General features: G+C 45.9%; 3 protein-coding genes across 6 annotated transcripts; all 3 read left to right on the forward strand.

Annotated features, from left to right (window-relative positions):
- The first annotated feature begins 448 nt into the window (after positions 1-448).
- On the forward strand, positions 449-7957 carry CPLANE2 (ciliogenesis and planar polarity effector complex subunit 2). The gene is made up of 6 exons (XM_051988455.1): positions 449-627; positions 2054-2237; positions 3547-3699; positions 4240-4364; positions 4967-5103; positions 5700-7957. The coding sequence occupies exons 2-6, from the start codon at positions 2126-2128 to the stop codon at positions 5959-5961; spliced, it is 789 nt and encodes a 262-aa protein (XP_051844415.1). The 5' UTR covers positions 449-627; positions 2054-2125; the 3' UTR covers positions 5962-7957.
- Positions 7958-9879: 1922 nt separating this feature from the next.
- Positions 9880-31534, forward strand: LOC127555819 (anoctamin-7-like). Of its 4 annotated transcripts, none has more exons than XR_007952295.1 (23): positions 9881-10166; positions 12375-12480; positions 13022-13173; positions 13764-13871; positions 14011-14147; positions 15379-15436; positions 15534-15644; positions 15829-15994; positions 16077-16167; positions 16276-16372; positions 17436-17579; positions 23323-23460; positions 23664-23762; positions 24350-24452; positions 26745-26856; positions 27466-27520; positions 28104-28201; positions 28337-28473; positions 28766-28971; positions 29498-29643; positions 29739-29829; positions 30585-30661; positions 31040-31534. XR_007952295.1 is itself a non-coding variant. In XM_051988456.1 (23 exons), exons 1-23 carry the CDS (start codon positions 10050-10052, stop codon positions 31079-31081), a joined length of 2649 nt encoding a protein of 882 aa, XP_051844416.1. In that variant the 5' UTR covers positions 9884-10049; the 3' UTR covers positions 31082-31534. The 4 variants fall into 4 exon arrangements, 2 of the variants coding, with proteins under 2 accessions (XP_051844416.1, XP_051844417.1); XM_051988456.1 differs by having other exon boundaries at positions 9884-10166; positions 30527-30661; XR_007952296.1 differs by lacking the exon at positions 29739-29829 and having other exon boundaries at positions 9880-10166; positions 30527-30661.
- Positions 31535-33008: 1474 nt separating this feature from the next.
- Positions 33009-56629, forward strand: ARHGEF19 (Rho guanine nucleotide exchange factor 19). The gene is given in 17 exon segments (XM_051988458.1): positions 33009-33191; positions 41475-41908; positions 44889-45185; positions 45713-45821; positions 45913-45989; positions 46564-46826; positions 47106-47199; positions 47202-47265; positions 47768-47920; positions 50013-50142; positions 50551-50622; positions 51581-51670; positions 51998-52164; positions 52662-52820; positions 53206-53285; positions 55034-55138; positions 56098-56629. Coding segments are annotated over 16 exon segments (2439 nt in total). The 5' UTR covers positions 33009-33191; positions 41475-41502; the 3' UTR covers positions 56271-56629.
- Positions 56630-119515: the final 62886 nt, after the last annotated feature.

Raw genomic sequence — 119515 nt, forward strand, 5'->3', positions numbered from 1 at the left:
GAGGCGGTGGGGGGAAGGAGGAGAAAAGTTGGAACAGAAGGTTTTGCAAGGGTCAATGCTGAAAAATTATCCAAGCATATATTTTGTAAATAAAAAGCTATAATAAGAGTAATAATTGAAAGAAAAAAAAAAAGAATTTGTAGCCCAAGAGATTACCGGTGTGTATTGATTGGTTGGAATTGCGCAGTCGCAGTTGCTCAAGCGGAGGGTTCTCATTCACAATGATTTTGAGTCGGCTCTTGCCTCTTTAAGATCCGCAGCTACTCGAGGTTGGCCACTCAGACCACTTGGGGCTTCACTTCCGCCCGGTCTGCGTCTGACTTCAATACGCATCTTCAAGAGATCTAATCCCGTGGCCTGGGAAGACGAGCATTTATGCGCAAGCGCATCAGTGCACTTGTTGCCATGGAAAGAACGCCTTTAGCTCTGAGAAGTGGGAGGGGGTGAGGAAACCCTCCTCCCGGGTTTTTTGGGCTCCATGGCAACAGTAAAGCTTCGGGTAGCGCGAGCTCTCGAGTTGTTAGTCAGACTTCCTTCGGGAGGCGGGTCCTAGAACCGGGCTATGCGTGCGCAGTGAGGTCGTACTTATCCGCGTGGAAGCTGGGGTTGTCTAGCTGTTGGGAGGCGGTGAGCAGTTCTCCTGAGGGGGCCAGGGAAGAGAAAGTGGAAAAAAGGGCAAGGATGATTATTCTTTTTGGGCCCCAGAGAGAGAGAGGCGATAGTAAGAGGAGAAAGGGGTCTTGTTAATGTTCTCCTGGGGCAGGGGAGGAAGGGTGTCTGTCAACGTCTCCGGGGTAAGAAGAGAAGGAGTCTAGTCAATGTCCCCCTGGGGTAGGAAGGGAGGAAGTTGTGTCAATGTCCCCCAGGATAGGAAGGGAAAGGGTTTTGTCAATGTCCCTCTAGGATAGGATGGGAAGGGTCTTGTCAATGTTCCCCTGGGGTAGGAAGGGAGGAAGTCATTTCAATGTCCCCCTGGGGTAAGAAGAGAAGGAGTCTTGTCAATGTCCCCTTGGGGTAGGAAGGGAGGAAGTCTTGTCAGTGTCTCCCTGAGGAAGGAAGGAAGGGTGTCTTGTCAATGTCTCCCTGAGGTAGGAAAGAAGGGAGTCTTGTCAGTGTCTCTCTGGGGAAGGAAGGAAGGGTGTCTTGTCAATGTCTCCCTGAGGTAGGAAAGAAGGGAGTCTTGTCAATATCTCTCTAGGGTAGGAAGGGAGGAAGTCTTGTCAATGTCTCCCTGAGGAAGGAAGGAAGGGTGTCTTGTCAATGTCCCCCTGGGGTAAGAAGAGAAGGAGTCTTGTCAATATCTCTCTAGGGTAGGAAGGGAGGAAGTCTTGTCAATGTCTCCCTGAGGAAGGAAGGAAGGGTGTCTTGTCAATGTCTCCCTGAGGTAGGAAAGAAGGGAGTCTTGTCAATGTCTCTCTGGGGAAGGAAGGAAGGGTGTCTTGTCAATGTCTCCCTGAGGTAGGAAAGAAGGGAGTCTTGTCAATGTCTCTCTGGGGTAGGAAGGGAGGAAGTCTTGTCAATGTCTCCCTGAGGAAGGAAGGAAGGGTGTCTTGTCAATGTCTCCCTGGGGTAGGAAAGAAGGGAGTCTTGTCAATGTCCCCCTGGGATAGGAAGGGAGGGAGTCTTGTCAATGTCCCTCTGAGATAGGAAGGGAGGGATCTTATCAATGTCCCGCTGGGGCTGAGAAGGGGGGGTCCTATAGTTGTCCCTCTGGGACCAAGGAGGCAGGTTCTTCCTTCCAACCCCAGAGGTGAGGAAGGGGTTTTATAAATGTCCCCTTGGACAAGAAAGAGAAGGAGGGATGGTGGTGACATGGAGCTGCCCTTTTGGGGCATTGGATGAAGAGGGTGGACAATTAGACATCCTCAAAGGAGCAATAAAACATAAGGAAGCCATGAACCTCCCTCCCACCCCCACCCCAAGATTCCTTCCTGGGGCTATGAGAGAATGAGGGCTGTGTAATTGCCCCCTTTAGGGCAGTAAGAGAACCCAGACTGGTAGCTTTGTCCCTTGTGCAACAGGGAAGCATACTTAGAGAACTGTCTTTCCATAGATCTTCCCACCAATATTCCAGGTCCGTTACTTCAGCCTCCAACTCCTGGGAGTGTACTGTTTGGGGAGGGCCATGTCCCGGCTCCCAGCCCCAGGCTCTGTGATTGTCCCTGACTGGCACGAGAGCGCAGAGGGCAAAGAGTACTTGTCGTCCATCCTTCGGAAGAACCGGCGAAGGGTGTTTGGTGAGTAGTGACTCAGCCTCTGGTCTTCAGCCAGCCAAGGCCAGGGAGGCTCCCAGGAGCTTTCGTTGGGAGTCAAATCCCAGCCTTCTGCTAAGTGTGGAAACTTGGGCAAGAAAGCTAGTGGGCTTCAGGTCCTTCCTCAGAAAACTGATGTGGTTGAAGCTTAAAGGTCCATTATATCTCTGACTTTCAATGACCCCTCTCTGGGCTGTTGGCTCTCCGGAAGAAAGTGACCTGGTATTTTAGCTCGTGTTATCTTTCATCTTTTCCTCCCATTTATCATCCCTGCCAGTTATAAATAAAGCCTTAGGGGATGACCTGAGCAATAGGATACTCATTAGATATGAGAAATGAAAGATGCTTTAGGATTTTGTAGCCAGAAGGAACCTTGGAACACAACAATGTAACCCTAATTTTGAGCTGAGAGGATCATTAGTTTGCAGAATGTTTTAAGTTGTGAAGGATCTTGGAGTATAGAATGTCAGAGCTGGGACGGACCTTGGAGTATAGAATGTCAGAGCTGGAAGAACTCTTAGAATATAGAATGTCAGAGTTAGAAAGGAACCTAAGGTATAAAATGTCAGGGCGGGAGGGCCCTTAGAACAGGGAATGTTAGAGTTGGGAGGGCCCTTAGAACGCAGTGTTGGAACTGAGAGGCCAGTAGAGCACAGTGTGTCAGAGCTGGGAGAGTCCTTAGAACAGGAACATCAGGGCTGGGAAGGCCCTAAGAACAAGGAATGTTAGTGCTGGGAGGACCCACAGAACATAGAGTGTTGGAGTTGGAAGGGCCCTTAGAACAGGATGCAAGAGGGCCCTTAGGACAGAGGATGTCAGAGTTGGGAGGGTTCTTAGAACACATAATGCCAGAGCTCAGAGGGCCCTTAGAGATCATCTAGTTTAACCTTCATATTTTACAGATGAGAAAACTGAGTTTCAGAGAAGAAAAATGATCTGTCAAAGATGGTGTCTCCCCTGAGATTTTTCTTGAATCTTGGTTTTGAAAGAGGCTTCTGGTCCAAACATGCTCATGTTTGCAAGGATTATCTTTTACTCCTCTGGTACAAGACTCTTTGTCTAGTATAATTAAAATGTGTTGAATTCATTCATACATTTCAACACATGTAGTGGAGTGAGCCCTGAACTAGATGTTAGAGGCCCTAGGGCCTGTTTCCTGCAAAGTTGCCCTCTCTAAATTGCTTTCCCTCTCTGAGCCTGAAAAATGGAGAGGTCAGACTAGGTGGTCACTAACTGGGAAAAGGGTTTACTTTGGGGAATGAAGATCTGAAGCAAGGCTTCCTTATTACTCTAGGGCTGCTCGAGAGGCCAGTTCTACCTCCCCAGGTGGCTGCAGACACTGCAGGCTACAAGATCTTTGTTTCTGGGAAGAGTGGGGTCGGGAAGACGGCCCTTGTGGCCAAGTTGGCGGGCCTGGAGGTTCCTGTGATACACCATGAAACAGTGGGTAAGTGCTAGTGGGTGGGAAGCCTTGGGTCTAGAGTCAAGGAACTGGCTGCATCTGCTGTCTTTGAAAAACTCACCTCTTATCAAGAGGTAAATAAAAGAACTGTAGAATAGTCCTGAAGGCCTAACTGAATTCAATTTCGTGATATTATAGAGGGTCAGATAAAAATGACTAAGTAACAATTCACATTAATTATAATCATCATATTTACATTTATCTTGTAAAGGAAATTCATTCATTACAAATAAAGAACTGGACTGGTGAAAAAAAAACCTCACCTCTGCTAGAAAATTTCCTCTAATTACATTGGGGTCCCTTAGTCTAAATCCTTGGACTCTTATATATGGACTCCTCTCTTCCATGTTTCATTGATGTTTTGCTTGATAGCTGTTAGTCTGCTTTGTGCTTATTCCTCATGATTGATGTCCCTCCCTCTGAGACTCGGGGCTCCCTTGTCTCTTGTTCTGGAGCCTCCCCGGTCTCTCCCCAGCCTGTCTGGAGTCCAGAGGAATGGAGATGATGAGCATCCTCTTTCCCTAGGCATCCAGACAACAATAGTGTATTGGCCGGCCAAACTGCAGGCCAGCGACCGAGTGATCATTTTCCGCTTCGAGTTCTGGGACTGTGGAGAGGCAGCACTCAAGAAATTCGATCACATTCTGCCCGTGAGTGAAGGTGTAAGGGGGGACACAAGCGCTTGCGGTTTGTTTTCTGCTGCCCCCCAGTTACGCTCCCGAGGGCCAAGACTGCCGCTCTGTATCTGAACTTGCCGTCTCTCCCAGCACGTGGCTTTTTGGCCCCCTGTCCGTGCTAGAGAATGCGTGGACAGCATTCCCAGGGTGGGGCCAGGCCGGCCCCCAGAGAGATCCTGGCAGGGTGGGAGACGGAAATGCTTAGGGCTCACTGCTGACTCCAGGGCCATTGTCCTGCTTTGGGTGGAAAGGACAAAGGCCTGGGCAAGGCATCCTGACTGCTCCGTGAGCCGGAGAAGCCCTCGGCAGGACAGTGACTGATGGGGTGTATCCTGGGGCTCTCCTGGAGGGAGAGTCTGAAAGCTGCTTTTTGCGAGACTGCGTGGTCTCAGGGATAGCCTGCTGAACTTGGGGACCTGGTCACATCCCAGCTCTGCCACTTACTAGCCTTGTGACCTCAGGGCTGATCACTTACCCACTTTGATCCTCAGTTTTCTCATCTGTGAAATGGAAGGATTGTACTCAATAGCCTCTAAGGGCTTTCCCACTTCTAAACTTATGTTCCTCTGATTCAGGCCTGCAAGGAGAAGACAGATGCCTTCCTCTTCCTCTTCTCCTTCACTGACCGTTCCTCCTTTGAGGATCTCCCGGCTCAACTTTCCCGGGTTGCTGGAGACGCTCCCAACACTGTCAAGATGGTGATCGGCTCTAAGTATCCTTATGGCGTCTTACCATTTTTACGGTCCTGGGAGCCCAGAAAAGAGTGCTTGTGTCTGGGCTGCCCCGCTGGCTAGGTTCTGTTTGTGTGTAGGTTTCCCTGCCCCAGTAAGCTCTGCACTAGAGTCAGGCGGCAAGACCCTCTGGGGCTTTAAACAGAGAGTGAGAGGCAACATTGGCTCAGAGCACAGAGCCGGTCTCAGAGCCAGGAAGACCCAATTTTCAGCCCTGCTCAGGTAATGGTGGAGCCCAGTGAAGCCTGAGGTTCCTCCTCTTTCTGAGACATCTGAGGGGATGTCGACCAGAATCCTGGTGCTTTGCCTTTTCCAGGTTTAAAGGTAAATGACCATGAATGAGGCAGGACCGGGGACTTGTGGGATGAGGTATGGGGCTCTTGGGTCTGGGAACTGGACATCCTCGGGGATGTGGGGGCAGGGTGAGTGCTGGCCTTCAGCCCTGGGTTCCTCCCAGAGGGAGATAAAGGAAATTGAGTCTGGGGGAAGAGAGGGCTTGAGGGCAGAGTCTCAGGTCATCCAAGAGGGGCTGGGGACCGACAGGAGACACTGTCATTTCCTTGACTTTCTTCACCAGGTTTGACCAATACATGCACACTGATGTTCCCGAGCGGGACCTCACAGCCTTCCGCCAGGCCTGGGAGCTGCCCCTGCTGCGGGTGAAGAGCGTCCCTGGGCGCCGGTTGGCTGATGGGCGCACCCTGGATGGGCGGGCCGGACTGGCAGATGTGGCGCATATCCTCAACGGCCTGGGGGAGCACTTGTGGCACCAGGACCAGGTGGCAGCTGGGCTGATCCCTGGCCCCCAGGAGACCGCTCCCGAGGAGGGGCAGGGCTGAGGTGCTCCCGGAAGTAGGGCTTGGCCTGGCATTCCTGCCAGGGGAAGAACTGGCATGTAATCTGGTGACACAGAAAGAATACAGCTGGGCAGAAGGGCTGAGCCAGAGTCCCAGCCCCCACTCTTCCTAGTGTGACCTTGAGCAAGTCCTTTCACTTTGACTCCTAACTCTGATTTTCTGCTCTATAAAAGGGAAATGTACCTCCACTGCCTCCCTCGCAAGGAGGTTGTTGGGAATGCATTTACAGGCTTTAAGTCGTGATAGAAAGGTGAAGGGCTGAGAATGAATGCCGGATCCGACTGGGCTGTCTGTCTGTGGGGTAATGGAAAGAGGGAGGAATTTGGAGTCTGAAGACAGGCTTTTGAATTCTAGCTCCATCACTTAGCACTTCTGGGACCCTTTTCCTCCTCTGTGAGAAGGACAAGATGCTCGGCAAGTTCCTTTTCCCTGGGGGGTGAGGGAGCATGCTCCCAGGTCTCCCCTCCCCAGCTCTGAGCCAGTATAGAGGAGAAGGGGGCAGAACCCAAGAGGACCAGGCCAGCTGGACGAGCCAAGCTCCCGAACCTTAGCTGGTGACTTGGAGGCTCCATGGAGATATTCTGGTCTCAGACTAGCCCTTCCAGAACTCGGCTCGGGGCTAAAGAAAAAACACAGGGCTTGGAGTCAGAAGCCTTGAGTTCCAGTCCATACCTGCCTGAGTACCTTATCAGAAGTTACCAAGTCTATCAGACTCTCCATTTATACGGTTCTCAAGACCTCACCCGCTGCAGCACCTCCTCCACCTCTGGTCCTTCCCTCCTAGGTGGGCATTTGGATTTCCTTGTGTGGAGAGAAGGAGCTCTGAGGGGTGGAGGAGGGGAGACCCTCCCGGAGGAGCTGAAGGAGGAGGGGAGACCCTCCCGGAGGAGCTGGAGGAGGAAGGGAGACCCTCCCGGAGGAGCTGGACTACTCGGAGTCCAAATTTAGCTGTGGAGCGCCTAAGGGGAGGGCGCCTTAAGCTAAACTCGTATTTCTCCCTCTGTCTCCGTGCGCCTGGAGGTACTTTTTCTTTTTAGGACTCTGAAGGGACTCGTGTTCTGAAGCCACCCGGACCAACAATTCTAGAAGCAGCGTTTCCGTCTGAAAATCAGTATTAAGGAAAATGGTTCCCTGACCTGGGCCGTGGGAACTTGTTTTATTTACGAATATATCTACACAATTATACATATTTGATCATTATTTAAATAGAACCCGTTTCCCTTGCAATTTATGCATTTAAAAACATCCCAAATCCTTTTGTCCACGACAAAAGTAGGGGCCAGAGCCCCTGATTTCAAGGAGGTCAGGCAGGAACCCCGGGGCTTGGGGGTTGTAAGTGGCTCCGCGAAGCTGGACAGCGACTTTCGCTGGGGGCTGGACAGAGACTGCCCCAAGGCCGGAGCAGGGGGTGGCGGAGGGATCTCTCACAGAGGAGTTGAGAGCCTGAGCCTGAGCCTTCCCCCCAGCCCCGCAGAGGAGGCTCTCCGCCTCCTCTCCCCCAGCCTCCTTCCACATTCAGTGTTTAATAGGCCTCCCCCCCAGGGGCAGTCCCGCTCCTGCTGCAGACTCGGGAGGGAGGGCCTGGGTGTGGGCCACACTTGTGCTCCGTAATTTTCCTAATAGCAGAGCAAATACAAATAGCATCGAAGGGGAGACAGTTTGTATGGAGGAAGCAGCCCGGAAATTGTCGGGAAACCTGGGTCTTGCTAGTGACGGGGTCTTGCAGGCCCTCTCTGAGCCTCAATTTTTTTTTCTTTCTGTAAAATGGGAATGCTAATTACGATAATTGTATAAATATGCCTGCGTATATTGGATTTAACATATTTCTACCATGTTTAACATATATTGGACTACTTGCCATCTGGGGAGGGCGTGGGGGAAGGGGGGCAAAATTGGAACACAAGGTTTTGCGAGGGCTAATGTTGAAGAATCGTCCAAGCATATGTTTTGAAAAATAAAATGCTTTAATTAAAAAAAATATGGGATACTAATAATTGGCCTAGAGGGTTCCTAAGGTGGCCCAAGTGTGGGCCAAGTATCTGTAAGCCTTAAAGCATAATAGGAGTGTGAGAGCAGCAAGGGAGAGTTCCGATTGACCTTGGGGGGGGGCACAACCTTGCTGGATCCCAGTTTTCTTACTTGCAAAGTGAAGAGATTGGACTCAAATTTCTCCCAGTTTTCCATCTCTTAAATTGATGCCCCTGAAACCAGTAGTGACAAAGCCTTTGAACCCCTGCTTCATCTTTACTGATTCACTGGGTCCTTTGCCTTTTTTCTCCTTGGGGATGAGGGGAAACCACTCTTCAGTGGCCCAGAGACAGGATCGAGAACCCGCATCTTGGGGACCTTGAGACCTCCTCTGTAGTTCCAAACCAAATGCCTCATGTCAATGTAAGCCAGCATCTGTGACCATCTGACAGGTCCTCGCTGGGGGACCAGGGTCCTTTAACTGCTCGGTTCCATCTAGAAAGGGGTCTCATCTTCTCAGGGAGGCCCTGCTAGGGGAGGACACCACAGACAAGTGTTCTATGGAGGTTAGGGGATGCATCCCTCCTGAGCAGGAGTGACATGGGGAGTACCAAAGCTCCAGCCAACTGGGGAGCCCAGAAAAGTGCTGTGTACCTCCTCTGCTAACCCTTCCTTGGAAGATCCCCAATGCCCTAGTTTCTTCATGGGTCTAGGTGTAATAGCAGAAGTCAGAGTAGCAAGAGCCTTTCGAACAGAATGAGAGAGGTAGGCGAACCCCCTAGAACTCGGCTACTCAAAGAATTTAGAAATGGGAAGGACATTTTGTTTGAGTCATGTGGGACTCTTTGTGACCATATTTGGGGGTTGTCTTGGTAGAGATACTTAAGCAGTTTGCCATTTTCTTCTTGAGTTCATTTGATAGATGAGGAAACTGAGGCAATACGGGGTTAAGTGACTTGTCCAGAATCATACAGCTAGTATTTAAACTCAAAACGAGGAGTCTTCTTGACTTCAGGTTGGGCACTCTCTCCATTGCACTACCTAGCACTCAGGGAGGGACTTCTGTGACCAGCTAGTCTGACCCAAACTGAAAGGAATTTCTATTCTAAGTTGAAGAATGGCCATGTCCAACAAAGGGAACCCATTACCTCCTTAGTCTATTCCCTTTTTGGACAGCTTTAATTATTGGTTAGCTAGGTAATGCCATAGTACATTGAGTACCTGGCCTGGATGAGGAAGATCTCAGAGAGCTATTGTTTGCCTCAGTTTCCACATCTGTAGAATGAGCTGGAGAAGGAAGTGGCAAGCCATTCCAGTATCTCTGCCAAGAAAATCCCAAACAGGGTCACAAAGAGCCAGACCCGACTGAACAAATGAACAATTGTTAGGAAGGAGTTTCTCCTGATACTAAACCTAAATTTGTTTCTTTGTAACCACCTCATTTTACAGGGAAGGGAACTGAGGCCAAGAAAGGGAACTGAGGCCAAGAAAAAGGAAATGATTTTTTTAAGGTCACATAATATATGTTACAGATGACCTAGAACTCTGGTGGGGGGGGCACCTTTCCCTGCACCGTGGAAGATTCTGTGGTACCCTCCCTTCCATTAGACAGATGGTCTAATCTTCTCAATGCTCCTGGCCCTCACCCCTCTAATATCACTTCTTTTCCAGGATGGCATAGGGAAAGAACTCTGTACCTGGGGCCAGAAGATGGGTCTTAAGCCTAGTAATGCCAGTTCCCAGCTGATGACCTTGGTGGAGACCTTCTTCCTCTGTAAAAGAGTTATTTAAAGGAATACTTCCACTCCCCTTGGCAGAGGTGTTGTGAGAAAAGAGCTCTGTGCCATGTTATATAATAAACACGAGCTGTTATTATTGATGACTCCTAGGGACCCCTTCTGTAATGGCGCCCTCCCCTTAGGAGCTCCATGGTTGCTAGGATGTGAGGAAATACGGTGTTGCATCCTCCCTGTTCCCTCCCTCCTGTTCCCAGGGATGCTGCTAAACTGAGAAGTACAGTTTTTTGAGCTCCAGTCCCCGAGTCCCCTTTTCTCTTCTCGGTTTGGGGAGTGTCAGAGGCTGCTGGTCCTTCTGTCAGCAGGATGATGAAGAAGGGGTCCAGGAAGCAGGATGTCCACTTGCTACTTGATCTGGAGCAAGGACCAGCCCATCTCTCTAGGGGAGCTCTACAGAATGGGGTACACCGCACTGCTGCCAAAGTGAGTACTGTTCCCAGAGTGAGCCTGATTAGGCTCTGCCTTTGAAAATTTAGCACCATACCCTTCACCCTGGAAGCACTCTACCAGAGTCTGGAGTGGGGAGTTGAGGTCTCCATGGCCAGGGAGGGGTCTAGAGGTCCCCTTTTCACATGAATCCCAGTAGGAGAAGAAAGAGTAGGGAGTGGAGAGGACTGAGAGATTCAGGAGGTCTGAGAAGAAATGGAAGTAGTGAAAGTCTGGGGGGTGGGGTACTGGTAAGAGGGAGACTTTATTGTGAGGGGTATGGGAGAAGTTGTTGAGTAGGGATGGGGAGAGGACAGAGTGGAGGGGGCAGAATGAGATCAACCACTAAAGGAGATAAAGGAGGTAATTGTTGAACCGGGAACAACGATCAAATGAGATAAGAATTATGACCCATAATCACATCTGACATGACACATAGTAAGTACTATAAAATTTTAGCTATTATTATTATTATGTTTGGAAGACAGAAGAGATGGGGGAGGGACAGAGGAAGGTGAATGTCCTGATTTTCAGAAAGGGGAGAGAATGGAACCTACAAACTATAACCTGATGACTTTGGATTCAATTTGTGGCAAAATTCTAGAAAAGAATATTAAAAGGATGATAGGAGGCCATATGGGAAAGGAAGCACTAATTGCTAAAAGTGAACCTGATTTCATATACTCTAGGCAAAGAGGTCTCTGACCACCTTCATCTCTATGCAATGTCTCCCCCATTAGAATGGAATCTCCTTGAAGGCAGGAACTTTTTTTTTTTAATCCCCAAGACCTAACATAACATCTGGCACATGATAAAAGACTTGGCAAAATTCATCCATCCGTCAAAATCAGGTCATACCAAAAGCTGATTGCCTTTTTTTGGCAAGGTTAGCTATCATTTACCAGGGTTTCAGCAAAATATTTGAAAGTCTCTCATGCTATCCTGATGGAAGATATCAGGAGGGTCACAGGGGAATTTGGAAATGATTGGAAATGGTGACGTGTTCCAAAGAATAGTTTCAACTTGGAAGGAGGTCTCCAGTGAGTTCTCCGGTGCTCAGCTAGTGTTGCTTCTTCTGGCTCTTCAGATTTTCTAGACACAGAGATGGGAGGGAGAGTTAAAAACATTAGCAGACAGTTTAGATTTTCAAAAGATCTCTCCAAGGTAGAAGCAAACTAAGATGAAAAAATAACTTTAATTTTAGGAGAAGAATGTAGAGTTTACTATATTGTAAGAAAATTTAGTAGGACTAAATGCCCTACTAAGTTCTACCAACTCGGAAGGAGGTCTCCAGTGGGGTGCTCCAGTGCTCGGCTCTGGGTCGCTTCTTCTTTACCAGTGACTCCGATAAAGATATAGATGATGGGCTCTTCAGATTTGCTGAAGACACAGAGGTGGGAGGGAGAGTTAAAAACATTAGCAGACAGAATAGATTTGTCAAAGATCTCTCCAGGATAGAAGCAAACTAAGATGAAAAAATAACTTTTATTTTGGGGGGAAGAATGTGGAGTTTATGATAAAATATAATAGGATTAAATATAAAGCTCTACCCCAACTTCATCATTGAGTATCTGTGGCTGGAAAATAATTGATCTTTAGATCTGAGACTTCTGTTGAATCTTAAACCTACTTTGAATGAATAGTTTCCTGGGGGTTTTGCCAGGAGGATTTAGACTTAATGTAAAGAGAAACTTCTTAACTATTGGAGCCCCCCAAACTGGCGTGAGCTCTCTTGGGATGGAAAGAGTTCCCATTAATGGAAGTCTTCTAGCGAAGGCTTATTGAAGATTCTTGGCAAGATTTGGATTCCCTTTTAGATCTAATTCTTGGAGATCAGGGGGAAATGAGGAGGGAGTTGAGAGATGAGATTTGGGAGAGAAATGAAATGACTGGGAGGAGTTGGGAATGAGGGACTCCCTCATAGCCCTTAGGGAATTAAGAGCTGGAAGAGATGACTTTGGAGAGGAAAGTTAAAGGGGAAAGGGCTTAAGGGTGAGGAAATTTAGAGGGGAGAAGGAGTGGGGTTTTGAGGGGTGCTTTCTCTTAGATCCCTGACAGCAGTTCCATTGTTTGAGGCTCTATAGTTAGCAGGCAGTAGGAGGGTGGGTGGGAGGGAGGGGCGGGCACAGCTGGGGCTGGAGGTGGAGCTGGGCACACTATAGTACAGGCTGCATCTCTAGCTCCTATCAATCCCTCCCTCCCCAGGAGTGGCAGCAAGAGGAGGAGGATGACCCCATCTGCAGCCCCTATTCCCGGACCCCCTCTCCAGACTCCAGGGGCAACTATTTCCGAGATCGGAAGACCAAGATCGGTGAGAAGTTGGTGAGAGGGAGATGAACCAGCCCTTTAGAGATGCTAGGGGTAATTTCACCCATGGCTCTGTCTCCGGAAGGACTTTTAAGCCACCTTACTTCTCCACCCAGCCCTGCACAAACACCTGGCATGGGAAGTGGTTCCTTAAATCCAATCCCATCCTCATGCTTCATGCTATTGCCTCATATTTGAACAATTACACTCCGATCCTATTTCCTAACGTTTTTAGGCTGAAAGACGATGATTTTTGAGTTTTTTCCCTCTCACTGAACGGATGTTTATGGCCTTCTCCAATAGAGAGGGGGAGGGGAGCATTCTGAAGAGAAGGTTAAGAGAGGAAAGAGGAACATAATAGAAGGTAGAAAGGAAAGAGCAGAGACCCTCAGAGAAATCCCAGGCCAGACCCTCACAGGTAGCAGATAAGGAAACTGAGGCAGAAGCCACAGGGGGTCCAGAGCGAATGCCCAAGGACGGACGGTGCGAGAGCTGGGGAGCGGGACGTGGAGAGGAGGTGTCCACTGAGGGACTCCTCCCAACAGACTTTGTGCTTGTGTGGGAGGAGAAGCTGTGGCTCCCCGGGAGGGGGGCCCTGGTGGGGCTCACCAGGACTGAACGGCAGAGGCTCCAGCATCACAGATGGCGGCAGAAGTTCCAGAGAAATCTGCAGGCAGCGGGGCTGCTCCTGGAGGAGGTGAGCAAGAACAGGCCTTCTGGGAAGGGTCCTGAAGGTAATTCGTGGGCACGTGGCCTTTCCTTCCGCTCTTCACCCGCTGGGATGCCCAGTGAGTCACCAGGTGCCTTATTGCTTCCTTTCTCGGGGCCCAGGCCCTTCCTCTGAAGGACGAGTTGTTTGGACTGAATGTTCTAAGGCTCGTCCCAGTTCTGACAATGTAAACTGGGCTGGAGCCTTGCTGCCAGGGTGCCAACATGGTGGGGCACCCTCCTCCCGGGGAACCCTCGGCCCTGCTCCGTGCTACTCCTCTCCCCCCACTGTCAGGACCCCAGCTCCCCCCCAGACCACCCAGCTCGATTCCCTCAGCCTTTGGGGTATTTTCCCAGCTCCAGGAGAAATTGTGCCCAATAATTCCTCCTCGCAGCTCTGGTCTGAGGGTCGTTGCTCCCATCTCCCGACCAGGGTTCCTCCTTCCCTCCTCCCGACCAGGGTTCCTCCTTCGGTATCTCCAGGCTCCAGCTCTTAGATCAGAGCATGGTGTGAGCGCAGACAGGCCCCTGATGAGGATTGGGGGGTCTGGGCTTCTCTGACTCTCCCCATGTACCTAGGAGGAGACCCCCGGGGAGCAGAGGGCAGTGCACTACCTGAAGCTGAGCGCCCCCTGGGAGGTGCTGATTTACTACGCCGAGGACCTGTGCATGCGGGCACCGCTCCAGGTGGGCTGTGGGCGTGGGCAGGTCTGGGGCTTCCTGGGGGCCGGCTGCCAGCCCTGGATGGGCGGGGGGCCGCGGGGGAGCTCTGCCTCCGCCGCCTCCTGGGGGGCTGTTGAGAGGGACCGGGAAAGGCTCCCCACAGGTCCAGCCCAATCCGGACACCAACGGATCAGCCGAGATCCTGCGTCAGCTCCGCCTCCCCAATCCCCTGCAACAGCACGTACCCAACAAGCCCCTGGATTTCTACACCTGTGCCTTCCGCAAGTCCAAGCTCGGCAAGTGAGTAGGAGCCTCTTCTCCACCTCAGCCCCCTCCAGTCACTGTCTCCCACTCCCAAACTACCCCACCCCTCACGAAGCAGCCGGCAGAAGAGGCTCCAGAAAGCAGCTCTTTCAAGCAGCCTGCTGTCAAACACCCAGAGGGGGCTTTGCATACAGTTGGTGCCTAGTAAATATCTGTTCAATTAAATGGAATATAGCTTCCCCTTGTGACAGTGAGCTCTTTCATTACCATGCTAATTTTTTTCCTGAGGCAATTGGGGTTCAGTGATTTACCCAGAGTCACACAGCTAAGAAGTGTTACATGTCTGAGGTTGGATTTGAACTCACATCCTCCTGACTCGAGGATCAGTGCCCTACCCATTGAGCCATCCAGCTACAGATATTTACTAGGCACCAACTACTAGTAGTAAATATCTTTCTCTTCCATGTTTGTTTTTGAATCCTCATTATCTAGCACATAGTAGGTACTTAATAAATGCTTATGGTTTGACTTAATAAAAGCTTATTGTACTGAAGAGGGGGGAATCAATATAACAAGTACAAAGATCAGTAAAAATAAAGAATAATACAAAGTAATTCTGAAAGGGACAGAATTCTAACAACTGGGGGCTCCGGAGAAGAGTGTGTAAGAAAGGTCATGTTCTTTGAAGAAAGCTAAGGATTCTGTGAGTCGGGAAGTGGATAAAGTGCTGGGCCTAAAGTCCTCTTCTTGAGTTCAAAGCCTGCCTCAGACACTTCCTGGCTGTGTGATCCTGGCCAATCACTTTACCCTGTTTGTCTTAGTTTCCTCTTCAAGTCCAGCTTCAGACACTATCTGTGTAACTCTGGGCAAGTCACTCCTCATTTGTCTCAGTTTCCTCCTATGTGAAATGAGCTGGGAAAGGAAATGGCCAAGAACATTGGGGTCACAAAGAGCTGGCCATGACTGAACTGACTGAACAGCAAGGGTTCTGGGAGCAGAGGTGAGGAAGGGATGCCCTCCAGCCCAGAGAGCTCCTGTGGGAGAGTTCAGTGGGACATACAGGAACCTGGGCTGCCACCTAGGTTAGTTGGACTGGAGACAGTAAGAGAGTTCGAGCTTCTGTTTGCCAGCTTGGGCAGACTGGCTCTCGCCCCTCCCCTTGGATCAGCTTCCACCGGGTTGGATCTGGGTTTATTCTGTCATTATGGATGGAGCCCTGATCTTGAATGTCAGGGCTGTGACACCTTGGGTTCTGTCGCCCCTGCAGGTTTCTAGGCAGTGACTCTCCAGATTCCTACTTCTCCAGCACCCAGAGACACCGTGTGGTGAGTGGCTGCCCGTTGGGCAGAAGGGAGTGGGTGCTGAGGAGGTGCAGGCCCTCCCCACTGTACAGCTGGGCACGACGGGCCCCTCCCTCTGCAGGTGGCAGAGATCCTAGCACGCACAGTGTACGGGAAGCGGAAACACGCCGAGATGGGCATTGCCCGCCTGCTGGCTGAGGGGGCCTACGCTGCTGCCTTCCCACTGCACGAGGTACAAGCTCTGGGATGTGTTGGATGCCTCCCTGGGGAAGGTTTGGGGGTCTGACATCCCTCCTCCTGGCATCAGATGCCCAGAAGGCATAGAAACCTTCCCAGCTTTGAAAGTGCCATCCAGATATAAAATGGCATTACTGAAGGTAGTGGCCCCCCTCCAATCCCCTTCTCTTCCTTCCCAGGGCCCCTTTGAGCTTCCTGGCTATCATGTACCTGGAGCAGACTTGAACCCTCGACAGTTGCTGTTTGCCTACTGGGCACGCTGGTGCTGTTGGCACAAATACCAGCCTCTAGACCATGTGCGCGAGTATTTTGGGGAGAAGGTGGCTATCTACTTTGCCTGGCTGGGTAAGGTGGTCCTAGGGTCAGGGGCCGGGTTCCTGGATAGGTGCTGGTCAGGCTCTTATCCCCCTGTTCCCTGTCCTTCCAGGCTTCTACACTGCCTGGCTGCTGCCCGCTGCCATCGTGGGCACCTTGGTTTTCCTCTCAGGTCTTCTCACTATGGGCACCAATACCCCTGCGTGAGTGTCTACAGGGCACACCCAGAGTGTCCAGACAGGCACCTGGGAACTGGGCGGGAGGGGAGAGGGAAAGGTGGCATTTCGGCCACCCTCAGCTTCTGCCTTCAGGGAAGAGATCTGCAGCAGTGGGGGCACCTTTGTCATGTGTCCACTCTGTGCTACCTGTGCCACCTGGAACATTTCGGAGATCTGCCCCATGGCCAAGGTGAGCCAGAGAGGTATCGAGGGTTTGATCCAGCTGAGCTCAGAGTACTCAGATATTAGACTTTCTGTTTCCCAAACCATTCTCCATGTGGCTAATAAGCTGATAATACTAAATTAAGTACAGGTCTGATTATGTAACCCCCTTGCCACTTACACTCTTAGGATAGCCACAGCCTTCCATCTGCCCTGCCCCTGAATGTACTGTTTCCCCCAATGGAGTATGGGCTTGTTTAAACACTTAAGGGCTTTTTTAAATATTAATTTTCTTTTTTTCTTCCCATTTGCTTTCCTGATCAAGAAGCTTGAATGGCTTCCTGTTGCTATGATAAAGTAAAAGTCTCTCTTTTTGGCACCCCAAGTCCTTTGCAATCTAGTTTTAACATTTCTTTCCAGACTAATTTCCTATCTCCTCACCTCATGCACTATGCATCCCAACCTGTTTCCCAGAGGAGACAGCATTTTGTGTCCTGACTGTTCTCTTGTGCACATGGTCTTCCGTGCCTGGGATGCTCTCGCTCCTCCCCATCTCTTCTTGGTATTCCCGACTCTATTTAAGGACCTGTTCAAGTGAAACCTTTTATGAGATGCCTTTTATGATTGCCCCAGTTGTTACTATTTCCTGCCACCTCCCAAAGCATTTGGTGTTTTGTGTTTCTTTGTGTATAAAATCCATAGACTCTAAATTCTTTGAAGGCAAAGGTCATTTTCATTTTATTGGGAAAGATATGAGTTCAAATCCTAGCTAAGTTATTAGTTCATTAGCACTGGATTAATTTCTTTTAGACTCAGTTCCCTTACCTGCAAAATACAGATGACAATAGAGCTTCTTAGGGTCATGTGAGGATCATATGACATAACATATAAAGTGTTGGGAAAAACCTTGAAGTACCATATAAAAGACTTAGGTCTTTCCCCTTTCTGTGCTTTATCTGAAAAAATGAGGGGATTGGACTCTATGGCCACCAAGATCCCCTCTGGCTCTAGATCTAAGATTCTATGATCAATAAGCCAAGAGTACTAGGGTCCCAGACCCATCTCCGCTCTCTTGTTCTTCCCCCCTGTAGCTGGGCTACCTCTTTGACAATCCAGGGACTGTCTTCTTCAGCATCTTCATGTCTTTCTGGGCCATGGCCTTCCTGGAGCACTGGAGGAGGAAGAACGCCACACTGGCCCATCACTGGGACTGCTCAGACTTTCAGGAGGAGGAGGTGACTTTTCCCTATTTCCCCACCCGGGGTCCTTCCCAGGCCCTTTTTTGATAAGACCCAACCTCAAGTTTACCCTAGCCCAGGTTAGCCAGGTCCCCATTTTTCCACTTCTCAGAGGTCCTTTCCCCCAGATATCCCATTCCTCCCAATTCTTTGTAGTTTCCAATGATCAGATTACAATAATGGACCAAGGTCTACTATGCTAAGACTCTGTGCTAGGGACTGTGGGGAATTCAGAGAGGACAGTATGGCCTAATAGCTCAGAGCATCTGGAGAACTTTTACTTAATAGCTGTGTCCCTTATCTCCTCCACCACCCAATCAAATAACTGATTGCATTGGAGTAATTGATGTCCAGCTCCATTTCACTTCTAATTCCTATGTTCCTAAGAATTAGACACAGTCTTTGACTTCAAGAAACCCACATCAGGGGAGACCAATTGAAGACATCAGAGTTAAATCAGTCTATATTAAATGGATAAATTGGATGGCTACAATCCAGGCATAGAATCCAAAAGCCCTCCGTAGACACCAAGTGAAAGTGTAGAATTGAAAAAATGCCTGAGTCATGTGGTCTCGCTTCTGGACACGGAGCGGTTTTTGATAGCAATTGAGTCGTTGCCAGCAGAAATTAAGGAAAGGTTCTCCTTAAGAAGACTGATCTTCATGTTCAATGTCAACTTTGTAAAGAGACGATAGAAACTGAAAGATGTCATCACCCCTGGCTGTAAAAATTTAGTGTTAATGAATATCTAAGAAGAGATGATCAGGCAGCTAGAATTATGCCTCAAAAGCTCACTCTTTCATGAACAGACATTCGACACATAGACCTTGATATATTCTGGAGAACTCGGCCAATGAGTCGTACTGAAAGCCCAAAGTTCCAACACAAACAGAACTACTGATTCCGATTACCCTGACATGACATTGCTCCACAAAAACCTCAAGAACAATTTTTTAGTAGATGTTGCCAATCTAAATACTCATAATCTGTAAGATATTTAGAAGAAAAAGCTTTCAGAATATATAGATCAAAATGGCTATATTCCTTTGGAATCGACTCCATCATACTCCCAAGCAGGGTACCTTCCCCTCTCCCTCTTCTGCTTCCTTTTGTGTGTTATCATCTCACTTCATTAGATTATAAGCTCTTTGAGGGCAGGGACTTTCTTTTTCACATTTACATATCTGGTTTTTAAGCATAGTGCCTGGTACATAGTAGGTGCTTAATAAATGTTGATTGGCCAATTGACTGAATGTGGCAATGGGATATGGTACATTACCACATCCAATGTTCTGGCTGCTATTGGAATTGCCCCAAGGATGCCTGCAGGGAGCCATCCCTATTTATTTATTTATTATTATTTTAAATTTTATTTTATTTTATTTTTTTACTGAGGCATTTAGGGTTAAGTGCCTTGCTTAGAGTCACACAACTAAGAAGTGTTAAGTGTCTGAGACAAGATTTCAACTCAGGTTCTCCTGACTTCAAGGCTGGTGCTCTCTCCATTGCACCACCTAGTTGTGCCCCCTCCCAATATATTTATTAACCTGTAAAACTGTTCTTTTTATTTATTTTCACTTATGTTTTATTTATTTTGTATAATATAAAAGAATATTAATAGGACAGTCATTTGTCCCAAGACCTTTTCTCTCGGGACCTCACTGAAAAGAAAGAGAATAAGATAATGACAAGAACAACAATAACAATAATAAAAATAATACCCTTCTAAAAGTGCTAACCCAACATCCATGTCCTGAGTCAGAGATGAGCAAAACAAGAGCCAGCACAGCCAGGGTGATGTATAACAAATACTCTGTGCCCAGTCCAAGTTAACAAGCATTTACTAAGCACCAACTATGTACCAGACACTGTTCTTTGTGATGAGAATAAGAAGTATGGTAAAAGACAGTCCCTTCTCTCAGGGGGAAGCCATATGCAAATAGTTATGCAGGATATAGTGTACCATGGTAGCGGGGAAATCTTGGCAGAAATCTGAATGTTGCCCAGTTGGGATCTGGTGATAGCACTGATTGAGTTCAGTGGTCCAAGAGTCTGTTCCTATGAAACTAAGAAACAGACAGAATGGCCTAGGAATACAGATCGGCCTCTCTCAAAACCCTTGTGATGATCAGCTCGACAGCCAAGTAATGATACCCTTTCAAGATGGTGAGACACACGTGATCACATCAGAAATTTACCAAACACATCACCTATAAGCTTCAGCCTGGACTGCACTGAGCAGGAAAGTGGCCAGAACCACAAGTACACATGAAGTAGACTAGGGATATAAACACTCTTATTATGGTCTACATTATGTCATTGATGAAACTGGAGGCAAATCTTACCAGCCATCAGCAAGGGATTCCTTCTTCTTTTGCTCAGTAGTATTCTCGGCTCCCAATTATGGGATGTAAGATTGCATACAACAATGCAGGAATTCTTGAGGAGTCACTTCTTGCTTTAATCTAGATTAGATTAAAAAAACAAACAAATAAACAGAAATTGAGAAAATTCTTAAATCAGAAGAGGGAGAAACAGAAGAACTTGAGGGCATTAAAATCTCTCCCTACCACAGATTCTAGAAGTACAAAGTGATGACAAAAGTGATGGTAAAAATAATGTTGATGTCCATAATGATTTTGAAAAGTAGAGGAGCTGAAATTTCAAAAAGCCCCTTTTGAGTTGCATAGCATGAAGCCAGCTAATTGACCAATTATACCAAAAAGGAGGGATTCAGAAACGTTGGATCTGCTCTTTCACAAAAGAACACATGTTCCCATTATGTTTGAGAGAGGACCTATGTTCAAATGTGCTTTGACCATTGCCAGAAGAGGAAGACGAGTGGAGTGATCTAGAAATACTCCTAATCGTGTGGGTCAAATACTACTATGGCAGAATTGACTTAAGAAAAATATTGGAGATCTATAGGAAGATACTAAAATATTACATCAATACCTATGTGCTCTGGAAAATGTGAACATCCCCAAAAAAGGCATCCCAAAAGTGAATTTCAGAAAGTAAAAGTATATAATAAGTTATCAACATCCATAATCAATAATTAAAAGTAAAAGTCCCAGAGTTAAGGCAACACAAAGATTCCAAATAATGCAAAAAAGAAAATAAACAATTAAATATACAACACAATTGATCAATGTTGATAATAAAGTAGAGAGAAGCCTTTTTAAAAAACCTTTTTTGGGGCGCAGCTAGATGGCACAGTGAAGAATACCAGTCCTGAAGTCAGGAGGATCTGAGTTCAAATTTGACCACAGACACTTATTATTTCCTAGTTGTGTGACCCTGGGCAAGTTCACTTAACCCCAATTGCCTAAGGGGGAAAAAACTTTCAATAGTATTTTATCTTCCAAATGTATGTAAGGATAGTTTTCAATATTTGTTTTTTAAGACTGTATTCCAAATTTTTCTCCTTCCCTCCTTCCCCAAGATAGCAAGTAATCTTAGATATAGGTTAAATATGGAACATACACTCTTTCTTTTTTTGTCAGTCAAGGTTTTTTTTTTATTCTAAGTATATTAATTTCTTTTAAAGCTGTGGTAGAACTGGGGCAGGAGAGAGAATTCTTTTTAAAATATTTTTATTAAAACTTTTTACTTTCAAAACATATACATGGATAATTTTCAACATTTACCCTTGCAAAATTTTGCGTTCCAAATTTTTCTCCTCCTTTCCCTCTACCCCCTTCTCCTAGATGCCAAGTAATCCAATATAGGTTAAACATGTGTAATTCTTCTATACATATTTTCTCAATTATCATGCTGCACAAGAAAAATCAGATCAAAAAGAAAAAAAATGAGAAAGAAGACATAAAGCAAACAAACGACAAAAAGAGTGAAAGTACTATGTTATGATTCATACTCAACAGTCCTCTCTCTGGGTGTAGATAGCTCTCAAGGCCATTGGAAGTGGCCTGAATCATCTCATTGTTGAAAAGAGCCACATTCATCAGAATTGATCATTGTATAATCTTGCTGCTGTCATGTACATTGTTTTCCTGCTCACTTCTCTCAGCATCAGTTCATGTAAGTCTCTCCAGGCCTTTCTGAAATATCCTACTGATCATTTCTTACAGAAAAATAATATTGCATAACATTCATGTATCACAATTTATTCAGCCATTCTCCAATTGATGGGCATTCACTCAGTTTCTAGTTTCTGGCCACTACAAAAAGGGTTGCCACAAAGATTTTTGCACATGTGAGGTCCCTTTCCCTTCTTTAAGATCTCTTTGGGATATAAGCCCAACTCTGCTGGATCAAAGAATGTGCACAATTTAATAGACCTTTGGACATAGTTCCAAATTGGTCTCCAGAATGATTGCTTCGGTTCACAACTCCACCAACAATGCATCAGTGTCCCAGTTTTCCCACATTCCAAGATAGAGAATTCTTGAAGAAAATTCCTGCCTACTCATATGGCCACATACACACAAAACATTTAAGATAAAATAAGAAACTGAAAGCACTCCCGCCATTCATATGATGACAGAACAGTCATTGCAAGGAATGATGACATCAAATCTAGCTTCTCTGCAAAATAGGAAAAGAACAAAATATTGAAACAGGAACATCATTCTAGACAGAAACTGTTAGTCATGACTGCCCAGCTATTGCATTGACACATGGAAACTTGAATAAGCATTGACATACCAAATACTCATAATCTCCAAACTCATAGAATGTAAGACTTTCACAATGTAGAGACCTAGTAAGAACAAATCAAAGCCATGTGGGGACGGGAAGGGGTACAGATCAAGCCCAACATTCTGCTCACTTCTGGAGTTGTTCCAGGAGTCTTCCAAAGATGATTTATGTCTCAATACTCTTATTTAATTATGAAATACAAGATTTTATTCACCTGAGCCATAGTTTGAAGAATCTAAACTATAAAAGAGTAATGGCAAAACAATAACTTATCCTTGGTCCATTTCTATCTGAACTTCACCAAAAAAAAAAAAGACGAAAAAAAGATAATGGTAGTAATAACAAGAATCATGGAACTGTGGGTTTAGAGTGAGAGAAATCAAGAGATTTGCCCAATGTCATACAGGTTGTGTGTGGCAGAGTGAAGATTTGAATCTAGACTTTTTAAAAGATGGCTAGTAGCTTAGACAAAATACTGAGCCTGGAGTCAGGAAGACTTGAGTTCAAATCTATCTCAGACATTTACCAGCTGTGTGACTCTGGGAAAATCTCTTAACCTTTGCTGCCTCAGTTTCCTCAACTGTAGAATGGGAATAACAACATCACCCATTTTGCAGGATTATTCTTGTTGTTGTGAAGATCAAATGAGACAATATTTATAAAAACCATGTAGCACAGTGCATGGCACATAGTAGATGCTATATGAAGACTTATTTCTTTCTTGCCTTCCCTTTGGATGTCAAATCTCATGCTGCTTGCATTTCTGTCTGTTCCCCAAATGGGTAGAAGATCAAAATAGGAGATCAGAGAAGAGAGAATATGTGAACAAGCAAATCAGAGAAGGCATCCAGGGGGAAGCGATGTCTGAGGATGGGAGAATTTGGACATGGAAAGGTATTCCAATGGAGGAAACAATAAAAGCTGCAATTCCCAGCAGCCTCAGGGCTTTTGGGTTCTGAGCCTCAAAACCCCCAGTTTTCCCTCTGTATCATTTCTTCGTTCATGTTGGCTATTCCTAGGCTACATCAAGATGCCAAGCCAGTTAGCTAATCCCTGCCCTGTTTTTTATCATCGACAGGAACGTCCCCGCCCAGAGTTTGCAGCGATGGCACCTCAAATGGCTCAGAACCCTGTGACTGGGCTAAAGGAGCCTTATTTCCCCCCAAAAGCCCGCCTCTCCCGGATGGTCACTGGATCCATGGCCATTCTCATCATGGTGAGGAGCTGGGAGATGGGAGGAAAGCATGGGATGGCCTCAAGTTGGGAAGGGCCAGAGGGGGAAGGATGGAAGGAAAAGCATCAGAGGCCTGATCGACAATGTGAAGAGGGTGTTGGGTGGCCTTTCCTGGGCCAGGACCCACCCCAAATCTGAGCAGGCATTTCCCAGGTACTGACTCTCCCATGTTTCTGGCCCCACAGCTGTGTGTGGTGATGATCTTCCTGGTATCCGTCATCATGTACCGAGGCATTGTCAGTATTGTGATGTTCCATACGGGCAACCCTGTGCTCATGACCCAGGTGAGTACGTGTTGCAGAGCTGGGAAGACATGGTGAGACCGCTGTCCTTCTTTACGCTCTGCCTCCTGTTTCCACAACCGACTTCCAGGTAGATCATGTGGTGGAAAAATCAAAGATCGGAAATCCTGGCTCTGCTGCTTACTTGCTGGATCATGTTGGAAGAGTAATTTTTCTTCTCTGGTCCACAGGTTACTCCTCTGAAAAAATAAAGGGGCTGGATAGGACAATCTTAAAAGTTCCCATACATGCCTGATAATTCTCTATTCTAAGGACCCTCTTACCAAATATTCTATTTATGTGTTCTAGGTCCCTCCCAGTTCTGACATTCTGTGTTCTAATGCCCTCCTAGCTCTGACATTTTGTTCTAAAGTCTCTTCCAGATACAATCCTTTCATCTATTCCCTGGTGCCTCATGGAGACACCTCTCTAAATCCTGTTCCCTGGTGTTTGGTGGGCTCTGCACATGAGCAGTGAGGACCAAGCTACTGGAGGGAGATGAGGAAGCACGGGGGTATGGGCTGTGTGGGTGGGCCCTGGGCAGGGAAGGACAGGAAGTCCCAGGTAACCAGGCAGTGACTGCTTTGCAGGCTGGCAACATTGCCAACATCAGCAGTACCTTCCTCAACCTTGTGTTGATTCTCCTGATGGGAAAGGTGTACACCTCGCTAGCGGAGCAGCTCACCAGATGGGGTCAGTACGGCTGCAGCAGGGCCAGAATGGGCCATGGGGGGACTTTGGGGCATCTGGTCATTGTGATCACAAAGCACACACGTGCGTAGTCTCAGATTTGGAAAACCTCCTAGACTCTACCTAAATAGGAATGTACCTGACAAAAGGGCAGCAGGTTTTGCTTGAAGTCTTCCAGTAAAGCTAAGGGACCCAAGTTCAGATCTTGGCTCTGTGTGATTTGGGGACAAGTCTGGGTTTCAGTTTCCTCATCTGTAAATTGAGGGGGTAGAAGTAGATCATTTTCAGGATCTCTTCTAACTCAATCTGTGATCTTATGAACTTTGATTTTGTCCTATTTGGGGCTTCCTGGAGTGGGAACTCCCTTCACCAGAGGAGAATGCACCCCTTCTGTGTCTCCAAGGTTCACTGAGGTTAAGAGTCAGAGGCAGGATTTGAACATTGGTCTTGACTCTCTTGTAACAAATATTGTGCAACAAATGTTCCACTTGTAATGACTAGTTATTTTGCAGCAACCTCCCAAAGACAGCTTATTCATAATACTTTAGGACAATTATAATTGTTCCCCCCCCCCCCGAGGCAATTGGGGTTAAGTGACTCCTGCAAGGTCACACAGCCAGGAAGTGTTGTGTCTGAGATCAGATTTGAATTCAGGTCCTCCTGACTTCAGGCCTGGTGATCAACTGTAATTATTATAGAGAACTAACTCTTTCTAAATTTTACCTTCTAGAAAGCTAAATCTATCTTTCTGTAGTTTCCATCTATCCCTCCTACTTATGCCCTCTGGGGTCAAGCAGAGCAGAGTTAGTTTCTTTTCTACAAAACTACCTTTAGTCACTCATATCCCTTTCACATCTTTTCTCTAGGTTAAACAGCTCAAGTTTCTTTAACCAGGCTGCAATTGATATAGTCTATTAAAAATAATTTCTTAAAATTTATTTTTATCTTTTTTCAGTTCTGAGTTTTCTTCCTTTTCTTCTTTTAATTCTCTATCTACTGAGGAAGTAAGAAAAATAAAAACAAAACTTATAAATATGGGTAGTTGTGCAAAACAAATCCCCCCCATTAGCCATGTTAAAGTCAAAAAAGAAAAAAATAAGAAACTGTTTCAGTTTGTACTCTCAATCCACCTATTCTCTATCTGGAGATTGATAGTATGTTTCATCATGAGTCCTCTGGAATTGTGGGGGATCCTCCAGTCTTTCAGGGTGGATTATCTTTACAATGTGGCTATTATTGTACACATTGTTTCTTTAGTTCTGCTCCCTTTGCTTTGCATCAGTTCATAAGAGTCTTTCCCGGATTTTCTGAAACCATTCTCTTTATCATTCTTACAGCAAAATAGTGTTTCGAATGGCACAGTTTATAGTCCCTTCCCTATCATGGATTTTTCTGGACATGCTCCTTCTTATGAATGTCCTTGACAAATAGGATGCCCAGAAGTGAATCCCGGACTGCAAATGGGTCCTGACCAGGCCGAAGGATTATTGGATTTCATTCCAAATACTACACTCCAATCAATGTGCCCTAAAATCATGCAGTCAATCAACAAACATTTATTGAATGCCTGTTTTGTGCCAGGCCAGGTCTTGGAGAGACAGCACAATATAGTAGCGAGAGATCTAGCCTTGGAATCGAGAGTTCAAATCTGACATATTGGAATAGCAATAGGTCATACCTGTTTGGTACCAGAAGGAAGAGCTAGAATCTATGGAGGAAAGATAAATATAGCATCCACATGAGGAAAACTTGCTAGCATTTAGGGCTGCTAACTTGGGATGTCATAGGAGCAAAGGCATCGAATCCAAACCCCTCATTTGACAGCTGAGGAAATCAGACCCAGAGGGGTTTGTCAGTATCAAATGAGATTTCTGCCCAAGTCCCAGTCCTGGGCCTCCACTACTCTATTACTAAATTTCCTTCATGGGAGATCTTCAAGCAGAAGATGGTGACCACTTGTCCTGTATGTCATAGATTGGGGAAGGGAGGGACCTGCAGCTTCTAATTCAAGTAAAGGTGGGTATGGATGATCTCTAAGGCCTTTTTCAAATCTGAGATTCTGAGGCAAACTTTGCCTCTCTTGAGAGAGCCCATAGGGTTATGAAATACTCCGGAGAGTTCCTAAAGTAGGGAAGGGAAAGCAAGCCAGAAACTGCTTTGATTATTATTGGGGGGGCTAAGCAAAGCAGGAAAGGTGGACCATGTTAGGGGTGGGCTTGGTTCCTCCCCAGCTGAACCTCTGATTATCTTTAGCATACTTCCATTCAACAAAGTCCCTTCCCCACAAATCCCTAGAGATGCACCGGACCCAGACCCTTCATGAAGATGCTTTCACTTTTAAAGTCTTCATCTTCCAGTTTGTCAATTTCTACTCCTCCCCCTTCTACGTGGCCTTCTTCAAAGGCAGGTGAGTAGCTGTGGCAGCTGGACCTGAATCTCACATGTGGTCTCAGCCACTTAGTAGTTACGGGAGCCTGGGCAAGTTCCGTCACTTTTGCTTAAAGAACTCATCTGAAAAAAAGGAGACAATAATAGCACCTACTTCCCAGAGTTGTTGTGAGGATCAAATGAATTAACATCTGTAAAACACTTTGGAAACCTTAAAGTGCTGTATAAATGCTAGTTATTCTAATAAGTTCTTGAGAATTTCTTAAGGTATATAAGCCAACTTGTCCAGCTGACATCCTGTCCACCCAGCTCTGACCTCCTGGGTTCTAAGGGCCCTTCCAGCTCTGACATCCCGCATTCTAAGCTCCCTCCCTGCTTTGACATTCTGGGTTCTAAGCTCCCTCCCAGCTTTGACCTCCTGGGTTCTAAAGGCCCTCCCAGTTCTAACATGCTGTGTTCTAAGGGCCCTCCCAGCTCTGACATCCTGTGTTCTAAATGTCCTCCCAGCTCTGACATTCTATGTTCTAAGGGCTCTTCCAACTTAAATTTTATGAATTCTTGGCCTGTTGTGAATAGACTTTGGGGTGGTGTTGGCCAGCAAGTCCAATTGATGGTTTGGTCCTTGCAGATTTGTGGGCTATCCTGGACAATATGGCACCCTGCTGGGCATGAGAAATGAGGACGTGAGTACCTCTTGGGCAAGCAGGCCTAGGAGGGCCCCTTTGCCCTGACCCTGCATGCTTCCCCTGACCTCTGCAGCTTCTGTGGATTGCCTCTTGTCAGGGCCAGTATCCATAAAGAAAGGACAGAAGACAGAAGGTAACATGAACTGTTTCCTCTCAACCCGATGTAAGCTCTTTGAGAGCGGACCCATTCCATTTTGGTCTTTGTGATCTCCACATTTTATGGTGATGGTGGTGTTCTAGAGCTGTGTTTTAATCAAGTGTGGGGAACTCCTTGTGAGGAAAGTCACTCCATCAATGCAGATGGGCACTGCCCGAGACTCTGGGAGGTTCGGTATTTTGTCCAGAGTGAATTAGCAAATTGGTGTCAGAGGCAGGACTCAAAGCCAAGTGTTCTACCAAGCTACAGTCTCTTGTTTAGGAGGGACTTTTAAATGCCTTTTGAATGAATGAATGTGTCTCCTGCCAAGAGATATGAGAAAGTGATAATGGCCATTTCCACCTGTAAAGTGTGGGAGGATGGCACTGCCCCTTCCTGTGCCCTGAGGGCATGGGTTTATGGAGCTTCTCTCCCTACCCACAGTGTGGACCTGGTGGCTGCCTCATTGAATTAGCTCAACAATTGTTTATCATCATGGTGGGCAAACAGCTGGCCAACAATGTGGAGGAATTTGTCTTGCCGTGAGTTTCCAGTGGGCACTGAGTGGGTCGGGGGGCACCAACCATGTGGAGCCTGGAGACGTGGGATCCAGCCCTTGGGGCCATCATGGTTCCCTAGCCCTTAGTCCTTCCTTCTTCCATCCTCCATGTTCATAGGAAGATCAAAGCCTGGTGGCAGAAGCGACAATTGGCAGGGCTGTGGGGAGCCCAAATGGGGCATGATCCCCGCCGCTGGGAAGATGACTATGAACTCATTGAGTGTGAAGGACTATTTGAGGAATACCTAGAGATGGGTGAGTGGGCCACACCCCAGGAAGTTCTCACACTGGGAGAGGTGGGATTCAATTGAAGAACTAGTAGACTGGGCAGTTCTCAACAGGGAAGACTTGGGACTCCAGCTCCCACAAACCCAGCACCTGCAAGACCAAGGAATCAAATCAACAAATATTTACTGCTCTGTTCCAGGCACTGTATTAGGGAAACTAAAGCAAAGAATAAAAAAGCTTTTGCTTGCAAAAAGCTTACATTCTAATGAGAATGCCGGTCAAGGAGAGATCTAACCATCAGCCTCCCTGTGCCCTGCAGTGCTGCAGTTCGGTTTCATCACCATCTTTGTGGCTGCCTTCCCCCTGGCACCTCTCTTCGCACTTCTGAACAACTGGGTGGAGATCCGCTTAGATGCCCACAAGTTTGTGTGTGAGTATCGGCGGCCCGTGGCCGAGCGGGCGCAGGGCATCGGCGTCTGGCTGCTCATCCTGGAGACCATGGCCCATCTCTCAGTCATTGTCAATGTGAGCCAGGGTTGGGGGCAGGGGAGGCGGGGAGTAGGGATTAAGAATCAGAGCAGAAAAGTGACAATCAGGAGGCCGAGCTCTGAGATTCGGGGTTCAGAACTCAAATTCCAGGGTCAGATCTAGAAATCAGGGCCTCAGGGCAGAAGAACATTTATTGGTGATCCAAAGTTAGGAATCAGGATTGAAGCTGGGAGATTGGAGATGAGAGGTCAAAAGTAGGAGCTCCAGAACTGGGGAGCAGAAATGAGGGGTAAATGATTGGCAGCTCTGAGAGCAGATGAGGGACTGGGGATCAGATCAAAGCCCAGGAATCAGAAACTAAGAATCCAAAATGGAATTTGGAGATGGGAAATCAGTCTCGGAGATCAGAAAAAGGAGACTAGAGATTGGGAACCAAGCAACAGAGGGCTGGAACTCTCCTCTGGAGACTAAGAGAAGAAAGGTAGAAAAACAAAAATGGACTGATAGAAATGGGGGACCCCAAAGATATCTCTCCCCTGTGACCAACTTTTTTGTTCCCTAGGCCTTTCTCATTGCCTTCACCTCGGACTTCCTGCCCCGTCTCCTGTACCAGTATGAGTACCATAGTCATCTGCAGGGTTATGTCAACTTCACCCTGGCTCAGGCACCCCGCACCTACCTGGCCCACGGCAACCACACTCCCTGCAGGTCTGGGGGTGAAGCAGGGTGGAGGGGCAGAAACCAGGGGCATGGGTATATTAGGTGCCTGGGTTGTATCCCATTCCCTCCCTTGCTGACCCCAGATACAAGGCCTTCCGGGATGAAACGGGGGACTTTACCCTCTTCTACTGGAAACTGCTGGCTGTGAGATTGGGTTTCATCCTGGCTTTTGAGGTAGGACCTTTTGGGTCACGCCTCCTGAGCTGAAGAGCTGACCCTTCTTATTCTCATCATCTTCCTTCTCACCCCTCTCCCCAGTTACTACCTCTGGGCTCCTACCAGACTAACGGGTTCTGAATGATGAAGTTGAGATAAAATGCGTATTTGAGATCTAGAGATAAAAGAGCCAACCAGCTCAATCTCCTCATTTTCAGAAAGGGAAACTGAGGCAGATAGTGTCAGCCTGATCCTCAGATTCCTTATTGATAAAATAAGAGGACCAGGGGACCTTTTGTGGTCTCTTCCTAGATCTAGGTCTGTAGCTATGAATAAAAATAATAATACTTCCCAATTCTCAACATTTTAAAGTTTACAGACTGCTTATCTTACCTTTATCCAATAAACTCTATCATGGGATTATTATTGTTCCCATTTTACATATGAGAAAACCAAGGCTCTGAGACTTGCTCAGGGTTACATAGCCAAAGCTGAATCCAGACTTGAATTCAAGTCTCTCCTGACTCAGAAGCCCGGTTTCTTTTCTCTCCTCCCCTTGTCTCTGCCTTTCCATGCCAAGCATTTGAGCCCTGCTCCGTCCCTGGGCAGAGAGCTGCTGGCAGAACCCAGGCATCTGCGGTTCCCTCTCCCTCCCTTCCCCAGCCCCTTCCTTCCTCGCATCTCCCTGATCCCTCTGTGTCTGTGTCTCTGACAGCACGTCGTCTTTTTCTTCCTTCGGCTCATCGCCTGGCTGGTGCCTGACGTGCCCGCAGACCTCGCGCTGCAGGTGAAACGAGAGCGTTACCTGGCCAAGCAGGCGCTGGCTGATAACCAGGATGCCCTGTTCTCGGTGAGGGCCCCCCAGCTCCGGCAGGCCTCTGCCCCCCAAATCCCTCTGCCCTTTGGCCGTAGATCCCGGGAACCATAGAGATCATCTGTGCTCCCCCCTCATTTTAGAGAAGGAAGCTGGCTCGGGGACTTGTCTCCATCCCACAAGTCAAAAGGAGACTAATGGGCTAACGTCTCCAAATCCCGTGCTCTGTCCACTGGTGGACCTGACAATGGAGTCATGGCATTAAGGGTGGATGGGACTCATGAGATCACTTGGTTCATCTCCCCCATTTTACAGATGGCGATCAGAGGGGCAGCAGAATAGGGGCCTGAAACTCTGCCCTTTGGGTAGCCCCATCCCCTCTGCTAAGGGAGCTTCCTCCTTTCCCCACTGCAGCAGGGCACCTGTCCCCTCAGCCCCCGTAAGAGGGTGCACTGAGAGCGAGGAAGCCATGTTCCAGGAGGGCATCGAATGCACCGGCCTCGGGAGGAGACCTCAGAAACTGTGGAAGGGGCTAAAAGAAGTCTCTGCTGCCGTATTTCCTCATCCCCTAAACCCTCTCCTGACCTTTGTATCTAATCTTTTTATTTCCCCACCCAAGCACGAGGAGATGGATAGTAGTTTGTTGAATGAATAAGTGATTGAATGAATGCATGACCAAGTAAAAGGATGAATGGATAGCCTGTGTCCCAATGGCTTCCAATGCCCAGAACTGCTGAATTTCCAGAGTTGGGGGTTATGTTGACCCCTCTATCTCCCCTTCCCCCTTTCTGGGTCCTGAAGAGAAGCCCGTGGCTGCCCTTAAGCCCATCAGCCCAGCATGCCCTTTGTCCTCCCCTGGCATGGGCCACTCTGTACAGAATTACCAATAAATAGCAACTGTGAGCTGGACTGTGCGGCTGGTGTGATGGGGAGGAGGCAGTGTGAATATCTGGGTCCCGTATTTAATTGGGAGTGGGAGGTTGTCCAGTCATGTCTGACCCCACTTGGGGGTTTTTGGGTAAAGATATTGGAATGTTTGCCATTTCTTTGGCAAACTGAGGAAAGTGAGGCAAACAGAGGCAAACAGAGTTAAGTGACCTGCCCAGGGTCACCCAGCTAGGAAGCGTCCCAGGGCAGTGAACTTTGAAAGACAAATCTCTCTGACTCCAGACCTATTGCTGTATCCACTGAGGCAAAAGATGGTGTCTCTGGAAGAGAGAAGACAGATGTTTGACCCTTTCCTGCTTAGAGGGCCATGGCATCTGTCTTAAGAGAATCCTACCCGGTGGTCCTTGCCTCTCCCACCCTCTGTCTTGTGACGGGCTGCCCTGCACCCTAAGGTGGGGGCTCAGGTGGGGGGCAGGGAACAGGCACTCCCTGGGACCTCCTGGGAGGGGGAGTCAGCAGGAGTGTGAGGTGGGAAATCCTCAGCCTCGAGGCTCCATCCCCCCGATCCCTGAAGGATGAGATGACAAGAGCTAGAGAAAGCTGGAGAGGCGGCTGGAGGTCAACATGGACAGTCCTCACATTCTAGGAGTGGGATGGAAGGAGGCAGTTTGCCTCAGCAAGGAGCAGAACTAGCATGTGCCCACTGGCCGGACACGGCTGCTGCCCCCAGGCTGCCTCAGGCCCGGGACCTTCAGGTCTGTGGACCCCAGGCCTGCTGCCTGCCCCCAAGGATCCTTAAACATGGATGAGCCCTGTGTCCTCGCTGGTGGGGTTCCCATCCAGCCGCTTCCGGGAAAGTTCCTCCTGTGACCTCCTCCCACACAGAGGCCTGTCCAGGGCCTCTAAGGTCATGTGGGTGGTCAGCGGTCACAGGATTCAGAGCTGGAGAAGGCTTAGAGACGGGAGAAAGTGAGCTCTTCCGGAGAAGGGATTGTCACCTTTTATTTTGTCAGCGTAACTGTTGCATGAAAACTTATTGCATAAATAGAGAATGTTAGGGCTGGGAGGGCCCTTAGAACACAGGAAGGGGGGGCTTGAGACTTCATCTAGCCTCAGGCATCATCCCTTTTACAGAGGAGTAAACTGAGGCCCAGGGAAGGGAAGCACCTTGCTCAAATACTAAGTGGTGTCTCTTGGGGAGTCCTAGAAGAGGAGGGGCTCTGTCTGCTGCAAATCCTGGGTAGGAGTCTGGGCTGAGGAATCTGGGAGCCCCATCCTAGCAGAGCCCCATTCTGGGGTCCCCTCAGCCCTCTCCCAGGACAAAGGCCTTCCATTGTCCTGGGTTCCCCCTCCTTTCTCCACTTCTGCCTGCTCCCCACTCCCGTCCCAGACTGGCCAAACCTGTTCTGGAGAGGGGGTTGGGGGGGCAGGCAGGTTGGAACAGCACAGCTTCTCCCTCCCCCTCTCCCTGCTTCCCCACACACAATACCCCAGGCCCTGATCTCAGGCACCCACACCTCCGGCTCAGAGCCGCGGCAGGCCCCGGTCATCTCCCATCATCCTCCTCACCCCAGGCCCGGGAGAGCGTCTCCCTCTCGCCCCTCGAAGCCTGGGATGTGGTGGGATGGCCAAAGGGGCCGGGCCAACAGCTTCCGCAGAGGAGAGCAGCCGAGACAAGGTACGGTCCCCCCTCAGGCCCAGGCCGGGTCCTCAAGCCGCCCCCTCCCCCACCTCACTGGGAGCCTCAGCCTAGAAGACAGATGGCCTGGCTCAGCCGGCTCAGCCGGGGTCCTCAGCCTCTGCTTCCATCCCTCTACTCCCTTTTCTGTCCAGACTTTCTGCCTCAGACTGTTCTGGGTGGGACAAGTGAATGCCAGCGGGATCCCCTCAGTTTGGGGCAGGTGGGTCATTGAGGGCCCTGAGGGCAGGGGAGGCTGCTGGGGAGGTGGAGTCAGGGGCGGAGCTGGTGAAGGAAGGGCTGCTGCAGGTAAGCAGGGAGGCCCTGGCTTTGGGAGGCCCAGCTGGCAAGAAGGGAATCTTGGGCCAGGCTTCAGGGACCTGTTTTCTGGTCCTGCTCCTAATATTCAAGGCTCCTCTCAGCCGACATTCTCTGTTCTAATGGCCCTCCCAGCTCTGACCTCCTGGGTTCTAAGGGCCCTCCCAGCTCTGACCTCTTGGGTTCTAAGGGCCCTCCCAGTTCTGACCTCCTGGGTTCTAAGGGCCCTCTCAGCTCTGACCTCCTGGGTTCTAAGGTCCCTCCCAGCTCTGACCTCCTGGGTTCTAAGGGCCCTCCCAGCTCTGACCTCTTGGGTTCTAAGGGCCCTCCCAGCTCTGACCTCCTGGGTTCTAAGGGCCCTCCCAGCTCTGACCTCCTGGGTTCTAAGGGCCCTCTCAGCTCTGACCTCCTGGTTCTAGGGGCTCTCCCAGCTCTGACATCCCAGATTCTAAGGGCCCTCCCGGCTCTGACCTCCTGGGTTCTAAGGGCCCTCCCAGCTCTGTCAGCTCTGTTCTAAGGCAGCAGTTCTCAGCCTTTTTAACTGCAGAATCCAGGGGTCTTTGGCTTGCTGGTTAGAATCATTATTCCCTTGCCCTTTGACATCCTATAGATGACATACATGTACATGTCAGTTTAAAGTTTACAAATACTTTACATGCATGAATTCGTGCGAGCCTCCCCCTCTTAACTAGGTTATGGCAGGTGGTTATGGCGCATTTTGCAGATGAGGAAACTGAGGAACCTCATAGAGATTACATGACTTGCTGGTGTTCACATAGCAGATGCTGGATGCTGGACTTGATCTCTAGCTTCAGGGAAGAAGCAGAGAGACTTGTCTGCCAACCCTGATCATGGATACCAGCCTGGGCATCCCCCTTTTATTGCCTCATCTGCATGATCAGACAGTCTGGGTGTCTGCTGGCGAGTGCCAACTGGGGATTTTGCTTCCGGCTCCTGGACCTTGTCCTGTTCCCAGGCTGCGAGAGGACAGACTGATGATGGCGATGTGCCCTCCACACGTATCTTAGTGTCAGAAAGGACATCGGACACTCCTCACCCACTCTCCCTCCCTCACTTCCACTGGAGACTCAGAAAAAGGAAGTCACTTGACTCTGTTCACTCAAAGACTAAGAGAGTGCCTGAGTATTTCCTGGGAGTCCGAATACCTGAGCTCTAAGTCTCAGCCCCTTCCTCCCACTGGCTGGCTGAGGAATATTGGAAAGTTTGTTAAAAACCGCTTTCTGGGGCTCAGTTTCCTTGTCTTTAACTTGAAAGGAATTGTTTAACTAGATTTTTTGTTTTTCCATCATTCTCAATCATGTCTGACTATATAAACCCATCTGGCACATTCTTGGCAAAGATCCTGAAGTGGTTTGCCATTTCCTTCTCCAGACCATTTTACAGATGAAGAAACTGAGGCAAACTGGGGGAAGTGAATTGTTCAGGGTCGCACAGGGTCTGAGGCCAGATTTGAGTTCATGAAGATGAATCCTTCTGACTCATCTTGCATTCTAGCTGCTCCCCTTAAACACTAAGGTCTTTTCCATCCCCAAACTCTATACTCTGCTATTGGATTAGGACTCAACTCTCTGTATTACCAATCCAGGGCTCTGATGTTTGGGGACAGAAGGGTCAGAAAGAGTCAGCTTTGAATTTCATAGCCAACACTTAGTAGATGTGTGACTAGAAGGAAGTTATTCACCTTGAGTTCTATTACTCTGAGCCTCAGTTTACTTATCAATTAATTGGGGGTAACTGCCTATTGTAAAGGGATTTACAATTGATATCCATTTATCTATTTCTTGGGGTTGTTTTTTCCCCTTAATAGTATTTTATTTTTCCAATTACATGTAAAAATAATTTTCAATGTTTATTTCTATAGTTTTTTTTCTCCCTTTCTGCCCTCCCTCCCCCAAGATAGCAAGCAATCTAGTATAAATTAAACACATACAAGCCTTCTAACATATTTCCATATTTATCATGTTGTGCAAGAAAAATCAGATCAAAAGGGAAAAAACCTCAAGAAAGAAAAAGCAAACAAACAAAAAAGTGAAAGTACTATGCATTAATCCACATTCAGGCTCCACAGATGGGATGATGTTTTCCATCCTAAGTCTAATGGAATTGTCTTGGATCACCGCCTTGTTGAGAAGAGCCAAGTCTCTCATAACTGATCATCAAATAATCTTGCTGTTACTTTATACAATGATCTCCTGTTTCTTCTCTCTTCACTCAGCATCAGTTCTTGTAAGTCTCTCCAGGCTTCTCTGAAATCCTCCTGCTGGTCATTTCTTACAGAACAATAATATTCCATAACATTTATAGACCATAATTTATTTAGCCATTCCCCACTGATGGGCATCCACTCAGTTTCCAGCTCTTTGTCACTTCAAAAAGAGCTGCCACAAATATTTTGGCACATACGGGTCTTTTCCCTCTCTTATGATCTTTTTGGGATTCAGACCCAGTAGTGCTGGATCAAAGGATGTGTATATTTTGATAGCCTTTTGATCATAGTTTCATATTGCTTTCCAGAATGGTTGGATCCGTTCAGAACTCCACCAGCAATACATTAGTATCCCTGGGATTGTTTTGAGGCTTCAATGAGATTATGTAAAATTTTTTGCCCATTCTATAATGTTTTATCATGGTTGGTTCTTATTATGATGATTTCTGTAACAGAAGGTGTGGAAGGGGGTGCAGGATTTTGAAGGGAACCTCTTTTCAGCTACCTTGACTACTATGAAGGGCCATCTTGGCATTTATTCTTGAATTTTATCCAGCTGAGCTGGAAGGGAGACACAGTGACTCTGGATAAGGGGATTTCAGAATTCTTGAACTTGGAGGAAGTGCATTTATGGGTGATGGATGACCATCTGTGTATGACTGAGGTGAGCTAGGGACATAGCTTGTGGGAAGGGAATAAATTGAGAAGCTGGATGTTAGGGTTGTCAATAGTTGTGTTGAAGTATCCTTGTATCTGGCAGGAACTTAGATGTGATCTTAGAGAAATAAAAATAGCCCATTAGGCTAGAGGTCCCTGAGGTCGTTTCCAGTTTATGATCTAAAGTTCCTTAATGACCCACATGTGTAAAAACATTTGTAGTGGCCAGAAACTGGAAACTGAGGGGATGCCCTTCAGGTGGAGAATGGCTGAATAAGTCATGGTATATGAATGTTATGGAATATTATTGTTCTGTAAGAAACGACCAGCAGGATGATTTTAAAGAAGCCTGGAGACACATGAACAGATGCTAAATGAAGTGAGTAGAAACAAGAGAACATTGTACGCAGCAATAACAAGATTATGTGATGATCAATTCTGATGGATGTAGTTCTGCAAGTATCATCTTTAGGTGACCTTTTTCAGTCTCTCAATCCTGGTGCCTTCCCTCTATTGATTATTTCCAATTTTCCCCGTCTCTAGTTTGTGTTTTCTTGTCTCCTTGAGAGAAGGGATTGTTTTTTTACTTTCTTTGCACCCAGCACAGGGCTCGGCACATAGTAGGTGATCGATAAATGTTCATTGATTGACTGAGAGACCTTGTGGTGCCATGGATTTGCTTTGTTTGGGGGAGGCCAGTCTCCCATTGATCTCCTGGGTCCTTTTCCCGATCTTTCTCCTCAGCAGCTGAGCTTTCCCCCACTGCCCCCCTCTGCTCCCCGCCAGGTCCTATTCTGCTGATGGGGATTCTGGCAGAGATGGACTTGGCACAGTTTGGAACCAGTTCAGGCCTTCACTTGCCCCTTGCAATTGGTATCCAGCTGAGTGCAGGGGAAGGGGGGGCCTCGAGACAGGGGGCTGTCTGCTACTTGTGTCTGCTCCTGCCCCCTGACCTGATGTGCTCCTGGACCACTGGGAAAGCTCCCAGGCATCCTTCCCCACCTCCATCTACTCTCTCTCCTGCTCAGGAGCTGGTCAGTGCCCCTCCAGGCTTTCTTCCTTCAGGATTGGGTTCTTGGGGACTGCACGGAGCTCAGTTCCTGTTTTTGAGCTTTAAAACCTCAAAGCCTCAAGACCAGCGTCAGGGAAAGAGTGACAGTGGCTCGAGTTTCATACTATCCCACAATCCCCTGAAAGTGCATTTCCCTCATGCATCCTGTCTTCACCCAGAGACATACGTACTGTCTAGTGCTGACCCTGACTCCATATACTCTCAGCTCACATGCCCTTCACTTACTCCGAGGCACTCTCACCCCACAGGGCACTGTGTAAACTGCGTGGGTCAGTGACAGGTTCAGTTTTGCCCACTGATTAAGAGTACTTGATAATCTCACACACTTGTTCCACCCTAAGCACCTTCCATTCTATTCCCATCCCACTACTGATCCAGGATGGAGAGTGAGTTAAGGAGATGTACAGCAACAGGGTCTCTGGTTGCTGCCCCCGGCAGCCCCAGGGCAGGCTCTGGGGCAGAGTCCCAAAGACAGGCCGAGAGAATAAATGCCCAGATCTAATGATCTTGGGAACTTAGAAGTTCTCAAAACAGAGCTGGGAGGGCCCTTAGTACCCGGGATGTCAGAGCTGGGAGGATCCTTAGAACCCAGGAGGTCAGAACTGGGAGGGACCTTAGAACCCAGGAGGTCAGATCTGGGAGGGCCCTTAGAACCCAGGAGGTCAGAGGTGGGAGGGCCCTTAGTACCTGGGATGTCAGGGCTGGGAGGGCCCTTAGAACCCAGGATGTCAGAGCTGGGAGGGCCCTTAGAACCCAGGATATCAGAGCTGGGAGGGCCCTTAGAACCCAGGAGGTCAGAGCTGGGAGGGCCCTTAGAACACAGGATATCAGGGCTGGGAGGGCCCTTAGAACCCAGGAGGTCAGAGCTGGGAGGGCCCTTAGAACCCAGGAGGTCAGAGCTGGGAGTGCCCTTAGAACACAGGATATCAGAGCTGGGAGGGCCCTTAGAACCCAGGATATCAGAGCTGGGAGGATCCTTAGAACCCAGGAGGTCAGAGCTGGGAGGGCCCTTAGAACACAGGATATCAGAGCTGGGAGGGCCCTTAGAACCCAGGAGGTCAGAGCTGGGAGGGCCCTTAGAACCCAGGAGGTCAGAGCTGGGAGGATCCTTAGAACCCAGGAGGTCAGAGCTGGGAGGGCCCTTAGAACACAGGTTATCAGAGCTGGGAGGGCCCTTAGAACCCAGGAGGTCAGAGCTGGGAGGGCCCTTAGAACCCAGGATATCAGAGCTGGGAGGGCCCTTAGAACCCAGGATATCAGGGCTGGGAGGGCCTTAGAACCCAGGAGGTCAGAGCTGGGAGGGCCCTTAGAACCCAGGAGGTCAGAGCTGGGAGGGCCCTTAGAACACAGGATATCAGAGCTGGGAGGGCCCTTAGAACCCAGGATATCAGAGCTGGGAGGATCCTTAGAACCCAGGAGGTCAGAGCTGGGAGGGCCCTTAGAACACAGGATATCAGAGCTGGGAGGGCCCTTAGAACCCAGGAGGTCAGAGCTGGGAGGGCCCTTAGAACCCAGGAGGTCAGAGCTGGGAGGATCCTTAGAACCCAGGAGGTCAGAGCTGGGAGGGCCCTTAGAACACAGGTTATCAGAGCTGGGAGGGCCCTTAGAACCCAGGAGGTCAGAGCTGGGAGGGCCCTTAGAACCCAGGAGGTCAGAGGTGGGAGGGCCTTAGAACCCAGGAGGTCAGAGCTGGGAGGGCCCTTAGTACCTGGGAGGTCAGAGCTGGGAGAGCCCTTAGGACTCAGAAGGTCAGAGCTGGGAGGGCCCTTAGAACCCAGGAGGTCAGAGCTGGGAACACCATTAGAACACAGAATGTCAGAACTCAGAGAGCCTTAGATCACAGAACGTAAGAATTGGGAAGGTATTTAGAACACAGGATGTCAGAGCTGGAAGAGGCTTTAAAGATATCTTCAATCTCTCCTCTTTTTAACAGAGAAAGCATTTCATAGTTTATGAAGTACTTTCCAATCTTATTTGAGCATCCAATGCCCTTGTTTTAGTCTGGGAGTTATGGATGATTGTGGAGAACTGGAGGTGATTTTTCAACTAATCAACAAACATTCATAAAACACCTACTGTGTCTTAGATACTCCAATAGGTGCTTGACATGCAAAGCTTTTTGGCTTTGTAAGGTAGTCCCTGCCTTCAAGAAGCGTACATTCTGCCGTGGCCTCCTTGCCAGCCTGGGATTGGAGGAGAAGCTGGATTGGAGAATGTGGATTTAGAGGCAAAGGGGGCCTTTGGAGTCCAGCCTCCTCACTTTACACCCGAGGAAACTGAGGTCCAGAGAAGGACCTGCCCCAAATCTTGCAGGTTCAGAAAGTATCAGAGCTGGGATTTGGACCCAGGTCTCTGATTCCAGGGCGATCATTGTCTTTTCCTCTGAGCCAGGTAGGTGAGGGGAAACAATGCTCTGAACAGGAAGGGACCCAGCTCCAGTTAGGTCTGGGGGTTTGTCCTCGGCACCTGTGGCCACCGAGTGCTTTGCCCCTGCCCCAAGTTTGGAGCAGGATGACTGGGAAGAGAAAAGTCACTCTAGAGAGAAGGCAGTGGTGGAAGACAAATGGAGGAGCTGGTCCGGATGGTGAGGGATGGCTGAATTCTGCTCCGCCAGCTGCTCCCATCTTCCTCCCTTAGAGAGGAGGAGGTTCTGTTTGCTTTCTTTGTTCCATATCTCTCATAATCTTTCTGTCTCTGTCTCTGGGCTTCCTTTATCTCTGGGAAGTTGCCCGTTTATGCCTGCCACTAGATGTCTTGGGGTCCGATACCTCTGATTTCTCTGTGTTGGAGTAACTCCTCGTGAGTGCTGGGTCTCTGGTATCTTGGCCCTCGAAAGGCCTTCTCTTTCTATCCCTCTGGCTGCCTTTCTCACTGTCTCTTGGGTGAGTAGCTCTCGAGTGTGTCTCTGAGTAGCTCCCTCTGTGTCTCTGTGTCACGTCTGAGTTACTCTGTCTCGGAGGATCTCCTTGTCTCTCTAAGTCCCAGCTTCTGTTTCTGGTTTTTTCTTTCCAAGGAGACTTGCCCAGTGGGCGGGCCTGGTTTTGGGGGGAAGGGGGGCCTTCTGTGTTAGGGGCTGGTATTTCTGCCCAAGGGAAAGGGAGATCTGGGTGGTGCCCCCTCTTCTCCCTGCCATGGAGCAAAGGTAGGGCTGGCCAAGCCTCTCCTCCCCCCACCCCCGCTCTCCCTTTCCCTTTCCCCAGCTCACCGCAGGATTTGATGAATCAAACTCTTTGTCTGGGTGGGAGCTCCCTGAGCCAGCTGTGCAGAGCAGGGCTTCCCCAGACAGCTTCACCTCGGGCTGGCCTGAGCCAGGCAACACGGTCCCAGGTAGGAGAGGCAAAGCCCTGGAGGGAGTGGGTGACTGGGGGGAGGGAGGAGGGTTGGTGGCTCTGAACTAATTGCCCGAGAGGGACAGATTGTTCCCCAGGACTTCCTCTTCCTGCTCATCACGACTGCCAAGGCTGGGAGACAGTTAGGAGGTAGAGAGATTCCCCCCTTTCTCTTCAGCCACTAGATTTCCCTAGAATTCAGTTTCCTTACCTGTAAATGGAGCGAATTGGATGAGGCAATTTTTAGAGGTCACTTTGGTTCCAATATTCTCTGTTTCTACGTCTTTTCTGCCTCTGACCTTTGTTTTAAGATTTGTCCTAGCACTGATGTTCTGGATTCAAAAGTCTCTCTCAGTTGTGACATTCTCTATTCTAAGGGTCTTCCAGCTCTGACTTCCTGGGTTCTAAGGGCCCTCCCAGCTCTGACCTCCTGGGTTCTAAGGGTCCTCCCAGCTCTGACCTCCTGGGTTCTAAGGGCCCTCCCAGCTCTGACATCCTGGGTTCTAAGGGCCCTCTCAGTTCTGACATTCTGGCTTCTCAAGATGCTCCCAGCTCTGATTTTCTTCATTTTAAGGATTGTTCTAACACCAAATGCTGTTATTCCTCCTAGAGACTCCATCCTAACCTGTGTTCTGGGGAGGGGAGGACTTCTAACCAGTCTCTCCCTCTCTCTCCTACAGGCCAAGGTGGACTGAGTAAGCCCAAGGCATGGACTACCGACCTTCTCCTCACTTCCAGCCTCACCTGGCTAGCTTTTGTTATGGGGGGTCTCAGTCAGGGGCCCTGGGGGGAATCCCAGGGAAAGCCACGCAAGGCTTGGAGGAGACGCCTCCCCCCGCCCCACACCCCATTGCAGTTTGCCAACAGGAGAGTCTGTCCTTTGCTGGGCTCCCAGGGCACTTGGAGCTGGGCCCCTGGCCTCTCGAGGGCCCAGCTGCCTCCCATAGGCTGCTGTGGCCACTGCCAGTGGCAGTTCAGGACAGCAGGGTCCCTGCCAGGAAGCTGTCAGCCTTTGGAGATGACACCCTCAGTGAGTTCCTAGGAGGACCTCGGAGCCCCCAGCATCCAGAAGCCCGACGCCGCACCAGCCACAGTTCTGAGGAAAAATCTGCCTGTGAGTCCATTCTTTCCCTCAGTCTAGGGCCAGTCAGCAAACTCATTAGAAACCAGACAGAAATCCCCGTCAAATAGCCTTTAACTGCTTCCAAAGGGCTTTTACACTCGTTATTTCATTGGGTCCTCACAACAATCCCGTGAAGTAAGCAGATCAGGTATTATTATCCTTCTTTTACAGAAGAGGCCCAGAGAAAGGAAGGGCTGGGTCCTCTGGGAATGGCCTCCGCCCCCAGATGTCCTGTGTCCTATGACCACTGAGCCTGGCAGGACAAGTATCAAGCCCCAGGACTACTTTTTTTTACCCTTGGGGGATTGCAGAGAGTTCTGGGAAAGGAGACAGGGAGCCTCCAAAGTGGAAGGGCCAGGGAGGTCTCTCACTGCGCTTGAATCCCACCAGCATTTTTGAGAGACCTGCTAGTTCTGGGTCTTACCTACACAGGGCAATGTGGGGATTTTAGGTGCTAGACTGCCCATTCTCTTACTCTACTAGTGAGGCAACCAAGGTCCTGGGAGGTTAAGTGATTTGCCCAAACTCACACAAAGTACAAGTGACAGAAGCAGTATTGGGACCCAGGCAGGCCTCCTGCTCCTAAAACCACTGAGCCACACTACCTCTGTGACTCAAATGACTTGCTAGACCAAAAGTTCTTTGAGAGCAGAGACTAGGTTTTAATAATTTTTTTATTTTGATAAATAGAATTTGTTTTAATAAATTTATATTTTTAAATAAAATTTTAATTTTAATTAAATTTATAATTTAATTTTATTTAATAAAAAGAAAATCGAATTTTTTGGGGAAAAAAGAAGATACTTTAATGATCAGAGAGCTTAGGATAGTCCTCCTTGCCAGCAGGGTATATAATAATAAAACATAAACAGTATTTTATTTAATATTCAAATATTAATATTTTAATACAAATAAAATAATAAAAACTTTAGACTAGCACTTACTTTGTGCTTGGCACTATGCTAAGGGCTTTACAATTATTATCTTATTTGATACAACAATCCTGGAAGATAGGTGCTATTATTATCATCCCCATTTTGCAGATGAGGAAACTGAGGCAAATAGCAGTTAAGTGGCTTGCACAGGGTCTCACACAAGTAGTAAGTTTCTGAGGGTCTGATTTGAATTCAAGTCTTCTAGATTGTAGGCTGGGTGCTCTATGCACTGTGTCACATATTGTATTCAGGTGAGAGCATCTTGGCTTTGACATTCACCAGAGTGGTAAATCACAGAGCATCTCTTTTTAGTGGATAGAGCATTCACTGCATCTAGATTCAGCCTTAGATACTTACTAACCAGATGTTTCTAGACAAGTCATTAACCCAATTTGCCTCAGTTTCCCTATTTGTAAAATAAGCTGGAGTAGAAAATGGAATGTTTTTCCACTCTCTTTGTCAAAAAAAATCCCAAATGGGGTCACACAGAGTCAGACATGACTGAACAGCAACTTTGTCCACAGGTTTTTTTATCTGGACTCCGTCAAAAAAGCTTTATAACCATCATCACCACCATCCTCATCATCGACATAATGACTATTATCTCACACTTCTCTTGAGATGAATGAGATAAATAATAGTCATAAAAATAAAAATAAAAAATAAGAACAGGATGGTCCATATAATAATAATAACAGGATGAAGTCCTAACAATGATAATAATAATAATACTAAATAACAGCTTGCATTTATGTAGCGTAGCCTTTGTTCCAAGCACTGCGCTGAGTACTTTATAAGTGTCTCGTTGATTCCCACAACTCTTCGAGATGGAGGCTGTCATTATTTCCATTTTACGGTTGGGGAACCGGTGGCAATTGTCCCGGGGTCACCCAGCTCATGAGTGTCTGAAGCTGGAGCTGAACTTCCTGACTCCAAGCTCAGGGCTCTATTCTCGGTACCTCGACTTGTTCCAGAAGTTCTTGCTGAACGCCACCGAACACAGCGAGAAGGGTCAGGTGGTGTAATTATGTCCATGATGACGACGATGGTGTTTACAAAGCTTGCCGATGCTTTGTCTGCTCTGTCATTTGGACCATGTGTGCCATTAGCTACAAAGCATTGTGGGAAGGGCTTCCAACCCCACCCCAGGGCTCTTTCCAGGACCTCATCATAAAGCACCCGGCCTGTTCTCGTCGGGCTTATAATCCAGAAGGGCATAGTAGCTAACACACGGTCCTCTCAACGAGCTGGGGGGCCCCGTGGGTAGAATGTTGGACCTGAAGTCAGGAGGACCGAGTTAAAATTCTGCTGTGGGAGTCACTTGATCTCTGCCTTCCTTGGTTTCTTCTGTAAAACAGGGATAAGATTAGCATCTTTCTCCTTGTGTAGAGCAAATGAAATAATTTTTGTACAGTGCTTAACACAGCCCCTGGTATACAATAGGTACTATATAAATGCTTATTCCCTTCTCCTCCCCCCTACCCCCACAGATAGTGCAATGAGAAGTACAAAGTGTTTAACTGGGACTAAGGTGCCTGCCTAGGGCACAGTACCCCGAGGGGCATGCAGGGGATTCATTTTAACATGATCTTTTACAAGGACATATTTTTGATTACAGAAAATGCTACAATTTACGGCTTTCTTTCTTTCTTTCTTTTTATTATAGCTTTTTATTAACAAAACATATGCATGGGTAATTTTTCAAAACTGACCCTTGCAAAACCTTCTGTTCCAACTTTCCCCTCCTTCCCCGCATCCCCTTCCCCAGATGGCAGGTAGTCCAGTACATATTAAACGTGTTAAAGTATATGTTAAATCCAACATATGTGTACATAGACAGTTGCCTTGCTGCACAAGCATTCTCAGCTTTCTTGGTTTTTCTTTGTAATAATTTAGGTGACATGTTACGACAAGAGCTCGAAGCCTTGGGAGCGCTGGAGTAGGCGAAGTCTGTGGGATGGTGGTTTCTATCAGCTTGCCCCCCTGTGCCCAATGTCTCTGGGGAGCTGACCCTTCCCTCTGTCCCTTACCTCCAGGGCGGAAGATGCGGGTGTATGAGAGCCAAGAGGCCGCGGAGAGCCCCGGCTCCGAGGACGATGCCGTGTTCCCCGAGGTCGGGACAGCCGCGCCCAAGCCGCATCCCACTTTGGCAGTGCCCCGATCCCTGGCGCTGGCAGTGCCCCACGCAGAGGGAGCCAAAGAGCCAGAGAGGAGACGCTTCTCGGCCTCAGAGCTGATGAGCCGGCTGCAGTCTGCCCAAAGGAAAGCCACTCTGTCCCTGTGTCTGGGCAAGGCTCTGAGCAGGGACCGAGGGCTCTGGGCTGCTGGGGAAGGTACCAACTTGGGACAACAGAACCATCCCCTTGTAGGGTCTTCAGCCGGGGGGAGAGAAGGCAGCTGGGATTAAGTGACTTGCCCAAGATCACACAACGTGTGAGGCTAGATTTGAACTCAGTTCCTCCTGACTCCGGTGCTCTATCCATTAGTTGCCCCAAGCTTTCTTATTTTTGAGATGAGGGGGTTTCATTAGAGGGCTTCTGGGTATCCCATTAGCTCAAAGATCTTACTCTAAACCATATTTTTGCCGGTTAGCCTCCGGCTAACCCTGCATTGCGCCACAGGCCCTGTACCCCTTGGAAAGGGGGTTGCCTACCCCCTTTCCAATTTCCCTGGGTACCAAACACCCTGAATTGTCAGTGCACAGACCAGGATTCCCTGCTCTCTGAGATCAAACTCCACATTTCTATTGTTCAGCCCTGCTTTGGCTTGGGAGGGATGGGATGTAAGGGTCTTTAAGCCCAAAGAACAAGGCAGGTGGGGCAATGGTGCCTGTCTGAGTCCTGGCTCTCACCCAATCCAGGGAGAGCCACTGAGAAGGAGCCGAGCTGCTCAGAGACCAGGGTCAATGGCCTCGTGCCCCCAACTGTAAGTGGTCCCAGTGAGAGGGATGCTACCCGGCCTGATAACAGGTAACTCCACCCCCCCCAGAAGTCTGTGCCCTGAAAGCACTCAAGGTTGGGCAGGAGAGGGCAGATGACCCGATGTCCATATTCTCCCCAGATCTGATTCATTAGAGGAACTGGCCCCCAAAGCGTGGGCACCTCCTGAGAGGCGTCAGTCACGTTTCCTCCTAAATTGTAAGTAGAGGAGCCACTGGCTCTGAGCTGGCCTAGGAGGGAGAGGAAGAGCCAGAGCCAGGGGTGAAGGGAAGAGACACAGGGCACGAAAGAAAGAGTGGGGAAATCCAGACTGGAACCTGAGAACTGAGAACGTCAGAGCTTGGAGGGCCCTTAGAACCCAGGATGTCAGAGCTGGGAGAGCCCTTAGAACCCAGGAGGTCAGAGCTGGGAGAGCCCTTAGAACCCAGGAGGTCAGAGCTGGGAGAGCCCTTAGAACCCAGGATGTCAGAGCTGGGAGGGCCCTTAGAACCCAGGATGTCAGAGCTGGGAGGGCCCTTAGAACATAGGAGGTCAGAGCTGGGAGGGCCCTTAGAACCCAGGATGTCAGAGCTGGGAGGGCCCTTAGAGCCCAGGAGGTCAGAGCTGGGAGGGCCCTTAGAGCATGGGATGTTAGAACATGGAGCTTTTGAGTGGGAGAGAAGTCTTAGAGATTCTCTGGATGGAGGAGTGGGGGTCTGCAGTGTCAGGGTGCTGAGGATCCCAAGCTGGACTTTGGGCTCTTGGGGCTACCTCCTGCCCTCCTCCCCCCCAGCTGTGCTGTACCAGGAGTACAGTGATGTGGCCAGTGACCGGGAGCTGCAGCGGCAGAAGCACGAGGAGGACACTTTAGGAGAGGAGGCCGAGGAGGAGGAGGAGGGGCCTGGCCCACCCAGGGCCAACCTGTCCCCAAGCAGCTCCTTCCGAGCCCAGCGCTCAGGCCGGGGCTCCACCTTCTCCCTGTGGCAGGACATCCCAGATGTGCGGAGCAGCGGCTTCCTGGCCGTCATCGGCCTTCAGGGATGCAAGCTGCAAGAGGTGAGGGGGTCCCGGAGCCTTGGGGGGTGCACGGTAGGGGGGACACCGGGGCTTCTGTTTCCACAAGGCTCCCGGGGGCAAGGGTTTTAGATTATAGAGGAAGCATCAGGGATAGCAGCCTTGGGTGGAATTCTCCAGGGAATCCTGGGAAGGAGGTTATATGTGGGAGTCTCCTCCATGCCTGGCAGGGCCCCGGTGGGAGCTGAGCTGAGCCTACTCACGTGGTCCTGGCCCAGGAAGAGGCTCAGCCCTGCTCCCCTTGCCCCCGTCCCTTTCTAGGCCAAGTTTGAGCTGATCACCTCGGAGGCCTCCTATATCCACAGTCTCTCTGTGGCTGTGGGTCACTTCATGGGCTCCCCGGAGCTGGCCCAGTGTCTGGGGCCCAAGAAAAGCAGTGGCTCTTCTCCAAGCTGCCCGAGGTCAAGGCCATCAGTGAGAGGTGAGGGGGCTGGGAGCTGCCTAAATCCCGGCTTTGGAGGCGGAGCATCTGGGGCCGGGGCCCTGCTCTGTCATATGTAGAGGCTGCACTAGGTCTTTGGGGTCTTTCCCAGCTCCAACCTCCTGGGTTCTAAGTGCTCTTCTACCGCTAAATCCAGGATCCTTCCACCCATGATCCTGTGGTTGGGCTTTTCTGCCTTCTAGGGACAGGCAAAATTACTCATGGGGCTCATTTTTGGTCCGGAGGCTCTAGATTCACTCTGTTTTCTACCCCAGGGATAGAAGGGTGGTCCCCAGGACAGGGCTTTGGGTCTTTGGGGCAGGGAATAGGGGAGCTGGTTAAAGCCAAGATAAGGCTGCCATTTTCCCGGGTTGGGGCAACCCTAGGGAGCCAAGAGCTAGGGCAGATCGCCAAGGACACAGCTCCCTCCCTCTGTGCGGGCCAGGATGCCCCCTGTGCCCGGGACTCTCTCTGCAGCCCTTCTCCCTCCTGGCCCCCCCAGGTTTCTGCAGGAGCTGGAGCAGCGGCTGGAGGAGGACCTCCTTCGCTTCTGTGTGTGTGACATCGTCCTACGCCACTGCCCCGCCTTCCGGCGCGTCTACCTGCCTTATGTCACCAACCAGGCCTACCAGGAGCGCACCTACCAGCGCCTGCTGTACGAGGGCCGGGGGGGCTTTGGGCTCCGGGGGTCCGGCGGAGGCTGCTGGGACCGCAGGGGAGGGGAGGCTGGTGTGGGGACGCTCATGAACTTTTGTTGGCTGGGCCCAAAGACCTGCCTCAGAGCCCAGGGACCGAGGGCTTTCCCTTGCTCTGGGCCCAGGGGAAATAGCTCCCACCAGGGAGGGGCTCGTGTCCGGCCTGAGAGAGCTGGAGGAGAACCCAGCAGACAACCAGTAACCATGAGGACGGCCAGTCTGTGGAGCGCGTGCCCTGAGCGGCAGCGGCCGTTGGGGTCCACGTCTGCCAGTCACCGGCCCCTTATTTATAGGAGGGGATGTCCATGATGACCTCTAAGATCCAGAGCCAAATCCAGCATTCAGGGGTCACGTATCCCCCACCCGGTCCCATCCAAGCAACCACGCGCAAGCTTGGGGGGAATCTGTGACTGATGGGGCTCCTGATGGTGATGAGGAAGAGATTAGCCAAGAGCTCCCACTGATGGTCCCAGCTCAATGGGGCTGACTGTTAAGGCAGCGGCCATCAGAATATAGATAACAGGGGGCTGCTGGGTGGGGCAGTGGGTAGAGCCAAACCTGAAGTCAGGAGGACCCGAGTTCAAATCTGGCCTCAGACACTTAACACTTTCTGGCTGTGCTCCTGAGTGGGATTGCCTCGGCAACATCCATGTAACATTTACATGGTGCAAGCACTGTGTGCAGAGCACTTTCCAATTCATTATCTCGCTGGATCCTCACGACAGTCCTTCAAGGGATCAGTCTCAGAGCTAGCTCAGGTCTTCCTGCCTCCAAGTGCAGGCAGGGGGGAGACTTCCCTGCCCGCAGGGTCTGTTCCGTGATCAGATCGAGGGGAGAGTGGCCGGGAAAGGGGAGTTTCTGCCTGAGGAAGCCCTGGAAGGGGGAGCCGAGCAGGGCAGACCCCGGTCTTGTCCTTGCCAGGACGGGGAGAGGAGGCTCTCCTCACGGGGCAGACGGCCCAGGATGTCTGCGCTGGTTGGATGTGAAACAGCTTTAGGTCATCCTGGACGTGGGCCTCTGGGGAGATTCTCCCTCACCTGCTCGCCACAACATGCTCACCCGGGGCGGGGCTCCCAGAGAAACTCACCCAGGAGGGCGCTGCTCCAGGTGGGGCTGTTCCAGCCGAGGGAGGGGGGGAGGAAGGGGGGGGGGCTGCTGTGGGGTGGACGGCAAGGTGTTCCAGTCTCTCAGGGCGGGTGGAGGGGGTTGTGGGAAAAGATCATCGACAAATACTGGACGGGCTGGAGGTCAGGCGGTGGTTGGATTTCAGAGCAGGAGGAGCTGTGGAGGAGTGGCCGAGGAAGATGGCCGCTACTGACCTGAGATCTGAAAGAGGGACAGGATTTGCTGAGGTCAGCTCCCCTAGAGAGGATGTGGGGAGGTCGTTCAGGACAGAACAAAGATCTCCCTCCCACCGTAGAGCTGGGGGGCAAAGGCTCAAAGAAAGATAGGGACAAATAATCAGTGAGCATTTTTTATTAAGATTTGTGTGTTGGATGCTGTGGGTTCCCCGTGGGCAGGGATCTGCTAGACAAGAGGAGACTTGGGGGGCAGGAGAGGACAGACATAATAGCGGCTCTCTCTGAGATGAAAGACCGCCATGAAAGAGACCAGAGTAGCTTTGTTCCACCTGGCCCCAAAGAGTGGGATTGTGAGCGACAAGGAGATAGTGCCTGCAGTAAGGGACAAAACACTTCTGAGTGAGAACGGGGCTTGGAACTAACAGGAGGGAGGTCCCTGTCTTTGGAATGGATGACCCATTTGTTTTTAACTGGGGCAACTGGGGTTAAGTGACTCGCCCAGGGTCACACAGCTAGGAAGTATTAAGTGTCTGAAGTCAGATTTGAACTCGGGTCCTCCTGACTTCAGGGCCTGTGCTCTACCCACTGCCCCACCTCGCTGCCCCGGGATGGCCCATTTGTGGAGTCTGTCCTAGCAGGGAATCCTTGGGTTGGATGTATGGCTGGATGATGTGGTCTCTTCCCTTCCAGTCTTTGAGAGGAGGGTGGGAGTCAGGGGTGACTCTGGTTTCCTCCCCTCTCTGCCCTCTAGACTAGAGAACCCCAAGTTTCCTGGCATTCTGGCCCGCTTGGAAGAGGCCCCCATTTGCCAGCGCCTGCCTCTCACCTCCTTCCTCATCCTGCCCTTCCAGAGAATCACACGCCTGAAGATGCTGGTGGAGGTATCTGCATAAGGGAATTTTTGCCGACCCTTCGAGTTACGGACGATCCGCTCCTCCCTAACACGCCCTTGGTCTCCGTGGGGCAGCCCCCAGTAGAAAGTCAGCTCCTCTAGGGCACCGCCTGTTTGCCTTTGCATTCCCAGCGCCTGGCACAGGACCTTGCCACAGAGTAGGCACTTAGTAAGTGCCGTGGGTGAGCCCCGAGCCATGGGCCGGGCCTGGCAAAGGTGGAGATGACGCTGGGGACATCCGGAGAGATTGGAGGGGCCCACACCAGTCACTGATCTGGGAGGCCCAGTCCCACTGCAAAGCCCTCTGCTGGTCTTCTCTGGGTACCGCCTGACGGACACTGGGAGGAAGGTGGGACAGGGGTGTTCGTCCAATGAGCACCTTTCCCGTTGCTTACAGAACATCCTGAAGAGGATGCAAGGCTCCCGGGGCGAGGACATGGCCACCAAGGCCTTCAATGAACTTAAGAAGGTGAGCTGGGCCAACGCTAAGCTTAGGGACTGCCCCTCTCTGGCTCCCGCTGTCCTCACCGGCGCCTCCCCTGATTTGACCTGGCCCTGCCCAGAGAAGCTAGCTTCTGTCTTTGAATTTGGCCCAGAGAGGATGAGATACCCATTCCCAGTCACACAGAAAGTCAAAAGACCCAGAGGGCCCAATTTTCCAGGAAAATCCCTTGGGAGGCAGAGTCTAGACTCATCCTGGTTAGGGATTTCAGTCTTGACTGAGCCGACACTGCAGGCCACATAGTGACCACAGAATGCAGATCGAAAGGAACTTTAGAACAGAAAATGTCAGAGCTAGAAAGGGCTCTCAGAACATAATGTCAGAGCTGGGACATCTCCTAAAATACAAAATATCAGGCTAGAAAGCCCTGAGAACCCAGGAGGTCAGAGCTGGGAGGAACCTTTGAATCCAGGAGGTCAGAGCTGGGAGGCCCTTAGAACACAGAATGTCAGAGCTGGGAGGGCCCTTAGAACATGGGATGTCAGAACTGGGAGGGCCCTTAGAACATGGGATGTCAGAACTGGGAGGGCCCTTAGAACAGGGAATGTTCTTGTACAACTTTGACTTTCCTTCTAGACTATCTAGGCTAACTCTGTCACTAATTTATAGTTGAAGAACTAGTGCTTGCTGAGGGGATGTGACTTGTTCAGTGACCAGGTAGTAGGAGGCAGAAAAGGGACCAGACTTTCTCCCATACCAGCCAGAGAACCTTTGTCAAAGGCCGGGGCTTCTGAGCTCTGTTCCCTGTTCTTCCTCTGAAGAGAAGGAGGCCCTTTCTGAACCTTGAGCTTTCTCCTCTCCCATTCACACTAAGCTTAGTCCCAGACTTGAGCCTCAGCCCCGGGGGTTGTGTCTGGGGCCGGCCGGCCTCGAGAAGGCAGAGGCTCCTGGGAGGTGACCTCTTCCTTGGCTCCGCCCTCCCCAGCTGGTGCAGGAGTGCAATGCCAGTGTGCAGTCAATGAAGAGGACGGAGGAACTCATCCACCTTAACAAGAAAATCCACTTTGAGAGTAAGGTGAGACCCTGAGGGCGAAGGGACCTGGAGTGCCGGGGGCAGAGCTGGAGCAACAACTCCCCTTTTCCCATGGGCGTTCCAAAGCCACCTGCCCATTATGGCTGGACCACTTATTAGCTGTGGGATTTAGGGTAAGTTACTTCATATCTTTGAGCCTCAGTTTCTTCATCTGAAAAATGGGGACCACAACGCTAGCACTAGCTCCATCCCAGGAGAGATGCCAGTAGAGCTCATTTAAAATCTAGTTCTCAAGAGCTTTAGAGATATTAATTGTTCTTATGATGGCTCCTGTTCCTCTTCTCCCTTTCCCATACTCCTCCCCTCCAGATATTCCCACTGATCTCCCAGTCCCGTTGGCTGGTGAGGCACGGGGAGCTGGTGGAGCTGGCACCCTCCTCCATGCCCGCTGCCCCCGCTGCCAAGCCCAAGGTGTCCACCAAGGCCGTCTACCTGCATGTCTTCAACGACTGCCTCCTGCTGTCTCGGAGGAAGGAGTGAGTAGAGGGCTTTGAGGCCAGAAGGGCCTCAGGTGGGGACAGGGCGCCCTCCCCCCCGCCACGCAATTAGCCAGTGGGCTGGTCTTTAGCGGGCTCAGGCTAGGGGGGCGGCAGCGTGCCGTCAGTGCCAAAGCCAAGGCTGGACTCCGGTTTTCCTGACTCCTGGGCTTTTTATTCTTACCTAATGGCAAAGCATGGAGGTCACATCTGGGGAGTCGGGGTGAAGAGCTCCCCCCATAGCCCAAGAGAGGGGAAAGGATGTTAGAAAGCTCCCTGGCATGGGAGCATGGCCCCCATCTCCTCTGTCTCTCTGGCTCTGGTTCTGGCTCTGCCTCTCTCTCTCTCTCTCCCTTTGTCTGCCTTTGTCTCTGTCTCTGTCTCTGTCTCTGTCTCTGCCTCTGTCTCTGCCTCTGTCTCTGTCTCTGGCCCCCATCTCTGCAGGGGCTTAGAGCTGCCCCCCATGGGCTGATCTAGGTCCTCCTTGGCCCCCGCAGGACAGGGAAGTTTGCTGTCTTCCTTTCTGCCAGTTTGCCTGAGATCCAGGTGAAGGACCTGAGTTCAAAGCTCCAAGGAATCCCGGGCCACATCTTTCTCCTGCAGTTCCTTCGCAGTCACCAGCCCCCAAAGCAGCTCCTCCTCAGGGCTCTGACAGAGTGAGTGCTCTGCCCCGAGGCCCCTCCTTGGGCCGCCCAACCCCTCCCTGTTGGGAGCTCGGGGGTTAGCGTGCTTCAGGGCTGAGATCACCAAGCATCCCGCCCAGATGAGCTCTTCCCCGTCCCCGTCCCCCCCCCCCCAGTGGCATTGAGCCTTTCCTCTGGATGCACCAGCCACCTGGGGCCATTCCTACCCTGCCTCCTATGAGAGCTCCTATGATGTGTAGTCCCACTCTATAAATCTGTGTTCCTCTGGGGCACTGCACGGGGGGCAGTGGGGATGCTTCTGGCCGCTGGATGGCGCAGGACATTAGTCCGGGCACCCCCGCTGAGCCCTGAGCCCTGGGACCTCTGGGCAGTGGTTGGGCCTCCAATGTCCCTCCAGAAGCGAGAAGCAGCGGTGGATCTCAGCCTTGTGCCCTTCCAGTTCGCGGGAAGACAAGGGGGCCATCAGTGAGAACGAAGGTACCATCCCTGGGGAGCGGGGGCCCGGCAGTTGTGAGACCCACTCACCATGAGCTGGAACGCTAGGAGAGGGGGCCAGAATGGAAGCTCATATAATTATGGGAGAGAAAGGAAAGACAGGCAATGTCTTGCTGAGGAAGAGGCTGGTCTCAGGAACAGGGACGGCCTCATGGAGTCATGAGCTGGACCTTGAAGGATGAATCAGGATTGGATGGAGAGAGGGACAAGAACAGGGAGAGGGCGAGATGGAAGGGAAATGTCAAGGGGTTCAGAGAAGAGGGGATTTTGGATAATCACCCCCCAATTCCCCTAATTCACAAAGTCACAGATTCATAGAATTCGAGCCAGTCAGCTAGCATTTATTAAGCACCTACTATGTGTCAGGTGTGTGCTGGAATGACCTCAGAGGTCAAATTAAACCTTATTTTAGTGACGAGGAAACTGAAACTCTAGAACCAATTAACGTTCTACCCTGCCGTGAAATGGCAACGATGGTCATACAGCTGGAGGGTAATGATAAGTTTGACCTGGCTGGAGGACAGGTGAATTAATATTAATGGACAATAGAAAACAAAAGCGGAAACTCAAATTAGAGCCATATTGGGGCAGACCATAAGTGCCAGGATTAGGGATCTCTATTTTCTGTTAGGGCCAAGAGGGAGCCAGTGAATGTTCCCTGGGTAGGGCAGGGACCTGCTTAGACTAAGAAAATCACTTTGGCAGCTGTATGAGGAAGGGAAGAGAGAGCAGGTGCAGGGGGACCAGCTAGGAGGCTATGGCTGGGGTCTAAGTGAGAAGGGACAAAGGTCTGGACCAGGGATACACCCTGGGAGCGAAGGTTGGGATTGAGGGTGCGCTTAAGGTCTTAGTCATCAGTTGGATAGAAGCAGTCAGGTAGCACAGTGGACAGAGCACGAGCCCTGGAGTTTGGAGGATCTGAGTTTAAATCCAACCTTAGACATTTATTAGTTGTGCGACTCTAAGAAAGTAAATCATTTAAGCCCAATTGTCTCTAAAAAAAAAAAAAATTGAATGCAGTTGGTTCAGGACAACGAAGGAGCCCAGAATTTTGGGCCCAAGGAACTAAAAGTATTACTGTGTCATCAACAGAAATGGGAAACTTGGAAGGAGGGCCACGTTTAAGGGGAAAAGTGCTAAGTTCCTTTTTTCTTATGGAGGCATCTTGCATCTGAGGTGTCGGCAAGATACCCAGATGGGGTGTCCGGCTGGCAGTTGTATACGCTGGGCTTGGGCTCAGAAGAGGGATTGGATGCATAGATTTGGGGGTTTTATATATATATTTACAGCAAGAGAGACAGACAGAGATAGTCCCAGAGTCAGAGAAAGAGAGCAAGAGCAAAACAGAGAGAGAGAGAGAGAGAGAGAGAGAGACAGAGACAGAGACAGAGAGACAGAGGGAGATGGAGAGAGAGAGACAGAGACAGAGAGAGACAGACAGAGAGAAAGAGAGGGAGAGGGAGAGGGAGAGGGAGAGAGAGAGAGAGAGAGAGAGAGAGAGAGAGAGAGAGAGAGAGAGAATTAAAATGGAGGGTATGGAGGAGATCCCCAAGAGTAGAGGGAAGAAGGCTTAGGATGAAGCCTGGAGAGACCAACCTTGGAGGGCAGGAACAGAAAACAAGCTCAGAGTGAGATAGAAGAGCTAAGAGGCAGCCATCCCCTAACCTTCCTGCCCCACTCTGCCTCCGGCCTTTGCTTGGAACCCTGCTTTATGATGCTTGGACTCTCAGAGCTCCCCCAGGTGCAGTGCATCAAGCCCTACAAGGCTCTGGAACCAGACGAGCTGACCCTTGAGAAGGCCGACATTCTGGCCGTGAGGACCAGGACCAGTGATGGTGAGAGCCTCTGAGACCCAGTCTCCATCCCCTCCCCCCTATACTATGGCACAGGGGTGGAAGGTGCTTCTGGGTAGTTTCATATGCAACAAGGTCTCATGGGAATCACTTACCAGTATGGGGGAAATGTTGCCCCCCCCCTCCCCTATTGCCACAGAACCAAAGACATTGAGCAAGCTGCAGCTTGCGGGAGTTGGGTTAGATAAGAAAGATCTTCTGTGAGGTGCTAGAAGACATTGGCGGTGAGAATGTGCCTCTGAAAACAGATTAAAATTCAGAAACTCCTGATGTCACAGCAAAAGTCAGCAACAAGTCTAACTTTCAAAAGAGACTGTAAAATCTCCTCTGATGGGACTGGTTTAAGTATCAGCAATCCTTTCTACAGAAAGGGGCAGAGAAAGGGAACCTCTCAAAATCCTCCTTAATCCTTCCCCCCACCAAGGCCCTGCCACGTATCTTCTCCTTAATCTTTGGAAGATAAATCGTGCAAATAAAGGAGTCCACAGGATGTCAGAGCTGGGAGGGCCTTTAGAACATGGGAGGTCAGAGCTGGGAGGGCCCTTAGAACATGGGAGGTCAGAGCTGGGAGGGCCCTTAGAACATGGGATGTCAGAACTGAGAGGGCCCTTAGAACATGGAATGTCAGAGCTGGGAGGGCCCTTAGAACATGGGATGTCAGAGCTGGGAAGGGACTTAGAACCCAGGATGTCAGAACTGGGAAGGCCCTTAGAACCCAGGAGGTCAGAGCTGGTAGGGGCTTGAGATCATCTAGTTCATTTTATAGATGAGGGAAGCCAGGGAATCTAGATCATTTGCTCAAGCTTCCATAATAGTAAGTGGCAAGATTTGAATCTAAATCTCCTTACTCCAAATCCAGCCCCCTTTCCTCTATTAGCAGACTTGCTCCTAGTGCAGGAGCTTTGCAGCTGATGCAGGGTCCTTGGCTCCTATGCCCGCAGGGTGGCTGGAGGGAATCCGCTTGGCAGATGGCGAGTGGGGCTGGGTGCCCCAGACCTATGTAGATGAGATCACCAGCCGCAGCGCCCGTCTTCGAAATATCCGGGAGACCAAGAGGATTGAAAGTGCCACCAATAAACTACAGGAAAGCACTGGACGATGCACTAGGGAGTGACCTCTGACTCTAGTCCCCTCCCCCCACCCCCTGTCCAGGACAGGACATCCATCCCAGCATGGAAGCGCCTGCCCAGTGGAGACAGGGGACAGAGCGGCTGGCTGGAGGGAACGTGCTCCAGCTCCTTTGGGCTTAGCTTCCTAAGGACGCCTGGGATGGAGGGAGCAACAGTGACCGTGTCAGCCTCTCTGGGTCTGGGGAGGGGAGCACAGACTGGCTGGAGGCCCCCCTGAGTCTCTTGGCCCTTCTATGGCTCCCTGGGGGCCAACCGCTCTAGTGACTGATATGGGGAAGCCTTTTCCTGGACAGCCCAGCAAGAGCTGGGAATTCCATCTCATTAAATTACCTGCCTTTGTTTTCTTGGGGTTCCAAGGTGTGGCTTCCTGCCTTGCCTGAGGAAAGCATGGGCCCGCTGATAGCTTGGGAGCTATGGAGAGAGCAGCTCAGGCTCCTGGCTGGGGGCCCTTCCCAGGGAGAATCCTTCAGGAACTCTCTTTCATGATCGGGGGTGAGCTCAGGCAAATGGCAAAGCAGCAGAGCCTCATGGCCCATCAAACAGGGAATGGCCTTGAAACACAAATCTAGGCCATTTGAATGTCAGATCAGAGTAAGACATTAGAGCTTTAACCAGAACAAGACCTTGGAACACTGAATGTCCAATCAGAACAAGACATTAGAGCACTAAATGTCAGATAAGAACAAGACATTAGAGCATTGAATGTCATATCAGAACAAAATGTTAGAGCATTGAATGTCAGATTGGAAGGCCACATTAGATATCAAAGCTCGAAAAGACAGGATTGTAGATTTAAAGCTGGAAGGAATTTTAGCAGTTCTAGAATTCAACCTTCTCATTTTTCAGGTGAAGAAACTGAGGCACAGAAAGGTTAAAGTGCTTGCCCAATGTCACAGAGCTAGTAAGTATCCAAGTAGCTTTTGAATCCAGTTCTTTTGAACTCCAGGATCAATGCCCATTGCTTCTCAGACCTAGTTCTAGAGCTAGGAGCAATCTTAGAGCCTTGAGTGTCAGAACCAGAATAGCATTCTGAATATCAGAGCTGGAAGGGGTTTTGAGATCATCTCATCTCCTCCCTTTATGGATGTGGAAGCTCAGTACAGGAAAATGACTTAGCATAAGGGAAAGGTCACCACTTAGGGCTAAAAGATGTGAGTTCTCTGATCGCAGCTCTTTACTTTCTGCACTGTGTGTTCTTGGGCAGATCACTTCCCTCTAACTCTGGACCTCAAGTTTCCTCATCTGTAAAATGGGAATGTTCCCTCGTGAGGTAGTTATTGGGACAACCAAACAAAATAATATATGTCAATAAAGCACCCTATGCTGGGCGGATGCTGACCTGCTAGAGGGTGTCCAGAGGGGGACAGCTAGGGTGGCAATGGGCCTTGAGTTCATGACAAGTGAGGATCACATGAAACAATCAGGGATATAAAACCTGGAGAAGGGATGATTTGGGATAGTGGGTATATAGTGGGTATATAGTCTCTAATAGTTGTCTCTGGGCATTTGAAAAGCTGTCACTCAGAAGAGGGCTTTCTTAGACTTGTTTCTGCCTCAGTAGGAAGGACTTACTCATAGGAATGGGTGGAAGTCCCAAACTCCAAATCTTCCCCTCCAGGATCCCAAACAGATGGTCAGCCTTGGGAGAACCTCAAGCAACGCCTGGATGGCCACTTGTCACACATGTTAAAGGGATCCCTGTCCATGGATCAGCTCACTGTGGATGATCTTAATTGTTCCTTCCAGCCGTTGAGAGCTTGAGATTAATCGGACCCTTTGCTCAAAGTCACACCTAAAATTAGGGATAGAAGGAAGACTGGGACCCAGATATCTCCTGGGACTTCTCCCTGCTTCTGGATACCCCTGGGAACTTTGAGAAGATACTGACTTGCATTTTTAGAGAATGTTTCCTTATGTAGATGGAGTAATGGGTAGGGCATTATACATGGAGGCAGGAAGGGCTGAGTTCAAATCTTGCCTCAGACACTTATTCTCTATGTGATACTTACTGGACTCTTTCAACTATTCTCATCTGTAAAATGGGGAGAAAATAACGCTGACCTCCTGGGATGTAAATATAATGAAATTATGTGTAAAGTGCACTTAAATCTCAAAGCAGGTTATAAAAGCTAGCTATTACAAATAATTATATATATACATACACACACACACACAGATCTATATCCATATATGTATTATGTATGTGATATATATCTGGGATTTCCCAGTGTTTATGAAGTGACAGATCTGGTCCCTGTCCAGGTTTCTGGTCCATAGAGTATGGTATAGAAAATATGAAATAAAGTTATAAGGGATGGAGCCTGATTGAGTAGGATAATAATGATGAGGAGGAAGAGGAAGAGGATGGGGCAGCTGGGTGCACAGGGAACAAAATGTTGGTCCTGGAATCAGTAAGACTCATCTTCTGAACTTCAAATCTGGTCTCGGACACTTCCTAGTAATGTGACTTCACACTGTCTGCCTCAGTTTCCTCATCTGTAAAATGAGCTAGAGGAGGAAATGGCAAACCACTCCAGTGCCTTTGCCCAGAAAACTCCAAATGGGGTCAGAAAGAGTCGAACATTCTTGAAATGACCAAACAGCCACAGCAAAAGCAACAATAATATAACTATATTCCTAGAGACTCTAAGGTTTACAAAGGATTTTACAAACCTTAAGAGAATTTGTTTGTCATCACCCTGTGGGGTTGGTGCCATTATGATGGCCCCGTTGTAGGCTCATAAAATCACAGATTCTGAGCTGGAAGAAACTTCCAGAGACCATCAAAGCAAACTGAGCAGCATTTATTAAGTGCCTACTGTATTCTATGAACTGTGCTAAAAAGTACAAGATACAAATCTAAGCAAAAAAGAATGACAGCTTGTGTCCTTAAGAAGATGGCATTCTGATTGGGGAAGAAGAAGTTCACATAAAGGGCCATTGAGGGATGGAAAATAGCAGCGAAGTCCTAAAAGAAAGCCGAAAAGCCTTTAGGTCTCATTTCACAGGAGAGAAAAACTGAGTCACAGAAACATGAGGCATCTTGTTCAAGACTTTGAGGGAGAATCAGAATTCTGGTGTTGGCGCAGTTAGATGGTGCAGTGGATAAAGCATCGGCCCTAAAGTCAGGAGAGCTGAATTCAAATCTGGCCCCAGATGGTTAATACTAGCTTTGGGGCAGCTAGGTAGAGCAGTGGATAGAGTACCACCCCTAAGTCAGGAGGACCTGAGTTCAAATCTGGCCTCAGACACTTAACACTTCCTGGCTGTGTGACCCTGGGCAAGTCACTTAGCCCCAATTGCCTCAGGGGGAAAATAGTTAATAATAGCTTTGTGAGCCTGGATAAGTCCCCAATTGCCTTGTAAAATAAATCAAGTCTAACTCACTCTCTTTTCTGCCAAGCTGTCTTCCTGTAAAAATGGCAACCCAGCGTCTCAGGTAATTATTAGAAAGGGAACTGAGTTTGAAAGGAGGCTGAAGTTCCTAGCCATTTGTCCATGGACAGGGGACAAGGAAGGGACAGACCAGATCAATGGCGGAGTTTACTTTGTTCCCCCCATTCTGAGTTCCTTCTGCCATCCAAATAACCTCCTTTTCCTTCTACCTTAACACCAAGAGTAAAGCCCAGGGATCTCAGCAAGCGTCAGATGTCCATCAGCACTGGGCACGTAGTTGGGCAGGGAGCTGGCAGTTCTGGGAAAGAGGTCTTCCCAGGTCAGGAGAGGGAGCTCCCTGCCTCTAGAAACAAAGAACTGCCTACTGGGGATATGGCAGAGAAGATTCCTATGAGAGAGAATGGGAGGTTGGATAAAATGACCTCTGGTATCCCTCCTGTCTCCAAATTCCGAATCGTAGGAGCATGAGTCCAGATTGGCACAAGGGAAGAAAGTCAGCTCTCTCTCAATTAAACCTGCCCTAGCATATCCAAATCTTGGCAAAAAACTGGGAGGCTTGGTCCAGCCAGCAAGGTGGTGAGCACATAAGGGCATCCCTGATGCCAGCCGAAGAGAAGCTGGCAGGACCTAGGCACCCTGAGGCATGGTAGAAGCCCCTGCCCAGCCTCATGTTCTGGTTCTTCACCCACCTCTGTCCTGACCTCCTGCCAGAGGAAACCATCCCAGCCCCTTCTCCCAGGGGTGCCCGCCCCCTTTGCCGCCCAAGAGTTTGCTCTCATGCCTATGGGCATCCACCTTTGGCCGAGGACCCATATTTTGGTTGGCTTTTCCCTGCCAAAGGGATACTGAAATGGGGAGGCTGGGCTAAATCATTTTTAAGGTCCCATTTACTCTGGAGTTCTACGTTCTAAGGTTCCTTCTAGAGACAGACAGAGAGAACATTTATTTAGCACTTACTATATGGCAGATGTTATTCTAAGCACTGAGAATACAAATACAAGCAAAAATGAGCCGGTTCCTGCCCTGGAGGAGTTTGCATTCTAACCAGGGAAGACAATATATAAAAAGGGTCTAAAAGCAGGGACCAGAGATCGGATCTGGGGCAAGATAGACAGAGGGTCTGGAACATCAAGGGCTGGTCTCTTTTTGAAAAAAGCATGATGCCTGTCAGATTGGCTAGAATGACAGGGAAAGATAATGGGGAATGTTGGAGGGGATGTGGGAAATCAGGGACACTGATGCATTGTTGGTGGAATTGTGAACACATCCAGCCATTCTGGAGAGCAATTTGGAACGCTGCTCAAAAAGTTATCAAACTGTGCATCCCCTTTGATCCAGCAGTGTTTCTACTGGGCTTATACCCCAAAGAGATACTAAAGAAAGGAAAGGAATGTTTGTGGCAGCCCTGTTTGTAGTGGCTAGAAGCTGGAAAATGAAAGGATGCCCATCAATTGGAGAATGATTGAGTAAATTGTGGAATATGAACTTTATGGAATATTATTGTTCTGTAAGGAATGACCAGCAGGATGAATACAGAGAGGACTGGCGAGACTTACATGAACTGATGCTGAGTGAAATGAGCAGGACCAGGAGATCATTATATACCTCAACAACGATACCATTTGAGGATGTATTCTGATGGAAGTGGATCTCTTCGATAAAGAGAGCCTTAATTGATCAAAGATGGACAGAAGCAGCTACATCCAGAGAAAGAACACTAGGAAATGAATATAAACTGCTTGCATTTTTATTTTTCTTCCCGGTTATTTATACCTCCTGAATCCAATTCTCCCTGTGCAACAAGAAAACTGTTCGGTTCTGCACACATATATTGTATCTAGGATATACTGTAACCTATTCAACATGTAAAGGACTGCTTGCCATCTGGGGGAAGGGGTGGAGGGAGGGAGGGGAAAAATCGGAACAGAAGTGAATGCAAGGGATAATGCTGTAAAAAATTACCCTGGCATGCGTTCTATCAATAAAAAGTTAAAAAAAAGAAAAAGAAAAAAAAGAAAAAAGCATGATGGCTGCTGGGGGTGCTTCCTGAAATGGAGCTCAGAAGAGGAATTCAAATTGGAGAAGTAGGAGTGGAGGCTGAGCCTTTGCCAGGATAAGAGAAATATCACCAGAGCAGAGGACAGGTCCAAGGTGGGGGCAAGTGTTCTATTCTGCTATTCTATGTTCCAAGAACCCTCCCAACTCTGACATCCTCCGTTCTAAGGGCCCTCCCAGCTCTGACCTCCTGGGTTCTAAGAGCTCTCCCAGCTCTGACCTCCTAGGTTCTAAGAGCCCCTCCCAGCTCTCATCTCCTGGGTTCTAAAGGTCTTCCCAGCTCTGACATCCTGGGTTCTAAGGGCCCTCCCAGTTCTGATATCCTGTGTTCTAAGGGCCCTCCCAGCTCTGATATCCTGGGTTCTAGATATCCTTTCAGCTCTGACATCCTGTGTTCTAACCTCTTCAGTTCTAAGATTGCTTCCAGCTCCTGAATTCTGTGATAACTGTGGGGAAATATAGAATGAAGACATTATTGGGTGGACCTTAGAAAGGAGAGATTGAGGCAGGGACATCCCTTCCTGGGACTCAGGTGCTCAATTCCCTGAATGTCTACCTTTGTTATATTTAGGCAGACTTGGGGCATGTGAGGCCCAAGGCTAGGCCTTGGGGTGGGGCCTGTTTCATTTGGCTCTTTAGTTCCTCAGCCCTTTACCTTGGGCTCAGGGAAATAAAAAAGATCTGGGGGTCTTTAGTAAATCATAACCAGAAAGTTGTTGCCATTTTAGATTAAACTGATATATTTACAGAATATTCTGTCATCTGGACCTCACAGCACATGATCTCATCAGAACTTCACTATTTCTACTGATTTTATTTATTTGCAAAGACTTTTATCTCCATTTGACAGAAGGGGAAACTGAGTCTAAGTGCCCATTTACTGAAACTAAGTGCCCATAGTTGTATAGCTAGTGAGCATCAGAGACAGGATTCAAACTCAATTTCCCACTTCCCATTTGTGAGCTCCTTGAAAGCAGGGACAGTCTTGCCTTTCATTGTGTCAGGGCACAGAGAGGTCTCTTCCTTCCTTGACTAGGCTTGCAAGGTTTAGTTAAAGGAACTTGGGGAGACATGATAACTATCTTCTAGTATTTGAAAAGGTTCGTTAGGGATGCTCTGGAGTGGATTCCTGTCCACTTGACCTAGTAATGTGCATGTTGTTTCCCCCCTTTCCCCCATTAGACTGTGAGATCCCTCAGGGCAGACTTTCATTGTATCCCCAGGGCTTAGTACTGTGCAAGTATACAACAAGTGTCTAATAAATGCTTTCCAACTGACTGTGTAGGAATGTACTGGACTTGATGATCTCAGAGATCCCTTTTAGCTCTGGAATTTTGTGGGCCCAAGTCCTTTCTTCTCTCTAAATTTTAGCTTCATCATGGGTAAAATGGAGATGAGTTCCTATTTCACATAGTTGTTATGAGGTTCAAATTAAATAGTAGATGCCGTGTACTCTATATATGTCAGATGTTGTTATAATGCTTGAAGTTTTTTGAAAATGGGAGCTGTCAGGGCAACTAGATGGCACAGTCGATAGAGCACCAGCCCTAAGTCAGCAGGATCTGAATTCAAATCTGGTCTCAGACATTTAACGCTTCCTAGCTGTGTGACCCTGGGCAAGTCACTTAACCCCAATTGCCTCAGCAAAAAAAAAAAAAAAAAAAAAAAAAAGGAGCTATCCATATCTAGATTACTCTAGTGCCAGAACATTCGTTCTTTCTGCCCCAGATAGAATCTGGGGGCTAACTCACAAAATTCTTCTGATTTATCTCCCCACCCCAGAAAATCCTCAAATTTTTAGCATCTTTCTGATTTTGTTATGCTTAAAGGAGCCCTTAACTGCCTTGCAAGTATTCAGACTGATCAGGGCATTAAACATAGATGAGGTTTGGATACAGAAGGATCGCCCACTCAGACAGTATTTGTATCCAAGCCCAAATAAACAAGTCTTTGGAAGATTAAGAGAACGATTTCTAAAGGGCCTTCTTTTCCATAGGGACCAATTCAGTTCTTCCAACTTAAAGTTTGAAGCAATTGGCTCTTCCCAGTGATTAGATGTACCTTGAGTGTCTTGGAGGCAAACAACCTTCCCTTCTGGTAGGTCTTGCCATCAAATCCCCCGACCCACACAGTCGACATGACTCAGTGTCAATAAAAGGCAAAGTATGGTTCTGTTCTCTGGGTTCTACTCCCGTGCTCTTTATTTATGGCCTTGCCTCCAGTTTTCAGTTCTGCGGTGCCTTCTATACTTGCACATAGCTCAGTGTTACCATAATCTCTTGTTATCCTATTGAGGTTCAGACCAAATTCAGATTCTAAGCAGCCCTCCGGAACTCATGAGGATTCAAGATCCTTCTCTCCAGGTCTACCCATAGTTCAATGTTTCCATCTCTGTCTGGCTTCTTGAATCCCTCAAAGTCCCCTTTATTTGAAAGCAGTTTCTCTCTCTCTCTCTCCCACATATAAATGTGTATGTGTATTTGTATGCATGTATAGCTTCGGATTCTCCCCTCTATGTCACAACATTAGGTGGAGAAAGATTTGCCTGAATTTTCTTGGTACATGGCCACTCCATCCAAAAGAAAGAATTTGTTTAATGGTGGAATTTTAGGTAAGGTAACAAGCAGAAATAGAGAGATGGGGTGGGGGCGGGGAGGAGGGGGAAAGAAAAGGTAAGGAAAGCATCAAGTGAAATAGATAATGGTGCAGTGGTACTGCTGACAATCAGAGTTGGGACGAGCTGACTCAGGTAGGAACAGTAAGCAATTGTCATCTTTTACACAATAACTTGAATGTGAACCAGAGTATAGTTCCTGTTGTCACCCTTCAGAACCTGTTGACCCAGGTCCAAGGTAAGATCTCCTCACACAAGGAAAGAGGAAGAGGAAAGGAATTGAACAGTAGCAGGATGGACTTAGGTTGGACATAAGCAAGGACTTCCGACTACAAGGATTGTGGCAAGAAACCAGGCAGGGATTAGAGGGAAGGGGTGGAGTTTCCTTTCCTGGAGATCTTGAAGAACAAGTTGAATGGTCCCATCTGTCTAGAGCTAGGTTGGCTGTTGTGGAGAGGAAGAGGGACAGACTAGGTGACCTTTGACAGTCCTTCCCAGTCTTGAGACTCATCTGCTTTGCAACTTGCACTTCAAAGAAAGACTGGACCAAGGTTAACTTGGGTCAGAAAAGATTTTAATTGGACCAGGAAAGTAAATAGCGTCATGATGTAATTTGGAGTAAATTCTGTATTTGGGCATTGTGGCCAACTTGACAACTCCAAGATGAAGAAGGAAGAGCTAGTCATCAGTTCATCTGAAAATGACAAGGGGAAGAGAGTGGATTGCAATCAGCAAATCAGCAGCTTGACATGTCTATTAAAAAAAATCTATGAGCATAGCAGGCTTGAGTATTGTGTAAAGGATACTGACAGAAGAGTGTCATAATGGCAACCAAGATGGAGAAAGTTCTCTAACCTAATTTTTTAGCGAGGCAATTGGAGTTAAGTGACATGCCCAAGGTCACACAGCTAGTGTCAAGAATTTGAGGTCAGATTTAAACTCAGGTCCTCCTGGCTCTAGGGCTGATGCTCTTCTTACTATACCACCTAGCTGTCCCAAAGAAGTTCTGTAGCTCTTGCAAAAAAAAAAAATTGGTTTTAGTTGAAGGACAATGGGGCTATTTAACCTGAAGGGAAAACTTGATAACTGATTTCAAGCATCTGAAGGATTGTCATTCAAAAGAGGAAGTGGATTTTTTGCTCCGGGACCTCAAAGATATAAGTGTCAAGAAGCCAGATTTAAGTTTGATATAATGAAAAACTAATGCAAAATATACTAGCCTGCCCTGGGAAATAATGGGCTTTTCCTCTCTGTCTTTATCTGATAACCTTGGCCTTCAAGAACAGATTAAATGACCAAGAGATAAATCAAGCATTTATTAGGCACCAACTATATATATGCCAGGCCTTTTGCCCTGTGCTGAGGATACAGTGACAAAAGCGAAACAGTATCTGTCCTTGAGAAGCTTACATTCTAGTCAGAGGAAACAATGTGTATAGCTATATGCAAAGTATAATTGAAGGAAAGCTTTTGCATTTGGGGGTGGGTGGGAGGGGATCAAGAAAGACTTTCTGTAGAAAGTAGAATTTGAAACTAGCCTTGAAGGAAATTAGAGATTATATGAGCTAAAGAAGCATGAGGGAAGCCAGGGAAAATACCTGGAGACCAGAGGTGTAGAAAAGTCATGTATGAGGAATAGTAAGAAAGCCAGATCTTATATCATGGATAAGGATGATGGTGTGGTTACTGATCTAAAGTCAGACATTTTGGAAAATGAAGTCACATGGGCCTTAGGAAGCATCATTGACAATAGTGGATAAATTCCAGCCGGGCAATTTAAAATTCTTAAAAATGATGCTATTAAAGTGCTACTCTCAATATGTGAACAAATTTGGAAAACACAATGATAGCCATTGGATTGGAAAAAAAAATCAATTTATATCCTGAGTCTAAAGAAGGGAAATGCCAAGAAATGTTTAAAATTTTGAACGATTGCATCCATTTCACAGATCAGCAAGATTATGCTTAAAATACAGCAAACTAGACTTGAGCAATATGTGAACTGAGAACTAACAGAAGAGCAGGCTGGTTTTCAAAGAGGCAGAGGAACTAGAGACCAAATTGCCATCATTCACTGGATTATGGAGAAAGCAAGGGAGTTCCATGAAAACTTCTACTCCTGCTTCAAAGATTACACTGAAGTCTTTGTGTAACACAACAAAATGTGGCAAATCCTCAGAGATGGGAACACTAGATCATCTTACTTGTCTCCTGAAACCTGTATGAGGGTCAAAAAGCAACATTTAGAACCAAATATATAGAGCAACTAATTAATTTAAGAACGGGAAAGGGGTATGATAAGGCTCAATATTGTCATCCAATTAACTTATGTGCAGAGTATATCATGCAAAACAACAGACTGGATAAACCCAAAGCTGAAATTAAGGTGGCCAGGTGAAATATCAACAATCTCAGGTATACAGATGATTCTACAGACATGATACAGACATACTACTCTGATGTCAAAAAGTGAAAAGAAATAAAGAAGCTTTTTGATGAAAGTGAAAGAAGAGAGTATAAAAGCTGCCTGGAAGTTTAATTTTTTTTTTTTTTATGGCAATGCTAGTTTTATTCCACAATTTTTTTTCTTTGTACTTTCTTTTTTTAATTTTAATTTTTTATTATAGCTTTTTTATTTACAAAACATATGCATGGGTAATTTTTCAACATCAACCCTTGCAAACCTCTCCCCTAGATGGCAGATAGTCCAATACATGTTAAATATGTTGAAGTATATGTTAAATACAACATATGTATACATATTTATACAGTTATTTTGCTGCACAAGAAAAATAGGATCTAGAAAGAAAGTAAAAAAAAAAAAACCAACAATCTGAGAGGGAAAACAAAAATGAAGTTTAATGTCAAAAAAAACCCAAAACAAAACATGAAGATCATCGCAACTGGTTCCATCACTTCCTGGCAAATAGAGGAAAGCAGTATCAGATTTTACATTCTTGGATTCAAAGATCACTTCAGACAGCGACTGCAGTCATGAAATTCAAAGACAATTGTTTCTTAGAAGGAAAGCGATGGTAAATCTCGACGGAATACTAAAAAGCAGAGATATCACCTTGCTGATAAAGGTCCATCTAGTTAAAGCTATGGTTTTTCCTGTTGCAACATATGACTGTGAGAGAAGAATCGATGCTATCGAATTGTGATGTTGGAGATGACTTTTGAGAGTCCCTTGGATAGCAAAGGAGGTCAAATCAGTCAATACTTAAAGAAATGAATTCAAACTATTCACTGGAAGGTCAAATACTGAATCTGAAGCTTAAATACTTTGGTTACATAATGAAAAGATGGCAGTCATTAGAAAAGATCCTGATATTGGGAAAGATTGAAGACAAAAGGAGGAGGGGATGGCAAAGAGTGATATGGATAAATAATGTCATGGAAACAATGAACTCGGACAGACTTTAGGAGACAGTGGAGGATAGAAAGATCTGGTGTCCTACCATCCCTGGAGTCAAAAGGAATTGTGCATGACTGAACAAAAACAAAAAGACAGTAATGTGTGTGTAAAGGTGAGTAATGTTGAATGAACATGGAAAAATAAGATGGTTTTAAGTGACAGAGGAGACTATGTTTGATAAATAGAGAACTACAGGAAATGATTGAATATACTTTAGGAAAATCACTGGAGTCGCTTTATAGAGAATGGATTAAAGTTGAAAGAGACCAGTTAGAAGATAACTGCAATGAATCCACACAAGAAATAATAAGGACACAGTCTAAGGGTGACTGAAGCCTGTGTGAATAGAAAAAGCTTTATGTGGAGGTAGAAATAACAACATTTTGCAACTGATTGGCCATGGGAGTGAGGAAAAGGAAAAGAAGTCTTGTTCAGCTACTGGTTGGGCTAGTTGCCTCGAATTCCATGCCAACTCTCAGATCCTCCAATTTTTACCTTTTAGCCAAATCATGTTTGATGAAGTGAAAATGTGTCCAGAAATGTGTGATATATATATTTTTTAACTCTGTCATCAAGTGCATACTTTTCAGCAACAACATATCAGCTAGCAGAGATTTAAAGACAAGCTATTTTATTATACTTTTTATTAAAGATGTAGGGAAAGTCCATTTTGAGGTGCTAAATTATGGTTTTTGGAACTGCCCTAAGCCTCTTAGTTAATGAAAATTGGAAATGAAATCTGTTTCTTTTCTTCTTAGAAAATACAATTTATTTAAATTTTTCCTGTTTGTTACCTGAAGAATTTTAAATTTTGTGTGTGTTTTTTTTTTAATAAACTTGCTGAGGGAAGGCAGTTTTTAAATATGTAATACCTCTCACTGTTGCTTAGAAGTTCAAGAAAAAATTGCTTTTTATTGTTTTTATTGGTACCTGTTCAGCTTAATTATGAGGACTGGATCATCACTTACCACTTGGGAGACCTTGGTCCCATTAATTCCCCTTTCTTAAATGCTGGAAGGTAAAACTAATTGATCTCTGAAATTTCTTCCAGCTTGGACATTCTCTGTTTTAAGGAGAAAGAGATTATATACATGTAATAGAGAGAGAAGTAGACTAGTAAAGAAGGGCAGAGGTTGAATTTAAGAGAAATTTATGGAAAATTTCAAAAAGACTCTTCAGACCCAGATACTGGGCCATAATCTTCTCCCTGGTTGTATGAAAGGAAATTGAAGGAAAAGAAATGGATCCAAGAGGATGAATTAGAAATTTCTGGAGAGCAAGGATTTTTTGCCTCTTTTTTTTTTTTTAATTCCAGAGTTTAATGCCAAAAGGGCTACCAAACCTGTATAACTTTTGATCCAGCAGGGTCTCTGATGGGCCTGTATCCTAAAGAGAGCATAAAAGAGGAAAAAGGACCCACGTGTGCAAAAATGTTTGTGGCAGCCCTTTTTTGTAGTGGCAAGGAATTGGAAAATGAGTGGATGCCCACCAGTTGGAGAATGGATGAATAAGTTGTGGTATATGAATGTTATGGAATATTATTGTTCAATAAGAAATGATCAGCAGTATACTGCAACATATATAGGACTGCTTGCCATCTAGGGGAGGGGGTGGAGGGAGGGAGGGGAAAAATCAGAACAGAAGCGAGTACAAGGGATAATGTTGTAAAAAAATTACCCTGGCATGGATTCTGTCAATATAAAATTTTATTAAATAAAATAAAATATAATATATAAAAAAAGAAATGATCAGCAGGATGATTTCAGAGAGGCCTGGGGAGACTTATATGAACTGATGCTGAGTGAGGTGAGTAGAACTAAAAGAATATAGTACACAGCAACAAGAAGATTATGTGATGATCAGCTCTACTCATCAACAATGAGGCGATTCAGGCCAATTCCAATAGATTTATGAGGGAGAGAGCCATCTGCATCCAGAAAGATTATGGAAATTGAACATGGATCACAAGATAGCATTTTTACCTTTTTTGTTGTTTGCTTGCTTTTTTTCCTTTCTCATTTTTTCCCTTTTTGATCTGATTTTTCTTGTGCAGCATGAGAAATGTGGGAATATACACAGAAGAAAGTACACTATTTAATCTATATTGGATTACTTGTTGCTAGAAGAGGAGGATAAGGAGGAGGGATGGAGAAAAATTTAGAATGCAAGATTTTGCAAAAGTGAATACTGAAAACTCTCTTTGCATATATTTCTTTCTTTCTGTTTTTTCTTTTTTCTTTTCTTTTTTCTTTTTTTCTTTTTTCTTTTTTTTGCTGAGGCAATTAGGGTTAAGTGATTTGCCCAGGGTCACACAGCTCAGAAGTGTTAAGTGTTTGAGACCAGACTTGAAGTCAGATCCTCCTGACTTTAAGGCTGGTGCTCTATCCACTGACATACCTACCTGCCCCTCTTTGCATATATTTCAAAAATAAAAAGCTATTATTTTTTTTAAATTCCAGAGTTATTGTTTAAAAAAAAATACAGTGAGTAGAATGAAGAATGTGGTGGTTCAGTTATTAGAGCACCTACTTTGGATGCAGAAGGACCTGAGTTCAAATCTAGCCTCACACACTTACTAGCTATATGACCCTGAGTAAGTCATTACACTCTGTTTACCTCAGTTTCCTCAAATGTAAAATAAACTGAAGAAGGAAATAGATAATCCCAAAGGGAGTCAAGAGTTGGGTACGACTGAAACAACTAAACAACAGCTTAGAAAAGTAACTGGCCTATAGTAGGCTATAACAAATGTTTATTAATTGAATGATGGATGGAGGGGGAAGTGGAAGAATTAAAAGGTAGATTAAGGAGGATTAAAGAAGAAGAATCTGGAAGGAAAAGGAAAAAAAATCAAGATAAGGAAGACAAGAGAATTAGAAGGTTAAACAAACTCAGAAAGGATTGGTGAGTGGAACAAATTGGTGAAACAGATAAAAATCTGGTGCAAGAAGAAGAGAAGGGTGTGTATGGCTATAGAGCTGAGCTTAAGGAAAGGAAGTTAAGTAGGATCTTCACATTATTAAAAAGTGTAATTGGCTATAACGTCAGGCACTTAGGGCAGCTGGATGATTCAGTGGATAGAGCACTAGCTTTGGAATCAGGAAGACTCATCTCGCTTAATTCAAGTCCCATCTCAGACGTGGACTAGCTGTGTGTCCCTGGGCAAGTGACTTCATTCTGTTTGCCTCATTTTCTCATCAGTAAAATGAGTTGAAGGAAATGGCAAACCACTCCAGCATCTCTGCTAAGAAAACTCCAAAAGGGGTCAGGAAGGCATAGAGATGATTGAAAATAACTAAACAACAACAATCTCATTAGAGCTGGGAGGGACAGAATTACAGAATCCTAGAAGGTGAGAGCTGGAAGGGACTCCAGTGGCTAACTGACCTGAAATGACTGAACAACAACAACAATTTAGGGTTGAGACACAAGCAGTTAAAAAAAAAATCCCAACCAGCAGGAAGAGGAGGAAGAATTGTGCAATGGCTTTACCTCGAGCTTGCCATGTTTGTGTTTCTGCCATGGCCCAGTGAGTGTTATCTATGGGCCAAGTGTAGGCTGATCTTCCTCCTGCTGGTGAAGGTGAAGGGTACGGAAGGACATTTCTCCTTCTATCAGGTCATTGGGGACAAAGAAGTATTCATAAGGAAAATGGAATCGAAGTTTCAGTGGGAGTGGGACAGGGGTGGGATCTGAGGTGAAAGAGTAGAGCGTTTGTCAGGGGGTGTGGATTGTGGAAGTGTTTACACAGAGGAGAAAGGGCAGAAAAAGGACCAGCTGAACCACTGGATCTCACACCACTTGGAGGTTTTATCTGAAGAGGAAGGAACTGGATGCTCTGAGGAGGAGAAAGAGGAAGCTACATATTCTCCCAAGAATATCATGGAATCAAAAAAGCTTTTGAGAGAGGGTATCCGGGGAGGGTCAGCAGAAGGAGAGATGAGTAGAGTAGTTGGTGATTTCGTGCTCAATGGGGGAACTGAGACAACACTCTGTCAACGTGCTAACAATAACAGAAAAGACTCTTGACTTCCCTGGGCATGTTCCCAAGACATAACAGGGAACTTCTCAGGGCTTATCAAAACATATGACAACCACTCAATTATGGAGATTTATGTGGGTAGAAATGATACTGCCAGATGGAAACTATATACCGATGAATATGGAGTCTTGGGCAAGAAACTGAAGACACATGGATAACCTCACTGTTAGCCATTGAAGGCAAAGGACGTCAAAGAGAAAGAAGGAACAAAATGGTAGTGTCTGAAAATAGACTTCTGGATCATGATTTACAATATAGCATCTGCAGGTTTCTCCCCAGAACTGAAGTTCACCTAAAAATGACTTGTAAAGTTTAGATTCAGCTAAGTAGTATGGTGGCTAGAATACTGGATTTGGAATCAGAAAGCCCTGAATTCAAATTATGCCTCAGGCACTCACTAGCAACGTGAACTTGGACAAGTCATTTAATCTCTCTCAAGCATTGATATAGAAAAGTTAGCCACTATTAGTTTTAAATGAGATCACAGATATAATCTATTATCAGGATCACACAGTGAGTAAGTACATGAGATAATAAATGTAAGGGGCAGCTAGGTGGTATATTGGATAAAGCTTTGAGTCCTGGAGTCAAGAAGAACTGAGTTCAAATCTAACCTCAGATCCTCACTAGCTGTATGACTTTGGGCAAACCACTCAATCCTGTTTGTTTGCCTCAGTTTCTTCATCTGTAAAAATGAACTAGTGAAGGAAATGGCAAACTACCCGGTATATTTGCCAAGAAAACCTCAAATGGGGGATAAGTTTAACATTACTGAAAATAACAACAAATTAAATGTAAAGAGCTTAATAAAATAGCTTAAATATAGGTAAAAGAGCTAAATAAATAATGGTGGTAGTGATGGTGATGATGTAGTCATTTCTCTTTTTCCTTTTTTTTTTTTAAATTAAAGCTTTTTATTTTTCAAAACAGTGGATAATTCTTCATTAGCTCTTGCAAAATTCTGTGTTCCAATTTTTCCCCTCTTCCCCTATGCCCTCTCCTAGATGGCAAGTAGTGCAATATATGTTAAACATATGTTAAATCCAATATATGCATATATATTTATACAATTATCATGCTGCACAAAAAAAGAAGCAAAGTAAAATACAAGCAAAAACAACAGAGTGAAAATGCTATGTTGTGGTCTACAATCAGTTCTCATAGTCCTCTTTCTGGGTGTAGATGGCTCTCTTCAACATTGAACAACTGGAAGTGGTTTGAATCATCTCATTGTTGAAGAGAACCACGTCCATCAGACTTGATCATCATATAAGATGATGTAGTATCTTCCAGGTGTCTTGCAAATCTAATCAAAAAGATTTTAATATGAAAAAGATTGAGAGAGGAAAATCATTTCTGTATATCCCCCAAAATAGAGATTAGCAGGTAGCCATATTGAAGAAAGAATAGCAGATGAGATTCTCTGACGTTTACAAGAGATAAAACTCAAAAAGGGATCAATAGTAACATTTTTGACCTCCAATGTCTATACACAAATTTCCAAAGTTTAATCAAGAGAAACTAGACATCCTAATGCCAGGAAGAAAATTGGACTTTCCAGGCATTACTAACATGTGGTAGGATAAAATTCATGACTGGAATATTGTTCTGGATGACTTTAGTTTATTTAAAAGAAGCAGGCTAGGTAGGGGCAGCATTGTATAACAAAGAGGAGTTTTTAAAAGAGCCTTATGGGAAGAAAAAAGAGGACTGAAGAAGAAATAGGATCTTTGTCTCAGTTAGATGAGGTGATAGTTAATTGATAAAAGAGAGAAGGCAAAAATGCTGAAGATTTATTTTATTTCTTTTTTTTTCTGAGCTTTTTATTAGAAACAAAAGAACAAATAGTTAACCCAAGATAAAGAGACATGATGAATTCAGCGGCCAATCGTGGCACAAATGAACTAACTCCATCCCTGAATCCTTGATAGAGCTGGCAGGTGAGATTGCTAAATCTCTCGTGGGAATATTTGAAAGATATCATGGAAAAATGCAACCACAAGGTTGAAAAAGGGCAAAAGTTGTCCCTATTTTTTAAAAAGGAAATGATCAAACTCTACAAACTATAGGCCAGTGCCTTGATTTTGATTTCTGGGGAAATTCTAGAAGGGTTAATCAAGGGACAGTGGGTAAACACCTGGAAAGGGAATCAGTGAAGCGTAGTTCCATGAAGAAGAGGTCATGTCAGACTTACCTTACTTATCTCCCGTTTTTGACAGAGAGAGTTATTTAACTTGTAAGTGAGTGGGAATGTTATAGGTGTTTTAGTTAGCTTTTTAGCAAGGTTTTGAATAAAGAAGCCCATACTATTTTTGTGGAGGAGATGGTGAAGAGGAACCTAGATGAAAATCCAATTAGATGGATTAAGAGCTGGCTGGATAACCAGTCCGTCTCAAAGAATAGTTATTCAATGTCACCTTGTCTGGAGGACTCTTTTGTCCCAATGCTATTTAATGTTTTGTTTTTGTTTCCTGAGGCAATTGAGGTTAAGTGACTTGCCCAGGATCACACAGCTAGGAAATGTCCAATGTCTGAGACCAGATTTGAACTCAGATCCTCCTGACTTCAGGGCTGGGGCTCTAACCACTGTGCCATTTAGCTACCCCTATTTAATGTTGTTTTTTTTTTTTTTTTTGTTTAATCAATGACTTGTATAAAGGCAGAGATGGAAGGCACATCAAATTTATAAATGTTGGAAAGCTGGTAGGAAGGATACTAAAACAGTGATTGATTGAATCAGAATCCCAAAAGATTTTGCCCAGCAAGAACATTGGGCTGAATGAAATAAGATGAAATTCAATTTCATAAGGACCAATCGGGAAAATATGATTAGACCAAAAAAAATTGTTTGACAAAGATCTGTACCTTTTAGTGGACCGAAAGCTCAATGTGAGTCAACAATGGGATGAGGTGACAATTTATTGGATTTCATTAAGAAAGGCTTATTCTAAGAATATTCTGCCATCAGTCTGGAGTATTGTGTTCAATTCAATAGGAGCACGGAGGACAGCCAAAGAAGATTTTGGTAGCCGAGAAATAGAGCGCATTGTTCATAGAACAGCCAAGTGACAGTGTCACTTGGTCAAAGAATACATGTCCAAATAAGGTGTAGGAAGACTGGAAAGGTAGAAGGGGGCTAGGTTCAAAATCCTTTAAGAGATTTGAACATCCAACACAATGTTTTGTACTTGCTCCTAGAGGCAATCACTGGAATCTATTGAGTTAGAAGAGGGACATGATTAGACGTGCACTTCAGAAAAATCACTTTAGCAGCGATTGGAGGATGTATGGGATAGGGGGCAGGCTATCAGATCTGAATTGCATTGGGTAGCCGCTGGAGTCCCTTCCAACTCTCATATTCTATAATATAATATTCTGCAATCCTGCCCTACCCAGCTCAAATGAGATTGTTGTCATTTAGTTGTTCTCAGTCTCGTCCAACTCTTTGTGACCCTCTTTGGGGTTTTCTTGGAAAAGCTACTGGAGTCGTTTGCCATTTCCTTCATTTTACAGATGAGGAAATCGAGGCGAATAAGCTTAAGTGGCTTGTCCAGCGTTATATAGCACTGAAGTATCTGAGGCTGGATTTAAACTCGGTCCTTTTTGAGTCCAGGTTCAAGGTTCTAGCCTTTGTGCCACCTTGCTGCCCAGGTGAGATTAAGGATTAGAGTTTAGACCTCATTACATTGTCATTGGTTTGGAAACCTGGTTTCGGATTCAGGTATCCAGGCAAACCACGAGGGGGCAGCAGAGTCCTAGTAGTATTCTACAAGCAAGGGTTAGCTGCAGCCATATTGGGAAGTTAAACTTAGATCACATTCTCCATGTCTATCCCTTTTAGTCACCTTTTCTACTCAGAATTACTCCTTTTGCCAGCTCTTTGGAGCCCATGGGGCCCATGCTCTCTGTCCTTTGCCTCCTGGTCTGGATCTTTCTTTGATATTCTTTGACCAGCATTATTACCAGTGGTATAAACCGAGACCTAATGTGAAGACTAGGATTTAAGCCTCCACACATCTTGTTTTGTGGCTTTAAATGGGTCCCTTGCTTTCTTTGGGTTTTAACTTATTTCTCGATATAAAAAGAGGATTTACTTAGATGACCCTAGGGTTCCCATCCTAGACATAGCAGAGCTACAGGGATGATGGTGCAGTGAGGAGGAAGAGCACTGAGTTGGGAGTTGAGTTCCACTGGTTCCACATCTGCTTGGCTATTTCCTCCTTTGTGCTTCAGCATTCACCTCTGCAAAGTGTATATGGATTAGTTGATTTTGGAGGTCCTTTCGTGTTCTAAATCTAGAATAGCTCAGTGATAATATTCCCAGATAACAGTCCTACCTTATTTACTAAACCTTGTAGGAGCAGGGTGGGAAAAGTTCTAGAAGTGGGAATCTTAGTCCCTAGAAGGGCAATTGGGGAAAGTCTTGAGGGACTGGGAGCAGAGCAGGGATATCGTTCTGAATCTATCAACAGGTGACTTTGACTCCTACCCAGGACCACCTTGGAGAGGGCTGGTGAAGGAAGCTGGGAGCACAGGGCCTGGCACAGAGCAGGTGCTTAATAAATGATTGACTGATGGGAAGGTATGGGAAACCATGGTATTCTAAGAGGCCACAGTCACTGCTGATCCTGTTTCCTACCACACCCAACTAAGGTTCATAAAATGTAAAGGACTCTGGCCTGGCTCTGAACTCTTCTAGCTCTGGTGGCTGAAGAAAGACATTTGTTGTAAAATCTTGTTAGGGGGCCATGTGAGCTGGGATAAGGAGCTTTGAGTTCTTCACTGTCCTATCAATTCTCCCCCACTCCTGTTTCTCTTGTCTTTCTGACTCCCTGTTCTAAACTCAGCTTTTCAATGTTTTCTGGACCAGATCATAGTTACCCAGGATCTTTGAGCTGGAAAGAATATTTGAATAGAGGATGTTAGACCTGGGAGGGCTTTTAGAACAGGGAATGTCAGAGCTGGGAGGGCCCTTAAAACACCAGATATCAGACCTGGGCAGATCCTTAGAACTCAGGATATCAGAGCTGGGAGGGCCCTTAGAACCCAGGAGATCAGGGGAAGGTCCTTCATCCCTTCTAATCCAAGCCCCTCATTTTAATTAGAGCAAGCTGAAGCACAGAGAAGGGCAGTCATTAGCCAAGAGTTTCCAGCCATTTGCTGGCCAGACAGAGACTGAAGGCAAATTTCAGCTTCCCTCTCCAGTCTTCTTCCACTTCAGCTTCCTCATGCCCCTGCCTCCTTGCCAACAAGCAGGGTGGGGAGCCAGGCAGGCTGACAGCCCTACCCCTGATCCTATTATCAGCCTCCAGGGGTGTGACAGTGTGTAACCAAGGGCTCTGACTCTCCTGTCTCCCTCCCCTCCCCCCTCCAAAGCCTTTCCTGAATGTTCCCAGACTCTAGGCTGCACCCCATACAGGGAGAGATTGGGCCCTGAGTCCCCTTCTGACCCTAGCAGTTCCAGTTGGGGGAGAGGGGGCCTTTAAGGGCTCCTCCATCCAGGTTTCCCTCAGGCACCCAGGAATTTCAAAGCACTGTCTGAAGCAACCCCCTCCTCTCCTCAGGTGTAGCTCCTGGTGATGCTTTAATGAAGGAAGGGAGAAACACAAGTGAAAGGAAAGGGAAGACAAGTTGAGGGTCACCACCGCCCAAAGTGGAGGCAGCCAATAGGGGCTTCCCACCAGCCAGGAGCCCCTGGAAGGTGGGGCTTAGGAGGAGACTCAGCGTGGGGGCTGGAAGGGGCTTCCTAAGGTCTCTGAGGACCTGAACAGGGGCTCTCAGTTTCCTCACTCAGCCCTTTCTTCCAAGACCAACCCCTATTCCTGACACTGCATTTGGAGCTGACAAGGGCCAATCAGGGCCTGCATAAAGTGCAGCCCCAGTTTATAGGACTGGCACAGAAGGCACTGAGCAGGACCGTCAGGGGTGGATTCCAGGATGGACTGGGACTTTAAGGAGGATTTGAATAGGAGGGAGGCATGACAACCATGGGGCACAGTGTGGCAAAGGCATGAATCTCTCCCCAAATGAAAAGTCGGGGAAGGCAGGGGTGAGGGATGGGAGGGGGCTTCCTACCGTCCTACCAGGCTTTCAACCAAGCTAGGCTTTGAATCTCTGCTCTGCCATCTACTTATTGGGGCCCTTTAGACCCTCCCGGGCATTCAGTTTCTCCTCTAAAGGGAGGATGAGGGGGTGGGACTGGATGAGCCCTGAGATCTGTGCCAGCTCTGAAACATGGGCTCCCCCAGGCCAGGCGCCTTCCGAGCTTCCCAGGTCTTCAATCGAGGGTCAACGCCGCTGTTGATGCGGACGATGGGCTACTGTCTGCAGGCTGACATTGAACTGGCACGGCTACAGGACAAACCTGCCGCTTCCGGGGCCTCAGCTGAGGCCTGGCTGGGAAGCCCGGTGCTGGCGTTGTTCCCATTCCCTGCCCTTGTTAATTGTCTCCCTGGCACTGCCCTCTGTGGATGCGTGTGAATCTCTCTCTGTTTCTCTCTGTCTCTGTCTCTATCTCTCTCCCTCCTTCCCTCTCTCTCTTTCTCCCTTTATTTCTCCCTCTCCCTCTCTCCCCCTTTTCCTCTCCCTCTTTTTCTCCCTTCCTCTCTTCCTACCCCTCTCCCTCTCTCTTTCTCTCTTCTCTCCCTCTCTTCCCCCTTTCCCTTTTCCTCTTTCTTTCTCCCTTCCTCCCTTCCTCTCTGCCTCTCCCTCTCTCTCTCCCCTTTCCCTTTTCCTCTCTTTCTCCCTTCCTCTCTCCCTGCTTTTTTCTTTCCCTCTCTTTCCTCCTTTCCTTCTCCCTCTCCCCCTTGCCTCTTCCTCCCTCTCTCTCTTCCCTCTCTCTCCCTCCTCTTCTCTTTCCCTCTCTCACCCAGCTTTCCCTCTTCCTCCTCCCCGCCCCCTTGCCTCTCCCTCCCATCTCCTCCAGCTTCCCTCCTGGCATCTCCTCATCCCAGACACATCCTCTCACCAGCTCCTTCAGATGCCAGCCTGCTTGTCCTGGGAATGTTGGTTTGGTGAAAGCAGGCTGACTTCCTGGAGGTGGGGGATGGGCTGGTTCGGGAGGCCTAGAGAGACGAGCCTGGGCAGGGGACGGGGAAGCTCCCATGGGGCCTTCCTCTGAGGATGGTCGCTCCTGTGTGAGCAGACCCTGCCTGGGTATTTTTGTCCTCCTAGGGCATGCAGGCAAGGAGGGAGATGGGAATTTACTCAAATTAATGCTCCTCTGCAACATTAATCAGCTCATCGTAATTATGTTTAACACTCAGCCCTAATTGTTTACTTGTGAAATAATCCAGTCTACCAGGTCTCTTACTTAACCTGAGCGCCAGAGCCCTGGAGGCTAAGCTGGCCTGGCACTCCTACCCCAGGGCATTAAAGCACCAGGAATTCCCCCTGCCCAGGAAAGGGATGATGGTAAACAGGTGAGAGTCTGGGAATAAATGTGGAGAGTCGCTCTGGTGGAGACTCTGACCAAGTACCTGGGACATCTGTTAACAGGAAGCTTTCCTGACCTGGAGGGGGGATCCAGCTCTGAGCTGTGTCACTGAGTCATGCTCACTTTTCCTGCTGGGCCCCGGCTTCCCCGTTTATACAATGAGCCATGTGGGCCCAAGGATCCCCAAGGCCTTTCCTGTAGCTAAATCTTTCCTCCTCCCCCCCTCACCCCCCAACCAGCACAGTCAGAAAGCAAGGAGGCTTGTCTGAGGCTTTGGCCCCCAGGGCTGGCTGCAGGCCCAGGGGCACTAGTCAGTGCCCAGGCTCTTCCTCGTGAAAATGGATGGCTATCAGGACAGAGGCCAGCCTGCCATTTGGGAGAGGAGAGCTGGAGGAAAGCCTGGAGAAAGTTAAGACCTGGGAGGCAGAATCCCATATATGGGCCTTCCCACTTCCTGCTCAAGATCACTTTCCAACCCTGGAAAGCTTTGTTTTCTCTCTGAGTCCTCATACCTAAGGACTGGAAGCCAGGATAGTGAATTAGGCTTCCTGGGTCCACTCCAGGCTGGTTCATAAGATTGTGGGATTTAGAAGAGCGGGGTTAGTTACAAAACAGAATTTGAGATGTGGGAAGCCCACATCTCAGAGAATGTCAGAGCTGGAAGGGCCCTTAGAACCCAGGACGTCACAGCTGGGGGAGGGCCTTAGAACCCAGGATGTCAGAGTTGGGAGGGGGCTTAGAACACAGGATGTCAGAGCTGGGAGAATCCTTAGAACACAGGATGTCAGAACTAGGAAGAGCCTTAGAACATAGAATGCCAACTGGGAAGGCCCTTAGAACATAGGATGACAGATGGGAGCGCTCTAAAAATGTGGGATGTCAGAGTTAGGGGGGCCCTTAGAGATCATCTATCCCCATCCCCATACTGATGAAGAAACCGAGGTCCAGTGAGACTTGTCCAAGATTCCATACATAGTCAATGGCCCATGGAAATCATTTACTCCTAAAGCCTGAGAACCCCTCACTTGCTAGGAAGGGGAAGGGGGATCGAAGAAGATCATCCATGGCTCCCTCACTCCAGTCCTCACTGTCTCTTGAGCAGAATGGAAACTCCCCAGAAACTGGTCCCACGCCCTGAGGTCCGGGGGCCTGCAGCTTCTGAGATTCCCCTCTGTCCCAGGAGGCAGGGGACCGGGTCCTGGCCTAGGCCACTGACAGCAGCCTCTTCCTTTCCTGGCTGAGAAGTTGTTTTCACATTCCTGAGGCCTGTGTCACCCTCACCACCACTGCTGGCCAACGGCCTTCACTTCCTTCCTGCGCTCTCTTTGCTGGGAGGGCTAGGGAGCCTGACCATGCTCATCTCTCTTCCCCTCCCCCATGCTAGGGCTTGACCCCCAACGTTGCCCAGAGGGAAGTGGGGGACACTGAAGATTTTCTGGTCCTTCCCCCTTGGAGAGGCCTAAGATTCTAAAGGATTTGCTCCTGGGCCATAGCTGGTCTGATTATGGGTCCCCCTTATTTCCAAGCTGAGCAGGCCGATCCAGATCAGGAGTACCCAACTCATCCCATGTTCTCCAACAGTCTGTGCCTCCTTGCCAGAGTCTTACCCAGGCTTGGGCCCATAAGAAGTTTTCTGCTGACGCTTGATGTTTTGAAATGAAGAGCAGACCACAGGGAAGGATTGTCCATGGCTCCCACTATCCTACCGCTTTATCTCCTGGGAGGTAGGTCATTGATAAAGAGGAAGCTCCATTTAAAGCAAAATATTTAGAGCGGTAGCAAAGAAGTAGAAACAGAGCAGATTCCTGTCAACTGGGCAATGACTAAACAAGATATGGTGCAGGAAGGTAAAAGAATATTATTGGGGTATAGAGGCAGCTGAGCCCGGAATCAGGAAGCTCTGATTTCAAATCCAATCTCAGATACACTAACTGAATGGCCCCTAGCATTGGCTCAGTTTCCTTACTTGTAAAATAGAGATAATGATAGCTCTTCTGTTACAGTCATTGTTAGGATCAGATGACATAATATAAAGTTCTTAGAATAGTGACTAGTGCATAGTAGGTGCTTAATAAGTGCTTGTTTCCTTTGTTCATCTGATTGTGGATTGGTTTCAGTCATGGCCAACTCTTCATGACCCCTTTGGGGGTTTTCTTGACAAAGATATCAGAATGATTGGCCATTTTCTTCTCTAACTCATTATCCAGATAAGGAAGCTGAGGCAAATAGAGTGAAATACTTACAGTTAGTAATTTTCTGAGACCAGATTTGAACTCAGATTTTTCTGATTTTAAATCTGACACTAAGCCATACCTACATAGTAGGTGCAATATAAATGCTTATTCCCTCCCTCCCTATTGTCATAAGCAATGACAAATGTGGGTTTTTCTCTGGAATCTTTGGAGTGAGAAGGAAGAAGAAATGCTGTGGGCCCCTGGGTGGAAGGAGGAAGAGGAGCAAGAACTTGGTTATTCTATCTACTTTGCTCCCCACCCAGACACTGTGAGGCCTTGAATATATGCTGTTTCTGTCCCTATCTTCTTAACTCAGATGAAGAAGTGCTGGAGACATGGAAGAATAATCCACAGTCCCCCTCAACAACCAGAACCAGCAACAGCAGGAGGAGGAAGCTCTGAGGGGCAAATTGATTGACCCAGCTCAACAATAACTATATTGATTCCAGCAGCTGAGAGACCAGATTCTGCAATCAAGAATTATGGCACAAGTGAACTTATTCCCTAAGAAGCAAGTCTCCATATTCACCAAGACATTTATAGCAGCACGTTTTGTAATAGCAGAGCTGGGCACAAAATAGATATTATTGACTGGAGAATGGCTAAACAAATTATTGTACACAAATGTGATAAAATATTCTTATATTGTGAGAAATAATGAATATGATTAATAAAGAAAAGCATAGAAAAACTGAAGTAAGTAGAACCACAAAAACTACACACACACACACACACACACACACACACACACTGAATACCACAATGTAAACAGAAAGAACAACTTCAAATCAAGTGAAAGTGAATGTTGAAAAATTATAAAGAAGCAGCATGGCCCTAAAAAAAGAGATATAAGAAGAAATCTCAACTCCTTTGTAGAGATGAAAGCAGATGTTGCATATATTTTCCAGATTTTTCTCAATGTATTGATCAGTTTTGCTGATTCTTTTTTCTTTTTCTTCTTTCTTTCCTCCTAAAAAAGTTCTTTGATATACAGAATGACTCTCTCATAGGTGGGGAGAAGGGGACCAATGGTGGGAGAAATTTAAGAGATATTTTTTTAAAAATCAAAAAAATTATTTAAAAAATATGTGATTCTATTTTCCCCAGGAACTAAATGGATGAATAGAAAGGAGAGCACATTCAACCTAGTTATGGCTTGTCAGGAAATTTTCCTTTGTAAAAAGAAAAAAGAAATAAAAAACAAAGGAGTGAAGGATATAGAGGAGCATGGGGAGACATACACAGTGATAGATGCAGAGTGAAATCAGCAGAGTCAGGAAAACAATATACACAGTGACTATTATGATGTATATAGAAAGAATAACAAAACAAAGGCAATTGGATCCTTCTCATTGAGAAAGGACGCCTAGGCATAAGAAGAATGGATGTCACTAGCTGCATAGAGAAGGACTGGGTATCCAGGAGATAGTGTTTCCATTTGATTCTTGTATTGAAAGAAAGGACTAGAGTGGATTGGAAAGAGTCCTGATCTAAGTTTGAGTTTCAATTCTGCCGCTAATTTAGCATACAACTCTGACAAGTCAAATTTCTATAAGTCTCAATTTCCCTACCTGTAACATGATGGGTTTGAGTTAGATGACCTCTAACTCTACCATAGTGGATTCCTTGAGTCAGGAAGATCTGAGTTCAAATTTGACCAAACATTTATTAATGGTGGGAAAGTCATTTAGTTACTGTCTGCCTTACTTTCCTCAATTATAAAATGGGGATGATAATAATAGTACTCATCTCGCAGGTTTGTTTTGAGGATCAAATGAGACAATATCTGTAAGCTCTATATTATGGTGTTTGGCATATAGTAGGCATTTAATAAATATCTATTTCATCCCCCTTCCTCTCTCCCTTCCTTCATTCTTCTCTTCTTTTTTTCCTCCTTCCCATCCTTTCTTGCTTTCTCTCTTCCTATTTTTCTTCTTTCCTTCCTTCTTCCTTCCCTCCTTCCTTCCTTCCCTCCTTCCCTCCTTCCTTCCTTCTTTCTTCCTTCTTCCTTCCTTCTTCCTTCCTTCTTCCTTCCTTTCTTCATTCCTTCCTTCTCTCCTTCCTTCCTTCCTTCCTTCCTTTTTTCCTTCTTTCCTTTCTTCTACCTATAGGCCCTCTCATATTTTACATTCTGCTTCCCAAGGCCCTTTCCAGGTATCATATTTTGGAAACTGAGGTTCAAAGGCTCCCTCACAGTGATGGTAAGATACATAGATGGTTCCTTCCATATTGGCAAGGAACAGAGGCAGGTTTTGATCCAAGGCCCTGGGCCTGAAGCTCCAGAGTTTTTGCCACAAGTGGTGCTGTTTCAGTGTACTATGACCCCTTCTCACTTGGACATTCTATGACCCTGCCCCTGTAGTCGTCCCTGGGAGCAGGAGGAGCCCACTGCCTCTGTGGAGTATAGCAACCAGGGATAATATGAAGTTTTTTGAACTGACTATGGAACTGTTCAGTGGGGACTCATGGAACCTGCCCCTGTCCTTCCACAGAATCATGGAACCTGGAGTTGGAAGGGATTTTCAAGATTGTTTAGTTCAGGTTCTTCCACTGAGATCCCTGGAAAAGAAGGAATTTCCCAAGGTTTCACAGATACAAAGTAGCAGTGGTAGTGTTCAAACCCAGGCCCCCTGACTCTCAATACAATGTTCTTTCTGCTACGTTGTTTCAGTCCTGCCTTCCTCACATTGGGGTAATCCAAGACACCAAGCCTATTTGTGCCCTCCCAAAGCAGAAGATACGGTATCCCACCCCAGGAACCAGGGTAGGAGGGGGCTTTGGGAGTTGTCCCAGCTCAGGAACCAGGGTAGGAGGGGGCTTTGGGAGGTGTCCCAGCTCAGGAACCAGGATAGGATTTTTTTTTTAATCTTGGAATATTTTATTTTATTTTATTTTTAAATAACTTTTTATTGACAGAACTCATGCCAGGGTGATTTTTTTTTACAGTATTATCCCTTGCATTCACTTCTGTTCCGATTTTTCCCCTCCCTCCCTCTACCCCCTCCCCTAGATGGCAAGCAATCCTTTACATGTTGAATAGGTTACAGTATATCCTAGATACAATAAATGTGTGCAGAACCGAACAATTCTCTTGTTGCACAGGGAGAATTGGATTCAGAAGGTAGAAATAACCCGGGAAGAAAAACAAAAATGCAAACAGTTTATATTCATTTCCCAGTGTTCTTTCTTTGGGCGTAGCTGCTTCTGTCCATCTTTGATCCGAATTAACTCTCTTTATCGAAGAGATCCACTTAGGATGGGGTTTTTAAGAAAGTTGTTTCACTCAGTCACAACTTCCAGCCCCCTGCCTTTGGGCAGGTCATTATTTAAACCTCATAAATGCTCGACTTGTCCCATCCCTTGGCTTGTCAGAGCTGGAGGGTGGGCACTTATGGCACCAGGGAGGGGAATTGGGGAGTCAGACTAGTAAGAGACAGGGAGCAGGGAGGAAACCAGGAAACCATAGTAAAAACTGAGCAGAGCAGGTCCTGGCAGGTCACCTGTCTTTCCTCCTCCCTGACCTGAGTTTCCCTGGGACATTTGTTCCTCCTTCGCTCTGATCCAGAGCTTTCTGGGTAAACCCAGACTTGGTGGTCAATCCTGGCATCAGTGGCCTTGGGAACCTGGGTTGAAATTCCAGCTCTGCTGTTTGTTAGCTGTGTGATTAGGAGCCCTTCCAGGACCCCAGGACCTTCCCTGTATCATGAGGGGACCCCAAGGTCCCTTCCTACCATCCTCTGCTGAGTGACTTGGAGGCTGGGAAGCTCCCATCCGCAGTGGCTTTTTCTCCTTGCCCTTCCTCAGGGTATCCATGCTTTCCCTGTGTCCTGGGCAACGCGACAAGGAGAGCTTCTCGGGAGAATGGTTAATGATGGGAGCTTGTCCCAACCTGGATAGACAGGCTTAGCTGCCCCAGTCACTCTAATCTTTCTCCTTGGAGGCAGCTTAGCTCTTGGCATCACCTGAGTGGGCGGAATTCCCCAGAACCACCTAGACAGCCCAGTCCCCAACCCCTGATTCCCCGAATCCCTGGGCCTCCCCTCCCTGCCAAGGCACTGTGGGTGGGGTAAGGGCCCTGCTTTGGTGCCTTGGGGGAGGGGCTGTGTTCTGGGTGGTGGTTAGGGGACAGGTTCTATTCCAGGTTTGACGTTAGGATAAACTAAACAATTAGAGGTTTCCCAACGTTGTTGCCCCAGGAGGCACTAAGTTTCTTACTAATGGAGGAGGGGGGTCTCTTCAAGTCAGGGCTGTCAGTTAACCGATATAATAATAATAATAACAATAACACTTATTTAGCCCTTGCTATGTGTCAGACATTGTACAAAGCACTGTAAAATTGTTATTTCATTTGAATCCTCACAACAATCGTGGGAGGTACGTGCTGTTATTATCCCACTTTACAGATGAGTCAACTGAGGCAGGCACAGGCTAAGTGACTTGTACAGGATCACCAGTGTCCCAAGGAAAGCCTAACTCTAATCCTGCCCCTGAATAGGACTATTCAGCCCTAAACAAATGAAAAGTGCTTCCCAAACTGCTGCAGAAATGGGAATGCTTATTATTAGAGGTGCTATGGAGATGATGTATACTCTAAGACATGTTAAATGCCCTCTGAGGCCTCCTGTACCCCTAAAATTCTGAGATTTTACAAGGCAGGTCTGTTCTACTTTTGTCTCAGGATTTGTACAAAAAACATCAAAAAATGCTTGTTGATTAGTTGTTTGGCCCTACCAATAATAATCCCTTCCCCTGCCATCAGCAATACTTTCCAGCCCATACCTGTGGGTTGCATAGTACCTGGTCGGGTGGTGCCTTTCCTTGGAGTTTGGAACTCCACCACCACAGACCTGCTTGATGCTATCTACTTCAATTCATTGAATCATCTCTCTAAGCATAAAGTGCTATGAACCTTCAGCTAATACTTTTGCTGTTACTATACTTTTTGACAGGAGAGGGGGTTGTTTCTGAAGCGAGACCAAAGGGAGTGGGAATGGTGAAAGAGGGCTTCTTGAAAGAAAGAATTCTGGGAAGATGACAGAGGTCAGAAAACTTTCCACTCTCCAAATTTTCTCCACACAAAGAAAGACAGAACATTGCCTTAGAGCAGCAGAAATAAACACGGGGTAAAGTAATTGTTCTCCAAGGACAATTTCAGAAAAACTCAGGAAAATCCTGACCTGCAGGAGTAGAGGTGAAGTGCAGTGTGCACTTAGTGAAGTGCAAATACTTTTGAACAAGCCCCAGGGTCAGCTGGATAGTGACCTTAGAAACTTTCATTTTGCAGGAAGTATGGGGAGCTTGTAAATGAGTTGAATAAGACAGGAGGACCTTCCACTATCAAGAGATGCTAAGGATAGCTATTTTGGGGAAGAACTAGTACAGAAGTAGTGAGTACAGGAGTGAGGGGCAGGGACTCTGTAGCTGAGGGCACTTGCAGGAGAGCAGAATCTCTGGTTTCAGTTCTGGGGTAGAGAGGACAATTGTAGTTTGTAACTACCTGAGGGACAGCAGGAAGCAAGATATTTACAGGACAGTGTGGCTGGTCGTGCCTTAGGAGTGGAGAGGAGAACCTAAGGTTGGGCTCAGAGATAGACCTCAGAGAATAATAGTAAGAAGGCCCTGAGATTTGGGGCATCATTCCCCCCACTTTGGGACTAAACTTGATTACACGAATAGCTGCTAAAATATAAATAAACAAATAAACAAATGAATGAATGAATGAGTAAATAAAAATAAAGAAGCAAAGAAGAAAGAATCCAACCATAGATAATTGCTGTGGGAAGAGAAAAGATCTGGATTCATATTCATATAATGAAGATAATGAAGCCAAAAAAGCTAGTTTTTTTAGATTTATTTTTTAAAATTTTATTTAGTTTTAATACATATTGTTTTATGAATTATGTTGGGAGAGAAAAATCAGAGCAAAAGGGGAAAACCATGAGAGAGATTTTAAAAAAAGAAGTGAACGTAGCATGTGTTGTTTACATTCAGTTTCCTTAGTTGTTTTTCTGGTTGCAGATGGTATTTTCTGTCCAAAGTCTATTGGTTTTGCTTTGGATCACTGAACTACTGAGAAGAACCAAGACTTTGATAGTTGATCATTGCACATTCTTGCTGTTATTGTGTACAATGTGCTGCTTGTTTCATTCAGTATCAGTTCATGTAAATCTTTCCAGGCCTTTCTATAATCAACTTGTTCATCATTTTTTATAGAACAATAATATTCTATTACCTTCGTGTAACACAACTTGCTCAGTCATTCCCCAATTGATGGGCATCCACTCCTTTTTCCAATTCTTTGCCAACACAAACAGTTGCTAAAAACATTTTTGCATATGTGGGTCCTTTTTCCTTCTTCATGATTTCCTTGGACCCAGACCCAGTAATAACACTGCTGGGTTAATAGGTATGCACAGTTTTAAAGCCAGTCCTTTTTCAATGAGAAAGATCAAAAGGTCCCAACCACACACAAAAAAATAATTCCCGGGAGTACTTTAAAAGGACTTTAAAAACCAAATAAGAGAGACTGAGGAAAATTAGAAAAAAAAATAAGAGCAATTCAAGAATATCAAGAAAATGAGGAAAAAATAAAAGTCAGTCAAATTGAAATAGAGAACCAAAAAGTTAAGGAAGAAAATAATTCCTTTAAAACTGAAATAGGGCAAGAGGAAGATAATAACATTCTAAGATACCAAGAAAACACAATACAAAATCAAAAGAATGAAAAAATAGAAGAAAAAGTGAAATATTTCATTAGCAAAGCAATTGATCTGGAGAATAGATCAAGGAGAAATAATATCAGAATAGTCAGACTACCTGTAAATTATGATAAAAAAAGAATCTTGATACACTATTATGAGGAATTATTAAGAAAAATTGTCCTGAAGTTCTAGAACAAGATGGCAAAACAGAAATAGAAAAAACTCACTGAACGCCACCTGAAAGAGATCACAGGAGGAAAGCTTATAGGAATGTCATAGCCAAGTTTCAAAGCTCCCAAGTTAAGAAAATATTGGAAACTGCAAGGAAAGAAGCAATTTAAGTATTATGGAGCTACAGTAAGGATTACACAAGACCTAGCAGCTACTATGTTGAAGAACCATAAATCTTCGGATACTATATTCTGTAGAGTAAAGGAGTTGGGGTTATGTCTAACGATAACTTACCCAGCAAAGTTAAGTTGAATGCTGAATGAAAAAAAAAAACCACATTTAATGGACTGAAAGACTTTCAAGTTTTTATGACAAAAAATTCCAGGACTTAAGGGAAAATTTGATATATAGAATCCAGGAGAAATATAAGATAAATATTAAAAACCAATTGTAAGGGACTCAATAAGGTCAAATTGTTTACTTTGTAAATGTGAAAATACTGTTATGATTGCTAATCATTATTCAAGTAGTTTGAAAGAAAGGCTAGTGTTGAACTGTTTGTGATGGAGTGATTCTATAAAAATAAAACTGGATAGAGGGAGGTATAAAAAGGAGTAATTATTTCATACAGATGAGGTATGAAAAGTAAAATGGATACAGAAGAAGCTAGCTAGCAAGAGATAATAGGAAATGATGGAACCTTACTCTTAATGGTAATGGTTTAAAGAGGAAAGGGATAAGATGGGGAGAGAGGATAAAGGAGGGACTTTTAAAGAGATGGTTAGATTAAAGAATAGGAAGAAAAGGTAGCAGATAGAAATAAAGCAGAGGAGTAAGGAGATATAGGGTAAAAGGGGTGAGGACCTTAATAGGAAAGAGGAAAATACACAAGTAATTATAGCTTAGAATGTGAATGGAAAAGATTTACCTATAAAATAGAAATGGATAGCAGATTAAAATTGAAGTCAGCAACATGTTGCTTTCAGGAAACATTATAAAAATGAGAAATACACACAAAGATAAATTAAAGAGCAGGGCAGGATAAATTAAAGGAGTAGAATTTATTGTGTATAAAAAGCAGGGATAATAATAATAATTTTTCAAAGTTAAAGTTAAAAGAGGATCAATCAAAAGTGAAAAATAAAGAAACTATACTGTGTGTCAGTAATATGATTCAATATTGTTTTAAACAATTTAAAATACTTACTATAAAATACATGAGCATATTCCTGCCAAAACAGACACAGGAACCATATGAACATATACATAAAACACTTTTTATATAAATAAACTCAATCTAAATAATTTAAGTAATATTTATTGTTCATGGGTAGGCAAATTTTTTTAAAATAGCAATTTTATCTAACAAATCTATTTATTTAATGTTACCCCAATTGAATTACTAAAAATAATTACTGAGTCAGGAAAAAAATAATAAAGTTCATTTGGATGACAAAAAGGTCAGGAACTTCAGAGAAACTAGGGTAAAGAGTGTTAAGGAAGTTGATTCAACAATATTAGACTTTAAACTCTATGATAAGAGAGAACGTTGTTAAGATATAAAAAAGATAATTTCAATTATTTTAAAATAAAAATTTTTTTGTATAAATAAAACCTAAGTAAACAATAATAGAAGGAATGCAGAAAATTGGGGGGAAAACTTTCATAGACAATCAGATAGGATGTGATTAGATGGGAATATTGTGTGGTGTAGGGAATGATGAGCTGGTTGATTTAGAAAATATGGAAAGATTTGGATCTATGAAGGTGTTTTCTACCTTCAGAGAAACAGATCATGAGTGGAAATAAGCATAGTATAGTATTATATGTGCATATGGATGTGTATGTTTCTAGTTATGTTTATATATATACATTTCCATGATTAATTGTAACCCTTTTTAGGATTTTAGGGGAAGGAGGAAGGAGGAAGAAAAATAAAATAAAAAGTGTGCAGCAAAGAACAAATGTATAGAATATATTATGTAGGTTTGAAAAGGAAATTTATTGTTTTATATTTAATCCTCTCATGTTCTGCCATGTATGTGACAATTTTTTTCTTTTCTCATTTGTATTTGTTTAAAATCTTTAAAAATTATCTTTAAAAAGCCTTAAAGCACTATATAAATGCTATTATTATATTTACAAATGCTCATTATTTTATTTATTCATTTATTCTGAAAAAGAAGGCTTTTCTTCCTCTCTTCTCTTTTCCTTCCTCTCCCCTCCTTCTTTCTCTCCTCCTTTCTCTGTTCTTCTTGTTCTTCTCTCTCCTTTTCCTTCTACTTCTCCTCTTCCTCCTCTTCTCCTCCTCCTCCTCTTGTTCCTCCTCCTCCTTCCTCTCTGTTTCTGTCTGTCTCTGTCTGCCTGTCTGCTTGTGTCTCTGTCTCCATTTATCTCCTTTTGTATATGTGTCTTTCACTGTTTCTTCTTTCAGTCTGGACCTGGGAAACTCCCTCTACCTGTTGCAGATTACAGTTCAGCATTTCTGGTCTTTTGGAATTGCTGAAAGGAACCAAAAAGTTAAGAGACTTGTCTAAGGTGATACAGCCCTGACTCCACTCTTTCACATCCAACCAGTTCATAAGATGAGCCCTCTGGAGTGAGCTCAGGGGCTACAATGGACCGTAGAGTCTGATCCCCAGTCCACCAAACTCTCAGATTGGAATGGCTGCTTCAGTTGGAACTGTTTAGAATACCTCACAGACCATGCCTAATCTCAGCTAATTAGAAGGGAAGAAACCCTAGAATTCAGGATGCCAGAGCTGGGAGGGCCCTTAGAACCCGGGATATCAGAACTGGGAAAGCCCTTAGAACCAGGGAGGTCAGAGTTGGGAGGGCCCTTAGAACAGAGAATGTAAAAGCTAGAGTAAATAATAGGAACAGGGACTTGGAACACAGGATGTCAACAATTATAAGGACTTTAGAACATAGAACATAGGGGAACCTAATGCTTATTTAGTCTGATCCTCTCATTTTTCTGATTAGGAAATTAGGTTCAGAGAAGGGAAATTATTTACGGAGTAAATACCCTCTGGCCTAAGACAGCTCATTTTTGCCTCTGTGCCATTAACCTCATACTGGCTTGCGGTGTCCCCAAATATAGACTTGAAGTTGAAGATGAGGAAAAACTGGGCACCAGAGGTGACTCGACCCAAATCACTTGGCTGATAATGGTGTGAAACTGGATTCAAAGCCAGGTCCCTTGCTCTGCCATGACATCTGAGACAAAGCTGTCTTTGCAGATTGTGTTGGGAAGGGTTTGCTGTATTTGAGAATCTAGGGGAAGGTCTGAAGGCTCAAAAGAGAACTCTATAAAGTCACAAGGAAATGCCCCCCCCCTTCCCAAGTTTAGGATTTTAACTGTCTCTCCTCCCTCCCCCCAGTCCTCATGAAGCCATTCTTGCCCTTGAATCCGTGGCTCCCATATAGATTGCCTGCTGGGTAACTCCTCCCACAGGCACCTTCCAGACCTCACAAGGGCTGTGCTTGGGAGGTGCCCTCTGGCTGGGTGCTCACAAACCCTGAGCACTGGGCTTGGGCCTGGCTCCTCAGTCATAGATGGAAGTCTGGATTCCCCCAAGGACAGGAGGGCCTCTGTGTGAGGTGGGAAAGGGATGCAGCCCATGAATCCTTAGCCACTGCCCTGGGACCAGGTACCTCCGGGGACAGGGACGGGACCATGTCAGGTAGTGAGTGTTCAATCAGAATTATCTGAAAACTCCATTGGAAATGAAGACATTTTTGAAGAAGCACATGCACAAGGGTTGTCTAAAATGCTATGTGTGTGTGTGTGTGTGTGTGTGTGTGTGTGTGAGAGAGAGAGAGAGAGAGAGAGAGAGAGAGAGAGAGAGATGTTTTGGACTCTATTGAATTGGGCTCTGCTGAAAATGGCTGTGCCTCAGTGGAGAAAGGGAGGGGACTGGGGGTTCTCTGAGGGCCAAGCCCCCCCCCCCCCAACCCCTTCCGGAGCCCAGCTCAGCCCACGCTGGGAGCAGCTGATCTCCTGGGTTTTGTTCATGGCACAAAGGAAGCTAGATCCCCGGGCTTAGCAATGAATGGTAGGGGGCCATGGGGCAGCCCTGGCTGGCTCAGCCTTCTCTCATTGTCCCCAAAGCCCCATGAGCTCAAAGCTTCCCATTCAGAGCCCTGGCCGGCCTGGAAAAATGGGAGATCAAAGGGCAGGGAAGCCAGGATTGGGACTGGAGGGGGAGGGAAAGAGGAGGGGAGCACTACCAAATGGAACTTAGGGAGCAAAGGGGGGATTTAATGTGTTCTCAATCCCCACTTCCTGCGGCACTGCCCTCTCCTACTTACATAGACTCACATACACATTTACTATTAGAACAAAAATTTTAATTTTATATTAGTGTAAAACATATTAGAGCTAGGAGGGACCATAGAGTCAGGACTAGACAGAGCCTTGTAACCTAAGGTATTAGAGCTGGGGCAGGAGTAGAGAAGAGTAGGGGGGAAGAAACTTAGGATACAGAATGATGAAGATGGAAAGAATCCTAGAACACAGGACATCAGAGCTGGGAAGGCCCTTAGAACCCAGAAGGACAGAGCTGGGAGAGCCCTTAGAACCCAGGAGGTCAGAACTGGGGGGACCTAGAGAGCATTTAAGTTAATTTCCTCATTTTCTAGAACAAATGGGAGCCCACTGAGCCATCGGACTAGTACAAGATCCCAGAGTTCCAGGTTGATGGTGTATCTGGAGTCGGAAGCCAGGCCTCCCTTTCCCTGGCCCAGCATGCTTTGCACTCTGCCTTCCTACCTGTTCCCCAGGCTGTGATGAGCCAGTATCTCCCGGAGATAACGTGAGGCAGTCCCAGGAGCCTCAGAATGGGATCAAAGCAAGAACTACCTACATATGGTGACAGCATGGGGTAGGGGGGGAAACCTTGGGCCAGCAACGAGGGAGGGGGCCCAACTCTGGCTCTGACTCTCTCAGCAAGCAGCTCCCCCAGGCCGCCCCAGGTGAGAAGGGAAGCTAGCCCGGGCGGCTGGGGCTCTGTGGGCCCTGGGTCATAGGGAACCCACTTTCCCGAGCCCCCAGTGCCAGAAGGGGGCAGAATGGCAGCGGCCGCCCTCCCGCAGCCAGCGGCCCGTGGCAGCTACCTGTCCCTTCTCTTCCGGCCCCTCCCCCGCCTAGCGGACGCCACACCCCCAGGAATGCAGCCCACATTCCTGCGGCAGGGGTGTGGCCGCCCCCGGCTGTTTGCCCCCGGGCAGAGGCCCGTTGCTATGAAGGAAAAGCCTGGGGCCCAGGCGCTGAGTCAGCAGGTGAAACCTGGGTTTTGTTTCTTGGAGACTGCAAGATGACCTAGTCCAGGAGGAAGCTCGGCTTCCTCCCTTCTCCCTTCTGTCTTCCCTCAACCAAAGGCCCTGGGGTCTAGCATCCCAGGTTCTAAGGGCTCTCCCAGCTCTGACATCCCGGGTTCTAAGGGCCCTCCCAGTTCTGACATCCCGGGTTCTAAGGGCCCTCCCAGTTCTGACCTCCTGGGTTCTAAGCACCCCCAGATCTTCCAGGCTGTTTTAAGACTCCCCCACCCAATTTTCACATTTTTAGTTCTAAGGAGCCTCCCAACTGTGCCATTCAGGGTTCTAAGAGCTCCCCCCCTTCCAATCTGTGTTTTAAGGCTCTCCCAGCCCGTTTTCACAGTCTCCATTCCAAGGTCCATGTTTGCAGCCCCTCGGGGCTCCCGCAGGCTGTTCCGTGGCCCTCTCAGTCTCTGGCACCCTTGCTCAAAGGCTCCTCCCCGCTCGGAAGGCCCAGGACTTGCTGACATATTTGTTGAATGAATGCTGAGGGAGATTCTGTCATCCGCCCATTTCCTTTTCCAACTGTATTTGCTTTAGATTAGTATTGACTTCCTTTCTTCCCCAGACTTTGATCTTCTCTCCGGGAGCCCCTCCCCCACAATATTCCCTGCCCTGAGGGCTCCGCCCTTTTGTCTCCGTGGGCCGGGAGAGGTCTACACCGGAGCTGACTGGAGCCGGCAGGTGTCTGCAAAGGAGATACGGAGCCCTGGGGAACTTGGCCACCGTGGGTGCCAGAGCCCTGGGCTCCCCTTTGGCCAACAGATCATTGAAACCGGTGGGACAACAGGTCCCCTTGCCCGCTAGGCAGAAGGCACGGACACCACGGGGGTTGGGTTTCCATTGCTGGTCTCCTGGATAAGGGATTCATCCGCAAAACAGAATCTAAAAGCCCAGAGCATCTGGGATCTCCTAGACTGGGAGCTGAGAGAAGTCTATCCCAGTGCTTTCATTTGACAGAGGAAGAAACTGAGGCACATTGCGGGGAAACAGTTTGCTCTAGACCACACAAGTTGCTCTAGACCACAAAACAGAGATTCAGAGCCCAGTTCTGCAGTTTGAAAGCCCCCAGCATCTGGGGTAGAGGAGAGCAGCGGGCCCCTTTCTTAGACTGCCTTCCTCTTCTCCCAACTGGCAGTGTTCCGTCCATCTCCCACCTTCTTCCAAGAAGGAATCCTCTGGCTGGGTAGCCGGGGAGCCAGTGGTTCTCTGCAGGTCTCTGGAGGACCTGGGGCTGACTGTTCCACAAAGCTAGCTTTGGTTTTCATAATGAAAAAACAAAAACAAAAACATTGGGTTTGGAGTCAAAGACATTGGGTTTAAAACCGTCTCTACAACCTTCTACCCATTTGACCTTGGAAGTCACTTTAAAAGACTATAATACCAATTCCTGCCTTGATGGAGCTTTTAGTCTGTGGGGAGAGGCAGATATACATGAGGAAGCGACTTCTGGCACCGCGAGATCTTTCAGGGATCCGACAGTTAGTCGCCGAAGCCACAAGAGAAAACAGACCACCATGAGGGTGGTTAGGCTCGGTCTGGGGCAGCAAGGTGGAGAGAGAGCTAGATTCAGGAGGACCTAAGTGCGAGTCTGACCTCAGGTACCTCCTAGCTGTGTACCTGAGCAAGTCTCCTGTCTGCCTCAGTTTCCTTATCTGTAGAATAAACCACAGAAGGAAGTGACAAAGCACTCCAGTATCTTTGCTAAGAAAACCCCAAATGGGATCACGTAGTATGGACAACAAGAAAGGATTAGTGTAGGAAGACTTTTCTGGAGAAGGATAATTTGGAGGAGGGATGGACTGAAATTGCCCTCGTTGGAGAGAAGCACCAGGTCTAGCCCTCTATTTCCCAGTCTCTCTGAAAAGTGATGCGGGTGAGGTGCCATCCCAGGAATCCTCTGGTTTCACTTCCGGCCCCTTTCCCTCCTCTCCTAGTTAATCAGTTCAACCACACACTATCCACAATTCTCAAATCCTTTGTTCCCCTTATCCCAATCATTTCTCACTCCTCAGACTTTAGTCCTGGATCATCACCACCACCACCAAGCTTTGCCATTCTTGCCCCAGGGTGCTTACTTGTATAACTGAACAGATCTGATCTAGTAAAATTTTGCATTATTGGAGCAGCTAAGTGGTCAAATCAGACCCTTAATACTTCCTAACTGTGTGACCCTGGGCAAGTCACTTAACCCCAATTGCCTCAGCAAAAAAATTAAATTAAATTAAATTAAAAATTGCATTATTTACTATCAACTGGGCCCTCACCACTGCAAGGCCATCTTTCCCATCCCCTCCTAGATGGCTTTTGCACTCCTCACAGCTACTTTTTAATCTTTCATTCTTTCCTCATTCTCATGTCATTCTATTGATTGAGAAATAGAAGCCATTATCCCCAGCTCCTTTTCCTTTATTCCTTATCTCATAACTTGACTTTACTCCTCCCTCATTCTCTCTTTCTTGGCTCTTGAGGCTAACAAAGAGGTGGCTAGCCCTTCTCCCCACCAAGATTACCCATGCTGCTGGAATCCTTGCCCTTTTCAGTCTTCTTGGGCAATTTGCCCACTTAGTCATTCTCTCCTATTTCTCTCTAGTCATAAATCTTTCCCTATCTGCTGGCTCTTTTCCTGATGACTATGCACATGATTGATTTTCAAACATTCCTAGGAAATGCTCATAAGTCCCTGATCAGTCCTTATGATGTCCAAAAAGTCTCAATGCAATTTGATGCTTTAGTAACTTCAAAAGTATAAATGCTACAAATTGCAAAACATAAATTTAATTATTCACATTTTGGGAGCAGCTAGGTGGATAGAGCATCAGCTCTGAAGTCAGGAGGATCTGAGTTCAAATCTGGCCTCAGATACTTAGCACTTCCTGGCTGTGTGACCCTGGGCAAGTCACTTAACCCCAATTGCCTCAGCAAAAAAAAAAAAAAAAAAAAAAATCACATTTCTCATACTTAATTTTGTGAATTTTGACTAATACTTAAAAAAATAACAATATGAGGCAGTGAATCATTATAAATTACATGTGTTACAATTTCTAGATGATCACTGGAGAGATAGAGAAGGGTATCTTCCATGGCCACCTGAGACATCTGATCTGTCCCCATTAGTCTTTATCTTGTGGCTCCTATCAATACTGTTGTATATGCTTCAGAACCTCATTCTAGGGAGGATCTTAAAGCTAGATTTACAAATGCTGTTCTTTCAGATATGAGCAGCAGCCGTTTTAAACAGTCTGAAAATTGACAAGAGCAATACACAGCACAAGACAGTAGTTATGTTGAAAACATCAATATTTAAAAATTTTTTAATGATTAACCTTCCAAATACTGCTTTTGGTAAGTTTGTGGCATTTATACTTCTAAAGTAATCAAAGCTTAAAACCACACTAAGACTGTTGGGACATGCTGTTGTTTCTCTTTCCAAGCCTAGAAAATACATCTAAGCTGGCATCCTCCACTTCCTGTTCTTTCTGTCACTCCTCAACCCTTTGCAATCTAGTAACTACTACAGGAGCTCTTTCCAAGGTGATTTTCCAAGTCTTCCTGAGATATTCTTGACCTCTGAGCTGCATTCAGTACCGTTGTCCACCCGCTCTTTCCTCCTGGGCTGGTGAATCACATTTCATCTCCTTTGAAAGAGGAGACTTTCATTACCCATATCCTGGTTCTTCTCCCAAGAATCTGTCCCAGACTCCTCTCTTCTATCTATTCTATCTCTCTTGGTGATGTCATCTATTTCCCTGCGTCCATCTATGGTGATGACTCCCGGGTCTACATACAAGACCTCGTCTTCCATCACCCTTTTCCTATTGGACATTCCCCACTGGACGCCCCAAGGACATCTCAAATTCATCAGATTCTTCAACAGAATATCCAGATTCTTCCCTCTTCTGAGAAAGAGGGTCAATTACACAATTGTAATTCACAAGCGCCACGGTTCTTGTCTTCTCCCTCTTCCCCCATCCATCCTATCAGGTGCCAAGGTTTGCCATTTTATCTTTACATTTCTTGGAGCCCTTTCTACTTACCATCCAAGATCAAGTTCTCATGTCCTTTCATTTGGATTTTTTTTAAAGGCTAAACTTCTTATCTTACCAGGGCTGAAGGGACACTCAGTCAATCAATAAACATTTATTAAACACCTACTAAATGAGACAAATTAGTATAATTAAAATATGGAAGGCATTAGAATTAGAAGGTATTTATGGGCTGATCCCAACTTAGATGAGTATGGAAGCTTTAACCTGTTCTATTTTACTGATGGGGCTAGTTTGCTCTTCCTTGTGGCTCTTCACCCTTGGGGGGCTCATCCAAACTTAGCTTGGACTGTTTATGGACTTTATTCAGCTCTGCTGCATCTCAGAACTCCTCAATGCAAGGAATTCAATAATTTTAACCTCCCTAGCATCAGGAACTCTCCAACCATGCTTGTGTCACCATGCCCAGCTTCTTCTCATTATTAAGGTAACATACAGCTGCTGCTAAAATGATATTCTTAAAGAGTTCTATGTAGCAAAAGATAGTGCTGGACTCAGAGATCTGAGTCTGAATCCTGCCTATGATACTTATTAACTAACTGTTTGACCCTGGGCACGGCCTCATTCTACCTCAACTTCCCCATCTAGAAAATGGGGATAAAAATATCATCTATTTCCCAGAATTGTTGTGAGGATCTAGTGAAATAATATATGTAAAGGTTTTTTTTTTTACTTGTAGAGTTCTAAATTCTAGAATTCTAAAATTCTAGAGCTATTCCATTCAAAAAAGTTCTAGGGATTTGCTGCAGAAATCAAATACAAATTGTTCTTCTAGCCTTTTTCTAACCTGACTTCAACCTACCTAGTTTATCTCTTCCTAGGCTCAACAAGCCCACCAAACTAGCCCACCAGTGTTCTCCATGAGTGACATTTCATTTCCACTCTCCATATCTTTGCAAGGCTGTAATCCCTAGTGCCCGGCGTGCCATCTGTCCTAAACTCCTCTTTGCATAATTTTTAACTTATTTCAAAATGTGACTCTTGTTCCCCCTCCTCCCTGAATCCTCTCCTGAATTTCCCCAATTCCCCCAAAATACCTCACCCAGGATGTATAATTTCCTTTTTATTTTTTTTTCCATTTAATTCTCTCTGCACAAGTCACTTGTCTTTCTATCTCCAGCACCTACCACAGTACCTGGCACCAAAAAGCATGTGATAAATGCTTATTGAATGAATGAAAGACAAGGAAGGCAGGAGCTCAAAGACTCTTAATCAGGCTTGTTAAGATCAAACACGCTTCCTCCAGGAATCTGGCTCTGTTTTCCCCCAGTGCCTGGTTTGAAGAGGGAGAAGGAAGGCTGCTGGGAGAGAGGGGGCGGTCAGCTTCAGGGCACATCAGTCACATTTTCTAGCTGTGACGTGACGCTGGACCCACTGTTGAAAACACTCATTAAGCATCTGCTCAACCAGCCCCGGCGAGACAAGGGAAGGTCTATTATAGGGTTTGGACTGACGGAGAGTCCCGTCCTCTACAAACAAACATGCATGCACACGTGTACACTCACATGCATGGTCACATTCTCCGCTGCCCAGACACACACAGGCATCCACTCAGAGATACAACCCCCCCACATGCCCACATACGTGCACACACATGCCCACATACGTGCACACACACACACATCCTAGCCCATGGCCCGATAGTCTCCAACAGAATAACAATCGCTAGAATTTTTGTAGCTCTTTGAGATTTGGGAGGCATTTTACAAATAGCTCATTCTATCCTCACGATAATCTTGGGAGATAGATGCTATTTATATTTTCTCCATTTTACAGATGAGGAAACTGAGGCAGACAGAGGTTAAGCAGTTTACCCAGAGTCACACAACTACTAAATTTCTAAGACTAGACAGTCTTCTTGACTTCAGGTCCAGTGTTCTAGCCATGAAACATCCAGTTTCTCTTATGCAAACAGGGAAAGATGAAGTCATTGAGCTCCCTTCATGGGTAGGCTCCAGGTCTTTATATGGAGAAGGGAAGGCGTGTGCATAAGTCTGTTGGTACTTATGGTCTTCAGTTTAGGCTATGTTTTTGTGGTTCCTCCTGCAGGCTCCAAGGACCCTGCTTAGAAGGCCATAGTGTCCTGTCGGGTCCTAGGGATAAACTTTAAGGGAAGTTCTCCCCAGGTCATTGGTTGTATTCCCTCAACACAGCAGAACACAGCACATCCTGCCCCTGTAGCAGCCCTTACTGACATTAGAGATAATAGTGATGAAGGAATATCCTGGAAGACAGCCAATCAACTGACAGCATCCTACTCTAAACATTTGCTTACATCTTTTGATTCCTTCATCCTTAATTGGATCAAAAGGAGAACAGTTTGACCGGTTTATTACATTTTGGGGGGCTTTAAATGGAGAAGGTTCGATGGTAGGTCAGTCTCTTGGTGGAAGACTTCGGACTAAGGAACACCTTGAAGAGGTGGACCCTTCCGCCTATACCAGAGGGAAGCAGGTTCCAAGAGGTAAGAAGGTGTTCTGAGGGAGTGTCGTGCTCTCCAGATTCTCACTGATTATGCTATCAGAGACCCTTGGTTTTGGTACCAGGAAGAGAGAGGAACATACCGAGGATAAACATGGACAGAGATATCCAGAAAGATAACCACCAGAGGAAAAAAATGTCTAAGGCTATGAACCTTGTAAAAGACAGATGTTTGGAACTTAGCAGAGAGTTATACCCAACAGCAACCTCGGCAGGGTTAATTGGAACCACTTTAAATGAGCTCTCAAACCACATATTACATTTTCATTATGAGCCTTTATTCCTCAAAAACTAACAAAGACTACAAAATGGGACTCGATTTATTGTTTTATTGATCATCTAGACTTAAGAAAATGATGGAGAAAATGTTAACAATGCAGATTAAACTAAAAGTGGTTCCTGAATACATTTTTAAAGGCTCATCATTAAAAATCTACCTTTTCAGTTGTATGCATAAAAGGAGAAAAGAATTTCCAGCAGTCAGGAGCTGTGAGATATTTCTTTGTGGCAAGTGTTCTTTCCATGTATTTCTCATTAGGTTTTTAAACTATAAGTTTGAGCCCACTTTCCTCAGGGGACCTTGTGTGTACAAGGAGAATGGTTTTGGTTTTGGTTTTTGGATGTAACTGATTTCTTTTTTTTTCCCTCTGTAAAATATAATATTTTACTTTCCCCCAATTACATGTTAAAACAACTTTTTCACATTTGTTTTTTTAAGTTCCGAATTCCAAATTATATTCCCCTCTGCCTCTCTTTCCCCTTTCCCAAGATATGAGTAATTAGATATAGGTTAGATATGTACTATCATGCAAAACATTTCTATTCATTTTGTTCAACCAGACACAAATAAAAGGAGAAAGAAAGAAAGAAAGAAAGGAGGAGGAGAGGAAGGAAGGAAGGACGGAAGGAAGGGGAAGGAGGGAGGGAGGGAAGGAGGAAGGGAAGGAGGAAAAGAGGGAAGGAGGGAGAGAAAGAGAAAGAAAGAAATAAAAAAGGAAGGAAGGAAGGAAAAAGGGGGAAAAAGGGGGAGGAAGGGAGGGAAGAAAAAGGCGGAGAGAGGGAGGGAAGAAATGGAAGGAGAGAGGGAAGAAAGGAAAGAAATGAAAACTAGCATGCTCTCCTTTGTGTTCAAACAATATCAATTTTTTTCCTCAGGAAGGAGCTAGCATGCTTCATTATTAGTCTTTTGAGATTGTTTTGGATTTTCATATTATTGAGAATAACTAAGTTCTTCATCATACAATCTTGCTGTTGTCATTTACAATGTTCTCCTGGTCCTGTTCACTTTACTTTGCATCAGTTTAAGTCTTTTGAGAAGAAGAATGTTTTATACCAACTGTTCTTAATATATCTGCTTAGTAAATACTCTTTGGTAATTGAGGTTCACTCACCTATGGAGACTAATGAATGAGCAACACCACTAAAAACCTCCTTAGAATCCCAATGAGAGTAATAGCTACCCTCTGGGGACCCCAGCTGCTAGAATGAGTTTATTTTGGGCAAGTGGCCCCAAAGGGGAGCTACAATGAGCTGAATCACTATCTTAAGTCCCAGATAGATTGTAAACTCTTTAAGGGAAATGATAGGGCCATAGTCTTTATTGCAGCATTCACTATAGGTGAATAAATAAATAAATGAATAAATAATAGGCTGCTAGCCTTGGAGCCTGCAGGAAGGCATCTAGCTAGAACCTCAGCCTCTGTTCCCAGCAGCTGCTCTGAATCTGAACAATTTTGTATCTTCCCCACCTCCCTCAGAGGTCTTATAGTTCAGCTGGATTCATTCATTCTACAAACATTTATTAACTACCATGTGCAGACCACCACATTCAGTTTTGACCTCTATATTTGGGGAAACAAAAATAACAAGGAGCAAAAAAATCATTCTGCCTTCAAGAAGCTCATGGGGATAAGGTTGATACAGAACATACCCAGTAAAGTAAATACAAATAATTTGAAGAGGGAGAAAACAGTAAATAAAACCTGGGGGCTCAGGAAAGGAGAAGTACCTAGACTGAGTCTCAAAGGAAGACAAGAATTCACAGAAGAGCTGTAGAGTAGAAAGAGCCCTGTCACTGCCCATATGGGGTCACTGGGCTGGAAGCCAGTGATGTTAGGAAGAGCCCTGATCTTGAAATTAAAAGTCTTGGACTCAGTTTCCAACTTGACCATTTTCTAGCTGTCTAATCTGTAGAAGATCAAAATAATCTCTGAGCTACATACCTCAAAAGGTGGTTGTACATACATAAGATTGCCTGCCATCTAGGGAAGAGAATGGAGGGAAGGAAGGGAAAAGTTGGAACAGAAGTTTTTGCAAGGGTCAATGTTGAAAAATTACCCATGCATATGTGTTGTCAATAAAAAGCTATAAAAAAGACTAAGAAAAGATAACTAATAAAAAGTATTCCAATAAAAAAATCCAATACCTATTTATTAAATGGTACATGTTTTTAAAGCATTGGGGAGACAGAGATCTTCCCTCCTAGAGTTTTTGAGCTAATAGGAAGGACAGGAAAGTTACACAAACCCTAGAAAGAAATGAGCTCTATGTTTAGGCTTTGGAAGGAACATCTCATCACCTCTTGCCTAGGCTATCATAACGGACTTCTCATTAAACTTTCAGCTTCCCTTCCTAGCCCCTTGTTCACGCGATGGTCAAAATGACTTCCTATAACACAACTCTTACCATGTTATTCTGCTGCTCAATAACCTTCCCCATTGCTTCTGGGATAAAAGGGAAATTGCTCAACTTGGTATTTGAATCCCTTTACAATCTTACTGGGTATTTCACATCCCTTTTCTTCATGTACTCTAATCCAGCCCAATTATATTATCTCCCAACTTCAGCGTTCTATCTTCTACTGCTGAGCCTTTCTTTAAAAGGCTGATGATCCCCTTACCTGAAATATATTCCCTTATCACCCCTCTCTCTTAGAATCATTAGCTTCTTCCAAGAATTAATTCCTCTTGGAAGTCTTTCTAGTTATTCTTACTTATTGGTGGTCCCTCCCTCATCCAATTCTCTTCTCGTTACTTATCGTAATGGAGCATCCTCCGTGGTGTACTTTTCCAGATCCTCCACTCATAATGACTACTTCACCCCTTAGGAGCCCATCATTGAATAATCCGAAGGGGTTGTGATTTCTAATACTATTTCTCAGGAGCCCCCATCTGGTGTGTTCTTCCCAGTATCAATCAATTACATTAATTAGTCCTTACAAAATATGCAAAACAAACAAGTCTATATTCCGGTCAATTTTGCCCCTGATACTCGTTCACCTAAGATCAGAAAAGAATCAGCTAAAGAAATAATTGGCTTCCATGCATTCTTGGATGTGAGGTGGCTGAGCAGGAGAATAAGCTCGTTGCTTCATCCAGCAGTTCGTGCAAGTCTTTCTTCCTTAAAAGTTACTGTGAAAGAGAGACTGAGAGGAACACTTTGGTATGTTCTCTCCACTGTAGCTCTGCCTCTTATGAGCCATCATGAGAGGTAACTGGTGATTCAGTGGGTAGTGTACTGGGCCTGTAGTCCAACCGAGCTTCAGAGACTTAGCGGTGTGAAATCAGTCCACTTCTGTTTGCCTCAGTTTGCTTAATTATAAAATGGGGATAGTGATAACCACCTGCCTTGGAAGGTTGTTGTAGCAGATATAATTACATTTAGTTTAAAAAAAAAAAAGTTCCCTGAACATAGATGGTGCTGTATAAATGCTTATTCTTTCTCCTGCCATAATGCCCATCAGTCTTACCAGCTCCTAAGCCAATAAGAAATTTTAACATCATATAGCATGTATCCCTAGGTCACTCATGGTTGGAAGAAGGTTCACCAAAGTTCTGTGTGTTGGATTGGAAGCAGGCGATGAAGTGGAAATCCAAGTATATTAGGGAGAAAAAAGGGTCCTCCTAAGGTGTTTCTACATGTAGTATTCTCCTCCCACTCCAACCCCTAAGTAAAATGTAAGTCCCTTGAGGGAAGGAGCTGTTTGTGGCTTTGTTACCTATTGGCTTGTACATCATTGGCCTTGAACAATTCTCATTGGATTGAATTAGATCAGCTGTTTAAGGGCGATTTAATTCTACTCTGGAGCAGCTAGGTGCAGCAATGGATAAAGCTCCAGGCCTCGAGTCAAGAGGACTCATCTTCCTGAGTTCAAATCTGGTCTCAGACACTTACTAGTTGTTTGGTCCTGAGCAAGTCACCTAATCCTGCTTGCCACAGTTTCCCCATCTGTAAAATGAGCTGGAGAAGAAAAAGGCAAGTCACTGCGGTATTTTTGCCAAGAAAAATCAGTTATTTTTAGTGACTGAACAACACAACAATAATTCAATTGGCTCGTTTTATAGATGAATAAACTGAGACCCAGAGAAGTTGCATAGCTAGTAAGGAAAAGAGCTGGGATTTGAATCTAGGTCATTTAATTACATGTTCTTCCACCTTACCAGGATGCCTGACTTAGTAAAGATTGATCTATTACAGGTGTAGGTTTTGGGTGAAGAAAACTTAAGAAGCTCAGATTGAAATCCTGGCTGTGACATTTATTAACTATAAGACTTTGGATAAGCCTCTTTTCCTCCTCTGGACCTCAAATGTACTTGCCTGTAAAATGGAAGAATGTCTACACTATCTGCCCCATGGAGTCCATTCCAAAAAAAAATGCCTTTTTATGCCTTAAGATACAATAGATGTGGGGGCTACTGTTATCCCAAATGGGGCAGATAACAATTGGAGTTGTTTAATGAATGAATGAATGAGTGTCTTAAAATGAGGGTCAATAGGAGACAATTATATATTTCTACAACTATATAATGATCAATTCTGATGGACGTGGCCCTCTTCAGCAATGAGATGAACCAAATCAGCTCCAATAGAGCAGTAATGAATTGAATCAGCTATACCCAGCGAAAGAACTCTGGGAGATGACTATGAATCATTACATAGAATTCCCAATCCCTCTGTTTTTGTTTGCCTGCATTTTTGATTTCCCTCACAGGCTAATTGTGCACGATTTCAAAGTCCGATTCTTTTTGTATAGCAAAATAACTGTTAGGACATGTATACTTATATTGTATTTAATTTATACTTTAACATATTTAACATGTATTAGTCAACCTGCCATGGTGGGGAGGGAATGGGGGGAAGGAGGGGAAAAATTGGAACAAAAGGTTTGGCAATTATCAATGCTGTAAAATTACCCATGCATATAACTTGTAAATAAAAAGCTATTTTAAAAAATGAGGGTCAAGACCCCATATGGGATCTTATAACTGAATATGGGGATCATGAAAAATTTGACAACAATGAAAGGTATCAAATATTCAACTAAGATTTAATTTTTTATGTAAAAACAAACAAGCATATACACCTTATTTGTATGCAAATTTCTTTCATTTTTAATAAATGGTAAAAATGATATATTTGTAAATGTTTGATTTGTATACTTACTTTATATACCTATATACCCGGGATCTTGTAAAAATTTCTGTGGAGAAAAAGGGTCAAGAGCAGAAAAAGTTTAAGAAGCCCTGGCCTAAAATTCTAATAGACTTGTGATGGAGGGAGCCATTTGCACCCAGAGAGAGGATTGTGGAGACCGAATGTAGGTCACGACATAGCATTTCCACTCTTTTTGTTATTGTTTGCTTGCTTTTTTTTTTTTTCTTTTTCTTTTTGATCTGACTTTTCTTGTGTGTGTTCTAAAATCTTGCATAAATTTATTGAAAGTAGTTGCAAGAAAAAGAAGCAACATTTCATCATAGAAACCACTTCATTTTTCCTTGTCCTCTGGTATCTCTGATTATATTATACTCTCATAAGCTGCTTATAGCCACGAGTAGATAAATTGTTCAGATATAAAATCCAGTGTGATAAATGTGGAAATATGTATAGAAGAATTGCACATGTTTAACACATATTAGATTACTTGCTATCTAGGGGTGGGGAGAGGGAGGAGGAAGGGAGAAAATTTGGAACACAAGGTTTTGCAAGGGTCAGTATTGAAAACTATCTTTCTATGTATTTTGAAAATAAAAAGCTATTGTAATATTCTTCTCTAAAATGTAATGTTCTCTGGGAGCAGGTTTCTTGGGGGGCTTCTGGAGGTAGCCTTCGTTTCAGTTCAGTAATCACTCCAAATGCAGCCAGGAGTTCAAATCCTTTATTGTCTCTTTCCAAGTCTTGTCTCCTTCACTTGAGGAATGATTATATCACTAGGAAACCATTATTTGTTGTAGGATTAAATCAATGCTAGATTTAACCACTGTCTCCTCCATTCCACTTAGTACCTTGTTTCAAGTTCTGGCCCTTAACATTTTCTTGTAGGATTAAATCAATCATACTGAACCATGATAAACTAGATAATCATTATTTCTATCAATTCTACTGACTTAGTATTTTGGAAGAATCCTTTGTTTCAAGTTCAGAATTCTGGCCCATAAGCTATTCTTTAAAAACAAATCAGCAAACAAATAAGTAAAAGAAAATAAAAAGAAGCCCTGGCCAACCAGTGGTCAAGATTCCATCAATCAATAAGCATTATCAAATACTCATGACCAAGATACTACAGGTACAAAGATAAAAAAGAGATACAAAGAGGTAATCCCTGACCTGGAGAAGTTTATAGACTGGCAAGATTGCTTGGCTCATACAAAGGGTGACTCTTTTCAGCTTCCTTTACATTTCTTTTTTTTTTTTTTTTCTTTACATTTCTAAGTAGCATCTAAGTAATATGGCATAGTCTGACAGTCAGTAAGCATTTATTAAGTGCCTACTATATACCAGACATTGTGTTAAAGGAAGGATGTGTCTTCGAGGAGCTCACAGCTTAATGGGAGAGACAACATGCAAATTGAATATCTCCAAACAAGGTATAAACAGGACCAATGGGAGATGATCACCAGAGGGAAGGCCCTAGCCTTAAGGGGGTCAGGAAACATTTTCTGTAGAAGGTGAGAGTTTAGCTAAAACTTGAAGGAAACAAGGACGTAGAAATGGAGAAAGAGAGAGTTCCAAGCCCAAGGGGCAGCCAGGGGAAAAGCCTGGAAGTGAAGATGGACTGTCGAGTTTGAGGAAAATCAAGGAAGGCAGTATCATAGGGAATATTTCATAGACTTGGAAAGATAAGGAGATTGGTTATAGAAAGCTTTGAATGCCAAGTAAGTGATTTTTTTTCGATTTTGGAGGCAATAGGGAGCCACTGAAGTTGACTGAGGAGGAGAGTATGAGTGACTGTCAGACTTGTGCTTTGGGAAGGAGTATTAGTTTGGGAATCACAGGATTTGAATTTGAGCATTATTCATTGTGTGATATTGGGCAAGTGACTTAACCATTAAGGGATCAGTTGCTATCATTAAAATGAGAGAATTGACTTCAGAGGGCCCTTCGGGCTATAAAACTAAAGACTGCAGAATATGTAAGATTCAGCCCAGATTGGTTTGAAGGTCGCTAAAGAGGAAGTTCTCCCTGCTCATCCCAGGAAGGAAAAAGTGTCTGTTCTTATTATTAACAGGAAGAAACTGAGACCAAGAAGTAGTGAGCTCCAGGTTACTTGGAAGCTCCAAGGGGTATGCTCAGTGGGAGGGTAAGGGTGTATCCTAGGCAGGAGGTGGGGCATGGGCACCTGGTTCGCCCCAGGGCCACATTGGCACCTATTTCAATGATGTAACTCCCCTGGCACTAGTTGCTTCAAACACCCCCTCATGGCAAGGAGCATAGAGTCAAGGGTTCCTCCATGTGATTTCTCTTGTCCCCTTTCTCCACAATGACTCTCCCCAAGAACCATGGAAACCTAGAACATCAGAACTGGAAGAAATTGAGGAGGTTTGGGTCCAACCTTATTCAGGTGGGTATACCTGGTGAGGGTGGGCAGAGCTGGTTCAGCTGGGGACAGACACACCCCTTCACCCACACTGGGAGCTTCAATCAGAGATGGAGGCCCCAGGGGCAGAGGCCAGCCTCCTTGCTCCTAAAGAGAGACAAATGGGCGGGGCTCATGGTAAGTCTCCCAAATCTGGCTCTTATATAAGTGGGACAAACTCCATATGAGGTATTGTAACTAAATGTGAAGGTTGAAAAATTATGCTCAGCCAGCCCCAGAGCCAGGGACACCTGGGTTTGTGTCTCACTTTGAGACGTATCAATACACTGAAATACAGTGTGGGATCCTGGGCAAGCCCCTTAACCTCTTAGGAGAAGGAATTTTTTCATCTGAGCTCCTCCAGTCCCACCAAAATAATAGGTTCCTTTCCTATTTAAATTTGAACTTACATGAAATGAGTAGAACCAAGAGACTATTATACACAGCAACAAGAGTATGTGATGATCAACTCTTTCCAACAATGAGATAATTCAGGCCAGTTCCAATAGATTTGGGACGGAGAGAGCCATCTGCATCCAGAGAGAGGACTGTGGGGACTGAATTGGATCACTTTGCTTGCTTTTTTTCCTTCATTTTTTCCCCCTTTTTGATCTGATTTTTCCAGTGCAGCATGATAAATGTGGAAATATGTTTAGAAGGATTGTACGTTTAATCTATATTGGATTGCTTGCTATCTGGGGGAGGTCCGAACAGGGAAGGAGTTTTGCATGGGTGAATGTTGAAAACTATCTTTGCATGTATTTGGAAAAATAAATAATAAATTTGAATTTATACTTTTCACATATTTTTTTAGTAAACAAAACTGTTTATGTTGTCACACATCCGTGTGAGTCTTTTCGGAACACATGGCAGCTAGACAGAGTGCTGGCCCCGGACCTTGGGCAAACCACTTTAACTTTTGTCTATCTCACTTTCCCATCTGTAAAATGGGACAATAATAACATCTACCTTCCAGGATTGTTTTGAGGATCAAATGAAATATTTATAGAACACTTAGCATAATTCCTGACTCATAGCAGGCACTATACAAATGCTACCGATTGTTATTATTATTTATTATTACCATTATGGAACTCACAGTCTAGTCCCAGCCTCTTACTGACTCCAGGACTAGTGCTCTGTCTACTGTACCACCTAGCTCCCCTAGTCCCCCACTTCTTAAACTGTAGGACATGACTCCATATGAGGTATTGTAACTAAATGTGAAGGTTGAAAAATTATGCTTTATTATCAGTAAATGTTTGATTTGCATGCCTATTTTTACATATCCACATATCCAGGGTTTTGTGAAATTTTCTTTCTTTCTTGGAGGTAATGGGGGTTAGTGACTTGCCAAGAGTCACACGTTAATAAGTGTCTAAGGCTAGACTTGAACTCAGTCCTCCTGACTTTAAAACCACTATTCGATTTACTATCCTATCTAGCTGCCTCTCACATAAGAATTTCTTTTTTGTTGTTGTTGTTTATTTAAAAAATTTTTTTTCATATAAGAATTTCTTGAGCAAAAAGAGAAAAAGTTTAATCCTGGTCTAGTTAATTTAATTCAATTCAAGAAGCAACTGGTAGTTTCTACTTAGTGGAGGGACTGCTTGGTGGTGTAGTGAATAGAGCTCAGAGCCTGGAGTCAGAAATACCTAATATATCTGGCCTCAGATACTTCCTAGCTGTATGTTTCTTTTCTTTCTTTTTTGTTTTTAATAAAGCTTTTTATTTTCAAAACATTTGCACGAGTAATTTGACAACATTGACCCTTGCATAGCCTGGTGTTTCAGATTTTCTCCTCCTTCCCCCTCACCCCTCCCCTAGATGGCAAGCAATCTAATATATCTTAAAACATGTTAAAATATATGTTAAATCCAATATGTGTAAACATATTTCTACAATTCTTTTACTGCACAAGAAAAATCAGATCAAAAAAGAAAGAAGATGAGTAAGAAAATAAAATGCAAGTGAACAACAACAAAAAGAGTGAGCATACTATGTTGTGATCCACACTCCGTTCCCATAGTCCTCTCTATGGGTGGAGATGGCTCTGCCCATCACAAGATCATTGGAACTGGCCTGAATCATCTCATTACTGGAAAGAGTAACATTCATCAGAATTGATCATCATATAATACTGATGTTGTCGTGTACTATGATCTCTTGTAGCTGTGTATTTCTAGGCAAATCACTTAACTCTGTCTCAGTTTCTTCATCTGTACAATGGGTGTAATAATAGTTCTCTCCCAAAGTTATTGTAAGGATAAAATGAGATAATAATTGTAAAGCTCTTAGCATAGTGCCTGGCACATAGTTGCACTATATAAATATTAGTATTGTTCCTCCCTGGAGCAGCAGTTCCTCTATCTGTTGATTAGGCTCCTAATGGAGGAAGATTCCTTTGTAGTACCGTTCCCTCCACACCCCACTCCACCCCACCCCCCAGGTGAATTTGCCCAGGGCTTAGACATTCCTTGACTATGGCTCTGCTTACCACTAAGGTGTGAGCATTCAGAAGCAGATCCTTACACAGCATGGGAGAGGTCATGACATATAAGGATTAGATCAAGCCACAGGAAATGTTGTCACAGAGATGAAATATGTCCAGATAAATACAAAATAATTCAGCATAAAGTGGTTCAGTTTGTTGACAAGGAAACTGGAACCCAACAAGACAGGATGACTTGCTGTAGATCTCCCAGGTATCAAAATTGGGTGCACTGACTCAAAATTCAATGCTCTCCAGTAATGAATAGAACCAGCTACACCCAGCGAAAGAACTCTGGGAAATGAGTAAGAACCCCTACATAAAATTCCCAATCCCTCTATTTTTGTCCGCCTCCATTTTTTATTTCCTTCACAGGCTAATTGTACACTATTTCAGAGTCTGACTCTTTTTGTACAGCAAAATAACTGTATGGACATGTATACATATATTGTATTTAACTTATACTTTAACATATATAACCTGTATTGGTCAACCTGCCATCTGGGGGAGGGAGTGGGGGGAAGGAGGGGAAAAATTGGAACAAAAGGTTTGGCAATTGTCAATGCTGACATATAACTTGTAAATAAAAAGCTATAATAACAAAAAGTAAGAAACAGTGTCCCAGTTTCAAGAAGCATTAAATATAAATATTAAATAAATATCAACAATAAATAAATATATTTCATTTGTTTTGAAAAAAAAATTCAGTGCTCTCAAGTCAAGAAGGTTAGAAAGTGGAGCGAAAACAATGGCTAGGACGTTCCTTTTCTGGACTGGCTCTTGGACCAGCAGTTATATGCCCCAACTGGTTGGTCATTGAGGACTGAGCACCTCTGTGACCACAAGAGTCAGCCTTAGTCTTAATATGGTAGGGTTAGAAGAAGGAGAAAGGGTTTCTGATCTTGGGGACTTCTCCGTCTAATTGGGAGAGATGGAAAGGACACATATAGAAATAACCCCAGATGACATAAAACCAGAGAAAATAATTGTGAAAAGTCAGAGCTGGAAGAGCCCTTACAAAAGAGAATGGCAGAACTAAGAAAGATTCTGGGACGTAGAATGACAGTTTTTAGAGGGACTTTAGAACACAAGAGTTCAAAGCTGGAAAAAATCTAGAACATAAAATGTCAGAGCTGAGAGGAAGTTAGAACATAAACAAGCTGACCAGGAAGAACCCTAGAACATAGAACACTGAAGTTGGAAAGTACCCTAGAGGGCAGAAAATTAGAACTAGGAAGGGTCTTACGCATTATGAGAGAACAGAATGTTAGAACATGGAATGTTAACTTTACAGATTATTTTGGTTACCCTCCACTTTGTAGATGGAGAAATGGACACATAATTTTTTTATTTTTTTCTTTACAAAACATATGCATGGGTAATTTTTTCAACATTGATACTTCCAAAACCTTCTGTTCTAAATTTTCCTCTCCTTTTCCCCATTCCCTCCCATAGGTAGTCCAACACATATTAAATGTGTTAAATTATATGTTAATTCCAATATACGTATACATATTTATAGTTATCTTGTTGCGCAAGAAAAATCAGATCTAGGAAAAAAAAAAAAACCTGAGAGGGAAAACAAAAATGCATGCAAATAACAGAAAGAGTGAAATGCTATGTTGTGGTCCACACTCAATTCCCATAGTCCTCTCTCTGGATGTAGATGGCTCTCTTCATTACTGGACAATTGGAACCAGTTTGAATCAACTCATTATTGAAGAGAGCCAGGAATGGATACATAATTTGCTGAAGTTGATGTAACAAATTATTCAGGATCAAAATAACACAAAGAAACAAACCTCTGACTCTCCTGGGTCAGGACTATTTCATTACAGCTCTTTCCACCAGAGTAAAGAGCTCAAAGGCCAGTGGACTTAATCATGGAAGTCTTCCTGGTAATGAGGTGAGCTTTATATGTTGGGAAGGATGTAGAAGGTAAAGAGGAGAAAGGAATTAGGAGGATCAGGGAACAGAAGAGAAGATAGATTGAGACACGAAATGAATAATATGCAAACTACAGAGTAACAGGAAAAGAAGCACTTGTCATGTTTTAGTCATAGGAGGCTGGGCCGTTTATTGCTGTGACGGCTTTACCCGTCGCCCAACCTTAGTGTGCTGAAAAGAGCCTTAGGCTTGAAATCAGGGTACCTGGTTTCTTGGTCTGGCTCTGCTATTAAAAGTCCTTTTCCTTTTTTGTGCTTGATTTCCTATTGCCAAATAAAGGCGGGAGACTGAATGCTCTTAAGGATCCTTTCCAGTTCTGAAGTTCTGTGTTCTAAGGCCCCTCCCAGCTCTGACATTCTATGTAATCCAATATTCAATGGGCCTTTCTATCTCTGCTATTCTGTATTCTAAGGTTATTTTTTTTTCTCTTAAGTCTGATATTCTGTTTTAAGTTTTCTTTCCCATTTTTGACATTCTGTGTCCTAAGATCCTTTTTAGCTTTGACATCCAATATTCAATGGGCCTTTCTATCTCTGCTATTCTGTATTCTAAGGTTATTTTTTTTCTCTTAAGTCTGATATTCTGTTTTAAGGTTTCTTTCCCATTTTTGACATTCTGTGTCCTAAGATCCTTTTTAGCTTTGACATCCAATATTCAATGGGCCCTTCTATCTCTGATAGTCTATGTTCTAAGGTGGTTTTTTTTTTTTTTTAAACTCTGATATTCTATGTTTTAAGGTTTCTTTCCCATTTTTGACATTCTGTGTCCTAAGATCCCTTTTAGCTTTGACATCCAATATTCAATGAGCCCTTCTATCTCTGATATTCTATGTTCTAAGGTTTTTTTTCCTTTTAACTCTGATATTCTATGTTTGAAGGTTTTATTTTCCCATTTTTGACATTCTGTGTCCTAAAGTTTCTTTCAGATTTCATTCATTTATTCATTTTTTAGTCAGGGTTTCCTCTCACCTCGGCTGGAAATGCAACAATCCAATGGCTGATCTCAATCCTGATTAACACACTCCATTGTGGTGCCTCCTTCTTAAACTGCCCCAACTCCCAACTCCTGATATTAGATTTAGTCTAAATACTTGCTTAGCTCACTGCTGCTCAGAAGTCCTGAGCCCAAGAGATCCACTAGTCTGTCTCCCTAGCCGCAAGGACTACAGGCATGGGCTGATTTTATGTTCTAACTGACATTCTAGCATGTCAAAATGGAAAGAACACTTGCTCTCCAGTTAGAGGGTCAGATTTCCCATTACACTTTTTTGCACGTACTACTTTCTAGGTTCTTGAGCGAATAATCATTTCTGTTTTTGTTCTGTTTTCCAAATAATAACCTGCTAGATGACTGGCAATGTGCTAGGTACTGGGGCTATAGATATGAAGGAAGAAATGATCCCTACATGCAATGGGCTTACAAGTCAGCTCCCCTCTCTATATCTCAGTTTCTGTGGATCAGAGGCCCCAAGATCTCTTCGAGTTCTAAATCTAGGATCCTGCTAGCCCTCCATTTCTGACATTCTAGTTCAGAGTAGCCATTCCAGTGCACATGCTGGGGAGTCTAGGGGGGGCCTTATGGCTTCCATGGCAACTGAGGGTCCGGTTTCTGGACATACACTTCCTGACTGGCCCCATTACAGAATTTACAAGGTGCTGGGGCCACTTGGCTGTTTGTTCCCAGTTGGAGAGCAGGGCTAGACCGGTGGCTGTAAACCTCCATCGAGGCCTTGATAAAGCCACACCTGTGGGGAAGGAAAGCAGAGGGAGGCCTGGAGGATTGAGCAAGAGTTGGGGGTGGGAAAGCCCTTCTCCTCCTCCCAGCATGCTGGCGACTTGTTGGTTTTGGATACTGGGGAAAGCCAGGCTGACACGAGATGAGGGTTCTAAGAGGAGATGGGATTCATGGGGTCATCGCCCCCAGCCCCCTGCCTCTACTTCTTTTGTCCCTTTCCCACCCACCCTCCCCCGAAAAGGGAGAGGGCTCAGAAAGCTAGGGGGATGAAACTGCCTCCTGAATCTGGGAGGAAGCCAGACCACTTGTGTGGATAAAGCTTTTCTAGCCATCATCCCTTCAGTGTTTCCATGTCCCCCCCAATCCCAACACTTTTCAACAGCCCCCTTTTCCATTCCCACAGACCTGATAATGATCAACAGCCACTACAAAGCTTTTCCCCAGCTGGAACCAATTAATTCTGGTTCACTGCCTTGTCCTCCCCCCAAAAAATGTCTCCACCTCTCACAGGAGTTAACCTGATATACTTTACCTACCTTCCTTCCTTCTTTCTTCCTTCCTTCCTTCCTTTATCCCTCCCTCCCTCTCTCCCTTCTTCCCTCTTTCCTCCTTTTCTCCCTCCTTTGTTCCCCTCTCTCCCTCCTTTCCTTTTCCCCTTCTTTTCTCCTTTCTTTCTCTCCTCCTTTCCCTCTTCTTTCTTCCTCCCTTCCCTCTTTCTCATTTTTCTTTTCTTTCTCCTCCTTTCGCCTTCCCTTTTTCCTCCCTTCCTCCAGCTCACCTTCCTTCCTCCCTCCTTCCCTTCCTTCCCTTTTCCTCCGTTCTTTCTCCCTTCCTTTCTTTTTCCCTTTTCCTCCCTTCCTCCAGCTCACCTTTCTTTCTCCCTCTTTCCCTTCCTTCCCTTTTCCTCCTTTCTTTCTCCCCTCCTTTCCTTCCATTCTGCCTTTTCTTGCTTCTTCCCTCTCTCATACTCTTTTCTCAACTTTCTACTCATCTCCTCTCTTGTCTTTCTCTTGCTCACTTCCCTCAGTCATTTCTCTATCACTTTCTCCCTCTCCTCTCTATCTTTCTCTCTATCGCTATCTCTTTCATCCACTTTCATGTCTCTATCTTACTCTTTCAATCTTTGTTTCTTCTCTTAATCTTTGTTATTGTTGTTGCTGATCCCCTTCTCTCTTTTGTCTGGTCTCCTTGGAAAGATGATCTGGACTTGAAGACGGTAAAACCCTGGGCTCATCACTATTGGCATTTGTTAGATGTTTGTAAGATTCAGTGTCCACATCTATAAAATGGGATAGTGATACCCAAAGCATCCGCTTCTCATAGGGTTGTTGTCAGTAAACATTGAGATGTTTGTGACTTGCTTTGCAAGTTTTAAAGGGTGATTAAAAGAAAAAAAAAAAAGTTGTTACCGGGATCATTCTTTGCCTCTGTTGTCTTCTGGCTCTCTCTTCCTCACTGCTTCTCTGTGCTCCCTTTCCCACATCAGCCTTCACACCAGGATCTGGTGACAATTGCCTCCTTGCTCTTCCAAGAACAAGACACTTCCAGGCATTTTCTCTGGCTGCCCCAGATCCCTGGAACGCTCCCATCTTGCCTTCCGGCTTCCTTAAGACCCAGCTAAAATCCCTTCTTCATCAGGAAGCTTTCCCCAACTCCTTTTGATTCAAGTGCCTTCCCTCTGTTAATTACCTTCAATTTATCCTATATATAGCTCATTTTTACATCATTATTTGCACGTTGTCTCCCCCTTTAAGCTGTGATTTCCTCCAGAGCAGAGATTTTTTTTCCTTTTTTTGTAACTCAGTGCCTGGCACAGTGCCTGGGATTTAGCATATGCTTAATAAATATTTATTGACTGACTTACAATATCCAGGGGACCTTATCCCAGACTCCAAGGCGGCCCTAAGGGAAAAAACAACCAAAAAACCTTTGGGGCTCTTCTTTCAGAATGAACCTGAACTGAGAACTGACCTGAAAAAGGATGAGCCTTGCCTACAAGGGAATTCCTCCGGAGATGGTATCTGAGAGCTGACGTTTTTCTAGTCTGTTACAGCTCACATTACTCATTTGAGCCTCAGAACAACCTTATATGCCGAAAGTATTATTATCTGTATTTTACAAATCATGAAACTGAGTCAAGTCACTCCATGGGCCTCAGTTTCCCCATTTGTACTATGGAGGTAAGTCACTTAACCTCCATGGGCCTCATTTTCCCCATTTGTACGATCAAGGACAAGATGATTTCTGCTGTCTCTTCCAGATCTATATCCCAGATCCTGATAATATATGGAAAGCATCAGCCTTGAAGTCCTAGTCAGGTATCCCCAAAGTCTTTGTGCTATTAGAGTTGAATTAAGTTGTTCTTTTAATATCGGAGAGACCCTCAGACATCGCCTCGTTCAATCCCAGAACCTCTCATAGCGATGAGGTGATGTATCTCACTCCTCTGCCGGGAAGCCCCAGGCAGAGCCAGCACTTGAACCCCGAACCACGAAGCTGGATCCTGGACAGCTCTGGGACTGCATGTACCAAGGGGGTTAGCTGGGTGGTTGGTCCCCAGAGCGGGGGTGGGTGGGTAAAGGCCAAGGCCCCGCCCGCAGCAAGTTAGGTCCCCAGGCTAGCCCAGAGGCTGTGGGAAGCCTTCCCTCTGGACCCAAAGCCGCCCCTCTGAGGCAAAGCTACCCAAAGAAAGGGAAATGGGAAAACTCCCTTCAGCTCTCGGCAGCCTGTCACGCGGCGGAGGGATTAGTCTTGTTCGGCCAGGCCCCGGAGGGCAGAAACGGGCTAGGGGTTGGGGGAGGAGTCGGAGGCTCCGGGAGGCAGAAGGCAGCGCCATGTAAAGAAAAAACAAATCTCACAGCGCGAGCTAGCTGATTTGCTTCTGGAAACAGTGAGCTCATCACATAGATTTAGAGCTGGGAGGGCCCTGGGAGATCGCCTGTTCCAGCCCTCTCCTTTAATTGAGGAGGAAAGCAGACCCCGGAGAGGTCCAGTTACTAGCCTAAGGTCACACGGCAGCGCTTCCCCCTCACCGGACGCTTTCAGCCAGAGCCCGGAGCTCAGCTCGTCGAGGATATTGTGGGATGGAAAGGGTTGGCCGGACCGTTCCGGAGCTCCCTTCCCACTCGGGGATTCTGGGACTCAGCAATGGGGGGAGGGAGATCCTGAAAAGGAACGGCGCTTAGAGGAGGCTCAGCCCCAGGCCCTTGGATCCCGCCGCCCCCCTTTCTCCCCCCTTTCCCCCCGGCCTAGCCATTCAGCTCCCCCAAAGCTGGGCCTGGGAGCCCGCGGCTGCTCCAGGAATTCGGCAGCGCCAGCCAGGAAAGGGGAAGTGGAGGTGATCCTTAAAGGCGCTAATTGGCCCCGCTTTGTTTTAGGATTAGGGCTGGCCCTGTAGGATCCTGCTCGCCCAGGCCCTAATCCCCTCCTGTTCTGGAAGACACTTCAGTCGTCTGGGGGAGGCTCTGGCCCGGGACACTGTGGGGCAGCGTGCCAGGCCCCACATGGGGGATTATAACCCAAGCTCCCGTAGGTGTGTGCAGCGAGCGCAACAATCTAGCGAGCGCACGCACATTCGGACGCAAGCGCACACATTAATCCACATGGGCATACAACACAAAGTCAAAGATGTAAACACACAGAGGCAACGCTGTGGACAAGCACACAGGGGATGCACACAGATCCATATGGATACTTACAGGTGCAACAATCTAGCAAGTGCACTCAAATTTGGATGCGAGTGCATACATTAATCCACATGGGCATACAACACCAAGTCAGGGATGTATACTGGCAACTCTATGCACAAGCACACATAGGGATGCACACAGATCCATATGGATACTTACAGGCACATGGATGCCCACATGCAACATACTCATGGCTGTGCAAATGCACTAACCAAAAAAAATACATACACAAACACACAGCAAAAACTCTGACTGACGTGCACCAGTCATATAGTTACTCATAGACATACAGGGGATATACAGTGCACACATGGAAAATATAAATGCACAGAGACAGGTGCACAGACACAGATATGCACAAATGTATGAGAGAGACAGAGAGTTCACATGAGCAACTGTGAATGCACACAGACACATGGATGTATATAGATCTACGCCAGCACAGAGATGTCTCCATGACTACCCATACAGCCCCTCACATAGGTACTGATGTTCAAAGATCGCGGCTTCCCTTTCCTGGATGCAGACTGTCAACTGCCCCCGTCAAGCTGTGATTGCTTTCCTGCCTAGAGGGGCTAGTGAGTGAGCTCCGGGTCTCCTGAGAATGCCGAGAAGAGTGTGGGGGTGGAGGAAGAAACCAGAGGGTTGAGGGAAGATAGATGAAATTAGTCACGGTGGGGGCCTCCGGGGAAGTTAAAACTGAGGGTCAGAGGTGGCTCGATGAATGAACAAGTGGCTGAAGGACTGGATGGATGGACTAGTGGACAGATGGATGGATGGGTGGGTGGACAGATAGGTTAGGGCTGGGCTGGGAGGTGAAACTGCTTGAGTAAGTGGAAGGTGACAGAGAAGGGCTGTTATTGTAAAGGGGTGTGAGAGAGGTAAGGACAGATGGATGGATGGATGGGTGGATGGATGGATGGGTGGGTGGATGGACAAATGATAAAAGAGCTGAGAAAGCGGTATGACCTTGGAGGGGGTGGAGGGCAGTAGATGGATGGGTTGACAGCCACTGTGCTACCGGAGACTGCAAACAGACTAGGAGGCAGAGGCGGCATTGGAGGAAGGAAAGGGAATCTGAATTGGTCATTTCTCTCACTGAGGCTTGTCAGCAGGCTTGAATGGATAGAAGGCAAAAAGTAGGGGGGAAGGAGAAGAAGTTTCCTTGAGAGAATGAGAATCCCCAGGAATTAGCAAGTGTGACTGGTCACCATAGTCCCCCCACAGAGGGCTTCTTTGGAGAGATCTTTAGGGCAGTGATAGAAAGAAGGAAGAGCCCTGACCTGAAATTGGGAGACTTCGTTTCAAATCCTGATGCTGGGGCTTATTAACTATATGATCTTGGGCCAGCCATTTTCTCTTGGAACTTCAGTTTCCTTATCTAGAATATGAGAATGTGTTCCTTATTTCATAGGGTTGGTTTGAGGAAAGTGCTCTATAAAACTCAAAAACCCTACCTTACCTGAATGGTTTCATGTATTGTGTGTATGTTTGTATATGTGTTTCCATAGGTTGCATCCATAGCACTAGTTATATACTCTGTGTGTGTGTGTGTGTGTGTGTGTGTGTGTGTGTGAGAGAGAGAGAGAGAGAGAGAGAGACAG

This window comes from Antechinus flavipes, chromosome 3 (genome assembly GCF_016432865.1).
Source record: "Antechinus flavipes isolate AdamAnt ecotype Samford, QLD, Australia chromosome 3, AdamAnt_v2, whole genome shotgun sequence".
Lineage (NCBI taxonomy): Eukaryota > Metazoa > Chordata > Mammalia > Dasyuromorphia > Dasyuridae > Antechinus > Antechinus flavipes.

What these genes read in the sequence shown, in the direction of transcription:
- CPLANE2 (XM_051988455.1), top strand. Translation starts at nt 2,126, where the DNA reads ATGTCCCGGCTCCCAGCCCCAGGCTCTGTGATTGTCCCTGACTGGCAC. An exon ending in GAACCGGCGAAGGGTGTTTG is followed by an intron (nt 2,238 to 3,546) that starts GTGAGTAGTGAC and finishes TTATTACTCTAG; the next exon opens with GGCTGCTCGAGAGGCCAGTT. An exon ending in AATTCGATCACATTCTGCCC is followed by an intron (nt 4,365 to 4,966) that starts GTGAGTGAAGGT and finishes CCTCTGATTCAG; the next exon opens with GCCTGCAAGGAGAAGACAGA.
- LOC127555819 (XM_051988456.1), top strand. Translation starts at nt 10,050, where the DNA reads ATGATGAAGAAGGGGTCCAGGAAGCAGGATGTCCACTTGCTACTTGAT. An exon ending in TGGGCATGAGAAATGAGGAC is followed by an intron (nt 27,521 to 28,103) that starts GTGAGTACCTCT and finishes CCCTACCCACAG; the next exon opens with TGTGGACCTGGTGGCTGCCT. An exon ending in GTGGAGGAATTTGTCTTGCC is followed by an intron (nt 28,202 to 28,336) that starts GTGAGTTTCCAG and finishes CCATGTTCATAG; the next exon opens with GAAGATCAAAGCCTGGTGGC.